The sequence below is a fragment of the Brienomyrus brachyistius genome, chromosome 6, assembly GCF_023856365.1.
Source record: "Brienomyrus brachyistius isolate T26 chromosome 6, BBRACH_0.4, whole genome shotgun sequence".
Classification (NCBI taxonomy): Eukaryota; Metazoa; Chordata; class Actinopteri; order Osteoglossiformes; family Mormyridae; genus Brienomyrus; species Brienomyrus brachyistius.
Window position 1 is genome coordinate 17,356,454 of NC_064538.1, and position 111,520 is coordinate 17,467,973.

The window sequence follows — 111,520 nt, forward strand, 5'->3', positions numbered from 1 at the left end:
ATTGTTCCCCCCACCCTCGCTGACCTTGCCTAACCTGGATAGTTGGCTACCATGGTGATCACACTGTTTTGTTTCAGTTTCCCTTTTCCCCATCTGGTTGGCGTAACAAGGGGCTTCCCGTCAGATTTCCATATGCCAGTGATCCCAACACTTCTCAGGAAGGTGACGGGCATTGAGTCATCCTCCCTTTGCCTGAAGGTCCCTGTGCAGTCATTATATCAAAGTGAGGCTTGTAGCCAGCATATTTGGTGGGGAGGTGTTCCGGCTTGGAGCCCCCCATACCCCAAAAGGCAGTCTTCATTTATTCTTCTTTCACTTTTTTTTTTATTATTAGCTCTCCAAATGTGCCCTTGAGAGGTAAAGTGGGCTATCCCACATTTTTGACCCCTGCCCCTTTTTTATTGAATATTTTCAATTGGATAAATTATCTAAGTCATACCTCTGTGCTACCTATGATATATATCAATTGTAGGGTATAGGCACACTGATTTTTTTTTGAAAAAAATTCAGCTTTGGAGCTCATTTTCTCAAAACTTAGTTTTTGTGGGATAGCCCACTTTACCTCAAGGGCACAAATGTAGCAGTTTGCAACTATTTGAACGGTGCTGCAATTTTCATTGACAAGTTACATCCCAGTGTTATGTCACATTAGCAATTAGCGTCTGATTACTGCTTCAGTGTTTCATATTCATCAGCTGTGTTGTGCATCATATTCAGGAGAGAAAGTACGTATGGTCAAGGAGGACAGTGTCATCTGACTGAGAGGCTAGTTGCTTTTAATCGTGGCGTGAAGCAACTGCATGGCGTTCTGCTCATATGTGTATGGGTGATTCATTTTGGTTTGGTAAATATTGTCTGCCTGAGACGGGTTAAAATGTGGTGGCACCTAAGCGGCCCTCCTGATTTTCAGATTTTACTGTATGTGGTTGCGACGTGCTGCTCTCGTTCTTCGTGTTCTGTCTCGGCCTGGCCCACTCATTCACTGAAACGCACTTGGCAGCCTGCTGATTCCTTTTGATTTCTCTTTTTGTTTTTTATCGCGGAGATGAAAGACCACGTGTGTTGTAAAGGGAGGCCCCCAGATGGCTGCGTACACAACCTTTACCGTCGGGCACTTTCCGTGCGTCATTTTAAACACTGACTCCACACTTTGGTTGGAATTACTGGCGTGTCGATGGTAACTGAACGTCAAGCCAGTCTGGGTGCTTTTGAAGGTTGCCTTCAAGTAATGAACGAATGGGTTGAACAAGCCTGTAAAAGACTCCTACATGTAGCAAACTCCATAAATGGAAGTGTTGGGAAACATTAAAAGTCTCTACAGTTCATGTTTTAAATCCTATCGCCATATTAGCTCATTCTCCTTCGCGCTCCAGCTCTCGTCAGCACATTTGAGCGATGCGGTAGACGAGGTTCCTTGTAATCCTGAACTAAGTTCAGCCTTTCCTAAATATGTACATGAAGTCTCTCTCATGTCACAAAGCTGGGCTTAAATCATCCCAATATGGTAGATTCCTGAGCCGGGCCCGACGACGGCGGTTCACCCAAATTTAAGGCTCAGCGGTGGGTGAAAGTTGGAGATCCATTTGCCGTCTGGAGCTTGGTTAACCGGATCCCCCAAGTAACACTCGAGAGCCGGGCCCATTTCACAGTGGTATGTGAGGAGAAAGTGATGGGGCATTGGATAGCCCCCACTGTTTCCTGTGCTGTGCCTCCCGACAGCTCGGGTCTGGTGGGACACGTGCCTTTTTCTTCAGTTTCACTGCTGTGTTGAAACCACTTTTGGGGAGTAAGGGGGTGGGGGGGGTGGGAGGTCTGTGAAGGGCTCTGGCAGCCCGCCGCCTTCCTGGGGGTTCATGTGTTCACCATGTCTCTATATATTTCCCGAGGGTGGAGGTTTTGCTCCCCACGGCGTCGTGCTGAATCAGGCCTGTGACCCTACAGCGCGTCATACAGCCTTTGCCGGCAAGTCTCAGCCTCTGACATCAGTTGGCTCATCAAAGAGCAAAAAAAAAAAAATCGTAAATCCTGCCCCCCCTCCCCCCACTATCCTAAGATCCCTAAAAATTAAGACCAGACGTTCGAAGGCCTCTCTCCTTCCTGAAAGAACATACAATCCTCTTCATTTTTTAATGTTAAGCCTCCCCAGGGATTCAGGTTGTATGCCCTTATATTTCTTTTCCTTCTTAAACTCCTGCTCACCGCTCCAATTCATTCTAATTCATTACCTTAATGACTAACATAAATGTTCTGACACTGGTTTTTTTGCTTCCTAGCCATCAGGTCAATCACAAAAGAGAATTTTCCTGGCTGTAAAACAGTATGGACTGATAAATTCACAGTGAAATGTGGGTGCCCGTGCAGTTTGCCACACATTCAGACGATCCTTTCCTTTTGTGAAGGAAAGCCTTGTACCCATTAGTCAAGTAAAACTTGTGTTGATTATTTTTTTGTGTGTGCGCTTCAGGAATTGCGTAAGACGCTTGCCTGCTCCTGAACGTCCTGTCACATGGTTTCATGTTCTCAGCGAGTTTCCTGCAGTTCTTCTTCACTGAGATGAAAAGCTGAGAAGGACCCGATAGCCCCTTCAGTCTAACCCCGCCCCCGTCCTGGCCGGAGATTTGCTGGTTATCGGCCTGCCGGTATCCCCGTGACCAAGTGACCCACCTGGCCTTCATGCGGTTTTATCCCAGCCATGCCAGCACTTGGCCAGCCAACCCTCAGCTCGCTATTTAAATCTCATTTTCTCATTCACATCTGCTTCTCTAATGTAGCACTGACACAAATTTCCAATTACTTTTTTTTTGGATTTCATTTACCCCCCCCCCCCCCCCCCCCAGTTTATTATTCCAGCTGGACGTCTCTGGTGTGTGTTTGTAAAGCTCTTAACATCTTTGTCTTGTGCAACTAAAAGAAAACAAGCATTTTATATGACTGGGGTACTTTAGAAACTTGGCCAGAATGTTATTTTAACACACAAGTTGTGTGTTACAGGTCTCTTGCTGATCATTTTAATGAAGCGATGTTTTTTTTCACTGGAATGTGAAATTTTGTAAAGTCCTATATAGCTGGGATTGCTATATACACCCAAGGCAAGATCTCTGTCTGGTGGCCTGTTGGTGGACTGTTGGTGGACTGGGTAGTTACAAGTACATCCAAGTACATTGGAATGTGTTTGTCCATATCCCCCCCTTGTTCTTCTTTTTGAGACATATATAGAGGTGAGAGTGGTCCATCTAACACTCCTGGGCTGGGCTGGGGGGGAGGGGTCAGGAACCTTGCTAAAGGGCCCTGACAGATGTGACTATTCTGCTTAGGATGGGATTTGAATTGACAACCTTTGGATCACAAGCACAGACATCTAACTCATTGACCTATATGCTGCCTTTCTAAATTACCCATAATACATTTGTGTGTGGTGGTGAACTTCAATGCATGCCTTGGTTATGCTCTCAGCCTCTCAGGGTAGACCGTGCATATCTGTGAACCTCAAAAGCCTGGACCGAAAGGAATTCAGGCCAGTGGACCCTTTGCTCATCCCTGTGGTATGTGGATAATGACCGATTTCTTATCTCCACTCTGAAGCTTCAGTATCTCACTGCTAGTTATCACCAGAAAGCCCTTGGTCAGAAACCAGTAGTAACACCATCCAACACCAAAAATAATCTGGGAGAATGATCAGCCATGGCCGAAAAGAACCTCCAACGTCACATTTTCCATCCGTTTCCAAAGCTCTTGACCTTTCTACCAATGAAAGGATCACTCATGGATTCAGGCAAATGCTGGGTTTTGGGGATAGATACGGCAGCAGTCAGTTTGCATTGTAAATAACGGAGGTGGAATAGCTGTATGATGTAGTTATAATTATTTGCATAGTTCATTCAGACAACGCATAACATTTCAAAGAGAGGAAATTGCCTTCATACATATTAGGATTTTTTTTGTGTACATATTGAAAGTATTGAATCTAGAGTTACCCATTAAATTGTTGTACAGTTTACTCGCTGGTGTTACGGTTCATCTGGAATTTACAGTTCCCAAAAGTTTCGTTGGTTAATTATCAAAATGATAAACTTCACATTAACGGTGTGAGGTTGTTATTGGGCTGGTTATGTTCACAGAAGTTAGACAAGGGCATACAAATGCAGACAAAGAAATGCTTCATGTATTTAAAAAAAATCACTGTAATGAATAGGGAATGTCAGGCATTCAGGTAGTTTCGTTCTGATAAGAGACGGCTGCCTGTCATTAATTGGGAGTAATTTGAACAACTATTATTAGGCTGGACCCCTCATCTGCCAAGTAAAAAACATCCTAGACCTGTGCTCATGCGTTAACTGTAATGAAAACTCTTGCTATTGTGAGTCATGCAGTGATTGAAAAGACCAACGATGTTCTTGGCCGCTATATCACATTTGGGGTTGTGATTCAACATGGCTGACAAACTGAGGCTTCGCACCAGTGGCAGTGAGGAGGAGGTAAGGAGCATGCACTAATTACAGCACTTTGCCACACCCACCACATGACAAACCACCTCAGGGATGAGAACCTGAGTGTATCCATGTGACAAGTGATACCTCAGCACCACACTATTCCCCAGTGGCTGGAGTACCAATCCTACCTCCAACCCCCAACTTTTTCCCCTATAAGTTGGAGGGCCTGCTTGCAGGGCCAGATGCACATTAATGTCATACCCAGGATGAAGCAATTGCAGGTTACGGGCCTTGCTCAAGGGCCCGACGGAGTAGAATCACTTCAGACATTCACAGGATTGAAACTAGCAACCTTCCGAATGCTGACACAAATCCCTAGCCTCAGAGCCACCACTCCAGCCTACAGCGCAGAATGAGAAGAAAATCCTCCACAATGCATCCCTCTGCCCCAGTGGCCATCGATGTGCCCTATCATGTCGCGCTTCTCCCACAACTGGAATACCAGCTGGAAATGGGTGGGGCAACAGATGCCTCTGATATGCCACCCGGTGTGGGTTTCAGCTCTTCTGGATATTCAAAAGCAAAACACAATGAGAAGCAGGGATAGTCCCGATTAACTCAAGTGGGTTTTATTGTCCTACTATCCATATATAGGTATATAGTGGCACGAAATAAAGTCCCCAAGGACCACGGTGCAACTTACAGGCAGCAAGATGATAATGATAATAACAATAAAGTGGATTTTATTGTGATACCATCTATATACAAGTACACAGCGGCACAAAATAACGTTCTCCCAGGACTATGGTCCAGCACACAGACAGCAAATAACAGGGGGAGGGTTAAAGCCAAAATGGCGCTATCGATTGGCCATGTGTGGCTGCATTCTCGCATGCGCCCCCTCGCATGCGCTGGACTGTTTTGATCAGCCCTTCAGTTCTGCCATTCGTGGATCCCGGTGGCCTGTCTCCCCATATCGATACCCGGTAGCCAACGAGCGACGGAGCCATTTGCAATGTTTAACCTGTGTGGTGTCATCTTCTGTTTTCTGCTGTAGTGGTACCGCAAAAAGCCCTGGAGAGGCCTAGCTTAGTGTAAATTCAGGACCAAAGCAGACAGTGCTTACACAGCACCTACATTTCTGCTGAGCAGTCCTATCCATTAATTTTTAATCTGTGACTTTCGTTCTTTCGAAAAATGACGCCCGGGTGACGCAGGTTTCAGTTGCGCGTTAATTCAGACACTCCTTCACTTGGCATTATACAACCACGATGCACTTTGAATGCAAACCCCATCGTGTGCTCTGTTCTAAAGTAGCAGACAGTCCAACACATGTCTGTGTTAGCAAATATGAAACCGTATATTCATGTGTGGGTTCAGGGAGGTTCATGAGAATTTACGTAAGACTTCTTTGTCACAGGAAAGTTATGGTTAATTCTCAGGGTAAACAATCTGTCCGATACAGAAATATCTGTAAATGCCTGTTCCCCAGATAAAACTATTTCCTCCTCTTCAGATGCCTTATATCACTCCAAAGTATTTAGGGGGGGGGGGGGGTGGGTTTCCGAATATAATGATGTTTTGTCTGGCTGGTAAGTGTTTGCTCGACATAATGCCTTCTGCTGTCTGTTTTCTTTAAATGTTCAGTCTGATGAACATAAGTGTTAAGCCTGATAATAGCGTTATTCTCCTAAATGGCTGTTGGATTTTTATACATTTAAAACTTTGCCAAAACTTCCTGGCTTTCTTTGCCAAATTCTTGCCATCATGCATCTATAGTAAGAAAACTCTACTCATTCTTATAGCAGCCTAATAACAGTCCTGTATTAATGGGCAGCTTGTAGGTTTCCTTGGTTCGCTGTACTAATATGTGTGTTTTGTTAAACATTAATAAAAAACCCTTTGTGACTCTTTACTCATAAATCCGCAGTGATTCTTATCAGCATAATTTTTCTTGGCGTTCAAAACGCAAGCGCCTGTTAATGGTTTTTGTTGTAACATACTGGACTTGCACTTCCAGTAAGCAGCCTCACCTCACGTTCTATCCTTATAGGCATTACATATATTCTTGACATTTTCTTCTGGAAAATCAACCATGACTAGTTTGTTCAATTATAATTTTTTGTTCCTTTGCTGTGGTAGAAGTAGGATAAAGCACTTTGACATATGCGATTATATGCCACTATGTCGATTACGTTTGTTTTCATCGTCTATTTTTTTCATACAGTAATACAGATTGTTGTGGTTTATCCCTTACTTAACAGAATGCGTCTATCAGACAAATACTGTCGTGAAAAGTAAACTTGGTGCATAACTTTCATGTTGTAAACTCTGAAGAGAGTTACCATATTAAGCTATGCTGTTTTCTGTAGCCATACAGCTTGTTTTGTTGCTTGCAATCTGGCAGAGTACAATAGGATCCAGGGAAACATCTGTGTGTGTTTAGTGCAGACTGTAATTAAGATAAGGTGTTGTTTAAGGCTTTGCCCGTTGATCGTTCTCCAATACAGCACACCACATGACTTCTGAACAAGCAGCTAAGTGGGGTGGTTATGAACACTAGCTGTACTGGATTTGCTGTCATTTTTCTGTTGTTCCTGTGTCTGAGTCTGTGTCTTATTTTATCATGGGAGTTTAATGTCTTCCGCATTCACCAGCCCATAATATCTCTGAGACCCAGTACAGCCACTTGGGAAACAATAAATAATAATATTTTTTAAAGAATGACAGGGAAGCAGTGGAACAATTCATCCACCAATGGGGGAGCTGATGTTGAAATAGGGGGGGTCACATCAGGCCCCATATGTACACTAATGAATGTTTGTTCTTTCCCGGGGCGGTCTGAGGCACAGATCATGGGCCCGGGCAAACTCCCAGGAGAAAAGGCGGATCCGGCACTGCGTGCATGATGGGAAGAGATAGGCACCCATGAGTGATGATCAGGCAAGCCGCAGAAGCCAGTCTGTTTCACGTCTGGGGAGCACAAGTGTGTGTGCGTGTGTGCGTGGCTCCGTGTTCCATTACCCCAGCCTCTGCATTCCACCCACGACTCATACTCCAGACTCAGACTTTAGGATTGTATATTCTGAGAGGGTGAATGGAGTACGCCCTTGTTTTAGTGCATCTGTCTGGTCTGACGAGTTGGGGGGGGAAAGGCACAGGAAATTCACTGGGTCGGTTCTGTTACTCCCAATGGGCGTAAGGTAAACACCACATGGTTCAGAAACGGTGTCAAGATATGGCATCTGAAACATTAACCCATTGCCACAAATGCAGTCACTTAACCATTTTTTGTATACAAACCAATCACTACCAAGACATTAAACAATGTGTGGCATGTAAAAACAGGTTGTAACAATGTTACTAAAACATTGTAGCAATTAACACATTGGCAAGAACCCAGTAAACATTCTTCCGTCATACAAATGTGCCCGATTATAAGTTAATCTTAAGGCCTTAAGCAGCCTGAGTACATTATGAGTCGGACATTTTCACAGCTTAGTCATAAACAGATGTAGAATTTCAGTAGAATCTATTTAAACAGCATATTCGGGTGCTATTAATTCTTTGTAATTTGAACTATAAAGCCAGCAGACATCTGTAAACAACGAGTCATTTTTATTGTGCTAAAATGTAGGACAGATTGTTTATTTTTTGCCTTGAGGGAGCTGGCTATTGTCCATTGTTCTCAGTGTACTTTTTTTAAATTTAATAAACACACTTGGTTTCAGAAAGTCAGACTTCAGGAACTATTTTTTTACTATTATTTGCTGTGTTTTTAAAAAAGTCTAGCGACTGGGAATCTGGACGCTCAAGATTCAAACAGCTCTTATCTATCAGTCTAAATTTATTTTCTCTTTAGTCTTGATAATTATTTTAAGTATGCACAGAGCTGAATAGCCAATGTGCTATATACAGGGTTTCTTAGGAGAGATTTCTGGGCAGTTCAGGTTCAGGATACTCCACTATCACCGTGAGTAGAATAAGCTGTGAGGTGGCACTGAGTCCCACTCTGGGTCCATGGGGTCAGGGGAGCAGACGACCCACCCTTCCAGCGCCTGCTCTTATCGCTGGCCACGTCGCAGATGTGCACACGAAGGGAACGAAAGTCAGAGGAAATTAAAGTTTTAGGTGGAGTGGCATGCAGTTATCAACAACATCTGCTTTTCGGTCTGGTGGGAGCTGTTTTTTTTAATTTATTTTATCTTCTGCCGAGTTTCCCTCCTTTAAATGGGCGAACGATCCAAAAACAGCCTCGATTTCCAGACAGAAGATTTTCTCTGCGTTTAGATCAATTTTTTGCTTGCTCAAGCTACTAAAAAAATATTATGTCGCATAAATGACTTTTCAGTCAGAAATGGATTGTTTTGTTTCTAATGTGTAGGGTGCTTTTTAATATAAATAATTCTTCATGTGGGAGAGTACACGGGAGTTTTGCCGGTGGTCCAAAACCCTCCCACTCCTTGGGCAATGCTCACAGGTGGGAAGAACGTCAGGTCAAGGTCTTTGGGGAATGGTTTTTTACGCAACCTGTCAGAACACGATGGAAATAGGTGGTTGGACTGTAAAGGAGGTCCGGTTGCACCACTCAGACCCTTAAAGTACAAGTCTGCTCTGTTTAGTATTTGGTGGCGTAGGAGTTGCTGTGGTATCTCTGTCCTTAGATATTGTAGGAATACGATTCCTGAAGGTGCACCGGGCAATTTCTATATCAGTGCGAATGAATTTCTGGCTTTAAGGAATTCTTGCTGCCGCCAGAATCAACAATCATGCCTGACGTTGATGAATCATTAATCATTTTTTGTAATATTGTACTGTACTTTGTCAGCATCTTCCAGCGAGAGTTAGGAAATTTGTGTGCTGTCCCCTGATATCTATATTGATGAATTCATGCAATTCTTTCTAGGTCCAGTGGAGTATTTAAAGTGGGCTTAGCATCGGACACCTGTCAAAATAGTGTGTCTTGAATAAAATGTGTTTCTCGGGCTGACGGCTAGGCACCAGAGCTCTGTATTGTATGTACGCCTAGTCTGAGCCTCTGGAGGTCGCGTCATGTCATGGAAGAAACATAAATCAACTGGCTGTGGGAAGCAGCCGCCTAATTGATTCCACTTGTGCTTGTAAACTCTGTAACACCATTTAACGGCAAGACGACTCAGTCAGGTTCTGAGATAAATGAGGATAATTCTCCTGCTTTAAATGTTAAGTATGTATCTCTCAGAAAACGACTATACCGTTGTTAAAAGTGGCTCAATCCATAAATAATTATAGTACACGTAGTTGTATTTTTTTTAAAAAAAGAAGTTAAAATATGTGCATTTCTGAAGTTTTTCTGTTCAAGTTCCAGGTAATTTTTGTTGTTGTTGTTGTTATTGTTGAATTGACGTAACGGTTAATTGTTATGCATTTTGAGAGTCCACCCACAGTTTCCAGTTAAACCAGCTATTCCAAAATAGACGTTTTCTACCATTGCCGAGTTTAAGCTAACGTAACATTACAAAATAAAAATAAGCTTCAATTTTAAGCTTGTCGTTATATTACAGCGGAAAAAACAGCGCCAAATGTTCCAGATTGAATCATATTAATTACGTACGTCTAAATGCTTAAGCAGATCTGACGCATAACAGAACTGCGACGAAAATACGTGTGCGTTTTTTAGAATTAGGAAACGAAATGGACGTATAAGTACGTTTAAAAACTTGTAAATCCAGCAGAAGGATGACTCGTTTTAGTGTTGCAAATACTGCAATTAACTATTACTAATAAGTAAACAGCCATAAACTACTGCAGATAACCATACAGGAACGTGTCTGGTTTGCCACTTCTGTCTCCCTTGCGATCGTCTCCATTAAACGCTAAAATGAAGATTGGCACAACGAGCAACTTGATGTTTGGTCTGGGAACATGTGCGGCGGGGTCGATGCCGGATAGTCTGTGAGGCGAGCGGGAGACTGTGGGCGGGCGGCGCGTCGATCCGCCGCCTGTTTACGCTGGCAGCCGTAAAGGCGATGGGGAAGTAAGGGGGCAGACAGACTAACCTTTGCAACACTGAGGGGACGTGAAACCTCGATGTCACATGCCTGGATCCATTCTCATGCTCCTGTTTAATTTATTAGTATCAGTATTTCGAGACAGTCAGATTAAATATATAATAAAGAAAAATCAGGGTTGGCTGAGATGTTGGATGATTAAGTAATACTTATAGTATGCGCAGAGCTGAATAGCCAATATGCAGTCATAATATATTGAATAAAAACGAATGTAGATTAGAGAGTAAAATAAACAAGTGAATATTATTTTTTACAGTATTATCACTCTTACTTGCACTCAGATAGGACAGATCTAACAAGGACCATTATTGCATTTTTTTTATTGCACAATGATTCACTGCTGAGTATTTTCATGCACTATTAAATATGTTGTTTGGCTTTACTTTACTCCTAAGAAAAACGACCATTACTGTGTTAGTGACTCTTATGTGTTCGTTCTGTTTGATTATCGTTTGGCCCATTTGTTTGGGAAAACTAAATGTCAGCAGACAGTTTCTGTTCAAAATTATGAGACTTGAAATACCATAAAAAGCCGGGGGGGGGAAGAAAAGAAAAGAAAAATGAACTCCAGCAGCTGGCGCCGGGGGTGTAACATCTTCTGGCCCATATTTCAATTAGCATTTTCTCCAGCAGCAGAGAGAGAAGGTTCCTCTTGGGAGTGATAAGCTAACTGGATATTAACCCTTAGCAGGCTTCTGGGGAAGCAGGCTGCATTCGCATAATGGGCTTTAGAGTCTAAACTAAGAGTAATACACTATTACAAATAATAGGAGGTTTGTCTAGTACAATAAATCTGCAGCCAAAGCAGAGATTCTTTTACAAAAGTCTGGCAGGTGCCTATGCTGAATTTACTACATATTACAAATGTTGCTTCCTGTGTCGGTAGTCACACAGTTGTCTTTATACATCAGGATATTTCTACAGTAATGTAGTGTTTTCTCCAGGGCCAGTCCGTGGTAAAGCCTCAAACCAACTGCCCTACGCCAAAAGCAGTGATGCTAACCACACCTTAAACACTCAATACTGTGTCTCTTATGATCAATACTCTTTTACAGCTGTGTCTCAGTAGGGTGCTAGGTGTGGATTTTAAAGGGTTTCTTTAACTTAATTTGGTTTATTCATTGGTAATTTCCCTGGTAGAAATAGTATCATGAAAGAGGGACACCCTAAAAGGGATGCCAGGCCATCACAGGGCACAAACGCATACACATTCACAGGCAATTTAAAGACACCGATTAGCGTCACTGTCTTTGGACTGCTATGTGTAATTGACAGAGGGGGAAATTTCAGGTTCCGAAAGTATGAATCCAGGCCAAGAGTTTGTTTCAACCGACCAGTTGAGTACTTTGTGACTCTTTATGCTTGGCTGGTTGGTTGAAATAAAATCTTGGTCTGGATTTGTACTTTCTGAACTTGAACTTTCCACCTCTGGAAATCTGAGTATTTGGAGAGGAAATCCAGGCAACACAGGGGGAGCATGCAAGCTCCACACACATACAGTAGAGTGTGTTTTATAAGGTCTGCCTCTTGTAATGCCTTCTGTTAGATTGTGTTATAATCCGCTATGGGGGGGCATTGTGGTTCTGGATTGTTGTCTCACACCACAGGGGCTGGGGGTTCCAATCCCACATCTGCTATGAGTGTGAGGAGCTTGCAAGTTCTTCCTCTTTCGTGCGGATTTCCTCTCATAATCCTAAAACATGCAGTGATGTAAATTGCCTGTAAGGTCTGCCGCATGTTGTAGTGCCATCGTATTGTGGATATTCCTCTGTCCTGTGCTGCCGGAGATAGGTTCCTGTGCTCTCTGCCCTGTGTTGCCTGGGATAGGTTCCTGTGCCTTGTGCTGCCTATGATAGGTCACTGTGCCCTCTGCCCTGTGCTGCCTGTGATAGGTTTCTGTGCCCTGTGCTGCCTGGGATAGGTTCCTGTGCCCTGTGCTGCCTTCGATAGGTCACTGCGCCCTGTGCTGCCTGTGATAGGTCACTGTGCCCTGTACTGCCTGTGATAGGTCACTGCGCCCTGTGCTGCCTGTGATAGGTCACTGTGCCCTGTGCTGCCTGCGATAGGTTCCAATCCACCCCACCCCCGACCCAGGATTGGATAAGCATTTGAGAGGTTGATGGGTTATAGTTTGCTGCTTCTTTCTAGAACATAAAATATCAAGGGAATGGGATTAAAGTGAGTGTTCCGTTTTTGTAATGGCGGTTTCCTTCTCACAAATCACTATAAACGTATTTGTATTGCATGCACTGATCAGCTAGTGGAAGATTTATTCTAGGCTATAGCTTATGTTTAGTAATTAGTATCTGTCACTGTTTACTGTTTGTACTAGATCAAGGAAAGGAAAATGGTTTATTAGAGCAGAGCATGTATATTGCATTTGGTTACCAAGGTTATCAATAGAAATGTCTCTGTTGGTCAATTTTTAAAGCACCATCTATAAAGCCAGGGATGCCCTAAAAGCTTATATGTCATGGTTCAATCTGATTACAGACAACATGTCAAGTGTGTTGACAAACATAGAGCCAGAATGTTAAATCAAATCAAGGTACTGAGATCTGCTTTTTCTCAACTGCAGCTGCTGGTGTTGGAAGGGTAGTTAATTAAAATAAAAAACTGTAATAAAAAACATGCTATGTTACGTGCCTACGCAAGACCTGGAGCTCTGACGGCAGACTTGTTTCTCCTTTGCTCTGATTCTTTTTGATGTGCACCTCGCAGGGAGTTGTCAGCTCATATCGTACGGAGTTTAGGGCTTTTAGACTAGAAGGATGTCGGTTCAAGGACTAGAGCTGACAGATTCTGCTGTACGCTTGCAGAGATTGCTCCGCCTTCTGTTGTGGTTTTATTAAAACTTTGTGTGGTCATACTTGGGCTCAGCCAGGAGAACCACAAATCATGGGTTTTCTTACTCATCTTACTTTTTGCAATAATTAGCAGCTACTTAACCACACAGCAATTTTTAAAACATCAATTTAGTCTTATCTCAAACCTCCATCTCTGGCTTCCTCTGAGATATGGTCCTCTGAGTCGAACTTGTGCCAGACAAGGAAAGGCCTCTGTCGCTCCAAATCAAAGCTGAATGGAGATGCTATCACACATACATTAGTGTCCAAAATTGTAGAAACTCTTCCAATTTTTAGATATTGCAGAACTTTATTCAACTGTTGTGTTTTGCTTGTTTAATTATTCAGTGTATATTTCAAATATCATACACTAAATGATTAAATAAGTAACTGGAGCAACAGTTGAGTGCAGTTCTGCAATCTCTAAAAATTGGAAGTGTTTCTACAATTTTGGCCACTAATGTATGGGACCAGATCTCTGTCATGATTTACATACCCCACATCTCCAAACTCTGGTTTCCATCAGTGAAACATTAACATTTATGTAGCCTTAATGTTTTGATTAAGCACATTACTAACACGAGATGGGCTTTGACAAAGTCGGGCGGGGGGCTTTTTCATCCATGACCTAGACATCTAGGCATTTCCTCCGAGTGTCCAGTTTTTCTATTGGTGCTTCTGCCAGCCGCCTTTTTGGACAGTAGGTTCCCGCGGCAACCGGGTTCATGGAGGGCCTGTGAATCACGTAGGCTTAGCCCGAGTCCTTCAGCATGTTAAACTAGCCTGTAAAAACCCCCGCTCCCTGGGGAGTGCATAGGCGATGGAGTGGGTCTGAGTAGTGACTGACTGCCCCCCCCACCACACACACACACACACACACTCCTCTGATGAAGGTTTTCTGAGAACAGCCCATTTCGTTTTCCATTTGTGGACGTAGAATAAAACCCTGAGAATGTTAACTTGGACAGCCTTAAAAGACGCCTACTGTACCTTTTGCGTTTATTCATAGCAGTATTTCTAAACTATGACATAATTTTAAAAACAACCTGACACTTTCCCAGTCTGCATTAATCATTAAAACTAGAAATATTACTCCTGTACAGTGCAGCATTCACTGGAACTGGGTTAATTAAGAGTGGGGCTTCTATTGCTTCATAAAATACACTATTGTAATTGTTGTAATAACTGGAAAAAGTAGAAACTGGATGGGGGAAAAAACTATTCTATAGCTTCCCAGAGTATTCTAAGTAACAGTTGACCTGTAATGCTATTAGAAAATCCTTAACATGTAAAAGAGAAAGTTGTTCCTGAATTAGCTACTGAAGGAACGATGATTATTTACTTCGAAACCTTCATAAAAATGTCATGGAGTTGGAATCTGTATTTTTGATTGTGAATGGTGTCAAGTTTCTTTTCATCTTTCATTTGAAATATCATGTTGCCTTGGAAATTTCTTTTAAGACAGACATGCTGGCAGTCATGAAGACCGCCATTGTACTTCTGATTCCTCATAGACAATAACACACTTTTAAGTGTGGTTGTCTGCATGTTTCTTGCAATTTTCACATCTTTCCATAAATAAACACAATCAGCACATACCAAGCTTTCAAATTTCAGTAATCACCTTGGGAAAATTCATTTCACTTCATGAAGCAAAAGGTGCCGGAGGGTGAAGACTGTTACTTGGTATCCGTGCCAAAAAAAATAGTCCTTTTACCGAAACATTGAACTCGTTCATCTCTCTGGTCTGATGTACGTCAGCCCTAACCTTAGCCGAAGATTTGATGTGTTCTGGGGTCTTTCCTGCAAATCTGCATCCTGTTTTCGGTTGTCAGAAGGGTTTTGTTGTATCTTTGCCAGCCCAGCATATCCCAAGCTTTTTGTTATAAAAATGGAGGAAGGTTTTTTTTTGTGTTAGACTCGGCTCTATCTTATAGCAGACACCCCATGTCCAGAGGAAAATGTAACGCCATCGAAGGCATTATCTTCAGAGACCACTTTATGGACTGTTTTCATAGGTCTTGTCAAAGACACATGTCAAACACAGTGGGACAAAATTGTCATCTTCTAGTCTGTGGCACGACATTTGTTGACTAGTTTAGAGTCTATCCTTGTTTGTTCTACCCATTCAAAAACCCCACAAGCCAAAACAGCAAACCAATGCTTGGGTACAGGGATAATTTACTTAAGAAAAGGTACAAAACATATAAATATATAAACAGAATATATTTTACTCTAAAACGTACATTTCCATGATAACACATCCTTCATATAGTTACAGATTAAAGCAGAACATACAAGCTAAGGCAGACAATGAAAGCAGGTTCTCACATGGTGCGGGTGTGTAATTATATTGATTATTATTGAATATTCTTTTTTAGTGACCCAGTCAGATAGTTGAGCATCAGATACTGTATACTGTGAACAGACAACATTAAGATATCGAAGTGCACTGGCTAATGTATATTTTTTCTCAAATAAATGCCTATTAATATCTACAAGAAAGGGAGACACTCTTTCTAAAGGAATCTCTGTTCATCCGAACTTAGTAACACGTCTAGATAATTTCCACTATCATTCTTTGAGTCAATTTTGTTTTTTGTTTTTTTTTTTGCTTCAATATTCCGAATATGGCAATACCGTGTCATATTTCCATTATCAATCCGGCAAATATAACTGTATAATGTTTGAAACATTATTTCTTGGAAATCGGATACTTTGACAGTTGAAAGAATTACAGCAAGGGTTGGGCTCTGAACAGGGCTTACAGCACATCGATATCCATGTCAATACATAGTGTTGATAATTAGTCGTACAAATCATCCCTAAAATGCAAAACACAGAGGAAGAGGAACAACGAATGAAACGAAAGAGGCATTCTGGGAGAAATGCATTATTCTGGAGTTTGAGTGATATGAAGCAGATCGCACCTATAAACCTGAGTGCCTACAGACCTTACTCTGGCTGTGGTTTACTCAGACAGCGACTTCGCATGCCAGGTAAATTCCCCACAATAGAACACAGAGTACACTTTGTGCTTACAATGCTCATTCATTCCCCTAAACAGTTTAAATGTGTGGAATTAAGCGCCATTAAGTGCCAATTTGGTTTCGGCAAAAGTGTACTGTCTATCCTTTCTTTTTTACGCTTACTAATCTCTGGAATCATTTAATTGATCAAAACTCTGCCTTGCCAGATGACTCACGGCACTTTCATGTAAGGAAAAGGGTAACCTCAAAACTGCGGGTATATGTAATACACGTCTGCATCAGGAAATCCGCATTCCTGGAATGCACACTTTGAATCGCACATGGTCATTTAACACAGACTTCGGCTAAATGAGTCCATAATGCTTGGACAACAACAGGAAAACTATCCACAGTGCAGTACAAGCTGTGAAAACATCCATCCATCTTCCAGCTGCTGGGGCAGAGGGGACGCTGGCGCCTATCCCAGGCAGCATAGGGTTCTACGCCCTGAACAGGATACCAGTGCTGTGAAAACGTCACATTTTTACACAGGTGTCCTGACAGCGACATCTTCCTGTTTTGGCCCGACCATAGCTCAGCCTGTGACACATTTTTCTGTAAATAGATGACAAAATAATACTCACTGTTGTTGTTCCATAGGAATTACACAACGATGAAAATACACTATATATTTGCATATATGGGCTATGTTTCAAGTCTTTTAATTTCTGTTGTGTTGTCATTTTATTGCTTGCTCTGTGATATCTATCTGAAAGTCTCACCATAGTATGACAGATGGTCTTTGTGACAAGTTGTCACAATATCATATACCTACAATTCATAAAACACAAGCATAGCTCAGTTACAATTATTAAAGTGCAAAATATTGACCTACTTTATCAAAAATAAGACTATAATAATGTAATCCAGCCACAAAATATATTTTTTGAAATTATAATTTTGATTGCAAAGCATAACTGTACATTTAAGTTATTTCCTGCAAATCAAGTAATAATACTTTTTTTTTTGCAGCTGACGATGCAATAGTTAAATTAAAATAAATTTTACCAATGGTCTACCCACACTGAGCACTTCACGTAGCAATACTCCATTTAGTCTAGCATATGGTACTTTTTTCTGTTTCTAGAATGGTTTATCATGCCTTATAACTTCCTCTTAGGCGGTATGCCCGAGTGTGGCATATTTTGGACAGAAGGACCAGGACTACCACCAAAATCAGAGACAAGGTGATGATGATGATGATGATGTACACGATTTTTTGGTCCACTGTCGCGCAGTGCTCCTGTGATAATCTTGCAATGTTTATCTCAATGTGTTTGGAGTCCTGGGTGTATTGACACATCACAGTAGCAATGTCAGGGATGTCCACAGTGGATTTCTGGACCATCTGCAGGAACCTCAGGCTGTTACAGCAGTTCAGAGGGTTGGATCCAAGATAGAGTTTTTTCAGCGTTTTTCCCAACATCTGCACTGTGTTGTACTCCAGTGTGATGAGACTATTATTCTGAAGGTTTAGGGACTCAATGGAAGACTCTTTATTCCATATTGGGAGAGCAGTCAGGTTATTAGTGGACACATCCAAATTTTGGAGGCAACTCAAGCAAGACAGGTCATAGTTTAGCATCTGGAGCTGGTTCCCCCTAAGGGACAGGTAAGTCAATGATGTTTCCAAGCCAATATAAGCATTCTTGTCAATCTTTATGCCTGCATTATAGGATAAATCCAGGACCTTCAATCCACTTCCGGAGAAAGCATACTGGGGTAAAGACTGCAGGCTGTTTCTTGTCAGATATAAGTAATGCAGAGTTGAGATGTTGGATAAAATAATGCAATCACTTTCCTCCAAATCCTGCCTTTTTGGGGGAAGATCACAGATTTTTAGGAGGTTCTCTTGAAGGTGAAGGTCTCTTATGCTGGGAAGTCTGTGGAAAATGTAGGAATCCTTGACACTGAGTGAGTTGGCCTGCAGATAAAGCTCCTCTAAGGACTGGAGTGTGTTTTCTCCAAAGGAGAGATCCTGAAGGACATTAAAACTCAAATCGAGGATCTTCAGGGAATTTAAAGGACTATCTTGGTCAATGTAGAATGCCTCCATGCAGCTGTTACTTAGATTTAACATCTCCAGGGATGCCATGTTGTTAAAAAAAGACGTTGGGATACGTTTAATTTGATTATAACTCAAGTCAAGGTATCGGAGTTTTGTTAAATTATTATACATATTTTCAGTGTCATCTGTGAATCTACTTTCATCATTGATCATGAACTCTGTTTGCTCTGCAGTGAACATAGTGTTAACGCCAGTCAGAAGGTTTCTGGATAAATCAAGATATATTAGCTTGTTTCTTCTTGGGAGAAAAGGAAAGTAATGTATTTTGTTTTCCCTAAGGTCAAGATACAAAAGTTCATACTCACGGTCCCAGTCCCTAGTCTGAAATGACTCCATGCTGTTTTGACTCAGGTTTAATGTCTTTAGTTGCAAAAGGTTAAAGTCAGTGATACAAGTGATAGAGTTCATGGACAAATCAAGCTCAGAGAGATGTGGCATCGAGTTAAATGCTCCTCCCTCAATCTCAAGGATGACATTATTGTGAAGATCAATGTTCCTCAGAGATTTTGATCTGAAAAAGGTGTTGTTTGTGATTTTGGTGATGCTGTTACCCTCAAGTGAAAGATTCAGAAGTGCTGGGGCATCCTCCAAGAAATAATCAGTCATGCCTGTGTACAAGCCATTGCCTGAAAGATCTAGTTTTTTCACGGAGGAGAGAGGCCCAACTGGAGTCCTTGACAACGCAATGATATACAAATCATTTCGGGAAAGATCCAGAACCTGAAGATTTGTCATGTTTTCAAAAAGGCCTGGCTGAATGCACTGAATCTTGTTTGAGTGCAGATTGAGACGGTGAACCGAGGTGTAGGAGGACATGAGTTCTTGCGTAAGGTTCTGGAGAAGGTTGTATGAAAGGTCCAACTCATGTATGCCAGGAGGTAGCTCTCTAGGGATGGTTTTCAGATTCCTGCTTGTGCAGTTTGCAACCCTGTCAACCTGCGCAAAAAAAGTGGCAAAAAAGTAAGAAACATATAGCTTATGCTAAGACCTCTCACATGCAGCCAGATAAAGTTTCACTTATGTTTTCCTTACAGAAAAATCAAGCAAAACAAAAAACAATCACATTAATGAATCTAGCAACAGAGATTCCTAAATACACAAGAATGTTGCCATTATGTTCATTCTGGCTTTTCCTAGCACACTAAAATATCAGAATAAAGGGATTTGCTTTAAGAGTCTTGTGCAAACTAGGCAATACCAAAGAACTGATGTTCAGTCAACAAACAAATAAGAAATACAAACACGATTACTGTTACTGTTTTTCCTGCAAACACGCTAAGAAACAGGAAGTTCAATGTGATTCCCCGATTTTATTGGTCACAGATGCTGTATGCCTCCAGCTATATGTGAAATAAATGAGGTTATATCAAGCCAAACGTTGTACTTCCATCATTTTCTAGACTCTTAGAAAAACAATTTCAGCACAGGCAGCAGATTATGGACTTCTTTTACAGACAAAGCACCCTGTGTAAAGTCAGGTCCAGATTAATACCTGAAGGAAAGAACATTCCTTTCTGCATAGCAGTCCCAGGACTTGGGTTTTAACTCAATCCATTTGGTCCAGAATGTGGAGGCACTTTATCCAAACATGCACCATGGGTAGCAGCCAAAACACATTCATCACCATGAAGGTGTGCAGCCCAGACTACCACACATTGCCGTTTTACTCATGTCAGAGCCCATCAAAAGCCATCCCACTCCCTACACTGCATGGACCATAGGGCGAATTACGTGCACCTTAATGCAGCCTTAAGCACTACAACTCAAATTTCAAAAGTCAGCATATGGCATTGTCGTGTGCTCACATATCCTCTTTCCAAGAAAATTCCCCTCACAAACACCCTTGCTGAAGTAAAAGTGTGTAAAACACGTTAGTGATGGTAGCCATGGCTACAGGCGGAAATTACATTCCATGAACTGACTGCAAATATTGCATTTTTTATTCTATATAAAAAAGACAAGAATAAACACATAAGGAAATTATACTGTGATGTATTTAAAAATAAAAATGTTTACATGTTTTTAATTACATTCATAAGAGCACAAAAATACGAAAAGGTCATTTTTATTAAGAAAACCGTTAAATCCTTTTCTGGTATTTTTTTTTCCTGTACAACCCGTGTTATTATTAAATTACATTTAATGATGCTGTTTATAATGATCAAAGTTCAGTACTGCTGCCTCCAGTCTGACATAGAAGATTCTCACAACTTCCCACAACAGAGGAGGTGGGTAGAGTGAAACGGTTCCTCCGTGAAGGTGTGTGAACGTGCGCCCGATTTCAGCCATCCAGGTGCAGCTCACCTCTCGGTGCGGTCACTTACCACTCGGCAGTGGGTGACCGGCCAGGGACGGTAGGTGGCGGTGACTCCGTTTATAGCAGCCAACAACATCCAGAGGTGGACTCCCATTGTGCTGCGGAGGAAGTAGAAGGGGACTGAGCACTGTCGACTGTGCTCAGCAAGAGTAGAAATGTGGGTTATGATTCAACACGTGCATGACTTCCCTCCAAGAACCGGAGCAGCCTAAATCATTATCACACGCACATAACTAACGCTGTCAGAGCTTGGTGAACAATAATTATTGCTGTTTCTTTGATATGTTTTAATGATATGTTTGATATGTTTTAATACTGATCCAGTAGCAGCCCACAATTTATTTAAATAGATTGTTTACATTTTAGGGATTAATATTCTCTTAAAGTACCCCAGTACCAAAAGTGAAAACTTCAACTAACTTGAACATAAGAACGCTTGTTTCCCACACATTAAAAGGGGGGGGGTGGCTTTAACTATTAGTATCTAAAATACCTGCAATAGTTCTAAACGAAAACGCACTAATACTCGCACTACATTGTTACCTTTTACAATAATATGCTGTTTAATCACACCTGTAAGTATCACAGAGAATTAAATCTGTCACTCACCAGGTCTCATTTTGCACCGATCTATTAGTCCGTTCTAGTCGCAAAACTATAATTTATTACCTTCAAAGTTAATTTAATAATTAATAAATGAATAAGGGCACTATTAATTGATAAAACGAATAGGCAATACGTTCAATATAGAACATGCATTTCCCCGTAATGTCTTCTCGATCGTATAGATAAACACAAGCAAACTTCGTAATTTTGCTTGTATTTTAATCAATAATAATATAAACATGCAAACCGCATGGTCTAAATCACTATCAAACCTTTAAAATGGACTCACGGTTTACCGTTTTTTGCAGGTATTACTTTGGCCAGCCGAGTGAAGCGGTCATGTCGCTCTTGATGCGCCCTGACATCCCGAGATCCTGAGAAATTGCCTCTTGTGCCGAGCACCTCTCAGCTGCATTCGCCAGCTAAACGCATCCTGTGGGAATTTCCTGCATCATTGTTTTTTCCATTTTTTTTCGTACTTCTTTCTACAATGCCTTATTTGGAACCGATGTGTCCCACTTCTCCCTCTCCCTTTGCAGTGAGCAACGTACGAAACACGGTCCCTATTTTGATCTGGCAGTACACCCGTGAGTCTACACTTTTGTAGTATGAGGTTTATCTGATTCATCGATAGCTCAGATTCTTATGTCAGTGCTATAAGGTTGTAATATATAATCTGTGAAACTTAACAGTGGATTGAAACTGACGAGTACTGAAATAGCTATTAGTGTTTAATAACTAACATGATGTATGCAGTGCAAAAGCCTAGTAAAAGATGTGAAGGCACATGCAACATACCTGGCAGAAGAGGCAGTGTTGATTTTCTATGCAATTTGCTGTCCACTTCAGTTTCCCTATATGTAGATAACTGGGCTGGGAATTACCCACAGATGAGAAAGCGGGATTCCCAGTTCAATCCTCATGGATTCGAACTCTAAGAAATTCCCCTTTTTTCTTCAGGATTATGCAGATGAAAAATAACATTTAAACGGATGATGTTATTTTTAAAAAGAACATATTCATAAACCGATCGACAGGACGCAACGATTTTGTTTCAAGCATAGTAGCCTACCTTAAAAGTGGTATAAGTACTATAACAAAATAATACAAGCAGTTCAATACAAGCATGAAATTAAATGAAAGTGAATATTCAGTATAGGCCTATATATACACACACGCTACTCTGCATCGAAGTAACATTTATTTTGAATTCTTGTAACATGAAGAGGAGACTTCTGAGCTCGTAAAATTCTTACTATAAAATACAGGAAAATGTCTCCCTCTTGTGAGTAAAATCGTTGAGCAATATATAGACACGGAATGATTTTTAAATTTTTGTATTTCAAATCACCGTTTATAAGGGTTGCCAACTCCCACGTATCTGCCGTGACATTCACGCTTTCAGACTCAGACACGCAAAAAATATATATTATTCCATTATGAACCTAAAATTACATCAAAGCCACTGGGGTAGTTTGCAAAAATGCATGCAAATGCGTGTTCAGCCTTGTCTCGAATTGAATATGTCACTCCAGCCAGCTGACCAAATTTGGCAACCCTGATATATATGATGTTCGAGCTGAAGACAGTCAACATTTTAATTTCCTGTTTAGAGCTCATTCGTCATTTACAATCCAATGTCTTTTTTCTCTTCCCATTTTATGATGTCTAAAATGAAAGGCAGATGTTACCTTTAAAACTCCTCAACATTCTGACCATTTTAAAATAATTGAAATCCATCTATATTTCCATCTTCCGATCGCATATCCAGTGCAGAAAAGATGTTTTAATATATGCAAGGCAAAACTAGGTGGATAATACACTACTGTGAAACAGACCATTTGCATACGAAGTGCATGTATATTCATCTGAATTCATCTGAAATCAAAGAACATTATTTTCCCGCGTCGATATGATAACATTGCACATGACGTCACGGGCGGTACCATCCACAAAGGCCATCATCCGCCATTTTGGTGCACCGTTTATCGTCTGGTATTACCCTTTGTGTGTACTGTCCTTGCTCGTTTGCTGCGTCATGGTCAAATCAGCAGCCCCAGAGTGGTTACACAGCATCTCGAACGCGAAACATACTGACACGAACCTTAACAGAGTTTGCAGGGATCTTTTTTGTAATTAGTAAGAATAATGCTAAAATTGCTAGTGTTTCTCTTTGTTAGGTTGTGTAGATATTAGTACTGATCTTCTTTAGTTGTTGAACATTTTTTTTTTTAGCATACTAACACTACTGTATCTCATGATACCCGTTATGTTTTTAGCTGTGGCGAATGATGTAATATAAAATAATCTTATGTATTTTTGTGCCACATGATTTACATTATATATATTTGACAATTTATGACATAAAATTGTTTTTTTTTTTAACGACGTGAAACATATTCTAAAGGCCATTCTTATCCTTTCACGTTTGGCAAACCAGCCAGTATGTATTACAGAGACAACATGGGACACATCAGTCTGTCAGCATCACAGACATAGAGAGAGAGGAAAGTAGAATGAAACAACTCCCATTTGCTCCTCTGGGGTAACTTGGCAACTCTTGCACTTGCAACACTTTCTTTCCCATCCATTTTGGCAGTTTAATGTACCGCTGTTGTATATACATTTTTGTGAAGCGGTGATTGCAATTTCAGAATTGCCACCCCATTCGCTGGATGAGCCTTTTGCAGAAGTATCTCCCTCACTATATCAATAGTAGCTATGCAACGTGTTGTTTTGGCTTTTTCCACAGAGAGCAGATCTCTCAAATTAGGGTAGATAATTGCATTAACCGAAATATTGTGTCTGATTTAATTATTCTTTTTGACAGTAAAATCATTATTTGATGCTTGTGCAACACTGGTAACAAATTGCAAAACATTTCTGTCACAGCCAGGAGCCTTGCTAGTGCTAAGATGTTCAAGGATTAGCGCTGGTTATGAAACTGAGAGCATGGTTGTTAAAGCATCTGAGCTGAACAAATCATCTTGGGCTCGTTTGAATACATTTGGGGCTTCAGCCCCCAAGGCCCCAGCCTAGCAACGGCTCTGATGGCAGCTAATGACATTTCTGCCTCACAACCCTCATCTCCCATAGTTGAATAATTAGTGGTGCGGTAAATGAGGTTGAAGGGGTGGTTCTGAATGATTCAGGCGCACAGACATGGATGGGGCCCCTGAATCATACCTGCAGTCTAGCGGTGGGTGTTCAGGTTAGCTTTTGTCAAGGGGTCCAGAATTTCTAGGTTCCCAGGAGTACTGCAGAGCTTTTATCACATCTACATGTGAAACCGAAGCATTCCCTGTATTTTCAAGCAGAGAAAAAATGCTGTGAGCAGCTGTTTCCCCATGGAGTTTGGCGAAAGTCTTTTTTTTTTCTTCAAAAATGAAACCTTTACCCATAAAAAAAACTAAACTTGTCAAACTGGTTCGCAGCGAAGGTGGCTTGTTGACATAATGAAATTTAGGCTTGAGATTTTCCATTGACACATTCAAAATTCAATATTAATGAGATGCGCACGTGAGCTTTAAGGCACAGGCTTTCCTGGACTGAGGTCCTGGGGCCTCCACTAAAAAAGGGCCCTTAACTAGCCTTGTTCAATAAAATTGTAAACCTGGAGTTGCCACCCATCCTGCATTTTACAGGATCATCATGTGGGGCTGCAGCCCACAAGTCCCCAGGCGATAGCTGATGACGCCTCTGCCTCACAAAACTCGGCTCCCACAGTTGTACAATTAGGGTAAGTTGTGCAACTCTCAGATGCTACCATTCAAAAGAACAGTAGGTGGCACTAAATATGCAGTTTTACTTATTGCTTGTAAAACATTTGTATAAAACACATTTGTATAAAGTGTACAAAACATACAGTGAAGTACAGTACATAATTCATGATCAACCATGTTACTGGTTTATGTTTTGTTTTAGAGTTTACTCTTTTTACATGTAAAAATTTACTGTAGCCCTGGTGTGTAGTACAAAACAAATAAACAGCCTACACCCTCTTAGAAAATAGTAGGAGGGCCTTGACATGGCATATTTATTTTTGTATATCTATGTTGTCTTACCTGTAAAAGCTGTTTTTAAAGTCTCAGACAAACACTATTTTGTTTCACTGTGTGTCTGTATATTTCAAAATGATAGTACAGTAAAATTGTACATTTTATTATATAGTTTTGTTTTAAACTAGAGATTCCAAAAAGTCTGCTACAATCATAAGCTTAAAATTCGTGAGCTGTGAAACTCTCAGGTGCAATTATTCGAAAAAAACAGTAGGTGGCACTATACATGCAGTTTTACTTAGTGCTTCTTAAGCAGCATTTTAACCGTGCATGGAATGTATTATGTTCTAACCATTGAGTATTTTCCTTATTCGTTTTAAATACATTCAATAACTTTAGCAATACAGTACATAAATCTATTTTCTGAAACCGCCTGTCAGGTTCAGGGTTGCAGGGGGTTTATGAATTTCTTCTGATGTGAATTCCTTTAATAAATTGATGTATTTGTACACTTGGAACTTCTACAGAGTGAGTCTTTGCAATTTATCCTTTAGTATTCCATTCAAATCCATGCCATTGTCACTGTCACTAAAATCTGTTGAAGAGCTCGTCTTCTTGCTCTTTCCATAGAACATAGCTGTGCTCATTTTTCTGAATGGAACAAATAAGAATCATATTTATGTTGCAAGTTGCAATTTCTGCAAATTATTCCAAATGAATAGCTCCCCATTGCATCACAGTGGGGAAATATGTTTGTCACACCTGCCTGTCAGTAATTAATCAGGAAACTGACCCTGCTCCGGTTTGGGTTCAATTGGAGCCCCACCTTATTTAGGCAGATCGGTGACCAGTGTTCACTGCTTGTTCATCAGCATTGCTCCTGGACTCAGTAGCAACCTTCCACAGAGGTGTTTTATTTTGGAGCTAATCGGTGTAGGTCAGTTTTCTCCATGTCTGTCAGTAGCCAGCAGGTACTGGTTTGGTGGGCTGGATTAGCTTGAGCTTCGTGGTCCTTGACTGGCATTTGGCCTTGGGATTCTTTGGTTAGCCATTTTTTGTGTTGGGACTTCATGATCCCAAGTGGCCGCCTTTCCACGGGTGGTGTGTTGTGTTGTCTCCACCCTGTTTCTGGGATTCTGTTTTGGGTTTTGTGTTCTTGTCCCTGTTGCTTTTAGATTGCTGGTTTGGGTTCTTCAGTCCTCTGCAGATGAGTCAACCATCTATTTCACCTCATCCTGGGGCTGTCCACCCAAACAGTGGCCCAAATCCCCATGGTTCCCTGTTTCCAGCTCTGTTGGGGCTATTGGTTGGGGGGGGGGGGGCAGGGAGCAGAAGACCTGGCATGTGGGGTGGGCACTCTGGGGTGAGATGTTCTGTCATAGGTCTCATGGCATGAAGGCTAATATGTGACATTACTGTAATTCCAGTGTAGAACTTGCCATATGGCATCATATTCTTTAATGTAAAATTTACTGTAAAAGTTTGTATTTAACTTATCAAATTTGCAGCAAAAATCAGTATGCACAGGAATCTGTTTCGAGGCACAATTTACGTAGTGTCTTCTGTCTGAGGGAGACCTGGAGAAGGAGTTGCTGAGGGAGTTTCAAATATAATATGACGTACAGACACCACAGTTGAGCACTTTAAGGACTGTCCTTTTAATTACACTCATGCGCTGCACAACTCATTTTGGTCCCGCAAGATTATAGTGGAACTGAAAATTTCCTGTCACCTAGTGACTTTGTAGCACAACGCATTCCTTACGTGTTTGTGGTGATACTGGTCTATACAAACCTACTACTGTTAGGTCGTATAAAGCATACAATTATGTACAGAACATAATACATGATAATCAACTATGTTACTGGTTTATGTATTTACTTTCTATCATTGTTTTAGAGTATACTGTTTCTACTTGGTGTGTAGCACACCATACCATCCAATTTTGTGTAAATAGTAGGCCTAATTATGATGATGGCATGAAGAAATTACCTAAAGATGTATTTCACAAGATGTATCCGGGTCGTTAAGACATGACTGTACAACAATTGAATATGTTGCATTTTATTTCTGAATAACAAGGAAGTGAAGCGAAATGATATGTTGCCATACTTTAACACCGTACCATTGACAATTAATTAATTCTATGAGAGGAAGGTACATTACCTGACTCATGCGGGACGACGATGCAACTATAAGGTCAAATAAATATTTCATAGAAATATTTCATATAAATACCACATTGGATCTATCTGGAAGAGGCAAAGTAGATGCACAAATAAAAACAAGTAGCGATATAAGGTAATTATCTATAGGTAAATAAAAAGCGGTTGCATTAACACATAGTCATTGTTTGGATAAGTGAACTGGAGCCGATGCATTTTGCATGAAATACAACGGAAAGCAGGGCCCCTGCATATTTTATTTATGTTTATTACTCACAGGCTTAGTCTTCCCACATGCCCTGATTAGCCACGCGCGCGGTGTCACCGCTGTCCCGCCCACACGACAACAATGACGAGTGGGAATCTAAACAAAAAGGCGTCACGTGCGCACCCTGACCATCCTGCTGTTTTTATACTGGCTTTATAACACGCCAGCGCGTCTCCTTCACATCAACATAAGGCACCGGGCTCGTACTGCACCGATATTACTTTTCAGTTATCCAGAATCGACCGGACCTAGTCGCGAAGGTAAGTTTGATATTTGTTATAACAAGAACACTTAATTTAAAATGACAATTGCATGTGGACTAATTGTTTCACCATGTAGCCTTCTATATATTTTTGAGCTACCGATTAGATTAAGACATTAAGAATGATTTAGCAAACGAAAAACATATCTGCTGCATTTGTTTTTTTTTCCTCAGGAAAAACAGGAACTATAGTGACAGAAAGAAAGAGAGAACGTAATAGATTGAGATGGTGAAGTTTACGGTCATTAATCCGCAGTTTAACAATGGGCGCCCGTTTCGGTATCAGTTGCAACTCAGCATCCAAACTGCTCCGGCTCAGCGGCATGATGCTATCGCTTGAGAACCATCTGCTGCGATTATCTCTTAGATCATAGATTTCAACGTATGCCCACGCGCACGTGCGCATTCGTATTGCTTTCATCTTAAAGTGTTTTTAGGGCTATGTAGATTGATGATTTTGATCAAGGCTACTATTTGAGTGGCTGTGTGTGTGTGTGTGTGTGTGTGTGTGTGTGTGTGTGTGTGTGTGTGTGTGTGTGTGTGTGTGTGTGTAGAAACTATTTATGCTGTTCAAGAAGCAGTATTCTTTGCTCTTTTATGACGGGACTGTCACACTTTCATTCTAGCATCTCTTCTACCGTTATTATCAATGTAAACGACAAAACTCGAGAAGTCGAGAAGGTAATAAAATATTACCCAGCTAAATCAGATGTTACAGTGGCGGCATACATCCAGGGAAAATAGCATTAGTACTTACAAATGAAATGCAATAATGTGTCATCCTTCACCATGCGTGAATGTGAAGGAAGTCAGAGTGTATGTAATTGTGATTTACCTTATAATAAAGAAATATGATAAATAATAAACAGATGAAATTTAATTCAAATGATGAGAGGTTGTTCAAAAATTTGGACAAAGAGTAATAGTATGATGTCATCTGTGTAAATATGAAAAGTGATGGCTTTAACATGCACTCTTATGCTGCCCTCATCTGAATATGTGTCTCGGTCCCTGAAAAAGACTTAAATGTTTTTAATTATATATGTTTTAATTGTATAATTGTCGAGAATTGCTGTCAATTGCTGTCACGAAGCCACTTATCGGCCGTACAGTTTACGCTACCACACCACGCATAAAAACACATGTCATCCTCTGTTGACAAGTCTGCACCACGTTTTATTTTGTAGATCCAATATCTTTGATGAGATTCAAGAAAACCGAGACCCAAATGGAGGGACAAACTGTGGCCAACTTTTCCCCAGAGTCTTGCTTTGCAACTGAAATACTGCAGGTGCTCAGCACATACCGGAAGAGTGGCATCTTCACTGATGTTGTGCTACAGGTGGAGGACCAGGAGTTCCCTTGCCACCGCGCTCTGCTCTGCGCCAGTAGCAACTATTTCCGCTCTATGTTCCAGGGCCAGCTCCGCGAGAGCTGCCAGTCTCTGATCAAACTGCAGGGCATCTCTGCAGCTGCCATGGAAAACCTGCTCAACTTCATGTATGAGGGCAAGGTTGATGTGGATGAGGAGAATGTTGAAATTGTCTTCAGGGCAGCTGACCTGCTCGGTGTGAATGTGCTTAGTAAGGCCTGCATCCAGTTCCTGGAGCAGCGAGTCGATCACTCCAACTGCCTGGGCATCATGGACTTTGCCAGCTCCTTCTTCATCCAGCCACTGGCGGAGCAGTGCCAGAAGATTCTCTACCAGGACTTCGTGGAGGTGTATAAGCATGAAGAGTTTCTCAGCCTGACCAAGGGGCGCCTGACGGAGTTCTTGTCCTGTGAGCAGTTGAAGGTTGACCGTGAGGAAGTCTTGGTAGAAGCCATACTCAAATGGGTTCGCCATGACCCAAATGAAAGGAAAGAAGCGCTGAAGGACCTGCTGGAGTGTGTCCACCTACCCTTGGTTGACCCTGTTTTCCTCATTAAAACACTGGAAAGTGATAAGATCCTCCAAGATTCCAAAGAGTGTCTCCCTCTGCTTCTCGAAGCTATGAGATATCATATCTTCGGAAAAGAAGTTAATTCTTCCAGGACACAGCCAAGAAGGTATGTTACCAAGATCTTAGATTTAGAAAACATGGCAAACGTAGCATGGACATTTTTTTGGTATAGACAAAAATATATCAGATAAGAAAATAAGTACCAAAAAAGTACCAAATAGGAAATAAGTGATAAGTATTTTATATTGTCTTTAAAAACACTGAATTGCTTCCCCTTCTTGGGAAATTAGTATTATGTTATGCAATCTTCTTACTTTCTTCTTGGTAATCGTAGCATCAGAAGCAGTCTAATTTTGTTTTGAAGTGAAGGATAATTAATTTCTACTTTGGTCCAGTATGACCGAAATAGCACCGAATTGGTCGATTTCATCTGGCACTGTGCTCAAGCACACATCCGTCTCACTTCTCCTTAATTCAGCTCTTGCTTTCACTCAGGTCAACAGTGAGAATGGAAGTGATCGTCGTGATTGGTGGTTGTGACAGAAACGGCCTCTCCAGACTGTCCTACACACAGAAGTTCAACATTCACTCAAAAGAGTGGCTTCCGGCAACTTCCATTCCCGGATACTCTAAGTCCGAGTTTGCAGCCTGCGAGCTTCAAAATGATGTCTACGTTTCAGGTATAATCCAGTAATACGAGAATCAAAGACACTGTCAGACGTTAGATTATCCTTTTCAGTAAATATAGACTTTATATTTTTCTTGCAATTATTTACATTTTACCCACTGATATGCAAGACATTCATAGAGTAAAGATGAAAACAGAGCCATAATTTGGAAAACATGTTTAATGTATTACAAAATAGTAAAATTATTACTTAGACATAAAGCACCCTCCACAATTATTGGCACCCCTTGTAAAGATTTGCAAAAAGCGTTAGAAAAAAATTCACCTTTCGGTGAAGCAGTTTCATGTCACACCGAAAAATTGAGAAAAATCCAACCTTTCATTAACATAAATTTATTCCAAGGAAAAAAAATCCTTCATAAAGAAATAATTATCTTTAACGAAAACACATGTGCCACGTTATTGGCACCCCTGGAAATTATAGTGAACACAATGTAACTGAAGCATGTTTCCCCTACATACTGTACATCTTTGAGTTGATTGAATAGGAACCTTCAAGCTGTAATCCATATCTTCCTGGTTAACATGGATATGAACATGAGGTGACACAGAGCCCAAATGGTATTATGGACTCCATGAAATACCAGGACATTTTAAATCAAAATTTGGCTACTTCTGCCAGGAAATATAAACTGGACCTCACTGGATCTTCCAGCCAGACATTTATCCTAGACACATGTCCAAATCAACACAAAAATGGATATCTGACGTCAGAATGGCCATCTCAGTCCCCTGACCTGAACCCTATTGAAAACCCCTGGGCTGAGCTGAAGAGGAGAGTGCGCAAGGGATTGCTTAGGACCCTGAATGATCTGGAGAGATTCTGTAAAGAGGAATGGACTCAGATGCCCTGCTTGGTATTCTCCAACCTTATAAAATGTTATAGGAGAAGACTCAGTGCTGTTATACTGGCAAAGGGAGGTTGTACAAATTATAAAAAGCAGGGGTGCCAATAACTGTGGCACATATGTTCTTGATGAAGGATTTTTTTTTTCTTGGAATAAATTTATGTTAATGAAAGGTTGGATTTTTCTCAATGAAGCTGCTTCACCTAAAGGTGGATTTTAACCCTAACCCTTTTTACAAATCTTTACAAGGGGTGCCAATAATTGTGGACTGCGTTGTATACAGAATTTAAAAGGAGAAAATATTATTTTCAAAGATAAGGGTGATTGAATGGTTGAATCTAGAGTTTACGAATATTCAACCCCAGTGGCAAATCACATGCACAATGGAGATAAATGTAAAACTGGTATCATGAAGGATCAGCTGGCATGATGAAAGACAATACTCTTCTCTGTCAAAATTCTTTTCCAGAGAAACTCGTCTGCAGCAGCTAGAATATCTCTCTGCGATTCCATTGAATGCTTAGGCTTGCAATGTGGAATTACTAGTTTTGATGCAAGGCAGTTTTCATTTCCAGTGTAAAGTTTACAATCACGTCTGCCCTCTATTTGTTTCAGTCAGTAATTGGTTCTCCAATATGACATATAATAAATAAAAAATGAGATGAGTTTTTCATCTCTTCTATCTTTCTCTTTTATCTTGAACATCAGCAGCACTGATTGTGTGGGACCTAGTCGTAGACAACAATGGATGTTAACATTGGCGTGTGATTTGGTTCACAGTTCAACACGCACGCACACACATTTGAATAATACTGATCTACTTTCATTAAATGCTACAAAACATTAAAAACATGCACTGCTTGATAAGTCCTGCTTAGCAACAGATTAGTTATTCAAATAGAATTCGAACAACGGGACGTGACATTTTAAAAGTTAATAGGACTTGGTCTAGAAAAATCTATAGCTGACATTAAGATACCATACCTTCATATTAATAATTCAGCTGGAGTGAAAATTAATATTTGTTAACTTGACTCACACAAGGGAGTGAAACGCTTTTGTTTGCTGTTATTGCTTGTCGCAGGAGGCCAGCTGAACAGCACTGATACATGGCGGTACCTGCCTCAGCTCGACCAATGGGTGCGCGTCGCCTGCTTGGCCAATGGCAGGTGGCGACACAAGATGACAGCTCTCCAAGGAAAGGTAAGTCATGGGTACAGCATGTGATAAAAAAAAGCTGTAAAAATACAATCCGTGAAACATGCACACGCATTTCGCTGGATAAGGGACTAGAAGTAACAGTAACAACAAAAATAATGTAAAAGTAAAGTAAAAGGGACCCTGCAATGCTTACCAGGATAAATGGTTATGAAGCAGAAAGATATGGGCATTTCATCATGACCTTCTACTTAATAAGGGATATGCAATGATACAATGGATGGATTGACGAATGGATGGATGGATATATGTATGTGCAGTACTGTGCAAAAGTCTTAGGTTTAAATGATCTTAATGATGGTGTAAATCGATGATAATATGTCTGCCAAAATGTGTCGGCTTAGCCATTTCTAAGCCTCTCCTAAAGTTACCACAGTATCTACAGCAACTCTCCAATACACCAATGGTTTTTTTGATTGGACCACTAGCACAACTCATGTGGCTAATGAATAAGTCTATAAGTTGTTGAACTAATTAAGTTCATTAATTTATTGAGCCGGTGCTGAAATTTAACAAACGCATGGAATAGCTGGGATGCTCCCGATGAGAGGTTTGGGAACCGAAGCAATGTTCATCCAGCCATCCAGGAAGACTTTAATAGCTTTTTTGAGATTAAATATGTACTCACTACCGAGAGAAAATATTTAAAGATTTTCTTTGACTGCCTTTGACTTTTGCACGGTACTGTGTGCATGTATGGATGGATAGATGGATGGATGGATGGATGGACGGACGGACAGTGATGGACGTGTGCTTGCTTGTGGTTGCAGCTGTATGCAGTGGGTGGTTTCAACGGGCACCAGAGGTTGTCCAGCGTGGAGTGTTACAGTGCCTACGATAACCAGTGGCAGGAGGTGGCGCCTCTTCTGCTGCCCGTGAGCTCTGCTGCCCTGGTAGCCTGTTCTGGGAAGCTCTATATCATCGGAGGAGCCCTCAGTGAAAACTGCAACACAGATAAGGCAAGATTCAGGCGGTGCTCTCAGCACACTCAAAAAAACACACACGTTCAACTCAATTTGGTCCTGAGAGAAAGTCTACATACATGACAAAGTCTTTATTTGTAAACAACGCATGATGCTTCAATGTTGTGACTGACAAATCTGCAAGACGAGGGAAGCTAACTCTCTGTAACTGGTACAGGTGCAGTGCTATGACCCTGTTAATGACCAGTGGAGTTATATGGCACCCAGCCCCTTTACTCAAAGGTGTATAAGTGCCACAACCTTCGATGACAACATCTATGTGGTTGGTGGCCTCCTGGATGACATATACAAGTACACCCCAAGTCTGGATACTTGGAGTAAGGTGGCCAGCTTGTCAATGAAACTGGTAAGCTACTGTACTAGGAGACTAACCATACCCTAACGCGCATTACTGAAATGACCGATAGATTGTGTTCAAAAGCAGCACAAGCAGCTGTGGCTATGAGAGCTGTGTTAGATAACGACTCTTCTTGGTTCTTGGGTTTTTAGGAAAGCTGTGGTTTGACGGTGGCCGGCGGGAAGATATACATTCTTGGAGGGAGAAACGAGAGCGGCTTTGGCATCGACAAGATGTGGACCTTCAATCCCGAGAGCAGACAGTTGACCGAAGAGCTGCCCATGTCGCGCTGCGTGAGCTACCATGGCTGCGTCACGGTCACACAGCACTTCCCCTTGAAGCCCCACGTCTGAGCGATCTTCTCGAGCACCACGTACACTTGTGGATGGATCTGTAGCCTTCAGTTTAAAGGTCACTTCCTGAAGCAATGGCACAGCTACCTGAGGATCCTCAGAGCTGAACTATCTAGACATCGAGATTGAAGCTATGTCCTCGAATCGTTCCTGATTCCATTCTCGATTGCTATTTTTGTTGCGTTTGGTCAAACTGGAAGAATGACCTGTTTTACTTTGCAACATGGAATGCTTTCACATTCACAACTCAGACAGGTTTCCTCAGTACTTACAAATGAACGAGCATTTTGAGTATTTACAGGATTTCTCATTTGTGAGGAGCTCGTTAGGGGCGATGAAGTGAATTTATGAAACTGTGAGTTCTACTACTACCATTACTATTATTTATGCAAATTATCTAAAAGATGGGAGAGTCTGGAAATCATCCCGTGTGAAGATTAAACATGGACTGCTCTTTGAGAATAGGTCCTAAATATGAAATGTATTACTATTTATTAAATTGTTATATATTAACAAGAGGCAATGGCCTTACCTGTATGGAAATTTTCTTGAGCACTCTTTCATTTTACTATTGTATTTTTTTGTAATTGCATCCTAAAACTAATGCTAATACATTTGTTCTTTGTGCACTTCTTGCACTTCATGCATTAAGACTCAATCAAATATTTTCCTCAGGAATGAAACAATTCTGGTTACCCTGTCGGATTAGGCACATAGTTCAACAATATGTTAATTTTCAGTTTAAACCACAACCACATTCCAAAACATCCCAAATTCCAGACCAATTCTTTGGAAAAGACCAGAGCCTAGATAACAGGAAGAGGTTCGGGGGGAATGCTATGTGTTTACCAAAACATAATCTGCTTCTGAAGAACTGCACTAATTAGTGACCTCATTTACTGTCAGCAGCCTGGAAGAACAGGTTTAAAATGTGATCTGTATGTCCTTCAAGGACATGCACATACACCAGCAAAATATATCTACCTCCTAAGTTTGGCCTTTTCATTGATCTTTACGTGAAATTAACCCTTTCTTGGAATTAATGACTGACACTCTATCACGTCTGGTACACCATAAAATCTGACATAACAGTCTGCTGCATTGCCAGCAAAATGCAGTTTTTGTGTCAGAAGTGGTCACCTGATTGCTGTTTTAACTAATATTTTATACTTTTTAATGTTTCCTTTTGATGTATCATTGTTGCATAATGTTTCAACGTCTCCTAATGATAGTTTGTATCTGCTTTGTGACATTTTATGTTTTTATCATGAGCTTCAGATGAACTGACATTTTATAAAATGTGTGCACATTGAATTTTTAATATATATCAAAAAAGCAGAAAATCCCTGTAATGTGAAAGACATGATATAAATCATTCAGTATTCAAGAAGCCAATTATTCATTTAATTTTGTAGTAATGACTGCGTCATACTTTGGTAAATATATTTTATAATGTATTTGTCTTATGTTGCAAATTATTAAAATTTTTCATTTGATTTTAAGGTAATCATTTGTTCTTATTTGTAATTTGCAAATAATTGCATATATTGAAATGCTTTCAAGTTCATAACATTGGAGTATCCATACATCTTATAACTACTTATGCTGGTCCGAGTCACGGGGATAAACAAGCCTATCCTAGGCAGCAGATTTATTATTATTATTATTATTATTATTATTATTATGTGGACATTGAAAAGTTTATATTACACTCTTTTGTCAGATGCACAATGAAACATATACCAGTCAGATCGACAACATATGGATAGTAGTGCAAATGCATTGTGTTCTACAGCCTGATTGTGCGGCCCAGCATTCATAGTGTGGAGAGTAAAGAAGCAGCAGGAGGTCGATGGCAGATGAGCTCATGATTGGTTCATTACACTAAGACTCTGTACAGCTGGGGTCCTGCAGGAGATGAGGCTGTAATTTCTAATGACTGCCACTAAAAGCCCTTTCACTCGCTGAAAACAGATTGGAAAGCATCCCTAAGGACACCCGCCACGTCCTATTTTAAATTATAGGCTTTAAATTTATACATTTCTGTTCAGCTTTTAGTGAAACCTCATCGAGAAATGTAGAAAATCTGCAGATCTGGATTGTAATTAGATTTAATCAGTTTCACTTTTAAAGCACATATGGAAGTTGATTCAGATATAACCATGAAGTGAGCTTTTAGCAGACATTTGGTGATTATTAGAAGGTTACTGCTAATCCTTCTTTTAGACTAACCAAACAATATCAAAGCAATGCTCACATTTCAGGGCAATCATGTGATGCAATTTGTATTTTGAGTAAATGAAAAAAAATATTACTTCTACCAGTATTATTCAATGAAGCCCATTTTTTAACTACTCCAATAAGCTGGAAGTTAAAATCCCAAAGATTAAAAAGACTTCTGTGGCCCTTTAACACGTACAAGTATGCCAATATGTTTAATGTTTTATTTAACAATTGTCCTAGCCGAGCATCTTATATTACTTCTAAGGAAACTTCATGTGTGGTTATTATCTTTCAGCAGCTTTTATTTTTTTGTTCAAGCGATGCAAAAAGTAGTTTAAAAATGATCACTTTTTAAACAGCAGGTCTGAATAGGGGCTGCTACATAAAGAATTACATGGAAGGGCCACGCCTTTAAAGTAAGAAATTAAAGGTTATGACATGCGACGTGTTTATCGCTGAATATGAGTTTCTGTTTCACTGGTAAACTGACATGCAATCTGAAGAGTTTATTTTAGACATGGTGTCTATAAATGCCATCATCTCTGTCTAGCAGGGCCGCGGTTCCCCCTAGCATGCATTTCCGTGTGTGTGTATTTGCCGTGGACAATTGTTGGCTTGCATGGAATCAGACTTAAGATAGCATCAGGTTCCAAGGAAGTCATCTCAAGCGAGTCATCTCACCAGCAAACACGCAAACCGGTAATTCATCTTATTACATTACGAGGCAAACAAAAGCCTGTGTGCTTCTGAAAGGTAAAATAAATTGATTAATGCTATACCCCCTACTCTCACCTCCACCACCAGCAGTACTGCCTAAGATGATTATTTGCTGTTGACCTACATTATACAATAATAATAATAGAACTGTTTTGGACTAATTACTTTGGAGTAGTTTACAGGTTGATAAGTGTTTCCATTCAGATGATGGTAATGCATCGCACAGAATTTCATTAAAGCAATGCAAATGTGTGCTGTATGAGTGGCTCAGTGGGCTAAGTCTCTGTGCCTGTGATCAGAAGGTTGCTGCTTTGAGCCTGGGTTCAACAGAACAGTCACATGTCTGTGGGCTAACAAGACCCTCAACCCTCAGCTCCAAGGGTGCTGCATGATGGTCAACCCTGTGCTGTGACCTCTGAGCTATGAAATGCAGGAGGGGGGAGGGAATGAGATGAATTCCTATGTACTATGCAATGGCCAATAAGACATTATACTTGTGTTTTTTATGTGTATGGGCATCGGAGTTTGACAAATCCAGAGTCTGGATGAATAAGGCTCTTATTCAGTTCATTTGACTTTGAAGATTATGTGGGTTGCGATGGGTGTGTTTTGTTTCTTTTTCAGATGTCGAGCTCATCACTGCTCTTGCACTTATGTAATTTGGGTTTTAGTTGTAGTACACCCCACTGTGTTTTGGATATTTGGGGAGGTTTCTTTTGGTTTTATGTTTTGACTGTTGGCTCATTTGCAATCATAAATCCACTGCCATGTGCTCACTCTGCCATAGGGACAGGGCTGTAGTCAGGATTTTTAAAATATTGAGGTCAAAAGTGTTAGCCCGCCCTGGGTGTGCCTCGAAACGGACTGTAGTTATTGGAGTTGCAGAAACAATACTGACGACTTGACATCGGTGTCCTCAATGGTAAGACATGTATTGGGCAACAGCAACCTTGGCCCATGTGCTAGAAGCTCACTTGACGTACCCTCTCCTCAGGTTAAACTGTGGTTACGTCCCGATACATCTAATGCAAGGCAAAAATACCACAAGACGAAAATGCATTTTAATACAGTACACCTAACCTAACAAACGGAAGTCGGAAATTCCACGTTCCTAGTCAGAAATTTCAACTGGAACGCCCCTTGAAGCTGGAACCTCTGCAATCTTGACTTCAAAATCCAAGATGGCTGCACCCTTTAGCAACAGAAGTGAAATCTGTAGTTATTTATTCCTTATTAGCACTTATGTATTATTTGTGTTTCATTAAAAAGACCGTACACACAGTACTGTCCAACTGCTATCTGAGGACATGTCACCGCAGTGTTTCATGAATGAATCTGGCTAGAACTGGATCCTGTTTCAGAAAAGCTGGATTTCCTGCTTACCAGGATAACTTCTTAGATTTAAGGCAGTTTGGGCTAAATGTATATTAATTAAGATAAAGGTCATTTAAATTAGAGTACCCTAAAACAGACAAGTTGTTTACTGCTAAGTAAAACATACCACTTTAGGAAACAGCTTCCTGGTATTGCTACATGGCTTTCTGACTTGTACCGGAATGCGGAAAACTCGGGTGTGACGTCATTCCCAGCTCTGACTTCCAACCATCGAGGTAATGGAACACAGTATCATTTATGCTGCCTTCCATTCCAGCATCTAAGTTGGACATTCTGAGTTCTTAGACATGAATTTCAGATGGGCCTGCCCCCTGAAGTCAGAATTCCAATTCGGCAAGTCAGAAGATCTTCTGCAACTCTGACCACTGAATTCACGATGGCTGTACCCTTTATCAACAGAAGTAAAAGCTGTAGTTATATACTTTTTATTAGCACTTATGTCTTATTTGTTTCATTAAATTGGTCATACACACAGTACTGTCATACAACTATCAGTAGACATGTTGCTAACTTCTCAGATTTAAGGTAGTCTGGGCTAAATATAAGTGAACAAAGTTAAAAGCCATTTTAACTGTGGTACCTTAAATCTGAGAAGTTATTCGGCTAGCAAGAAATCCTGCTTTGTGAAACAGCTTCCTGGTATTGCTAAATGGCTTTCTGACTTCTGGAACCAGAATGTTAGTTCACTCAAGTGTGACATCACCAGCTCCGACTTCTTACCTTAGAGGTAAATGGAATGCAGCTGCATTTACATTGCATTCTATCTGAACTCATAAGTTGGAAACGGAAGTCAGAAATTCCGCGTTCCTAGTCAGAAATTTCAACTGGAACGTCCCCTGAAGCTGTAATTCTGACTCAGAAAGTCAAGGAACCTCTGCAATATTGACTTCAAAATCCAAGATGGCTGCACCCTTTAGCAATAGAAGTGAAATCTGCAGTTATTTATTCTTTATTAGCATTTATGTCTTATTTGTTTCATTAAATTGGTGGTACACACATACTGTCCAGCTGCTATCTCTGGACATGGTGCTATGGTGTTTGTATGTGCAAAATACAGCATAATGCGTTGTCATTGACTAGTTAAGAAAGTTCAGTAAGCCTAGTTATTCTGAGCCACCAACAACATTCAGGAGGAGAGAGACCAGGTGCAGAGGTGTAGCAACAATTAAAGTTGGGGCTAGGGTTAAAAATAGTGCCAAGGGTGAGATTAGCGTTTTTTTTTTTAAAAGCTTTTGGTTAAAGCCATTTGGAAAAAGGGAGTCCGCCCCTGTGAGGCTTTCAATTCCAAGACTAGACTAAGTAAGTGAAAAAGGCTGCATCTGAGTACTACTCTCAGGTTGCGGGTTGGACAGGTGAGCAGGAAGCGGGCAAAGACGAGGCAAGCAGGCAGGCAGGCAGGGAATTTGGGATTTAATAAGGGAATGGGAGGACAGGGCAGGTGGCAACCAACGAACATTACTAACATTAATGACAAGTCTGGGGAGGACAGACTCAGACGCAGACTAAATACAAAAGACAAGCCGAAAATAAAAGGAAACAGCTGGGGACAATCGGAGAAGCGCACGTGGATAATCAGGGGGCATGGCACACATGAGGGTCGGACGAGCCGGGCATGACAACTACAACACTGAAAATAATTACTATTAGTGGTATGCAGAAAATGCTGAGTCAATATGGCAGAGCGACCTATCGGTTTTATAACGGTACTCATCTTAACAATACCACTATAGTATTGTTTAAGCTCTCAGTACAATGCCTGCTTTAAAAGGTCCCCAGAGCATGCGACATTCTGCTTTGTGATAAAATACTTGTACAATGGCGCCATGGACTTAAAAGGAAGGCCTTCAAAGCCTTCTTTGGAATCATAAACATGCCATTATCTACCAGGTATAAAAGGCAGCATACCAAACACTGTACAGCCTACAGTCGCAAGATGGTTTACTAAGATGGTTTTGTATGAATGAATGAATCCAATCACATGATGCTTTATCTGATTTGGGATAATTGTATATCAGGGGTTGCTCAGAAGGAATACACAGGGTTATTGCAGTATAAATAGTAGGCCTACTATCAGCAACTATTACTAATGTTACCGTGAAATTAAGGGTGTTTTCACTTTTAAACAAACCAAACTAACTTCTCTTAATGTGGACCATCAGAAAAGGGACTCAATTCTTTTTGCATTCATATTGTGAGCTCATTTGATACAAAGAACTAGGATGCTGGGAGGTCGCACGCTAAGCTGCTGCGCGGCGTGTGTAGTGGCCAGAAGCCGTACTAGGTGGGATTGACGCGCAGAAAAAAAATTGATGTTGCGGACAGGAAACGGGAGCCCAATTAACACAATTTAGACTTACACTCCTCTTCGTTCATATGTCTTAAAGTTCGTAAGTTGAAAGTTCCTAAGTAGAGGAGCATCTGTACTTCTAAAGTAGCGATTCATTTTCTACATCAGCCGGTTTAAATCGTTATATATTTACATAGATTTTTAACTGATTCACGATTTATCGTTACATGTCTAATAGCATGTGCTCTGTCTATGGCAAATACAATGGGAAATGGCGAAGTGAACCTGCATCACGGTTAGCCCTTTTACATCAGGGCCAGAGTCTGTATCTAACCTAAATATCTGGCCCGGAGCTAATTTTTCGGGCCCGAAAAGATTGCTGGGTCAGGGTTGGGAGGGTGTGACGTCAGGAGGCAGAATTAGAGTCCTCAGAGCAGAAAGCAAAAGTTTACTAAGCGATGTGGGGTGATTTGGAGAAGGCTTTGAAGAATATTTACTAAATGAAAATTAATACAATAAGTCAAAAAAGAGCTTAAAAAATAGCAGCGCTGGCTGCCCTGAAAGCAAATATCATGAACTCTGTGTATGGAAACAGACCTGCTAACCAGGGGCCTCATGTATAACGACGTGCGTAGAATTCACACTAAAACATGGCATACGGACAAAACTGGAAAGTGCCTAAGCAAGAAAAAATGCATAAAATACATCCAGATGCATAAAACTGTGTAAGCACAGATCGACGCACATTCCCTTTATAAATCCATCCATCCATTTTCCAAACCGCTTATCCTATTGGGTCGCGGGGGGTCCGGAGCCTATCCCGGAAGCAATGGGCACGAGGCAGGGAACAACCCAGGATGGGGGGCCAGCCCATCGCAGGTCACACTCACACACCATTCACTCACACATGCACACCTATGGGCAATTTAGCAACTCCAATTAGCCTCAGCATGTTTTTGGACTGTGGGGGGAAACCGGAGTACCCGGAGGAAACCCCACGATGACATGGGGAGAACATGCAAACTCCGCACACGTGACCCAGGCGGAGACTCGAACCCGGGTCCCAGAGGTGTGAGGCGACAGTGCTAACCACTGCACCACCATGCCGCCCCCGGTGCGTAGCATACTTGTTTGAATTACTTGCATGTTTATGAATAACAAGTAGGGTGCAGATGCGGTGTTACTTTTGTTTATTGTTTGTTTTTTCTTACAGACAATAGTACAAAAGGTGCCCCCACTGCCGAGGACGACATAGGCGGTGATGGTGCTGCTGTGCTGAGCACATCTTTGGGCGCTGGCTGCACACATTCCCGTGCCTCGGAAACCGGAGGGCGACCATCCGGCCGTGTGCTGTGCTGCAGTCACAAAATGCAATAGTCCATGCTGTAAGATATGTTGCCAATGAATTAAAACATCTAAATGATACGCTGTGTGATATTTACAACACATTAAAAGAATTCGTTAAAAAATAAATGCAGTGCTTGGTTACCTGCTTTACATTCTTGCTATTACATTAATGAGACGCAAGTTCGAATTGCACATAATTTGCACATTAATAGGGTGAAAGTGCTTTCTATTTATATAAATAAGCAAGTTCGTTCTCTGAAGGTTCTTTTATAGCAATGTGAGTGCAGTTCATGGATCCGATTACATTGGGAAAACCGGACATCGCTGCAAATTACGCTTTAATGTTTACCTGTTCAAACACAGTGTAAGAAAATTTTATATATCTGGGTGACAAGCGGATTATGCCGTCCCATACAGCTGGCATGGCGGGACTTGGTGTTGACTAAATCACTATGATCCCTGAATATGCGCTCTCTTCCAATTCTTCCACAAGCTACGTCTTCCAATAACGCAAGAGCTGCCATGGCAGCTGTAATAGTTCGGCCATTTTCTACACCGTTTTATTGTTACAAATTGAATAAAAATCAAGTGCCATACATTTGTAAACAACATACAATTAATGTCGGTGTATTGGATAAAGTCAGCGTCATGATTGTGAGTTTAAAAATGGAAACCACAGTAGCAATGACTTACCACTGGGAGCCGTCCGTATACAAATCCGAGCAGAAACGTGCGTACGCCATGTGTGGAGCTGCTGTGAGAATGTGCGTAGCGGTACGCCAAGTTTCGTTTTTATACATCTCGACGTGAGCGTGGAAACGGACGTACGCAACGTTTTCGTGCGTACGCACCGTTTATACATGAGGCCCCAGGTGACTGGACCAGTGAACTTCAAGACCGCTTTAGAGGAATCGGGTATGTTGTTATTGTTCACTTTATTTGTAATGTGACTAGGGACTTTAATTACGTTTGGTGTATGTCAGATGCCTTACAAGGATCCATCATGCAAAATAGCATATTGTTGAATGCTCGGATGTGTTTTGTGTGTTGGACGCGTTGTGACTAGGGCTGGGCTATTTATCGTTGTAATGGCAACTTAGCAACTAATAAGTTACCGCTAGAATATGACTTCAGTGTACCAGCCAGTGATACATAACGCACAGCTATCTGCTTTGTTACAGCAATAAAGGTAACAGTCACACACAATCTTGCTTGAAATGTCAGTAACAAGTGAAATGTACCTATCGTGTCTTTCGTGTGCTTGTTTTAACACAGGTGAAGAGAATGCAGATGCACAGGAGTATCACTTTTATATTTATTTATTCCATGTGAAAGATTCACATATTTCTTGATTATTCGTATATTTGTAAAATAATAGTTTATCAAAATGTTTCATTCATTTCTTGTTTTAACTCCCCTTATCGAAGTTGTCCATTAAATTAATGGATATTGCGCAGCAGTTCCTTGAGCGTCCCATACTTATTTTATGTGCATTTACACGGATTTTACAATAAATTACTATGCATTTTAACCTTTTCATGGTAATTCGTGCTTCATTTGTGGCATGAAGGTTAATATGCATTGTAATTTTTTGTCATAGCAGCACAAATGCACATAAATTAAGTAAACATTTGCGCTGTTACAGCAATGCACTGCTGCACGTATCGCCTTTAAAGGTGAATGCGTACATGCGAGAGAGTTAGGTGCATTCATGTGTATTACCATGCATGACTCGCAGTTCATCCATGAATGCATCTATGATTCTTCGACTGCTGAACAGCATGAACAAGTCGCTGGCAGATGTACTCAAATGACTTGCAAGACACTCCAAAATTTTGAATGAACTGTGTTGGGTTAAACCCAGGAACAATAACATATAAAGCGTAAAATAATGTAAGCATTTGCAATTCAAACAAGTCTTGCATTCATCCCATTTCGTATGGTCCTCCATTTTTGCCTTCACTTCCAAAACCATATCCCTCCCACAGCAACACACATACTCAGCATTCTACCCTTTTGGCACAAAGTGCAGTGTCAATGCAAGATGGATTTTGGTGGGTTTGATGTGAGCTCCAGCCCAGCCCTGTCAACGGCGAGGGCTTGGTGCGAAAGGGGTATTTGTGTCGACCATGAGCAGGTTTGTAAAAAAGTGAAGGGGTCACTTTTTGAATTTTGGTTACTTGTGGTGTTTTGGTATGAATGTGTCCGGTACTCTGTTTGGGAGTAATGGTGGCATAGGAATGGTAGCACATTACATTTGCATAGACTAAATTTCCCATCATCCCCTGCTCACAGAACAGTAAAGCTCCACACATCAGTTTACTGCTCAGCTCATTTACTTATGGCAACATCTTTGAATGGTGAGGTACACACTGTTCAAGCTTCATCCACCTTCCATAGCAAATTTAGAACCGTACGCAAACAGAACTCTCACCAGCTTCCACACCGGTTGCTGCTTTCTCTGGTGCCTCGGCATACTGGTTCCTGTGGAAGCATGTGCCGCAGTGGGAAGGTTCCCTTATTGCCAATTGTGGAACGAGGAAAGGGGATGGTTTGGCGCGTGGGGGGGCGGTTTGAGTGATGTTATGTATATTATTGTTTTGTTGTGCAATGTTTGTATTGTTTGAAAGGTCAGGGAATGTAGGTGGCTAACGGCCAGCTATTCTGTTTGGTTCCAAGTTCAATTTATACTTCACTCTTCCGTGTGCAGTTTCAGTCACTGGGGGTTTGTGCCAGATGGCTGTGGAAGGTGCTTGTGTAGGCTGATTCATATTTAACTTTTCCGTATGCACTTTCAGTCGTGCAGAAGATGGTGACGTAAATATCATCATCAGGAATTTATGCTCAACGGCTACAGACGTGGTGTGTGTAGCTCTGGGGTGTTTCTCAATATCCGTACTTGACTGCACTTGTGTTTTCGTGTACTTGTTTTACATAATCCTCCATTACTGAAAACCAGTTCCAGTACTCAAGAACAGAAGTACAGATGATGGTAGAAAACCCCGGATGTTGTTTTCACCCCACCCCAAACATCAAGGATACATCGGTTGCATGCTTGCCAAATGAAACTGATTCCATGATTCATTGTACCCCAAGTTCATTCTAGGGAGGTAAGTTAGCAAGACAAGTCTTGCCAAGACTACAAGTGTGATCTTCGTGTTCTTGGTATTGAGAAACACCTCAGATTTTTTTGTCTGGTGGAAATCAAGGGCATGCTCGTGCTTCGACTGCACATGTGCAAGGAAAATGATTAGATGTTTGCTGTAGGTGGCAGCAGTGGTTTTCACAAAGCAGAAGTAATTTTGTCGGAAAGATTTAGGACTTGAAAATACAGCGCTATGCTCTTGCTGTATTTCTTCAATACCACCCAAGCCTAGACTAACAGCTTTAAAACTGTTCATAAAAAAAGCTCACCCGCTTGTATTTGTGTTTGCTGCAATACATCTGCCCTCTCATGGCCTGGTGGAATATCACAGCTGTACACATTCACCATGCAAACAACAAATGTAGTATAAGTACAAGCTTCCGGGCATATGACCATCCACAGCTCGAAAGCACACAAAGAAAAGTTAAGCATGAACTAGCCTTTAAACGAACTGCAACATGGACTTGAAGTGAACCAAACTGAGATCACCTTCTGAGGTAGTCTCAGTTTGCTTGTTTCAGAGGGGTCTGAGTTCTTTTGGAGTGTTCACATATCCAACAAAAAACTGCCAATTGCTTCTTGTTTGTTTTTAAAGCTAAAAGGAAAGTGGGAAAACAGCCTAAAGCTCGAAAGAATCTGGTCTACAACCAGAAGAACTGAAAAGTGATTAAAAGGCCACAACTAGTAGTGACATCAACATTATAATTCAAAGGAGGAGACTAATGAAGAACATAAAGGAGGGATGTGCACAATCATCCAAACAACCTTTGGAGTAATTAGCAGAATCACCTACTTTTCACTTACCTGCAGAGAAAAGGTATCTCACGTTGAGACAGCTCTCTCCTACATGCAAAAACCCACCATCAAGTTGCGGTATATTTTTGTCAGGAGCCTCTCATTAGAAACGTTCTCTCTCTGGAGGACAGAGTGAGTCTCCCCCTCTTGCGACTCCCTGACTTAAAATGACGTATCCTCTATCCCATTTCCTGCTCTATATCATTATGAATTCTACACAGTAACGGACCGATATGGGCGCCTTCCCATGAACCCAAACATGTGCTTCCGGAAAATCACTGCACATGTAGGCTGTATACTACAACAGTATATGGTGTATTTCAGTCACGACTGAGGTATAGCTCTGTCTTTCAGTAGCCTATCTGAGTCTTTCGTTCTCTACCTCAGGTCTCTCGCTCAGAACTATACTAGAGACTCTCGGCCGTTCGCTTATTGTAGGCGTATAGGTTCAGTCTGAGGTTTAAGTTTCAGTCAGTTATATACTCGCTTACAGCACGCTCTTACGTGCCTCACTGGCTCTCACCTACCATAGTCGATGATGGAAGCAGCATTAACGTCATATTTCTGAGGACAAACGGAATAACGAAAAGAGGGAATCTTTTCAGGGATGTCAATGTGAGTGGGACTTATTCACCGCAAAAAAATCATTCACAGACGTCACACCATTGCAGGAGCGCCATAGCTGCAAGTACGGGCTAATGCCAAATTATACCCTCGACACTCCACCTTCCTTATGAGTCCCACTCATGGTTAGTCAAACAAGTCACAACTGACCCAATGTATTTAAATTGAATGAAATTTTCACAAGAAAGAATTGAAACACTCACCCTCGCCCCTTGTCCTTTACAGCAAAGAGGAAATGCGTTATGTCGTGGTGTGATGAAATGGCTCCCTCGTGAAACTGTATTGTAGTTTCTTTAATAACATACGAGTTGAAGAAAATTAGTTTATCCACTGCAAGATGACGGTTATGTGGTCTAATCACACTGAGTGAAGAATTTGAAGTCTGTATAAGTTTTCAGTTCATTTTAAATATAACACGCACACAGTAGTCCCCCCATACCCACGACTGATACATTCCACAACCTACCGTGGATGGCCGAAACTTCAGATAATCATGAACCATGTATAAAGAGATTTTCATGTACATATATATGGTAAAGTTTCATTGCTATATTACGCACAGTGAGACACTACCGACATTAAATTCGGTCTCTTCTCGCTAGGTGCATGGTTTTAAGACTTTTGAACCGTTTATTTCCGTAATTTTACAAATTTTGCTTCGGACCGCGGGTATGTGGGCCCCACTGCATGTTGCAAGTAAATTAACTCAGTGGATATTTTAACCAGCGATCATGACCATTCATCAGCCACTCTTATGCATGCCACGACCCATCCGGGTCAGAATAGACAATTATTAATAAATTTGTTCAAAACACATTATATTAAAGTTAAATGGTGTACAAGCTTAAAGCACACTTTACAGGACATGCCTGTATTATTTAGGTTTATTCTTGCCGTCACGTTGCAGCATAGAAGTGGGCAAGTGTTGTGGGATCGCAAAACTTTCGCTAAGGAATGCAAAAGTATTGCGTGGGAACAGAAAACTATTTCAAATTCAGAGTTTCTAGTTAGAAATTTCAACGGGAAGGCCCCCTCAAGTCGGAAATCCGACTCGTGAACTCGGAGGAATCAGCACAACCCTGAGCTCAGAATTCAAGATGGCCGCGTCCTTTATCATCAGAAGTTAAAGCTGTAGTTTTATACTGTTTATTAGCAGCTGTGGCTCAGTAAATCGGTCCTACACACAGTAGCCTACTGTCCAACCACTACGTGTGAAAATACCACGTAATTATACTGATATTGCTAATTAACCAGGCTAGAACTGGGGCGTTTCATTAAGCCGGATTTAAGGTAGTCTGGGCAATGTAAATGAACGACGATAAAGGGCATTTAATCTGATGTGAATTATATCTTGCTGTTTCGAAATAGGTCCCCGATACTGCTAAATGGCTTTGCGACGTGCTGTTAACTCATGTGTGACCTCATTCCCAGTTTCGAGTTCCGACCTCTAAGGCAAATGGAATGCAGCATAAAACTCAAGGAAATTTTTGCCAGAAAGATTTGACACTCACTCTTGCTCCACCTTGTTTAGTCTTCTGTCCAGGAAATGAATTGCATTATGTAGTGACACAATGAAATGGCTCATTAGAAAAATGAGTTGTATGAGTTAAGAAAATCAAAAAAGTTTATCCACTGCAAAGTTTGTACACATTTTATTTACAGTTCATTATTTGGGCTTCATCACTGCTGAAGGCAAAATGGACCACTCCCTCTTACTGCTTTGAGACACACTTCAATATGGCGAGGGGTCTCAGGAACGTGCAAATGAAGGCGGAGTGTGTAGGGACCGGTTTGGGTTGGGCCTACAAGTGCTGTTGCCAAATCTCTACAGCTTGACAAAGTGGACATACAAGGCAAAATAGACAGACACTGTAAAGCATGTGTGTAAAATACGTTTGAAACCCATGGAGACCAAGGGAGCCAACACACTGAACATGGCGAAGCATCTTGCCGACAAACATCCCGACTTACCTGAAAATTTTTGTGACCAGATAGTGAATGTCACACATGATTATCAAGCCTCTCCCTGTCAAACGAGTGTGATTTATTTTGAGACAAACTTTTTTACCATTTCAGTTTGAGGCGCAAAATTAGGGGCAATGATAGCTAAAAAGATTACCTAAAACAGGCTAAGATAATCATGGCATGTTGTACATTTGTGTAAATATTCTCTATTACTATTACTCAGTAGAGAGCAGTCCTCTGCCAAGGAGGTGTGCTGCTGGTTAAGTGATATCTTGCAAATTTTAAGAATTGCAAAAGAAATCAGATAAACTCAAGTATAGGGGACAATATTGGATACTATGTAAGCTGTAAAAACACCATGACCTTGATCTAAGTATTTACAATAATCCAATTATCCATGTTATAAATGTATTAAAACATGTTAAATGTACAGCACAGCTGCTGCAATTGAATAATTTTTGTTCTGGTAAAACATTTTAAATATAACTCTGCACTCGTGATAAAATATGCTATATTTTATTTGACTGATATTGACAAAGGGGGATTTAATAATAATAATAAAAATAAAAGCACAGTATTCTGTAATTTATCCATTAATTTTCTTTACGTTTTGTTTTTTTTGCTGTGGTATTGTTCTTATCACTATCAGTATCAGTATCAAAATATTTTAGGCAGGAATCCCATCAATATTATGATTTTGGTATCATAATTTACACATTACACTAGTGTTATTTTTTTCATATTCAGAGCCTATATAAAACGCTGGGCCCCCTGAATATGGCGGGATATCCAACACCTCTGCACATAGCTTTTCTATGCTGTCTCTGTAAAGCAACCAATTTATCCATTTTGTATACTTCAGTAGCATCTGTAATACACTTTAAAGGATCTCGCAAGAGTCCTACAGAAGGCCCTTGTGATGAAATTTTTTGTTGTATATTATATATAAAATTTCTGCCTTACTACTGAGCTATTATACAACACTATCAGAAGCCAACCTTCAGGTCTATTAAACCACTGTCACAGCATATGCATGAAGGTAACTACATTTTAATATGAACTCAACACGACTTCCACTGTAACTGGATAGTATTTTCATTCCGTCATGAACAATTGGCGTTTATTGAAAGGTCAGATTCCACGATCACAGCAGCAAAACTCACGGTTCTACATTTATACATAGACTTGGCATTAATTTGCAACTTCCTGATGGATAACTAATAAAATGTATGCTTGGGCATTAAAGCCTACTGATGTCATCCACATATGCTACTATTAAAATTAAGAGCAGATATCCCATCAAGAATTTCTTTTATAGAAAAATTAGATTGATACAGGAAGCATGTTTTCTTGAACATGTATAAAAAGCACGCAGAATGAGGAAATGATCTGGACAGAAATGTGGCAGTTAGTACAAGAACTTCAAAAGGCACTACATTTTTGCCACCATCCAGTTTTAAGACAAAACACATTTGGGACAAACATTTTCTAAATAAACAAATAGATTTCAACCGTCTGGATATGTACTACAGCACATAGTGCAGATTGTTTTAAAATACAATAATAAAATGAGCACAACATTTCGAAAGGAAAAAACCAATAACACGTTTACATGAGTTACTTTAAAAAAATCCACTTTGTTTGGCAGAGCGTCAAGCTGGATATCTGAAAGACCAATAATAAAAAAATAAAAAAAAAACTGATCTTTTGGCTGGCCTGGGAACTCCTTGGTATCCCCCTGGTGGAGCTGGAGGAGGTGGCTGGTGAGAGGGAGGTCTGGGCATCCCTGCCCAGACTGCTGCCCCTGTGACCCGACCCCGGATAAGCAGCAGATAATGGATGGTTGAAAAGGAAGAAAGAAAAAAAACTACACAACAAACACCTATAAAACACTACAGCACAGCCAAGATAAAGCACCAGCATTTTTTTCCGGAATGTGAACCAATGTACTATATAAATTTGCATCATTACACATTGATTTAACCATATACCACGTGTCTTACAGCACTGAAAAAAAAAAATAGTAATCCTGCACATGCAGGTTGGAAATGATTCAAGATTTAAGACAAAATTTGTGTCAAAGGCTCAGTATTAGTAGAGATGCTTTGTACCTTTGTATTACAAAATAAAAAGTAGTTGGGAATAATTACCATTATAAAATGCAATTTTACTTCATTATTTTATGTCACATGCTACAGCTTTTATATTTAAGGCTTCAAATTTACTTTAACCATTAAGAAACATGCCATTAAATACTGCTTGCACTCCTGTAAATGTTGTCAACGTTTTAAGACGATGACAGGCTAATGATCGCTACAGATTTACAGCTAGCTTTTAAAGACTTGATCTAAGACACAACGTGAGGATGCAATCTTTCCTTGCCAGCATATTTTAAATGAAGTGTTACTCTGGTTAGTCATTTTGAATTACTAAATTACATAAACTTCTGTACATTTGTTTAACTTGGCTCGGATTACGTTCAGACCAAACTCTTCTCTTAAAGGGTTAGTTGCTTACATACAGTCCTTCTTATGCATATAGTGTTTAGGTTATAACAACAGCATCAGCCTAACAAGGGCTGGACTGGTCATCTGTTGTACCAGACATCTTCCCAGTGGGCCGATTGGTACATAGGCAGGCAAAACCTTTTGTCGGGGTCTCCCTCCTTGGAAAAAAGTACCCTAAATCCAGGGCCAATATTGAATCCCAGTCCAGCCCAGAGCCTAACAACCAGAAAACTTTACCACCCATTTGTCCAAGGCAGTAAAACACATATTTAGAGCATTGACGCATAAAATTCATAACAAACGAAAAAGAAAATTGATGCATCTTTCAAAGCAGCAAAGTTCTTTTCTACTCTAATGTGGCTACAACAGACATCCTTTAGCAAAAAAGCACCAGTATAATATTAAGACTAGCACTTATTACCTTCCGCATGTGTGAAAATTAGTGTGAAGCCTATGATCCATGTAGTGAATTTCTTAGTACACATTTAACAAACATGCAATGATTTCCATATTAAAGGGGTGGGGCTTTGTTCACAAATTCCAAACAGAACTTGCTAGACGGATTACTGCACTTCAGTCCCTTTCAGTCCTTGATAATACGGCTTACGGTTTCCGGATGTCAGCATAAACCACTGGCTCCATCTTGTGGAATGAGTTGGGGTTCTTGGTCCCTGAATGATCGAGCTGGGCATATATCACCGGTCCCTGAAGTATAAAGATTGACAAACACAGAAACAAGGTGAAATATGCGCAGGTAATGTCAATTTTTTTGTATGGCGACATTCAAAAGATTATTCCCACTGCAGTATTTTCTTTTGTTTTATCTTTTACGTTTTCTAAAGTATTACTACACATCCCAGTTTTGTGTTATTTAATGATTATTGTTGCTTAGTTTATGTAACTGTTCTTTGACATATCTTTGTTATTTTTTACTGATCCAGCTATTAGGAGTGAGCCAGTTTCATTTATAAATAATTGCAAAGAGGTCCAATTTCAATTCTAAAAGACCAAAAATATAGTATCTGAAAGACATTTACCTGTGAACCAACCAAAAAGGTAAGAGTTCTCATTTGTGGAACAATTGATTCCTCAGCGGAATGTTTTGCTTATAGGACCACAAAATGTTTTAGACCAACATGCTGGTCTTCATGTTCTGGCATGCCGCACTGATATGCGACAGAGAGGGAGTCCCCCCCCTCAGCCATGGGAAGGATGAAAGGCAGGAGAAGTCACCATTTAAACACTGCATGCAAGACACCCAAGTCCCAACAGATCCCAGAACAATAAAAGAAAAAGAATAATACAAGCCTCAAAAGGATCCAATCAAGAGACTACAGAAACGTACAAAAGCACTTGGCAGTCAAATATGTAACCCTGCAAAAGTAAACAAAAGAAAGGAAAGGTGTGTACATTTAAAGCTGCCCCACCACCAGTGCACATGGGTCCACAGTAACACTCCAGGGGTTCCTACCTGAACAGGGGCAGATGGACTGCTACACCTTGAACCCTCCGTACTGGACTCAGCCTTCTTCCCCGTCCGAGTTGCTTGCGAACTGACACTCTCAATGGAAGTGCAACTTTTTGTGTGATTTTTTTTTTTTTTTGAAGTTTTGGGGGTACGGAATTTGAGATTTCGATGAAGCAGAGACAAGTACGTGACAGGATTTGCAGCAGGGACGAGGAGCGGCCAATAGATGCACACAGACATGCATGTCCATGGAGAGACACACAAATGAAAAAGACAGCATGAGAGATGGACAAACATATTGTGGTGAAGCACACAAGAAACTACAAAACTGCAAATGAGCTATCAGACAAGGATATGTGCAGCAAAGTTCATAAAATGGTACACGTTACCGTAAACATTACGATATCAAAAAACATTCATCAGTAGGGCTAAATCTAGCTAATCTACTGGCTAATCATTCCAAATAAATCTGAGCTAACCAAATCAACAAGCTGTGGAGTGGTTCAAACTGGAACAAAAATTCAGCATTAAAAAAAAACATATCAATGATTCACTGCAGCAACATTACAAAAACGTATACAAATACCTCAAGCTATAGGAATCCATCTCAAACCAACGTAAACACGAGATTGCCACATCATAAAAGCAGGAATTTTGAAAATGCTTTTTGCTACTCATACCTTAACACTTTTAATTAGATCCTCTATTAAGATGATCACAGTATATTCAATGTTTTCTGTTTTCCACAGCAAATAATGGAAATTTTACAAGCTATTGAGCATTCATTCGATTACCAAATATTAGACTAAAATGAGCTTCAATCACATAAAAATTTCTAAATCATACCACAATGTCCAGTCAAGAGAAAGAGGTTTTCCCCAAATATAAGAAAATGAGTGCAAGATTCGAGATGATTGCAATGAAACAGCTTTTTAGTAGACAGATGCAGACATACAATGTGATTAATGAGCAAACAAATGCAAACGAAGATGACAAATGGCCGACTAGGGGACTGTTCCGGGAATATTCATACCTGTTCGTGATCACTTTGCAACCCCCCAGAGCAGAATTTATTTTTATATTTCCAGATTTGTGTATTAATGTTCATTTTTTTAATGCAAAATAATGGGGGTGGAATATTTGTCCCTTTCACAGCTCCCTGGTAAAGCTCTGTTAGACACACAAGGCTCCTCTCAGGAGGTTTTGGACCAGGCTGGCAAAACTATGAAAATTATTAGAACTCTGCTACCTAGAGTACAAAAATGATCTGGGTCAAGACAAATTTTAGAGTTAGAATATTAACCCACTGTTAGTTCCACGTGTTTTAGTAACTTCTAAACTGAGTCCAGTCGAGACGGGTATTATTCCAAGAGAAGAGTTTTTTTATTTTTAAAAATTCCCAAAGAATACAAGCATCAAAGCTGTCATGCTTCAGAAGAAGAGAACAAAGACAGAGTCCTTATCTACTAGCAGATCTGTGTTATACAACAACCACTTAGGGAAGATAGAGTTTTGTATTCAGGCCAACTGAGAACATTCCACACTCAAAAGGTAGTTAACCACAGCAAAAGGTACATGCTGAAATGACGCCTCGAAAAGGGTAAGGAGGAGGGATTCCACAAGCTGAACATTTGTAGCATTTTCAGCACGTCAAAGCAAACTGGGTCTGCATTAAACTACAACTAACAAGAAAATGGACAACTCCACATGACTGGGTGTGTGCGTCTTAATACAAATGAAAACATTTAAAATTTACACAAACATTATTTTAATGCATTATTTCAGCTTTCTTTCCTAAACAGGACTAGAAACATAGCCCCACACACACACAATATTAATTTAAATGGGAAATTAACGATTTCCAGGCTACCCCAATTCAAATGGAATTGTCCTTTGTGCAGTGCATTTAACTTCACTCAAACTTCACATCCCATTAACAGAACTTACCATCACACATTTAAAATTTTGCATTGTTTCATGTGATGAGTGGCCTGTTAAATTTAGTCAGGTTAAAATGCCTATATTGGCTCCATCAAGACATGTCAGCATCTGTCATAACTCTCAAAGTTTCACCTCAGAAACCTGTGGCATCAGGGAGGGGCAGGGGTTAAAAAGGGTGAGGGAATGTCTTACCCCTCATAAGCATGAGTGGAGTCCTTCCTCTTGATTACAAGGATGATGATTGAGACAATCAGGACAAGAAGAACAATGGCACCGATGACTGCTCCTACAATAACTCCAGTGTTGTTCTGGGGAAGAGCTTCTGAAACATAACACATGATGATTTAATGTGGCACGTGAAACCAAAGGGGAAGTTGAGGCAAGACTTCCATATGAAAAGGATTTTACAGCACATCGCAGAACACTGACAATATGTGATTGAACCTCAATAGGTATGTTGGGTTTTCATACACAATTCTGGAAAGATACAAGTAAAAAAAATAAACTACAATAAGACTACTCAACTCTATTTTCATTGCACAACAGTACTTGATTGGGACAGCAACTCCCAGAGCAGTGTAAACAGAATTTTTTCCCCCACTCTTACCATCTGGCAAACGGTATCGTAGCTTCCATTCTGCCTCCATGAGACTGTGTAACAGCTTCGTTCCACAAGCCATCAGGGCTCTGAGCGCACTTTAAGTTTAGATCATGCCTCTTCTGAAATACCTCATAACTGCATTTTCATGTTTACTGTGTACAATATAGTAACTAGTGCAATAGTACCGTGCAGTATAATAACAACAACCATATGCAATTTCAGTCACTAAGGCTCCCCACTCAAATAACACTGGAGTGTTGTGTACTGTTCTGTCCATTTATTGTTTTGTCTATTCGTTGTAAATTGTTGTGCATTGTAACGTGATCGCACCCTTTGCACTTTATTGTGTTGCCTGTTTGCACCTTTTTGCCCTGTTGTATGTGATGTTCAGTGTTACTAGATGTTGCACCGGGGCTATGGGGAAACCTTGTCTCATCACACTCTGTACATGTATAAAGCCACTGATGACAATAAAGTAACTAAGACAAGACGAGGCATGTAATATTTAACAATATGTACAAAACACAAAATATTAGTAATGGAGAGTCATACAAAACTGCAATTTATTCTCTTTGACATCTGAACTTGGTATAGTTAAAGGAACATTCCACATCGGTTTACCGTTTTCATGTTGTGGTAGAAAAATTACAAATCACCTCTCTAATAACCCAATTAGAATAAAACTCTGGACCTCTCAGTTAGTGAGCAAAGTTCTCTCTTTTATTCGAGCAATCCAGCAAAGCGCTCCCATCACGCTCTGGCACCAGGTACCAAGTACCTCACCACCGAGAGCAACCAGTTGATAAACTATAACTCAGAAATCCTTATCCGGAATTGAAAGTCCTGGTTGGTTACAAAACACCAACAAACTAGGGTCAAACGTACAACAAATACATTTATCCTGCTCTATTGGTTCACATTGGTAGCAAGGTAAAATACACCCATTTTGCTCAATTTACCAAAACATGTCTCGACTGCTAGACTCCTACTTGGGATATGAATAAAGATATTGATTATATTGACGTTGAATCACTGTAAATACTTGGTTAACATATGATTAATATGATTAACGCAAGAACTACTTATACATTTGTACTACCGTATAACATATTGCGTATGGCCTACTGCGACTACTTTATAACTAGAACTTTTTGTGCGCCAGTAGGTGCAGCTTTGAATCCCTTCCTGCAGGTAATTTCCCCCCCCACTTCCCTGCCCATCTTTCCAAGGTCTCTCTTCAAGGTCTGCATAACCAACAGGCAGCTATCATGAGGCGAGGACACACCGTATTCAAAACAGACCCAATATGCTTCTCCTCTTGGGCCTACCAATGTCAAATTTTCTTTCAATGTCTGTATATATTCAATGTCTGTATATATTCCAATTTACACATTCTGTAACGTGCATCCAGTACATAATGCCAGTTGCACAGTCATCTGAAGAGTCTTTATATAAACAAACAGGCTCCACAACAGGCTGCTCAATAGCTAATCAGGCTATTAAAGTATGGACAAGTAGCACATTATAATAACACAATTTTTTGTACTATTTTTAAGGCTCAGAAATATATTGCATTAACCTATGCCATATTTAGTTACCCAGATGGGAGAATAGTATGACCATAGATTTTAATAAAGATCTACAATTTTCCTTCCAGGTTGTAAATAATGTGAGTTTTCACAGCGAATTCAGAGCTAAATTGAAAACTTTGAGAAGCTGATGTTGGCCGATTTCATTTTTTAAAATGACCACATGGAGGCATGCACAAAATACAAATACCTTAATCTTCAATATTTGCTGTTTTATTGAAGGCCTATACCTTAAAATCTCTCATGTTGTAAAGTATACTTTGAGGATATCAGACTTTTTAGAGCCATTTGCAGTCAAGTAGATGTAAGATTTTAGATCAAACACGCGGTCAAGATTAGTGTTTTAATCCACCTGTTGAGTGCATGCAATTATATGTACGTGTGGTATATGCCATAGTTTTGACAAGGTTAATTTGAGTCTGTTTTCAAACCAATTTTATAAATGAGAGAAAATGAAAGTGTCATGGTAATGAGTTTGTGACACTGACCCTCTGGTGTTAATTCTACATTAATTTGGGGATTCTGCATATAAATAAGTTTTAATATTAATCACAATTAAATCAAATAAAACTGTGCGATCAAATAGTCAGATTTTCCCATTCATTTCCCAACCCTACTATTATACTTACTTTCTTTACATATTTCTATTGCTTTACTATACGGAGTTCACAGCAAAACTCATATTTTATCAAGTGCAGAACAATATCTAGTCAAATCAAAGTTTATCTTCTATTTGTTTTTTAGCCTACTACATCTCCAACTTAACTTGGTTTATCCTTTATAAATTCTGCTTTGCACTAATGTCATTTCACAGCAAACAACTGACAGTGGGCAGTGGTGGCTTAATGGTTAAGAAAGCGCAATTGTAATTAGGGGTGTAACGATATGCTCAGCCCACGAGACGAGAGACAACACTGGGTTCACGAGAACGAGACGATATTTTAACCGCATTTTAAGGAAAACATATTACTGGAAAGCAGCTTTTTATTTGATTAATATGAAATACAAAAAAGTCTAAATAATGCACATGTATGGAGAAATGTGTTAAATGTAGTGATGCTCCGATTGATCGGCCACCGATCATGATCGGCCAATATTGGCTAAAAATACTTTGATCGGCGAACCCCAAAAGCTCCGATCAAAAAAGCCGATCACTTGACGTAAATTACTTGCGCGACTTTTTCACACGTGCGTGCACGGCTCACAGGTAAACAACAGCAGAGCGGAGCTTACCAGTGGCAACATGAGCTCTCCCGTCTGGAAGTTTTTCAAAGTGTCCGATAAAGCCGTTTGTAATGTATGTCGTAATGAAATCCCTCGAGGTGGAAGCAAGCAACGGTATTTTAACACCACTAACATGATTAGGCATCTTAGAACACGCCATACAACTGAATATGCCGAGTATGAGAAACTAAACCAGCCGAAGCCAACAACATCCCCATCCCTCATCCAGCCGACTGTGAGTGATGCATTTAAATAACGTGAACCATACAGCAGGGATAGTACGAGGTGGAAAGACATCACGTTCAGAATTATGGAATTCATTTGCCTTGACGAACAACCTCTATCCATTGTGGAGGATAAAGGGTTCCGTTGCCTGCTAAGCTGCCTTGATCCACGAATAATTTTAAGTTACTCTTCCTTATTTGGGAAAGATGGCCTACAGTAGCCTTAAGTTCTCATTTTCTAAAATAAACACTTGGTGGTTCTTCAAGATCTTGACTGTAGCCTATTTCTACAGTTTTTTTTCAATATAGTCAATTTAGAGTTAGTTTCTTTTCTACAAATGGTGCAAACTCTGCTAGATTATAGATAAAAGATTCCCATTCCCCTGCCATTCTGTGATCGGCAGTGATCAGCAATCGGCAGATCATGATCTTGGTGATCAGTAATTGGTGACCGGCCCCAAAAATGCTGATCGGAGCATCTCTAGTTAAATGATCACCATCATCATATGTAATAAAGAACAGAACAAATATCTAGAACCATAAAATATTTCACCAGAAATTCAAATGACAGGCTTCTCTCCTATTTGACTTCTCAATTGAACATAAAATAGAATATAAATAAAACAATATAAAAAATAACAAACATAAAACTTTTTTTTTAAATGTTTTCTTCAACGGTGCAGTGGATTTAAGAGCTATGATGGTGCTGCAAATGGCTTTACATAGTAATAGCATTAGCCGCTGTGTACGGCATTATCTTCCTACAGTGCTTACAGATGGTTCATGTTTTGTCTGTCACCCTTTCGCCATTTATATTTTCCGCCGGATACCCAAAATGCTGCCACACAAAAGATTTAAAAGTGTCTGGGGCGTCTACTATGGTAATTTCCCAGACGCCGACATGCTTACAGAAGCTGATTTGCAGCACCACTTTTCATTCCGAAGAGAAATCTCGTCATGTTGCAACACCCCTACTTGTAATTGAACGATTACTAGTTCGAATCCCCAACCACCAAAGCGCCATTGAGGTACCCTGAGCAAGATACCGCCCCCAAGCACTGCTCCCCGGGCACTGAAATAGCTGCCCCCTGCTATGTCACGATGTCACATATAAGTAAAATGCAGAGGACACATTTCGTTTTTGTTTACTGTGTGTTGCGGTGTGTCAAAAATGATCTCTAATTCTTATTAAATGCACATTTAATGTGCATCTTCAGTCTTGAGAGATGTAGCCAAGACAATGCCGAGCTTACCTTTCATAACAACCCTTAACTGCATGCTTGATGGGATCACTCCAACGTCAGGAGGATTCTTCACATCACAGGTGTAGGTGCCATTGTCATTGAACTGTGCTTTCACCAATTTTATTGAGGCGTCTTTCTTATTCAGATCTCCGGCCCAAAGTACCCTCTCCTTGAACTGGGCAAAGTCTCCTGGATAAGGCCTTCCACCCGAAAAGTAAAATATCTATTTGAAAGGGGATAAGAACATAAACAAGCATATCATTATTTATCTGAAGTGAGGAAATTAAAGCTTTGTTTCAGCAAAAGGAATACTGGGCAAGAAAAACGGAAACACACGTGGTTTGGACAGACAAGAGGAAAAAGATTTAAAAAAAGGAGTTCCCTAAAAACTCAGCTGTCAGAAACTCAATATATCCATTACCTTTAAACGACATAACAACATAAGCTAATAGGAACGTTACTTCTGGTGCAGACTTGATTATAGTAAACTGTCCATAATTTACCTGCAGATATTACTACTGAAAGTAACAATAATACAATAATTTATTAAGAATGAACAGAGAAACTGCAGACTTCCAGCTAACTTCAAAAATATACAAGCCAGCTCAACTATGTTGTCGGTCACAGTATCTCTCACAAGTCAGACGGCTGTGTTCAAAATTGCTCGTTAGGTGAAGCCCTTCGTTGAAGTAATGGAGAAAACAGTTCACACCCACAAACAGATGCAAAAGAGGGAAATGACAGCATGGGTTTATATTTACAGCATTACAAATTAGTACCTCTGTTTCATTTTGCTATCACTCACTGCACAGAGAACACAATCACAGGTTAAGTACTGCACAACATTACATGAAATTGTCAAAGAACCGAATCCCTTACAGTTGTTGCGGGGGTGTTTGATCCATCAGGTTGAAATGACCAAGACACAGAAGCCGCGCTGCTGATGACTTGGTTCGACTTGAAAGAGCAGTGGAGAATTTCCGTTGTACCATTCTCCACAAACACCTCCTGTGGCGTGTACACATCAATTGCAGTGCATGGAAGTGCTCCTGTGAAATTTTAAAATAAAGGCAGGCAGGTGAGTATAGGACTTCCCTGCAAACTCAGTCACTATCTGGGTTAACCCATTTCCTAATGGTTACTTAACTGGAACTTACTAGCTTAAAATGATTGGCAGGACACAGGACTCCAACCCTAAATCTATCCCTCTCATCGCTATTGTCACAGCTTTTGTTACCTAGATGTTGCTGGTTCAAATCCCCCTGGGATCCCAGCTGTAGTTACTCATAAGTAAGGTACTTAGCCTAATTTGTCTCAGTAAATTATCCAGCTGTATGAATGCAAGCTGTTTAGGGAATTTGCGCGTTTCATTTCACACCTGTTTACAGAACAATATGATAAATATATTATTCAATTTAACTACATTTCTCAAGCAAATCTTAAACCACATATTTAAGCAATCAGGTAAACTGTGCAGTGCTCTATTGGCACCAATTAACTGCTAGATTATGCAATGAAGAGAATAAGACTAAGAAAGAATACAGGACAAGCATATCCATTTTAACATGCAAGACACAGACTATCTTCTGCTAGGCAAGATTGTGCTGCCAAAGCTCTTCACTAAAGCCCATCCCAGGCAGCATAGACTGGGGTACATGCTGGACAGGATGCCAGTCTAGGCAGAGCACACACCACACACTTGGTCAATTTAGGTACCTTTAGCCAAAGGTTAACCCCAAAAAAAGCCCCTAGTTGTCTTAACCCAACACATTACTATAACCCAGTGGTTTCCAAACTCAGTCCTCGGGTCCAACTGCCCTGCTTGTTTTCCAGCTATCCCTGCCCTACACACTGCTGATTACCTGGATCAGGTGTCAATCAGAAACTGAAAGACAGCTGAGACTTGTGTGTGGGGCAGGGATAGCAGGAAAACAAGCAGGGCAGTGGGGCTCGAGAACTGACTTTCAGAACCACTGCTATAACCACGAGTTTAAGCAAAAAGCTCATCAAACCTTTAGAATAAATCTAATCATCGGTAAACTAAATTAAATTAAACCCGCGCCACTCTGGAAATAACCTGTTCGGTACATCTCTCAATCTGAAGGCACATCCATTTATGCTTTTCAAGACTTAATTTCATGACAACCCAGCCATTAGCGCAAACAGGTCTGACATCATAGGGGAAGGAAACTAAGTTGTATCAATTCAACCAGACTATTGGCTTTTTCACCCATTTGCAAAAAAAAAAACGGATTTTAGTATATTTTTGTGATTAGGCGGCGATGTATTTGCATATACCAGGTCTTTTACCGCAACATGGATAAGCATAGCATCGTTTCCTTAAAATGTTATTGGGAAATAGTCGAAACTCGGGGGGGGGGGGGGATTCACGCCCTTCGGCGGCTAGCGAACAATGATGCGCCGGGGCTGGGAATCACTCAGATTACAACCGCGACCGGATCCAGGTCTCTAGCCGACTGCTCTATGAATACAACCCAAAAAATACCCGTTACTAAAGCCAGATGTGGCCCCAGGGTGGCAGCTAACCCACAGCGTTAAATCAAACACGGACGGGTCCAACTGGATATATTCGCCTAACGAAGGTCTTCAATAAAATGTTCACAAGAACAACAAAGCAGCCAATCAAATACACGCAGCAGTCAGAAACAAGACTAAATTTACTTTATCTTTTATTATACAAGTATAAACCCTTCTGGTCGAGCTAACTAGCATCACAGAAGTAAACTTCTGACATAATTATTGAAATGTTTGAATCGGTATTCATGGGATGCTAATAGCTAGGTAGGTATCGAACTATAAAAAACTACACAAAAAGTGCTCACTTACCGATTAGGAAGTATAATGGTAATACATAAAATACAATGTCGTATATTAATAGGCGCCGTTTCAAACTCATTATTCTTCGACCTGGGGGGAAATCTGTTGTTTCTGTTATCGCTCCGGTTAGCACGCTAGCTACCTAGCTAGCATCCCTGGTCTCTTCCTGCATCTTACTTCGAAAAGAAGGCCCGCCTCGGCGAACAAACGTTTCTATTGGTTGGTGAAGCGGATGCCGTTCAAAGCCATACGTGGCTACGCCTGTCCATCAACCGAAGTTCGCTGTCGCATGCGTTTCGTGTTCCCTTCTTGCCATTGTCAGTTACAAAAGGAATACTCCAGGTGGTAGTCAATGTAGTGTCTTCCCCACTCGTAAATGAAGTAATACAAATTACGACTTATATATTGGCATACTAGTCAATAGCAAAACTACAGTGTCAGAAAGAGATTTATAGAAAGAGCAGATAGAGTATGTGGCTCGTTGGTCTAGGGGTATGATTCTCGCTTAGGGTGCGAGAGGTCCCGGGTTCAAATCCCGGACGAGCCCTAGTATTTTGTTACTTACGAAAAAAAAATCCATCGTAAACCTTGCAGCGCTGAAGAGCAGCAAATTGCTGAGATTAATCCTGTTCGCGTGGCGACTAAATGAAGCAACCAACGAATAAAAGAATGGGCTCGTCCGGGATTTGAACCCGGGACCTCTCGCACCCGAAGCGAGAATCATACCCCTAGACCAACGAGCCACTGTAAATCACAACTCTCTTCTAAAAGATGATGTATATCGATACAGTATTAAAAAACTAAGACATTTTATAATATTTGAAATATGTCACTGAACTCTCACCATTATCAAATTCGGGAGCTTCGTTTCTTCTGTTTTCGTCCTAAATATGTGACACAACGTTGCGGTTATTTCGTTAGGCGCAAAAAAACTTACCGCGAAACTGATCGCTGTAACTTATTACGTGCATTTCAAAGAATGCTGTGTTTCTGCTGAGGACATCAAATCCATAAACAACATGAACAAAACAGTGGTGCTCGTGTATGTTTGAAGGTATTATTCCATATTTAATATATTATTATTCTAATTTAGTGTTTTCTTATGCACATTTCACCATATTTTTCGATTGGTCTGCTTTATAAGGCGCACACCGTTAAATATTTGCTACATATAATTAGTCTGGCAAGTTATGGAGTTTTTAAAGAAGAGGAAAAACAATCTTTCATTTTTTAAATAAGGGTGTTTAATGTGCCCATCTTCTCAGCAGCGCCCCCTGCTGTGCGATTTGTGCCACTAAAAGCACGGCCTGTAAGCGTAAGCGCTCCCTGGGCTGCAGTCACACAGCACACTGATAAAGCGTTTGAATGCAGATGGCGACTTTTTTCGGCGAAGTCTTATCCGTTTATTCACGGGCCGTAGAGGAAGATGAGGAAGATGACCATGAAAACGAAGAGGATCAGCAAATCCGGAGTGAAATAGATGAGAAAAGGTTTGTCTGGTCGGTCTGCTGGCTTTACCGCGGTGTTGTAAGTCATCAGCAGTTCTCTTCTTTGTTATTTGGTAACCAGAAAATAAAACATACGCGTGTTTAGCTAGCGAAATGTGTGTTCCGGTGCAGTTTATACCAAGCGGTACTGCCGATTATTAAGAACATACCCATACATAGGGTTGCTAACTAGCTACCTAGCTTGACAAGTCTGGTTACACGGAAAGAAATGATCGCTTTACAAGAAAGTGTTTTAATCCAGTTTCCTGCAGGTGCTTGACAATAATGCAAGACACATTGTAGTTTCCCGGTGAATCGCAGTGCAGCTTTACCACCTCTAAACGTTTTAAATGTGTTTTGCTGCATCATGTCATTAATAACGTGCATGGTCCCTTACTTTCACTTTCGGGTCCTCCGAATAAGGCGTCTATTCCTAAGCATACTTTTAAAGGAGCCCTTTTTCCTATGATCTGGAATATTTCAGTGATCATCATAATGGAACGATTTCGTAATATGTTCATTCTGATTCAGTTCTTTTGTAGATGGAGGCGTCTTTTGCCGAATGAGATTTCCATTCATTTGTGTTTTGTCATCCTAAAATAGGAAGGTCCACGTTGAGTGGTGTTCGGAGGTGAAAAACGAGCTGGCGACTTCCGCAGAAAATGCATTACATTGTTCCGATTTAGTTGTGGCTGTGGGCCCAAATGCTGCAGGTAACCAGGCAATTCATTATTCCAGTAACATAGTACCAGCATTATATACTTGTCCGTTTAATCAAGCGGATAAATAAAAGTCCACCTTCATTTACCTTCCAGGCTTCCTCTCCGCTTATATCCTGAGCTCGGTAAGTTGGTCCCCCGTGGGCTCGATGTCCATCTGGAATGAGAGGAACCCGGGTTCGGGTGCGATGCTGCAGAGCGAGTCCAGCTGTGTCTTCTACAGGCAGAAAGATTCACCTTCAGTAAGTCATCCAAAAGGAAAAACTCTCCTACGTACAGTTTGTCCGTGTGAGTCCGTTAACAAATTACCTGTAGTTAATTGCAATTTCTTCACCTCTGAGGAACGCTGTTCTACTGTTGCAAAATGTGTCTTGGAGCATCATTATGTTTACTAACAGTATGCCTTTTCATATAAAAGTTATTAATGCATATGTCAAAACAGACAGCTGTGTCTCTGCCGCAGTAGTTTCAACACCTGCATATATTGCTGTTGCCACTTTATTGTACAAAGCGTAAGCAACAGAAAGACTTTTTACAGATTCAAAATTTCAAAATTTGTTTTTCTTGATGGACAGAATTTTTGTGTTTGTTTTTTGTTGGGTCCAATGTTTGCCTGGTAATGAGCAAGCAGGCGTGGCTACGAAGGAGACACTCAGTTCAGACACACAGAAGTTTTTACTGCCACCATCTAACCTCAAGCGTGTTGAATGGACATGCAATGAGAATATGGCAAAGTGAATGGGACAGTTGCCACAGTTGCAAACTGTGAAATTACCCCGGTTTCAAATAGTGCAACAGTCAATTTCAAAAACCGGTGGGACCAGGTCATTTATACCAGGTGTTGAATTGGACATACCAGGCTGGCTCACATATCTTTACTCACATGTTGTCACTCCCAAAAGACAATGTTGAATTGTGATATTTTTATCGTCATTTATATCATTATCACAATAAATACCATAAAATATTGTGATAAAATTTTAAGTTCGTATCGCCCACCCCTAATGCATGTGTATTCTTGTGTTTTCTTTATGTACCTGGTAATATAACTATTATTTAATTTTGTTTAACGGTAGGTATAAAAGCTGCTTGTTCATATTTACTTCAATTTTATATTTGTAGGTTCTGATATGCCAGTGCACCTGCTACATAGCCGAAGATCAGTTACTCCAGTGGGCAGAAAGTGTAAGTCTGATATATTTTGCATGCTGATTTGCATATTTCCCCCCTTGTGCAATTTAGTCCCTGTGCAATTTAGTGTTGAAATGACATGGATGAGCGTCATTTCCTGCCTTGGTCTATGGGTGGCGCTGCGTTTATTCTGCTGCCAGAAATGAGTATGACCTGGAACCAGTTTTTTATTTATTTGCCAGCCTTTTATACACCTGTCAGAGGATGTTTAATTAGTGGTGCCCTAAAAGTCGGCGTATAAGACAGTAAACAGTAAGATTACATGGAGGAAACAAATTTTGTCAGTTTAAGAAAGCACAACAAAGAGGTTACAATGTTTGTTTGCTAATTAAAGTCACAATGAACCTAAAATCGGCTTTTATTTTGCTGTCATTTTCAGCACATAAGTTTGTTTTGGTGTGTTTGCTACTTGGGACGGCATGGTGGTGCAGTGGTTTGCACTGTTGCCTCACGCCTCTGGGAGTTCTAGGGTTCGAGTCTCTGCCTCAGTTACATGTGTATGGAGTTTGCATGTTCTCCCCATGTTGTCGTGGGGTTTCTTTAGGGCACTCTGGTTTCCCCCCACAGTCCAAAGACCCCATAGGTGTGCATGTGTGAGTGAATGGTGTGTGAGTGTGCCCTGCGATGGGCTGGCCCCCCATCCTGGGTTGTTACCTGCCTCGTGCCCATAGCTTCTGGGATAGACTCCGGACCCCCTGCGACCCAGAAGCATAAGTGATTTGGAAAATGGATGGATGGATGGATGGATGGATGGATGGTGTTTGCCACTCAAACAGCAGTAGAGATTTCACAGTGGATCCACAATGCAGACAGGTTTGGACGTGCTGCTATACAGCACATTCAAAAGCATGATATGCACAACTAGAAAGAGGGACAATATCTATGCACACTGTATGTAATATAACCTAGATGCATGACCATTCAGTGTATGACACGAGGGGAGGTAAGAGTGTCTTTGTGATGGAGAACTTGGCTGAGGGAGTTGCAGTTGTATGATATTAATGTGTATCTGCATAAATCTTTGATGGTTTTTCAGTGGAAGTGAGGTCAGCTGTGTGCTGGGGGCTTATTCTAGCTGTAAGATCATGGAAATGAGCTGTTAAGATATTAGTTGGTTCTGCTTCCGAAAACCTATCCCTGAAGAGAGTTTATTGAGCAGATGGTAGCCTAGGGGGGGTCGGGGATCAGTGACAATCTTTCCTGCTTGTTTCCTTGCCCTGGAGTTCTGAAGGCTTACAGGGGAGAGAAAAGTGCAGCCAAAGATTGTCCCTAAATCTGGACGGCATAAAAACAATTTCTCAGTCTTCCGGATTTTTCCAAATCTGTCGTGAAACATATGTAAAGTCTCATTTGCCTGCCATATTTCGGTAACTTCAAATCTGTTCATGATGCCGTAACTAAAATCTTGAACAACATTTTATTTTGGAAGCTGTTAGATGAACTTGGTTTCCTCGATCATAGGTGTTTGCGTGTATCGAGAAGCGTGGGCTCAACGTGACTGTCCTGTCAGACTGCTCCCTGGCCGAATTTAAAACCACAGAATCCATGTCCAGCACCACGCCGTTTCTCCGTGCTCTAAAAACCAGCCTGTACCGAAGCCAGATTTCCTGCCCCCTGCTGGAGCAGCCAAATATTGTCACAGGTCTCGCAGCTGCAGGTATGTCCTCACTTCCTCTTACCTTTGGGGTCTGGGTGTTTTATTTGCATTTTTTCCATCTGTTTTGGACTGAAGATTGGTTTTTACAGGATTTAGTACTGAGTCATATCAGTCCTTGTCTGAATAATCCAGCACCACACAAGCAGGCAGATTGTTGGTTTTTATGTGCAGGACCAACTAATAGACATGGCCTCTTGGTGACAATCGTGTGCTTGAAAATTCATATCAAATATTTATGGAAAGAACAAATTTATGTATCATAAAGTATATCAGTCTAATTCACCTATATTCCAGTATTCAAGTTCTTGCCTAAATGAGCAATATTAATTTCAGGCATGCAAGTGCAGAATTTATTTTTTTTTATTTCGTAAATGACACTATTACATGTCCATTGGTCTTATTGTGAATGGTACCGATGTACTGAAATGACTGCATAAAAGATATTTTGGAGAGTTTATTTAAGCAGAGTGTATAAATAAATGATGGAAATTGCTTCCCGGTATTGGAGTTTGTGCCATCCGCACAGGGTCTAGGCACCAGCTATGTTCTGGTAAGAGGGAGTCGGTGTGTAGTATTGCCATGTCGTATGAACTGCAGTGATCGTGGCCTGTGGACGCTGACACTGTCCTGTTCCCTTAGTGCTCAGCTACTGCCAAGTTCACCAGATCCCTGCAGTCCTCTACCAGTGCTACAGTGACCTCATCACCCCTGACTCGGTCACCATGGAGACATACAAACCTGCCTTCTTAAATCTGAGCAGGCTGATAAAGGCAAGTGATTAAACTAAACAAGCTAATATATGATTTTATTTATACATATTTGTTTGTATTAACAAAACAAGTTAATACAAATATACATAAATAAATCTAATCACATATTAACAAAATAAGTTAATATCTAATTTGATATATATATGTATGTGTTTATATTAACAAAACAAGTTAATATCTGATGTGATTTATTTGTGTGTGTGTGTGTGTGTGTGTGTGTGTGTGCGCATACATGAGACACGCACACAAACTCCAAATCTATGGGGGAGATATTCACAGATTTTTATTTGTTTTTTTTTACAGCTTGATGCTAACCCCAATGTTGATGTCCTCCAGAAGTTGATACGAATCAGTGATGCTCAAAGCAACATGTATACCTGAAACCTACTAATGATTTTGAATTTTTTTAGTATCATCAAAATGCTTTTTCTCCTGAACTGTAATTTTTTTAATACAAAGGTGCAAAATGAAACCCCTTGTTTGTCTGTGTGTTTCTTGCCCAACATTCAAACCATCTGCAGCAGGTAGCATAGGAAGATACTCTATGTACAGGAATTTATCTGTATGGGAACGGCGAAGTTGGACAGATGGCATTTAGATTTAGGCAAAATCGCGTCAGGTGAATGCCATTCAATTTAATTTTCTTATGGTTGGAAGGATTGATGTTTTATAATCTGTTCTGGGGTGGGGGGCGGTTCTGTGGGTCACGGGCCACTGCGATTCCTTGACCCAGTAGCAGCTGGTCTGGCGTTGATCGTAACTTGGTATCATCATCCAGTATGTGCAACTATAAAGCTCTTGGAGTAAGAAGTATCAAAGCATCCCTTTAGTTTTTACTTTTGTGATCGTACATTAGTGTTAAGAAGTAACCCATCTCCGGTCTGTTTTCTTAAACCAGGGACGCTCAGGTGAAAAGTTGAACAGCTCTGTCCTAAACTACCAAAACTGTGGGGTGTGTGCAAGTGCATTTACCTGAAATTCACACTAGAGGGCAGAAGATGACCAAACAGCTGTGAGGACACATCAGTCACAGTATGCAAAAAAGGAAGGAACTGCTTATAAGGCGCTTTAGCGAGCCACCCGCACTGCGTCCTTTAGCAGGAAACTGAAGCTTAATGGAGGCAATATTTTAGTTCTTTTTCTCTTTGCATGGCCCTGAGTATCATTAGCATGCGTTTCCCATATGAATTCCCAGCTGTGTAGTTCTTTAACTATAAAATGGCATCATCACTCAGGTAACCCCGTCTACCCCTTTGCTCAAAAATAAATAGTTTGCTGAGTTTCCTGTGAGCTTTCTGGAGCTCTGCCAATCGCCGTTCAGAAAAGTCTTACTTCCAGCAGGGTTTCTGAAACGGCAACACAAAGTTGCCCCCGGAAGGATCACACACAATCATCATACTGATGAACAGGACCTATAGGTGCCCCGGGTGGGTGGAGATGCTGGCTTAGGACCGGTACTTTTGCCCGGATCTCTGAAGCTTGGCATAAGTCCTACATTAAAATCACAAATCCCTTATTAGTCATTCTCTGCAAATGTACCTGTTAGCCTGATTCTCAGTTACTGGATTTGACTAAAATGAACTTTTCATTAATGAAAAATGATAATTTGTTATTGTTCTCTGGTTTATTGAACCTATGAAAATCAAATGTGTGTCTTTCAGGTTTGAAAATAATTCATAAATCTTGTTTGCCAGGAACTTAGCCACAGTAACCAGTTAGTACAGGCCGTCCCAACCCGGTCCACAGTCGGTCCATGGTTTTGCTTCCTCCGAGTTCCCTGCCAGATGTGGACTGTCTCTGGGTCCCCAAGGAGCAGGATGGAAAATGGAAATTCCTGGTTCTGCCCATTTTCAGGTCTGAAAAAATGAGAAACGTAGTTAAACTGAAAAAAGGGCTACCAACAAACGTGCTGAATTTGTGCCGTGATATGCCCGCATTAGTGCGAGAGATGGAGCAGGTGTTTCATCACTTACTCGGTATGTCCACATGCTCCATTCTAATCTTGACAGTCCCACTGATAACATTTTCACAATATTATTGAAGTTGGAATTATTGTCTATAACACACTCTGGTTATGAATGTCCAACAAGGTATAAATGGAAAACTCAGCGCTCAGTGAATGTCGTGGCTTACGCATGCATTGTATGCGTTTTTGCGGGCTCTTTACGTGGTATGGATTTGCTTGCTAAACCCAGCATAAAACCCAAAGTAGTTGGCTCGGTGGATTGTGGGTAAAGCTGTAGTGTTTAGGATTGCCCTCATCCTCTATAAGCCTGCAAATAAATAGTTGAACATGACAGTTGAGTCATCATTACACTTGCAAATAAATGCACTGGGGTTCCTAGATTGGCACATGGACTTGTGAAGTAGCAGGGATGGACCCAATAGTTCCCACAAAGCTCAACGTCTACCAATGTTTCCCAGGGACGATCTGCCCAAGCACTGCTTGAATGTACTTAGAGCCATGCAGTGTGACTGCACCAGTGCTCCCCATCACTCGCCAATACTCCCCATCACTCGCCAATACTCCCCATCACTCGCCAATACTTAGATGGTGATAATTACTTATCACACTGTCTGGGTGTCAGCCTAACACAGCCAGGTATAGCGTTTTCTTTCTTTTCCTTATTTTTGTTATAATGGGGGGGCGGCATGGTGGTGCAGTGGTTAGCACTGTTGCCTCACACCTCTGGGACCCTGGTTCGAGTCTCCGCCTGGGTCACATGTGTGCGGAGTTTGCATGTTCTCCCCATGTCGTCGTGGGGTTTCCTCCGGGTACTCCGGTTTCCCCCCACAGTCCAAAAACATGTTGAGGCTAATTGGAGTTACTAAATTGCCCGTAGGAATGCATGTGAGAGTGAATGGTGTGTGAGTGTGCCCTGCGATGGGCTGGCCCCCCATCCTGGGTTGTTCCCTGCCTCGTGCCCATTGCTTCCGGGATAGGCTCCGGACCCCCCCGCGACCCAGTAGGATAAGCGGTTTGGAAAATGGATGGATGGATGGATGGATGTTGTAATGCAGGACATGTACGTGATCTTTCCATGATGTCGTTATGAGTATTTGTCATCCTTATGAAATGTTTCATTATAAACGAACGGTCATTTTTATGGAGGCTGGTGGGGCCACGGAAAAGAGCCACAAGTGATCAAAACATTCCAAAGGCTGCTTTTACTCGGTCTCATTACATCACATTTATATTTACGTTGACTGGGTCTTACTGCTGATCTGTCATGCGGCAGGATGAGTTGCGTATATCACCGTAAGCACTTCCCAGTAAAATACTTTTTATGCTCTATTTTATGGATTGTTTCTCAAAATCATCTCTTTCATGATTAGTTAATTCTTTGTCAGCGCACATTTGTTTTTCAGATCCCCAGTATTTGAATATTATTATATTATATTATTATTATTATATAATATGTTCACATTGACAGTAGCTGAGCAAGCAAACCACATAAACAGACAACTTCCCCCAAGAACTCGTTAAGACACCATGTCCTCTCTCCAATTGCTCTCTTCCTTCTTTGAGAATGAAGAACAGGGAAGTTCATTCAAACAAGTTGTCTCAATGCATTTGACGTAATTAAGTAGGTTCCAGTAACAAGACAAGCCAAACCAGCAAAATTCATTTTTAGTAACTGCAAACATGAGTCCATGACACACACTGCTAGCGATGGTGAGAATGCACAGCTGTGTAAAGGTGAATAAGCTATATTTATTCATATTTTATCCTGTATCATTGGTCTTCTCTTCCTTGTGGGTTGGCTTCCTGCCCTCAGCTCTGTGTATGAATGAGTATCCTCCTGGAGTTCTGCTTTTACCATGAATAATGTCACTGTGCCCCTGCACAGGGTATGTGCTTGCCAGCCTCCTGTCAAAATTTCATATGATATATGTTTTTTTTCCTCCACAGGACAAGCAGGTACAAAAAATGAATGAATTGAAACACACAGTAGCTACCTGCAGGCCGTGAGGCTACTCAATAGCTGATCAGGCTATAAGTTTGGCACTGATCAGGCTGTTAGTACGGAGCTGATCAGACTATAGACATTTCAGTTTATGTTCTTACTTTGTCCCATTTTATTATATCAAAAAATATATTTAATCTCACTCTTACTGTACTGCAGGGAGCTTCCAGTGTAACCCATTCCATTGCCTGCATCTACCGTTATGCGCTGTACTGTTGTGCATTTGATAAATTCGTCTGATCTGATTTGATTTAATGGCTGTGTGACTGATAGTGATTTCTCTGACTTTCTGTGTCCAGTTTGAGCAAATGAATACCCCACCCTGGTCATAAGTTTATCCTGTACGGAATGGAATGGAAGACAATGTAATGGAATTTCCACCCCTGTTACCGCGGTGACCCTGATGTCACTGGTCACCACCCGCGCCTCGCCCTGTGCCAGGTGTGAAAGCATCCCAGCCTGTAAAGCACTAACTTTACAGCTCTGGCTGCCAGGGAAAGTGAGCCACAAGTGGACCGCAAATGCTCAGAGCCTCCGCTCATCAGCCAGAGCGCAGGGCGGAGCCTCATTCCAGTGCCATTCATTGCGCTCATCACCAACAACAACGCAGCTCGGTCACAGCCGAAGCCCTTTAAGGGAATTGCGAGCAGCTGCACAGCTGCTACATGTTAAATTGTTAAAAACTGGCAAGATTAGCAGAGAGGAAAAAAACAATACAGGGCCCACTTGGACTGAAAGGCGGTCTCCGGTTCTCCGAATTGAATTCAGCATGTCAAGTGGTTTGACCTGCAGAGCTTCAACATGAATTACTTGGAGGCACTTGAAGAGCCATTATCAGTGCCGGTCCCATGAATTTGAAACGTTGTTTTTCGTGCTCTGTATTATCCTTCTCCTTTAATTGCGATGGTAATTATGCAATGCATGAGCAAGCGCCCCATACTTTATAAATGGTGCTGCCGTGGTAAACTGTTAGATTGGAGGCAGATATATACCACAGAGAGTGACAGTATCCAGTCAGTACAGTCCGTGTTGAGGATGGGGAAGCGTGTGGCTTTAATTGTTTCTCATCTAGCTCAACCTGCGTCACTAGACCTTGTAATAAACTTTGTTAAAATCCGGAACAATTAACTTAATCTCAATTAAGCCTCTGCTACAGTAAGACCATGTGGGCGAATGAAAGAAGCCTCAAATGCATTAAAGGAAGACAACTGAAAGGGTATTCTGAAATCTGCTGTGTACCAATATACATTAAGTAACACAGTTTAAAGTAGCTCAAACTGACTATTGCCTCCTACGTTTCTATCAGGAACCTTTAAAAAAAAGCTTAAAGTCTGTTAAAATACTCATTAAAGAGCTCATGTTAGACGTGTTAAGGCAGGCGTGAGATTTTTCAAGAACATCAACGCCATGGCATCATCTCTCTCCTGCGATTCTTTATTTTTAACTGAAAACAGCTACAATTTTATAAACATCCTGGTCCAAGATGGCTGCTGGTGGGTGAGGTTGGCTGATAAGACATGTAGCCACATAGACAAGCTAATACCTGTGTTAAGGGTGAGCTGCCCCCACAGTGGCAGGCTATACTCCCTGTATGGCTCGGCCTTCATTCGAGGATTAAAAAGCGAGTTGCCTCGAGTGCCTCCAGCTCCTTGTCTGTACAAGCCCGCTGCCTGATGTCAGAGAAGTACGTGTGCCTAATCTCTCAGCCACATGAGGGGAAATCCCGACTGCAATGCAATTCAGGCAAACTCTGCCATGCACCCTTGGGCCGAGATTCTTGCCTTAATTGGTAAAGAGCAACCCTGTGCTAGACCTCTTCTAGAGCTTCTGGTGTTAAATAACCAGTAGAGACTGTCGATTCTTATTCAGTATGATAAAAGTTATCATGCATTATTTATAGGGAGTATGTACATCATCAGTGAGCACCAATTCAAAATAATAGTTTGCATGATTCAGGCCTTTATCTGATACCAAGAGGCAGGGGCGTGCAGAGCTGGGGTGCCCGTTTTGCCTGAATGATTGAAAGTGTCTCCCTTTTGAGGTCCTGAGTGCCCTTTTTTGACTAGAAACCACAACCCAATCAAACTTTTTTTTTTTTTTTTTGGTTTGCTAAGGGGAAACCCCCCCCCCCCAGGTCGAGCACCTACCCCTCGAAAAGTCTATGCAAGGCCTTGCAATAAAGTGTTTTTTTTTCATGGAATGTGCTTCCTTTGGGTGTCACAGTGTCTCAGTGGGAAGCACTATGGACCCGCACTTTCAGGCACTGGGGGTTCCATTCCAGTCCTATGTGGAGCATGTTTGTTCTCCCTGTGTTGTGAAGGTTTCCCTCCAGTTCTCTACTGTCTTCACCCAGTTTACTGAGAGGTGAAGTAACATCTCACACACACCCATAAGTGTTTTATTATGTTTGTTCCCAGGCTGCCTGGGACAGGCTCCAGGCACTTATGATGAATCAATGGAACAAGCTCCCTTTCAGTTAACTTTTAAGTGCTGAATAATTAACAATGGGCAGTTCTGTTAAAAATATGGCAGGTGTTAGGAATCACCTTAAAGGCTAGTTTCAAGGGCGGTCTGTGGCTTGGCGGGTTTCAATCTCTGTGATCAGAAGGGTGCTGGTTCACATCCCAGGGTCCATTGCCCCTGACCAAGGCCCTTAACCCCAATTTCTCCAGAGACTGACTGGCCCTGCGTTCTCCTGAAATATACCTCAATTTGGCTAAAAGTATCATCAAAATACATGAATTATAAAGGTATTCTCTGATCAATAAGTGTACCTCTGTTTACTGGTTGTCCTGCACTAGTACTAAGGATTTCTCTTACTGGCATATTGCCTGCTGTTGTAAGTTTACACAATGTCATAATGTGCTTGGTGTCAAGTTCCTTTATCTGTAAACATATAAAACTTGGTGTTCTCAAATGTGTGTTGACACATAAATGTTGACCGATTTCCTGTAAGTCAATGTCCTCTGTAACACATTAACGGCCACTGGTTCTTTTTCGTCCTTTTCTGACGACAGGTCTGACTGACGTACATCCATTCGCTCATATCTGGATGATTTATGCATTGAAGTGTGTTTCCTATCTCTGTGACACTCTTGGTTTGAATCACCAGTGTGGTTTATCGAATGAACAGATCAGCGTCGTCAGAGACATCAAAATAACCTACTCTGTGAAACCCTCAAATGTGCTGCAAGTACACAACAGACCAGAGAGCCTGGAAGGAGATCTCATAGAGACAAATAGAGACTCAAACCCTGGACCCAGCGGTCTGAAGCAGCAGTGTAGATCGATGTACCACTATGCCACCCTCATCCTTAATACCAAGAAGTGAATTAATGGGGAGCTAGTGTTCTTCCTTAGGAGGGGTCATTTTGGTTTAATAAAATCATTACTTCCGCTTAAATCTCTATATGGATACAACGGCTCCGTCTCGGGTGTAATTTGGTAAATTAACATGAGAATGCAGGCAGCAATAAAAACACCCAGATCAGACTGCTCAAAGCCCCAAGCACACATTGCGCAGAATAATTAAGGTGTTTTGCACCAAGTCTAACTTGCTATTGCAATTGACTGGGTGAGTCAGTGAAAAATAAAATTGTCTTGGTGGTTCTCATCTGTCACATCTCACAGGAAGTTGCATGGGAACTGAGCCAGCACATGGTGACCTGTGTCATCAAGCCACAAACAAGAAAAGTGCAATCAAGTGAATTTGCATCACTAGGATTCTGCAAGATGATCAGAACAGAAGCAAGGCATAACATTTGCATTATGTATATACAGTATAGTCAATGTGTTATATCAGTGAATGTTTTATTCAGTGTAATTTGAGACCATGCTGTGACCCTCTACTGAATAAACAGTATGATGGATGGGTGGATGGATGGATGAGACCAAACAGCTGAGTCTGAGGGACAGCATGCAACGTGGTAGTGGTAGTTAACATGCTTCTAACATGATGGTTACTGGTCCAGGTTTCATTATGAGGTCTGCAGAGACAAAATTGCTCCAGCGTCATTATTTATTATTCTAGCAATAAATCTAGCCGTATCTGAAGATAAAACTGTTGCCCAAGCAACAAAATAGCTGTTATTGTCCTCTACAAACAACTTTATACAGACGCACCTAACTTAACCTACATGTTTAAAGACCGCACAAACTTACGACCAGTCAGTATTGTACGTCGTATGAGAAGTTTGGTGGTGGAAATGGCAGCGTCAAGCATCTCACCACGCATCATTTTAAAATTAAAAATGTTATGCAGCCAAACCTCCCTTATCCAGGCAGAATATTACCGAGGGGTACCCCTGAGTAAGAATTGCCCGTAACTTAGAAATACATGAACAGTACAGTACAACGTATGTATACACATACAAACTACATGATATTTATGAGGTGCAAGTCTTATAATAGGATGTTATTTTTGACCGAGCTAGCGAATCATTCTGTTTTATTCTTGCAGTGGTTATCCAGTTTTTAACCAGCATCAAGTGAGCTGGATGATTTCTTCTTTACTCTTCCAAATATCGCCTACCGTAGACTTAGCCACTCCAAAATGGTCTGCAAAAACTCTGTGTGATTTTCCTTTTCGTATCTCTGTAATGATATTGAGTTTCTTTGGAGGGACACTACGCTTCCTTTTTGATTTCGCAGTTTTACGCGCTGCTGTAAGTTCAGCTTATACAGCCTAGTCCTCTAACTCGCTCTCCATTCGACGTTCGTTCCGCCTCTACGTGGAGACTCCGCCCACAACTCTCTGTATGCGGAATTCGTCACTTCCGTCTCCCGAAGTGAAAAGCAGACCGCAAGACGTCTCGGGAGTTCTGCTCATTTATTGATGGTTGTTGTTCTTTTGCCTTTCTTTGATTGATATTACTGTGTATGATTTGTTTGGTTTATTGGATTTCTGATTTCGGACATTTACGATTTGATCGCTGTATATGCTCTGTATGTGTTTCAGGTGCATAGGGAGTGACTGCCATTTTGTTTTGTAAGGTTAGGTTGTATGCTGTTGTTTGGATAGGGAGTAAGGTGTAGAATTTGTCGTTGTGTTTTTTCTGCACTTAGGTGAGTTAGTTTTGGGTTGCGTTCGAGTTGAGTTTTGTTTTTTCGCTATAGTCACTCCTGAGTCCTTTTATTTATTCTGTGTCCGTGGCGGGTCAGTAAAAACAGAAAAATATAGAAAAAATACCCCTTTGTCCACATGTGTTCCCTTGTCCATCGCACCCTGTCCTTCCCTTAGTCCACGTTCCCTTACCCTTTCACTCTGTTACGCCCCAACCCTAGACCAGGACTGAGGCTCGTACCGACAGCTGCTGGTTGCTGGCCTTGAGCTGCCTGGTAGAGGGAGGTGCTCGTATATTGGAGGTCCGGATAAGGGACGTTTGACTATAAATGGTGCAAAGGTAACATTAAAACAAAATCTAAAGATGGATGACATAAACCCACTACCAGTAAAGTATGCTCCTTGCTTATTGACCAGTTCGCTTAACGAATTAAGTGAGCAGTGTCTACAGTTTATTGTACTGATTAGTTTTCCATCTATTTATTTTTATCAAAATAAGCCCAAATCAGACCCAGAAGCAAAGACTAGCATTTACAGTAACAGACAATAAGCATTACAAGTGGCCTGTTACTAATTTACTAAATATAATTTGAAATATGTTTGAAATGCTTTCGTCATTGAGATGGATAGCACTGAATAAGCCTAAATCCACAAACTTTCTTTGGCTCTGAAATTTGTGGACAAGGGGTAGGTGGCCAAGGGTGGGGGGAGAGGTTGGGTTTGGCTGCAACATTTACAGTAAAGAGGGTTGGGTCGTGCCTTTCCAGAAAATTCAGCCCCTGGGCCATACACCTGAGGCTTGGCGGCATCTGGAGGCCGGCCACCTACAGTAAACCCAGTGAGCCGCTGTCACCCGATCACTGCAGATAAGTTTCCCACAAGTCTGTGCATGCGGGGGCGTACACGGGGGCGGCCGCCTTATTCAAGTCAGTGCTTCTCAAATTCCAGAGAAAGGTACGGCTGCCGAGCTCCTCTCTCCCGTGTCGCTGTTTTTCTTTATTTGAATTTTTGTTCACTACAACACTGCTCTTGCACTTTCCAGTGACCTTTCAATATCCATTTTGCTTATACTAGCATAAAGTTTTATGTCGTTTCAAGTTTCAGCGTCGCAGTTAACTGCAGTAAAACCACACGATATTTTACAAATAACGCCAGAAAATAATGCCATACTGATGACTGGCGTAATTGTTTTAAGCTGGGATCTGAGTATTTCTGAGGAAATACGGTTTTGTTGAGCAAATTGTTTCCAATTGTTTATGGAAAATCATTTTTGAATGTTCAGTATTCAGGCTTTCTGTTTACATGTATTGCTTCAGATTTAATATTTGCACTGGATGAATAAAATAACCATTAAAAGGACATTTTGGGCATTTTTCTTGAGTTTATAGAAATGAACGCAGCATACCCATTAGCAAGCTATTTTGAGGGCACACATTTCTTCTGAGTGAATCTGGGAACTATTTTCTCAGGCAGCCAAGGTTACTGCGACAGTTGCAACATAAGATACTGAGGTTTCCTCGAGACAGCCTTGACTCCTGAACTCTGTTGTTATGCCATAAATGGTCTCTGCAAGAAGACACATTGCCGCAGTCAGATACCTTTGAAGCAAACTTCAACAGCAAGACGTTTCCTTCAGTCTGAGCCTTGTCATGCGCTCAGCACCATAAAACCTTTCTGCGTCCGTCTGCTCAAGTATTTTAATGAACCCAAGAGCTGGTTGCCATAGAAGCCGCTCGCAAGTACGATGATAAGGATTACAATTACATTATAATCATGAGCACTTGTCGTCATTCTGTTGGGTGTGAATTGTTTACCTGGATTTCACATTGACGTGACTATGATGAATGCAAAACATATACCTGTACAATGAGGAGAGAATCTAATTAAGCTATATGTACCGTATATGTAGACTTAATATTCTGTGGATTACAAAATCTGTCATTTATTACACAGTAAATATCCAGGGTTGGGGATTTACATCCCAGCCCTGCCTTGCATATGTGTAGTTTGCATATTTTCCACATACAGTGTGAGTTTCTGGAATCCTTAAATCAGTGTTTCCCAATCCGGTCCTTGGGGACCCACAGGCGGTCCATGTTTTTGCTCACAGTGCAGTCCATGCCAGACAGTTCACATTTTTGCTCCCTCCCAGCTCCCCGAAGACTGGATTGGGAAACTCTTGCCCTAATTGACCTGTCATGTGTGGGGTGTACCCCAGCCCTGACCCTGTGATGCCTGGAGTAGGCGTCAGACCTCCAGGTAACTAGGATAAGCAGTTGCAGGATGGATATAAGGATAGATCTCATCACATGAAATGAAGCATGAAATCTCACCAATAACTGCAAAGGGGTTTAGGAGTTGCTTACAGCCATTTTCACTGAGAGACTATTAAAGTCAAAACATTTTTTAGCATTAGTCATGAGAATTCTGCATGCAACCAAGACTGTAGCAGCATTGTGGACTACAGCTCAGAGTTATTTCTGGATATTTCTGGATCAGAGGGTCAAGTATTTCTCTGTGGTTTCATCTGACAAAGAGACCATTGTTTTCAAGTTCACAGTAACCCACACTTGAATGTACTATCTGGGACTTGTGGAAATATCTGATGCGTAAATAAGAGAGATATCAGTGCCTTTCATCTTAGCTCTTTCAAACAATCAAGTCTTTGGTGTGGAGTGGTAAAAAAGTCCCAGGTGGAATGCATAGAGTCAAACAATTAGACATTCATAGTCTTCAAGGTGTCTTTAAAAAGGCAAAAGACTAAAAAAGAATCTCCTGTGTATCTGCCAATAAAATCACAGATAAGGGAGATACGGTTTTTCTTTCTATCCCTGGCAAAGAAAAACAATCAATAGCCTGCATTCATATTGGGTGCCTCCATCAATGTTGTGAAATATTGCTATTGCTGCCAAGAACTCCATTAATGTGAAGGATTATGTAACGGTTTTGAGTGTCTTGAGACACAGGGCTCCTTGTGCTGAGTGATTAATTTAGCAGTTCATAATTATGCTGCGGAATAGTTGGGTGCTGATTAAGCCAAGTATTGACGTCTCAGTCACGGGGCAGCATGTTCAGGAACACCTTGGTGTTTGGGATTCCCATGTTTCATCGCAGACAGATCATAAGCACATCCAAAGGGCCTTTGCGTGAATTTATTTGTACTCAGTTATTCCTCATCTTTATTAAACATAATATTTTCGCTGATGTTTTGAATTATTATTTTTTTTTAATTCCACCCTGGAATGCGGCACGGATAATTTTGCGGAACCTGGTGGTGATGGATTGTACGTGAAACGAATGCTGTGTATGCTGTTAGTTGCAGGGTTGAATCCCAAAGCTACCGATAACTTTGTTGCATTAAATTTACCTCCCGCTGACACACATGGTTTTGAATATTCATGTACTTTGCCAGCGCACTTCTTAATGTTTGTACTCAAGCTGCTCTTTGTTTCACAGTCCCAGAAAACAGGCCGAAATGCAGACACACCAGATTCCACGATGAAGCATCAACGATATACAACAGAAAGCATATTTGGAGAGTGGCATTTTCCCCAGTTCGTCAAGAGAGGCACATAAACACGTACAATGAATTCATTTACAAACGATTTCATTCCCTTGTAGCGCTTGGCTCTGTTGAAATCGTAAATCAGGTTTCATTAACATTAATTTTAAAGACATTCGTTTGTGTGTTTTCACCATTCTTGTGAAGGTAACCATTCGATCAGATGAGAAGGACATTTTAAAATAGCGCTCTCAAACATCTTGTATTTTTGTGCTTTGTAACAGCTTGGATGGATTTTCTGACATTTTGAAAGTTCCTTCTGCAGAACACATCGCTTTGAAATAAGGATGATTCTAAAAGTTTTATTGTGAAATTATTGTGAAATAGTTCGGATGTGCCTGTGGTTTTCCCAGAAGCTGTGCCATACCGTCTTTCTACTGCAAAAGTACAATTATGTAATTTTTAAAGTCACGACAGGCTGCATGTGAGAGAATCAGCTTATTCCACGATTGATCCACATTTTCACGCAACTTGATCTGACCGTGTTTATTAAGCTGGGTTTCCCCCCTTCCTTAAATATGTATATACAGCTTTTTCTTACGTGTACTTTAACACGCCTGCCATGTGTAAGCGTGTTTGTGTCTACTTTGGCACTACAGAAGTTGTAACTGGAAGGCGTCCAGTGCTTCATTGCCTCCCACTTACTAAGGGAGGGGGGGAGCGTTAGCTTCCTGACGTCTGTGCCGAAGCCCGGGGCTGCTTTGCAGGTAACAACTTGCAGATGGACGCTGGCTGGGCTTTTTTATGATTTTTTTTTTTTTTGTACATTTGTCTTCACGTCTGTTCCTGGAACTGAGCAGGAGCTCAACAAACGAGAACCATAATCAAAAAGAGAGAGACACTACATTTTTCTCAAATGAGAAAATTTACAAGGGGTCTTTAAATAGCTCCTTTCTTCTAGTATTTTTTGGTAACTGCACTTTGTGTTGCTTTTTAAAGTCACACTAAATAAAAGTGTTGGCCAAATGTATACGCATGAACACGTGATTATATGAACACTCTGGGGTCGTTTAACTCCAACTTTTAGTAGCAGGGGCGCCGTACGGGGGGAGTTAGGAGGATTTCTAAAAATGTAGAGAATTACTGGATTGGTCAATATGATATGCTTTCGTGGGGCCCAACATTTTTAACAATGCCCCTGTTTAATACCATTATATAATTCAAATGTGCATACGCAGTGTGACAGCCGCTAAAGTGGCCAGAAAAATATTATGCCATGTTTCTCTTGGTCTTGTTAAAGTACAAACGTCCGCGTGAACCCTTTACGAGGGGTTTTCTTTCTGTTGACTTGTAAGGCAAATTGCTTCTGTAGAAATAAGCAAAATAACAAGCTCTTTTTATGCATATTTCTCAACATATAATTTATATATTTCACGGAGGATTGAAATAAAACATTTAGTATAAATAGATACGCTGATGCAAAAAGAAACAGTTATAATATATAGGCCTGTTCTAATAACATATTAATGCCGGCACTTAAGAGGGGTCATAATTAGTAGGATTAATAACATAGTGCGATAAAAAAGATATTGAAATAGCCAGTCCCTGGTCATCAGGGGTACTCATGGAATATTATAGTGCATAACAAAACAGGTGAAAGATTTAAAAATGTATTTAACAAAATACAAATGAAATTCGGTGTGTTTCTGGTCGTTTCATTCTCATTTGAGAAATAACGTACGGTAGCCTTGAATATAAAGTGACGTCAGCTAAAATGGGACAAATAAGGTTCAGCGCCTGTTGCTCTTTATATAACGAAATCCAAGATGGACAAAACAGAATTGAAATGTTCCTACAACGGTATTATATTTGCATATCAGCATCTGATTGGTCAGCATTGAATTTTGTGGGTATGGTCTATCTGAATTGGAAGATCTCAAGAAGCACGTGGCTGTATTTTTGTTACTGTCCGATTTTACCTGAATATGGTAGATAAATTGGGACAGTAGCATTCAACAAAATAGGGACACCCTTATAAAAAAAAAAACGAATTTGTAAAGGTATAGCATGTATGAGACGCTGTGTAATGAAGTACAATTTGTAATTTTTTTCCAGAAAATGGTGCAGGTTTGTAGGCAGAAGAAAGGAAGAGGACAGAAAGAGGACATACTGTACATAGGTGAAGTGTAGACAAAGGAACAACCAATGGAGTGAGTAAAGAACGAGAGATGCAATAAATGAATATAAGGAAAGAGTGGAGACAGACCAGGAACCAAAGCTTTGTCTTTTCCAATGTCCACCCTTCAAAAGCGAGTGCAGGACGGGCTTTTGTCATGTCTCTGCTAAGAAGCACTTTCATCCGAATCATTTTAGAGAGATGGTGAAGCATCTATCACTTAAAGGTTTGCCCTGACTGACTAAGTCAACAACACACACAGTTAAGTTCATAGCTGCCTGCGTTGGTTTTAAGGTGCATGGCCTACATGTACACACACCCACAGACACACACTTTTAAATTTCTGTAATACTTAGCCTGCTATTTATATTTAAGATTTGTCGAGAGCTATGGTTTATGCTTTGAGGAAATACTAATAAACATTACTAAATAAACATATTTATTATTTGCGTATAAACCAGGCCACATCGTTAAAATGGCATGCCCCACTTTACAAACCACACTGCCTCTATTTACCTAAAAGAGCTTCTTGAGACAGAAACCTGTACTCATCTTGTTTGACTGTGTGAATCTTATTAAAACGTATATTCACTCTAAAAACTGGTTAAGGACAGCAGAGACCTGTACAATTTCATTAAACAGCATTACTGTACGTGAATATGTGTTTTTAGGTACATTTTAAACATTTTACCAAAAAGTGTCCCATTTTTGCTGAGTTCACCCTATGTATGAACTTGATTCCTAATTATTGATTTTGTGATTTTTTTATCTGTGATTGTTAAGGTGATTGTGTGAATTCCTGAGTATAGTTTTGAAATAGAAGATGCTTAAGATAGAACTTTATGGCTGCAGAAAAAGCGCTCTCAGCACCAGGTCCCAGCTAACGAAAACTAATTCTGTTTGCTCACAGTTGATCGACGTGGCCACGTAAGTCCGTTTAATTATCTCCCTCTTTCTAGTTAAACTGACATAGCGTCTCTGGAAATTAGTCTGTGGTGCACATTTGATGACATCTCACAGGATTGACTCAGCCCCGTAGGAGGTGTTTGCATGATCCAGATGGCCAGCGAGGGCAGATGGAGACGTTAACCTTTATGCTTTACCCAGCAAGCAATTATCAAAAAAAAAAAAAAAAAACACGCGCCACCATCACGGAAAAATTCTGCGGGTTCAGAAAGTGCTGGGTGCTGGATGGATAAGCCGTATCGTTCGCTAGCTGTGGGAGATGCTCCGTATCTTTGGCCCGACGGAAAATGAAAGGGACCTTTGCCTTTGCTTTGGCCCACGGGACTGAGTGGCTTCAGCGAACGCCGCGCCCCCCTTCCCCTCTTGGTCCCTCACGATTAAATTGGCCGAGCGGTGGGTGCAAAATATGTACGAAAAATACGGGACAAATCGCTAAATGGTTTTAAAATAATATTTTTTTCGGGCGACTGAGAAAAAAATGCGACGGTGGGTGTGGGGGCGGGGGATTGGGGTGTTAAAGCTCCCCTAAATATGGCTTCTACAAATTCACGTAAATTAGCAATAAAATGCTCTCTGCATGTTCGAAAACCCCAGGCCACTGTGAATATCACAGGGTTAATACCAGTCCAATTAGTAGACGCTCTTTAGTGTTAAAGTTACAGTTTACGTTTTAATCACACGAGCCCATTACTGTTACCCCATACAAAGCTGCATCACTGCACCAATACGCACATCTAATCTAATGCAGACAGAGTTGCTAAACATGGTGTAGGTGTTTTATAAGTGTTTTTTTTCTACGATATTGACCGAAATGTGTGTGACTGCTGGACAGAGGTCAGTGACCACAGGTATAATTCACAATAACATAGTAACCAGCTTTTCAGCTTCGAAGGGCCTGAAACCTCGTTGTCCGCTTCTTCTGTACAGATGAGCAGCATGCAGACACTCTTGGCTCAAAATTCTGCAAGGTTACAGAAAACTTCGGAAAGTGCTGCGCCGGGCACAAGGTTCCTCCCGGTCAGGGGTATGTGCTTTTCTCATGATTAGTTGGGTTAAACTGTAAAGTGCTCATCAGTGCATTGAGAGATTAATGGAAGAAAAGATCTGCCAGATCATAGCCAATATTTCACATTTGATATCTTCTAGATGTCGTGGGATGTTGTGGTTTTTCTCTGTATATCCTAGACATCAGACCAGAGCCTGTGGTTAAGTATAGCTGCAGAATCCAGGCACTATTTTCATGGGCGTGTTGTGTTATTTCTCAAAACATTCAGTATGATGGCTCTCTATAGATAGTAACTGATATTTCTTTTCCCAGACCTGGGACTGGGACTTGGGCATAACTGATAATAAAATTCTCACATTTTATGGAGCCCAAAATATTATCTCCTGATGTGTTTCTTCATGGCCAACAAATAAACAGACACCAATGGTTAAACTATAACATTTTCTCACACTTAAATCAGACATCAAGTCTGTTATAAATAACCTTATAACTTAACCTTAAAGCAACTAAATAACTCTTGCACTGTTAAACTCTCAAATGAGAGCAAAGATTATCTATTCTACCTAACAAAAACACCTTACAAATCAACTGCATTCACATGGGGGAAAAGAAATTGCTTTCGGTCCTAAAATTTTAGTGTTCTGTATTATAGCACCTCCAATGTCAACGACTCTTTGGCTAAACATACTAATAATCCCAAGGTAGAAGTGATAAATTATTATAAAGAAACATTGTTGGTGCTTTGTTGGTTGTTAATTCTCCAATGCTGATACATTCATAGAATCTTAATATGGGCTGATTTTATTAGCCAACCAATGTATCAATGAAACTCTACCATGTATCCAGTCACAAGGCAATAACAAAGGACATATCCCCTGATACAACACCCAACATTAACCATTCATTTTCAGTGATTCCGGCCTGGATAAACAGTTAAAAGATGGATGGATCGATTTTCATTAATAATTGTTTTTCTTAGGTTGGATTTTAAGTGTTTTCCAGTTAACACGTAGTGTAACACCCCAGACAGGTCACCACGGGCCTTACCAAGCGTGACACACACTTAGCAGTAAGTCACCTGATGCAGTGATCTAAACATATTCAGACTTGAGTCTGAATGCAAGCTCATAACCAAGGAGGTGTGACTCAACATCGCTGTCGGCTGGGCCACAGTGCCTCTCACACATTATTAACAGATGTACCTGTTTCTAATTATGCTATTTAAGACGTCTTAGACCTTAATTTGACTTCATGAACTTCTATCAACCCATCGTTATTGCACATAATTTCTAGCTGTTCATATGCTATAATTTTATTGCCTATTTGTAGTTATTATTATGTTGTTTTTGTTGTAATTTTCTTCATATTTTACTGTTATTTTGTTCTTATTTATTTTTATCTTTTTAGAGTATGTAGTTTTTTTCTTTGCATTGCCTCAAGCACGATACAGGAACTAGGGGGATAACCATTTCACTGTGCAGTAGTATAGGGTATGATTTTGCATATGACAAATAAAATTTGAAACTTGTAACTACCCTAGGATACACCAAAGATGTTTGTTTTTACTGTGTTTAGCTGTATTTGAGAGCCAAAACTTTGTATTTGAACATCGAATTCTTTTAATACTACAAATACAATTTTCCTTATGTATGAGTCCAACTGGTGTGTAACCGGTTTGTTTATGACGTATTATGTACTTCTTTGATTACATGACTGTCAAACATCCATGAAACAGGGAGGAATAAATAGAAAACTTGAATGGACTTATTCACATTCTCCAGTAATTGTCTCCTGGCTCTCGTTTGACCTGGACATACTTGCATACCTTTTGGCACGTTCACAATATTTTGAAAGCATATTTTTCACGTGATTAAAACACGTGACAATTTTTCATTCATCCTGCATTCAAGCAACGATAAAATGGTAAAAACATAAATTTCGGATGGGTTCTGAAACAGATTCAGTGAGTCCTCCCAACTCTTATGAACCAAATTATCCTTCTGGTTACTGTATGTTAGTAGATGGTTAGCAGTCGTTTCCACCACTGCTGCTGAAGTTGCTTTATCATGATCTTCTTCTAGTATCTCAAGCATGAATAGGACAGGTGTGACCCGTGACGACATTCAGATCGTTCTTCCTGCTAGAGGCTTAAGACTTACCAAATATCTGGGTAAATAGTTTGCTGTCAGGATCTAGAATAGAGGTAATTCAGTGGTCCCCATGAGGAAACTTGTCAGTTATCACATACCTGCATGTGCTCAAAACGAGAGACACAAACCAGGTCTGTATACCATGCCCTAGCTGAAAGCTGATTGGTCCCCAGAGCTTTGAGAATTGCCTTCTCATTCATCCATTCAAAGTGTATGATAATTTTTATCTTATGTCATGAGCTGCCTAATGCTAAAATTGGCCCCTCTCTATGAAGTATTACCCATCACATGCACCCACATTAAATTAAAAAAAAAAATTCTAGAATTGCCCAGACTCAAACACATATATATACCTGAGAGCAAAGCTTAGGATCAGACAGTGGGTCATCCTGTAGACTCATATTTCCTCCTTAATTGTGTGTCAGTAGTTACATTGTTCGTCCATACGCCCATGTGCATAGAGTTAGGCATCCATTTAGGTTTCGCACTCATCATTATATTGTTCCAGCTTCTTTTATAGATTAGAAATTCCAAGAACCTAAGTGCCCTAATGCATTTCCTACTTTTTTCACCTTCATGAACTCTAGAACTCTAGAATCTAAGACGGTAAGTCAAAGAGCACTTGTGTTCGTTTTTTTTTTTGTTTTTCCACCATAACCCGCGGACTAAAGCACACTGCAGGTTTGATGGCCGGAGGGACGTGCGTGGGCGCAGGTATCCGCAGATGGCTTTGACCGTGTTTTCACTCCCGCGATGAAGGCCACCCACACTTTGGCTCGCTGCCAGGTTGGCACTCGCGAGCTGCTTGAGCCACGTCCTTGAACAACGTCTATCAACGGCAGCAGCAGGCCCAGTGGGGGCCTCTCACCAAATGAACCCACGTGGCCCAGGTGCGGAGGTGTTTTTATGACCTGCCTACTTGGTAAACTGATTAAGTTCATGTATGAATGGTGTGTTATTATCTTGCCCAGACTATGACTTGACACTATAGCGATCAATGTTGGACTTTGATGCATATGTAATTAGTCAGGGCTAAGTCAGTGTGTGTTTAACTTCATTATGAATTCCAGGTAATCTGTCTGGAATGTTTTTTATCACCATGTTATAACACCCCTCACCCTTATGATGTCTGGGTTCTGAACCTTTTGACCTCATCAATGGCAGGTTATTACAATATTGCCCAATAACTCTGCTCAGAAGTTTGTTGGTCTTGAACGTGTTTGCCATCCCTCAAACATACCCAGACACCCTCTCTCTCTCTCTCTCTCTCTCTCACACACACACACACAAACATTTTAATTCACTCTCACTTTTATGAAATGTATATTCCATAATTCCACCTCAGCATAAGCCAATTCTATAAGACACGCAAAAAAATACAAGCCATAAAGTTTGGGTGTTTATTTTTTTCTTCTGAAGGCGTCTTAACCAAACAGGTATTTTCCAGTCTGGTCTATTTTTTATGGTTTACTATCTTTTGCAGGCACATCCTTCCCAAAATGGCACACAGACCTACACACAAGCCTACGCACATTCACACACAATGCTTCATATTTTGATGATACTGTTCTTTGGGCATGGTGGTTGTCCCTAGCATAGACTGTTAGCTTAGCCACTGATAGCTGCTGAAACATCACTGAAACACCTACATGATCATCATGTCCCTGCAAATAGTCAGGTGACACTAATTTTAAGTCCTTCCCCCACAACAGAAGACAGTGGATCAGCCCCATGAAACAGCCACAGGTGACAAGTATGAAAAGGGCCGTACATCTTCCAGGCACCAAGACGTCATTCTTGTTTTTCTAGTATTATTCGAAGGCGCGTGACCTTAAAGTACCTTTTGCTGCTATGCAGCAGAACAGGACTGGCCGTGAATTTCGATGGGCAGCAATGACGTCCAACAGCGTTTCTCTTAGATCCCCATGGGCAGAAACCAATCCGAAGGCGTTTTGTACGGGACCCTCCTACCACGTGACTCAGGGCAGGTCACACCTCAGCAGCTGATCCCACCCTTTCCATTCATAATTATGACAAAATACACAAGGCGGTACAAAAAAATAAACGTTTATTTCAAAGCAGTAGCTTGATGCAGTTACTGGGAGCAATCAGTCCTATTGACATTACAGGAAGTTTGTGTATAATATTACTTAGGAGTATTTTCACCCAAATACATTTTATTTTGTTAAGAGGATCCTATTAAAGACTATTGCCATCAAATGTTTAAAAATATACTGTGTATTTCTACAGATCCCTTCACCCATTAGAATCACAATACTCCTAGCGCAAACAGATTACTTTATGAAAATTAACCAGTTTATTTTTAATTTGCTGTCATATTGTGTATTGTGACATGGAAATGGCTTCTTATGTACCTGAGCCCTTTCATAAAAATTCCCTTCCAGGAATTCGCAATGTGACTCTTTTTGGTTTACATTTGATTAATAGTTTACTCACATCACAAAGGGCCTTTTGGAAAATTCGATCCATAAGTGATAAAGAGATTAACAGTTTACAGCTGCCCAGTACAATGTAGTCTTACCACAACAGAATTAAATAATGCACATTTGGAAAAAAAATGCTTTTGAAAATGCCGAACCTCCTGAGGCAAAAATGGCTTTGAACATTTTTAAAGTTCTCATTAAATATTCAGTGAGCATTATTGAGATTATATACTTACAGCCTGTTTACATTCCTGACAAGCACAAGGACCTTAGTAACATGATACAAAATGTGCAGTAAAACACACAATCACATATAAAACACACATCCATGTTTTGCTTTGGCCACAGAAAGACGAGGCAATATTCTCTGTACATAATGCGTCCTGAAAAAAAAAAAAACACATGCAGTGCAAATAAATAACAATCGCTGTATATTACATAGACACCCAATGAATAAAAATAGTTTTCTGAATTCCCAAGAAATAATACTTATTAGTTAAATATGATAAAATACATACTTTAAACAAAATAAATTTCCCTTAAACACAGTGTCGCCTACATGGACCATAGCGCGTCGTACATCAACGCTGACATGCGATAGTTTTACGAGATTCAAACCAGATTAGCGATGCAGCATTAAGCACATTACACGAAAGGGCGATGTAGATTTCTACAAAGTTAAAAAAAAAAAATTCTTCCTCATTTAAGCAAAATTGTTTGAAAGTATACATATCTTGGTGCGCTTGACATTCCACTTGCAAACAGCAAGAAACCAAGACAACAGAGAAAATGTAGTTTGTCTACACAACTTGCTGCGTAAGTCTTGAGTTTCGAGTGGCTTAACATCCTTTGGAGAAATGGCACTTACTAAATACTAAAGAATTAAATGCAGAGCGTATGCCTTTCTAACATTACCCACTTTTATCACCCCGGAGTAACTGGGCTCCTTCTTCTTGGAAAGGTACAGGATCCGGTTCGGATTAATCTGCACGAGCACGTTTCAGAACTGGCATCTCGAAGGAGGTGCACGGCAGGAAGCAGGTCCGACGCCGGGCACCAGGCCCGTGCGGCAAAGAGAGCTGCGGTTACATTAGTCATAATTAAAGGGGAAAACAATCGCCCTGCCCAGCATCGACTCTCTACAGTCAAAAACGAAGAAAGACACTGTAGCATCCATCTCCACGGAGGCATCGGCCTCCACGGCGTAGTGTGGCACCTGCACATTCAAAGAGATGCCTCGATCGAGGCCTCGAAACTGTAGCAATCTATCCCGAGGGAGTCCAGTAGCATGCCGGCTGTCCCCAGCGGGAAGATGGTGCGAAACTCAGTCCTCGGTGTCAGGCTGGACACCCAGCATGACGTGCAGCTCCTCCGACGAGTAGCCGAGTAGGTTTTGGAGGTCGCAGACAAAGCGGTAAACGTAGCGCTTGCCCGACGTCTTGTGGATGATGTTCTTGTCGTAGTAGTAGCGCAGGCCCCGGCTCAGTTTCTCATAGTTCATCTTGGGCTTGTTCTTCCTACGGCCCCAGCGCCGGGCCACCTGAGGGGAGAGGCCCAGATATGGAGTCAGACAACAAAACAGCCCCACGTTCTCTACCCGCTCTTGCATTCCAATATCTCATGAATGGCTCTCCACCATGGCGACCAAACGCATGCAAGGGTATTCTTCCATTTACCTCATCCGGGTCCATAAGCTTGAATTCCCAGTCATCTCCAGTCCATCGGATTATAGACTGGCATGTTTTGTCAGTCAGAAGCTCCAGGAGGAATTGCCACAGCTGGATCGGACCACTTCCTGTAGGGGTCGATAAGACACTGGTGAGATGGGCACCCCTGTTAGGTGATGGGGGAGAAGGGATCCTGGAGGAAAGTGCATGCATGTGGTCTACCTGTGAAGCCCGCCAGCATGGCAGCCGGAATGACAGGGTTGCCCATCTTGAGCGGCTCATTCCTCTCCTGCACATAGTCCTTGAATGACAGACCCTGGCGTCCCAGGCTTAGCACTCCTGCATTCAGCTCCTCGTCGAAGCTGTCATGGGAGGGGACCTGCTGAGTGTCAGCCAGAGATGACTGGCTGCTCCAGGAACGTAGCACAAACTTGGTGTCATCCAGGCTCTCCGTGCTCTCCATGGAGGTCTGCTCGTGGGAGGAGCCTGTGACCCAACAGGAACTTATGATTAATAAATCAGTGCTAACAGTTTAACTTTCTAGGTCTTATCCCAAAGCCTGTTTGAAGTCTATTCATTATTAGGGGTCGTAGCAGTGTAGCTGCTGAATATTTTTTTATTGTTCATAATTTGAAATAACTCAGGAGCAGCATGGACTCTTGACCGGCTAATCAACTGGTACGATCAAACTACAGCAGTAAGTAAACGCCGAGGACAGTGTGCTTTTGACTCCACAGCGACATGCGAAGCCATGGGGTGGGGGGGGGGAGAAAACTGCAGGATTTACCGAGACTGGTGGATGAGCTGTTACGGGAGAAGTCCTGCCTGGCCGTGCCATAGCTGACATTCACAGTGTGCAGCTGGGGCTTAGAGAAGACGGGGAAGCGAGGCTCTGCAGTTGGGAGCGACGGCTTGTCAGTGCTCTCAAAGAGCTCCTGGAGAAGGCTGCGGCCGCTGGGGACTTGCGGAGCCAGCTGAGCATCCTCCAAGCTGAAGCCTGCAGATACGTTCAACAGCACACTTAGGCCCCGGCAGCCAGGCCCCGACGACTCGCCACACAACATGCTTCACCTGATCCATCCTCCCAAGGCTTCTGGAAACCGCAACACTTACTGGTGGTGGGGCTGTTCATCCAGCTGGCACCTGATGGCACGGTACCACTGAGGTTCTGGGCATCTTCCTTTTCCTGACAATCTGCGGGACAAAGGGATCTCATCATCCCTTCTGTGGCATTTAAGGAGCCCTGGCGACCCCAGCAGACGGTGGGCTCACGGCAGCGAGTACCTTTCATCATCTGCTCCAGGTGCTCCCACAGGATGTCACCGACAAAATCTGGCGCCAGCTCAAGGAAGCGCTCTTTCCCCAGGTCACAGAGCATCTGCCCGTCCAGGTCGAACTTGGAAAAGTTCACATTCACCAGACTGAACTCACTCACTGCCCACTGAAGCCACTGAATCACGTGGGCCTTCGTCCAGGACCTAGGATCTGTCAACAGAACGAGGGAGGAAGGACCATCAGTGACAGACAAGAAAGACACACCTACAACAAATTAGGACATCTGGAAAACAAACTATCCTTCCTGATTATACAAATAACATTATGCTTTTTCTTTAGACATACATATAACTGCAAGCATATAGAACAAGATGAAAATTATATATTTAAAGATCGGGAGACGTGAAGTGCAACACACCTTTTGAAAATGTGCTATTTATAACCCTCAGTGAAAATGATATGGTTCTGTACTTAGCTTACAAATTAGAGGGGAAACGGTCCCCCTTTGAGAGGGCGGACTTAAGAAGGAGTGTGTTATGAGGACCTGCCAGTAAAGAGTAACGTGCGGAGACTCACTGCTCGAAATGCCACAACCGCGCTGCACTTTGGCGAATCCGCTGAAGCTCTCGTTCAGCGCCTGGCTCATCACAGCCTTGCTGCAGGGCGTCAGGAGGGGCAAGGTACAGGAACCGAGGTCTGCAGGAAAGGGGGAGACGAGAGCACAAGACACTGGTCAGGGACGGACTTGCGGACGCCCACACCACAGACCTGCTGACCTCACTGGCGGCTGTAAATGTCTGGGGAGGAAGTGCGATGGCAGACCAAGACTGGCTTGGCAACAGCACTAACAACCAACTGTCCTTCTTCCACAAAGAGGGCTAACCCAAGTTTTACCCCAAATTGTTTTGGCCATTTCCACATGTGGCCGATTATACGGTCAGCCATACATGACCACAATGACCATTGTAGCCAGCGAAGCTGCGATTCGACCTCCTAGATTTTCACTGCTGATAATTAGGCAAACAGAGACCTCACAGAAAAGACCGTCCAGTTGGGTTTACAGCTGGGACTGCCATCCTGAGCCGAGCTTAAATGGCAGAGCAGTAGACAGTGTATAAGTCTCCTGCAGAACATGTCTCTGTGGCTCCGGCATGCTTTGATATTTCATTTGATAGGATATTATTGAAACAGCTACATTTCAGAAAAAATAAGCCCGGACTAAACAAGTTCTGGATTTGCTTCTCCTTTTCGTCAAGTACAGATTTTGAATTTATTGTACACTCTTGCATATTGTGTAATTCTTCTACTGACATCATCAGTGACTAAGGAAATCCGCAACCATTTGGCAAAACCACAATAGTGACAAGTCTCTGGATAGTTAGATGACAGCCGCGGCATTTCACAAATTGATCAACTGTCACTTGCACCAACAGGGGATTTTAGTCACAAGTGTGCAACTTTCATTTTTGCTCCAAGGCTATGAATAGCGATTCACAATGGACTATTGAAATTTTGCATTTGTTTTGGTCGCTAGAAGGGGGAGGAGTGTTACCATGTGGGACGAAGTCCAAGCCCGAGGGCACCTCTTGGACAGACTGGTCATCATCTGATGGAAAATAATATCCACAGAATAAAGACATGGGGTCTTCAAATGAATCGAAGGCGATCTGACGCTAGAGAGAGAGAGGGAGAGACAGAAACAAAATACGAAATGATTAAAGGTCTGAGTCAACATGTTCACAGTGAGGTGGAAATTACTGAAATACGGCTATTTTATTGTTTTTTATTGAATATTGGACTGAATCTGTAAACTTAAATTTAATAATCGATATGCATGGTTTCTGAAAAGATAAGAGGGAAAAGCAGATAACGAGGGTAATAAAAGTCTGTCGTCATTGCTCAAACAGCGCCTTTATCGGCCATTAAAAGTTCAGCTCTCATGGTTGCCACGGTCTGCTGGCTGTCTGACACGCGGCCATATATGGGCTTCCTCTTCCGCAGCCCTCGTGACTCCTCTCCGGGCAGCTGGTTGCGATTCAGCGCCTGGGGTTTACGAGTCTGTGTGGGAGGGTGCCACGTTGGGCTGAAACCAGGCTCTCTTCAAATTTGATTAGGTAAAACAAAGCTCTTCGCAAATAAGCACTGCCATGTCTTATACTGAAGGGCAAAAAAATTGCCCACCATTTTGTCAGCACACAATTCCCCCTGCCAGCAGCTGGGAAACTGCAGTACATGAAACAGAACGGTGTCTGGAACCAAATAACTTTAAAATGAATCGTTTCAATTGGGTGCTTTATTTGTATCGACCAACGCAAGAAGTCCGTGCAAAGATCGAGTTATATATCCTACCAAAGACGTGCACAATGAATGACCACAATTAAATTTATTTTAAAACTATTCAGTCTTCCTGAGCATCTCTTCCAAATGATCCAGAACATCGTCCATTACACTCTGAGCTCCTCAAGGTTTTCGGGTATTTTTCTCTGCTTGTCGAGGGACTTTTTATGGTACAAAAACGAGGTTTCAAGGCAATCAGAATACATTTATACATCTTTTGCAACTGTGCTCTTTGAAACGCTAAGTATAATCAACCATTTTCTTAAGTTAGGCGTCTCAGGAGCCCATGGCCCAACTTCAAGAACAGGTTCCCTCCTTTTAGTACAAGTACACGTATTAAAAACAGTTTGTTGCACAAGAGAGTGCATCGGAGTGTTAATTCCTTACTTTCAGACTGCTACGATATCCAGACAGGGGGGCCACCTGATCCATGCTGAGGTCGCACATTGGAGTATAGCTCTGTCAGGAGGAACAGAAAACAACGACGTGACCGATAGAACATATTACATAATTTGTTGGTTACGACATATCTAGACACATAAAACTAAGAAATACACGTCCGTTTTTTTTTGGTGTGGTTAATTCTACGAAATGTTGAGGAGACAGAGAGGATCAGCCACGACAAAAACATCAGCGACCACAACAATACGGGACAGTAGTGAAAAAATTAATTAGTCTTAATATCAAACAAATGTCTATTCTTAAATATTAAAACTCGAAATTTAAATTTAAGAAGACAAATAAATTTGGTTTATTCTACATCCAAGATCGCTACATAGCATAATGCTGTTTCATAATACCCGACATCGGCGGCCAGCAAAAAAAGCGCATAATTTCCCCATTGGTCATAAGTTTAATGTTTAATAGTAACACGCATGATAGATGGTCCTCGTTCATATTACAACTGTGGGATAATGTCTAAAAAATGCTAAGAAATAGCAAAAAATGTCCGCGCACCCATTAACAAGTTAAACCTTTATCATTTGAATCTATCGCGAAAGCGTCGCGCTCCCTGAAGACCTACTGTTTGCAACGCAGCAACGATAAGCACCATTATGTGGGCATCTTGTTATGTAATTAGATCAATACGTTGACAGAGGCCGGTCTAATGGCTCAATACCTCTTAAGTGATTGCTTACCTGTTGTATTTGGGGACAAATATATTTTTTAAAATACGAGAATATCCAGAAAAACGATTTTGTATTCCTCCTGAATATACCCAGGTGGAGTCTTCTGAGATAGCGAATCGAATGATTCAAGTAGCCGAATTACTAATGGCACTAGTATGCAAGAAGGAAAAAAAATAAAGCAATCCACTCTAATCCGGTTGCGCTAAAGTGCGTGCGTACCGACTGAATGGGGAAGTACGGCGCGCTTGGCTCTTTTCACAGAGACGAGGCGTGGGAGGGGCCAGTAACATACAAGCGATTATCTGCCCTTCCTCGTATGCATCACCATTGTTAGGAAGTATTAATGTAAAAATGTGTCGGTGTTAATGGCATAATAATGACACCCGATGTTTTGCAAACAGAGATGTAGAGTTGCTAACAAAGCTGATGTAAAGTGAAACCCCCGTTACTATAAAAATGGATAACATTTGGGCATCTGCGAACAAGCATATCGGAGGTTCAAAAAGTAACGTAGCTGCTAGCCTCAGAAATGTGATTGAGGTTTAAACCCAGGTACAGGATACTCCGAAGTCAAACTGTTATGGCCTGTGAAGTAGTCTAGTTATTAATATTTTGCATCTAGCCATAGTGATGAATAACACGCCCTAATGGCTACGTTTGAAAATTAATGGTGTGCTTAAATGTCAGTACGTTGTACCGGCTATAGGTGTTAAGTTTTGTTTTTTTGTATAAGAAACCACCATTATTACCCATAGTTCTAAAGTTCTAAATGCGTGTTTTGTAATGCTTTATTGGGCTGTTTAACGTATAAATACCTTTAAATTTCATACGTAACTACTACACTGAATGCCCGCCTTTTATCCACTGTTTATTCAGTGCAAATGGTCATTGTTAGAGACCATTTACATCTAAAGTGTGCTTTGGTCCAGCACCGTGGGAGGTGTTGGGGGTAACCGAGGAACAGTCCAAGCTGAAACAGAGAGACAGTCCGTCTACACTGGAAGGTTTCAATGACAAGTAAGGAGGTTAACAAAAAGGGGGTTTGATGTGCTAAAAAGCACTTTCCATCACTGGGGTGGGCCGTATTAATGCAGTTTTTTGGGATAACCTTCAGGTCAGCTGTTCAAACCCAGGTGTGAAGACTCTTCAGCCAATCAGTCCTCTAATTATAGTAATCTAATTAGGAAGTTGCAGCGAAAACCTGCATACCCAGTGTCCCTGTTCTGTCAGATCATAGGCCTGTATACATATTGGGCACAGGTTTGATAACCTAGGATAGGTAATTCAGTGCCTCAGGGATTTCAATGCGGTATCATTGCTGATTAATCAATCTTTATTAAACATATATAGTTTCACATTGTTCTAACAAGATGTTGGTCAGGTGATGCTACCTGGGCAGATGTAACCAATACGTGCTGCTTTGGGAATTTGGCATTTACACTTAAATGCTCATTGCTTTTTGCTGACCCGTCAGTAGATGCACTCTGAACTATATTGTTCTTCATGAAAAGGAAAAGTGCTGTTATCTCCCTGAGCACAGGAAACCAGCAATGGCGAACTGTGCGGCTTTAACGTGGCGTCATCGAAAATGGTGGCCCGGTTCCATTTTTTTATTTCACATAAATCGAGTAACGAGGTTTGAAATTATTTTTGACTGTTTTGAGCATGTTTTGCGGCCGTTTTGCTGTGCAGGAGAAAAGAAAGTTTTCAGAATACATTAATTATCGTACAATGTTTGCTTGATAAATAAAATGCAACAGAGCAATTTAAATAGCGGACTTACTAGGTCTTCAGGCTGGTCTTACATGTAAGTGATCAACAATAAGAAAGACAACAAGATCCATGGTGCCTTAAAGCTATTTTGTATTACAATGATTGGTTTGGTTAATAGTTTATAAAATCATTTAAGACGCCCAACAAGACATTTGATAGACATTATATATGTTATTACGGTATCTGTAAAATGCTGTAAAGCCGGTATTTTATATAATGTGCAGTTTTGATGGCTATGTTGCTATTGTTCCATAAGGGTTGATATAATAGATGCCTTTTTGGAAGCTGTTCTGTAGAGGGAAAAATAAATGTTGATTTAAGAGTCATGAATATATTTTATACCCATTTGCTGAGTTTTGATATTGCAGAGAAAGCAATCTGTTGCATCAATCAGTGTGCTGGAACTTCATGACCTACTTTTCCGTTGTTCCAGTTTCAAAAATCATGTTAGTTATTGCTGAATCTCATGTAATACTTTTGCTTAATTTGACGTTGTAAAATCCTAGCCATCAGGGAAAACCGTGCTCCCCTGACCAATGAACAGGCTCGCGTTCCCGGCACCCGTGACCCTGACCAGGACAAGCGGTAAGGAGACGGCAGGATGGATGGACTTCCCTGGCAAATGCTGTCAACATTGCCTGAGTCTGCAAATGAGTTTTGTTTTTCAGAGCATTGAGGGTTGCCTAGCAACCTCCCCTCTCAGTTATGACTGTTTTCAACAGAGCTCCGAAAATATCAGGCCTTACAGTGTACTGATTGGCTGCAAGCCTATACTCTGAGTGATGAAAGCTCACACTAAAGCTGAAGGTGGAATTTATACCTTGGAAAAGGCGAAAATCTGATTACTTATCAAGTTTTGGCACCCATTCTCTGTTACACAGGGAAGGCCTTTTATTTGGTTTATAGACCATACATTTAATTAAATATGTGACTCTGTGGAAATGTTTAAAAGCAAAATATTACAGTGAACATCTGTCAATCCCACATATTATAGTCTTAGCCTAGTTTTGTTGATTTTTCTTATAACCATGTATAATTTAACTTTGTTAGCTAGCTAAACGGATCGGGGTGGGCAATGCTGTTATCTCACACCTCCAGGTTTTGGTGATTGGCTCCCTCTCCTATAGTCTGGTGGTGTCCTGCACCGTAAATGTGTGCCGGGGTTTGTTCTGCATGACCCCAGAGGATGGCTGTCCCTTAGTCCTGCCCTAACCCCCCACCCCCCCATTTTGTACACTAGACACGAGGTTTGTTGTAGCTGAAGAAAAGTCCTACTATTGGTTTTGCATTTTTACATGCCTTTCCTTCCACGTAAAGTATTTTATATGGTTCATTACGAGTAACTGCCCTCAGCTAACATCCCACCTATATACTGCATCAAAGTCATGTGACTCAGGCAGCAGTTCGCCATGTTACTTTCTCTTCTTTCTCTGGGTGAACCATTGAACCATTTTCATTGTTTATATGCCAGGACATCAGAGTTAACATCTAAGATTTTCATGTCTCTTTGATTGCTTCAGTTAAACGACATCCAAAATATGACACCCTTCACCACACTGGGATGACCTGCCTTATTTGGTGTGGAAAAAGGCGTGTCCCCCTACCAGTCAAAAACCACCTTGAGCAGGAATGCTCCCTGCATGACTCCTACCCAACCATACGTATCATTGCTGAATTCTAGGTATTTGGCAAGCTAACAAAACAGGGCCCCATGAAAGCAATTTATTGCTTGTCAGATGTGAACATTTCCATAACTAGAAATCTGATTATCTTTTTTTACGGCTCTTTTAGGTAAGCGCATACATAGCTGTGTGATATTATTAGGCTAGCGATTAGGTGTGCGTCATTCACAGTTCGCAGTGCTTGGCTAATTAATACTAGCTGTTATTGAGTATCAGCTATGTCAATTTAACTGGGCATTTTTTCGATTGCAAGAATAACCATAAATTGGGTAATCATCTTAAGCTATTAATATTTGTAGCATAATTTCTCATGTCACAATGTACATTCGTATTTTGTAATTTCTTTTATTCTAATGTTGACCAGTTCCAGGCTTTGTAAAAATTGAATGTGCCTTTGTGGCGATAGATTGCTGCTAGATAGTGAAACATAGATGTTATCATCCTTGCTGAAAACAGACTTTAGCCCCCCCGGTGACCCTGACCAGGATAAGTGGCTGGAAGATGGATAAATGGATAACGCCCACTTCCCCAAATACAGCAGTAACCGTCGTTGCACTGCAGAAACCTGCACGAGGCAGCTATCCAATTCGTGACATAGCCGACCAGATGGAACTGACCGTGAGAAAAGTCGCCATAAAACCGCCTCTCGAGATATCCCGCGGCTCGTGACCCCAAAACGCGAAGCCAGGCAGCTTTTTGCAGAGCAACGTATTTTCAGCGGGCAGAAATAGGACTTTGCATACTTATTTTTAAAATTCCCCAGCGTCATTCACAGTTAACAGTGCTTGATTGCTTCTCCATGAAGAAAAGCAGATGTTTTATGAACATGTTCAGTGCTTAAAGTTACTGCCCATTAAAGTTTCTTGTATTCTAACGATACCTTCATAATATCATAAAATTCTGGAAAAATTATTATATAGATATACGTATCACCACTAAAACAATAATAATGATAACAATAACAGTCATAGTAATAATTGTTATAATTATTATTATGTTGTGAATATGTTATTATATAAGGTAACATTTTTCTACGTTTCTTTTTCGCAGTATTTGTGGAGAATATCATGAGGTCCTACGGAAATGGAAATAGCGGCATGATGTGTTGCATTGTGTTGGATTGTAAGTCTGCCCTGGGACTTTTGCCCATATAGGCCCACCATATATACATACCTATGATAAAATTTGCTAACCAGGGGGCTTCCTACAATGAGATTTTCCCAAACAGGCATGACTAAACATTACTGTCCCACTACGAAAGTACTGTACTCGGTAGCTAATCCCCGATGCAGCCCTGCTGACGCCAAATTGATGTGCCCCACGCTTAACTGCATATATCTGTTGAGCAGATAACATGAATCCATGACTTCCACCATCTCAATAGTCAAATAGTCACTGGGGACGTGCCTGGGAGTCGAACTTGATTTGTGTTAAGCTGCTTTTCAAAGGCACCTAATCAGCAGTGGCAGAACTGCTGTGCAGTGGAAATAAGCCTTACTTATTACTTTATTTGTTTACTTGTGTGTTTAATTACTCAATCTCATCTGTATCATCTTAAGGAATAAAACACGGCTGTTGTCGGAGTTAAATTGCATGACCATATCTCCCCCTGCTGGAAGAGTACAATATTTACTTTTCAAAGAAAAAAATCCGCGCTGTTAAAACGCCCTGTTCAGTTTGGTAATGCTAGGAGTTGTCTGTTTTTACCATTAACCACGTGCCTCCAAGAATTCTGAATTGCCACGGAATCGTTCTTTAAAAATAATGCAACACAATGTGATTTCCCCATAACGAATCAGGTGTTTTTAAACAACGAAATAAAACATTTCTGTCCTTTTTAATCATTATTTATTACACCAAAACAATTATCTTCAATTTCCATTAAAGTAACATGAAGCAATAAAATGTGACTGTAAGCAATTTAAAACAGGGCTGAGGGTATATATAATACGCTATTGAGAAAATTCATAACCCCCCACCCTTTGGGGTTTTGCCGTAGAAAGAGAAAAAAATGGAGGGTAAACGAAGCGACTATTTTTCACTTATAATTAGGCAGTGAAATGCGATCCCTTACTGCGGAGAGGCTGCCCTCAACTCCAAGCTGGAGTCAATGGCTTCCAGATTTCAACCCGATCTCCTCTGTCTAGACTATACGTTGCTCGCCTCGACACCCAGCTCTCCGCCCTCCCAATTGAGAGCAGAATGCCAAGAGGCTTTGGTCCCTTTTCCTGCTTATAGCCACGGAGCAGGTCTTTTCGGGCCAGATGGTCCGAGCCTGGACCCAACTGGCATAAAACATGCTGGGCCTGCAAGGCAGGCACAGGTAGCTCTTTCCCAGGACTTCGTTCTCGTCCTTGAGTATGTAAGATTTACTCTCAAGTGGTTTATTCACTGGCGCTTATTCTATTCTACAAATGCCGTAATGGGAAAATACGAAGTTAATGGTTATAAATATTTCCTTGCAATTTCTTTTATATTAGCTTAGTTTTCTTTCAAATAATCCCCAACTAAATGCAACCGCTCTTTATGTAAATAAGCGGATTGCATTGGTAATCTGATAATTGACTTAATGTGACACAAAACAGTTGTCATTAATGTCCCATGTCGTTTGTGTCACCCGTATTGTAGCGTAGTTTTCACATATTAACTTTGCCACACACGACTCGAGTGAGGAGTTGTATACTCTGATCACCAAGTCGGCGATGTCTGATTTTCCTTTCTCCATTAGGCATGAAAGTTTATTTGACTTCACGTCGAAGCTAAACGAGAGAGATTCTGGTCAGGGTATGCTATGTGTCGTAAGTAAATAGGCATGTTTAAGAGCAGATGCTTTGACAAGACCTCAGACTGTTCTTTAACAGGGAATGGCCATTTAATATTATAGGCTATTTACATGTTTGAATTTAAAGGGTTAAACAATTACATTTGCATGATTTTTTTCCGTCCTTAACATTTCATTATTATTATTATTATTATTATTATTATTATTATTACTGAATTACTTCTTATTCTTTTTCTCTTGATGAAAAAAATAACTGCAGTAGGCCTGTTGAAATTCTTTTCTGGTAAGGGATTTATTTTTCTCTCCCAAGTGGCGTTTTGGTGTCACCAATATTGAAAAGAAGGCGTGTTTTCTGTGGATTAGTTTGTGGCTCCGGGCGCACTCTGACAGCGCCATTTTGCCCGTTGAGATATTTCACTGTTGTTTGTTTAGCGGGAGGAATTGATTTTCGCGTCTGCATACTTTCTGAGCAGATGGTTTGATATTTGCTTCCTCAGATCCCCGCGTTTGACTGGAAGGGGGCTGCGCTCAGTTTCACCCCCGCAAGAGGCAACCCAAGCGGGTCTTCGCCTTCCGTGTAGCGACCCCGTCCGCTGGCGTTTGGTCCGGAACGCAGCACATTAGAGCCACTTTAAGTGACAGACAAACGCTACATGAAACATAGACGTTATTTCTGTTCCAGAAATACCTAAAGAAATGCGTGCAAACTCAGACATCTATTCAAGAAAGCGTTTACTAAACCATATTGGAACTTTCTTAGTGGCTGCCAGTTCCTCACAGTTTCCCCGGTGTTTTTTAAAATGAAGGTTAGCGAGAAATTAATAAATGTAAGCCTTCTGTATAGAACGCCAGAAGACGTTGATTGTGCTATTTTGGGCCAAGTCAGCGATTTGTATTTTCCTGTATTTATCCTGAAGCAGCGAACAGAACTGCCGAGACCTAAAACATGAGGGTGATCCATATAACCACCCAGAACCAAGATTTTGGGGCTCTTTTTGGGTGTTTTTTTTATTTCATTATTTCGTTTTTTTATTCTTTTCTTTGCTTTTTGGCAGACTTTAGGAATGTCTGGGAGCCGAGGGGATTGGGCCTATGCTCTCCGTGTAGAGAAACGGAGAGAGAGGGAAAGTTAGAGACAGAACCACAGAAATGTAAACACGTCTGGAGCTAAAATAACTGCTCTTTCATGGAAAACACCCTCTGTCACAAGTAGACTTCTGTGAGCTACACCCTATCCAAAAATTGCCACCAAAAGCCAATTCGTTCCCTACATGCGTATTATTTTGCATATGCACGTAATCTTCAGATTATTCATGCGTGGTAAACAGTGATTTTGCTGTCAGAGTAGAACAGTAAAGCGTGTTTTAATTCAGCATAACAGCCAAGAACATCTCAACATCTTGCTTTTAAAAATACTTTTCCCTCATAAAAATGAAGTAATAAAATTAAAGTGAAAGCGCTTGAAAAGACAGCTGACACCATCTTATCTCCTCAGGACAAAAACTAACCGTGTACCCATTTCAAACCAAGCTTAAATAGTGCAACTAGTACTTAACCATTTGTACGGTTTATAACCATGTGCTATCTAATGGTGTATTATTGTTACTGAAAGATACCTGCGTAATATACAACCAAAAAAGCAGGGATGCTGTGTAAAATTTGAACAGAATGCAATGATTGACAAATCATGTAAACCCGTATTCAATTGAAAATATAACAAAGACAGCATATCAAATCTTGAAACTGAGAAATGTTATTGTTTCATGAGAAATATGTGCTCAATTTGAATTTGATGCCAACAACACATTTAAAAAAAGGTGGGACAGGAGCAACAAAAGACTTGAAAACGTGTATAATGCTAAAACAAAACACCTGGATGAAAATCTCACAATTAATTAGGTTAATCGGCAACAGGTAAGTAAGATAATTGGGTATAAACATAGTCTCTGTGCACTGAAGATGGGGAGAGGTTCACCACTCTGTGAAAGACTGTGTGGGCAAACAGTGCAACAATTTAAGAATAATGGTCCTCAGCGTAATATTGCAAAGAATTTAGGAATTTCATCATCTACAGTACATAAAATCATTAGAAATTTCAGAAAACCTGGAGAAATCTCTGTACACAAGGGGCAAGACTGAAAACCAATATTGGATAGCCTTGATCTTCGGGCCCTCAGGCAGCACTGCATCAAAAACAAACATAATTTTATAGTGGAAATCACTGCATGGCCTCAGGAGCACTTCCATATACCAATGTCTGTGAACAAAGTTTGTCGTTGCATCCACCAATCCAGGATGAGATTCTACCATGCAAAGAAGAAACCATATATAAACATGATCCAGAAACACCTCTGACCTCTCTGGGTCCAAGCTCATTTAAGGTGGACTGAGGCAAAATGGAAAACTGTCCTGTGGTCTGACGAATCAAAATTTCAGATTTTTTTGGGAAATAATGGATGCGGCATCCTCCGGGCTGAAGAGGAGAGGGACCATCCAGTCTATTACCAGAAGACAGTTTGAAAGTCAGCATTTATGAGGATATGGGGGTGCATTATGGCTCATGGCTTGGGTAGCTTGCACACCTGGGAAGGCCCCATTAATGCTGAAAGATATATACAGGTTTAGGAGCAACACATGCTGCCATTCAGACAACAGCTTCTTCAGAGAAGGCCTTGAATATTTCAGCAAGACAATGCTTAACCGCATTCTGCGTGTATTACAACGGCATGGCTCCATAGTAGAAGAGTCCAGGTGCTAGACGGGCCTGCCTGCAGTCCAGACCTGTCGCCCATTGAAAACATTTGGTGCATCATGAAACAAAAAAATACGACAAAGCAGATCCTCAATTGTTGAGCAGTTGAAATCCTATATCGGCCAAGAATGGGGCAACATTTCACATTCAAAATTCCAGAAACTGGTTTCCTCAGTTCCCAAATGTTTAAAGAAGTCCTGTTAAAAGAAGTGATGCAACACAGTGGTAAACATGCCCCTGCCCCAAAGTTTTTTGAAAGGTATGGCTGGCATCAAATTTTAATTGCGCATATATTTGTCATGAAACAACGAATTCTCTGTTTCAACACGTGACTTGTTGTCTTTGTTTTATTTTCAATAAATCATGGGTTTATATGATATGTAAATGATAGCGTTCTATTTTTATTTACATTTTACTCCGCGTCCCAACTTTTTTGGCAACGGGTTAATTGTATGGTGTTCTGTAAAAGTGTAGGATCGCTATTAGGTTTAATAGAATTAATTAGCTAATTAAAAGACATGAATGCACTGAAACTTAGAGGTGTTTAACATCAAAGAGCTAAATTTTACATCCTTGGTGTAGAGTCAAAATATAGCCATATTTAGCTGTTCAAAAGAAAACGGAGGCCACTGAATGTGATATCTTGATGAATGACTACTTATTACTGGAAGAGTTTAGCAGTACATTTTAATCCTTATGGTCCAAGTCTTGCAATTTCAGTTTCCCTGCTGGACTCATTCATTAAACAGCGCCTAATTTGTTTATAAAAGAAAAGTTCACGAGTAAAAACAAAGAACGTCTAGTGAAATAGAGAACTGAAAATAATCCATTCACTCCACGAACATCTAGGCAATAAGAAAACAACGGTTTTCTTGTAATTCGCTGTAACTTGCATGAGACTTTTTAAATGTGCGTGTGCGACTTTTTCTCTCTCTCCGGCTCTCTTTCTCTCCCTCCTTCTCTCGCCCACAGTGACTTGACTGATGTTTACTGAAGTAATATAGCTGGTAGATGTAGCCCGGAGACTTCGCCGAACCATAGTCAAAAAAACGAAAAGCTCTTTCGGCTTTTCTTTTCATTGGATTCAGCATATTTATAGATCGTAACGCGTTTAAGGAGCAAATACACTGCCCGGGAGCAAGGACTACTAAAGGTAAGTAAAACATTAAAATAATAATATATTACAAAGTGCAAAATGTTTTCCTAAGTTCCGCTGTTGTCCTCTGCAATAGTCGTTCATTTTTTCCAGATATATATGTTAGACTTATAAAGTAGCTTTGAAAGGATTGTTGATGCTGAAGCGGTGGCAGATCGTTTTGACTGTAGTGACACTTAAGAAGATCCTTGTCTGTTTAATTGACAGTTTTGATGCATCCGCTGCCCATTCTGCATATTTGCAAGGATGTAGTTTTGTCAGTGTGTGATTTCTTAAATGCGATGTTTTCATTGCTATCGTTTTATTTCTGTAGTTATATGAATACAGTTTTCCATAGTTAATATTCGTATAGTTGCTTCATTCGAATTCGCGTTATTCAGTATATGGTGCGCAAAATTAGTTTTTTTACATTTACAAATAGCTTAATATGCGGCTTATTCGTTACAGAAGTGTTATTAGTTGTTTCTATTTGTCTTCCATAATGTAGCATATAGGTTATATATGTATATATAATGTATGCATCCGCATATGAAGTAGGTGTGCATGTTACATACACATTGCGATCGTCTACAAGTGTTGAAAATCATTTTTTTAAATTTAGCCCCACCTAGTGTTTCACGTCCCCACGTTGTCTACGCTTACAGTATATGTGACAGTTTCTCGTCATTTATCGCCATTTAAACTAATAGGTCAACAGAATCCGATTCACCAGCGCAGAAACTTGAGATATACTTGTTTATGAAGTCTTCTGTATAGATTATCGCTGTATTTCACTGAACCGCGTTTTCTATGAAGCTGGCTGCGAACCTGACTGTCATTTTAGCTGTGGTTAAATGAATAAGTCGGGGTCTGACCACAACACTGAAAACTTAAAAATGTAACAGGCCCTTCTGGTTCAGCACTACATACCGGCAAAGACTTAAGCTGAAAGACATTAACGCTGGTGAAACTGGGTAAAATCGTGATGAAACGAGGAACCAGAAGGATTTATGTTTTGCTTATTGGTCTGGGACTTGCGGTCATAAACCTTACTTGTAATACCGTCAAAGATAAACAGTACTTAGAGCGTCAACAACCTCAAGCTTAATTAAACAATTAAGTTCGGTGGCCTATTTATTTATGAACAGGAATATAGTGAATAAATGTTAAATAAAAATGAACGGCTTCTAAAAATTATTATTGCTCTTGTTTTGTTGTAAATGCGTGAAATCTTTCATGAATATGCTTTTGCGCCCCTCTACCACTTACGAAATACATTTATATTGCTTTCACAGTTTTATAAAGGGCCATTGAATGTGACATTAGGGTATACAAAAAGGCACACTTACCTAGTGACGAAACTTTTACAAAGGCCTATTTCACTCTTAGTTTTCAATTAGTTTTTTGTTGTTGTTTTTATTTGCTTATTTTATGTATTTTTTGACAAAATGCTTTGCAGTAAATTGGATTAACAGTGAATGATCACACATTATTTAAAATTATTATGAATTAAATATTCATTTGTATTTATAATATTTATATTACTTATTGCACTGGACATTGCAGTCATATTCGTATTTTGGAAATAAATATAGGAGTAAAATCTGGCAAAAAAAAGCTACACAATTGTAAGTGATAACTGACAAAGTTCTAGATGCTGAGAGAGGCTGCAGTACATAGTTAGGTTTGCTTAGGCATTATTACGCAAACAAAATTCAGGGAAAAGAGTCTTTGAATGTGAACCTGCAATTTGTGTGTATCGGCCTCTGTAATTAATAAGAACACCACTGACTTTTAAAGTGGAAATGCACATTTTTCGTGTTTTCGCTTCATGTTATTAGAAAGGGCCTGTTATTCTCTTGCGTGGGTTGATTTGCCCCAGAAGAAGCTGAGACCTCAGATCGCTTGTGACGTCTTCAACCTCAGGATGCTGTTCATTCAAGGGTGTAGAGAACAGTTTAATATTGGGGGTACAAAACTTGATCATTCAAATGCAAAAGTCCATTTATTGCCCTGGGGGGGGGAGCACTGCACCCAAATATTAGGGGGGGGGTACACACTGTCCTATAATGCCCTATTCCTGTGCCATTTTGTTCATTTAGTGGATGCATTTATTTAAAATATTAAAATATAATTTCTTTTAAATTGAAGTAAATACTGTTTAAATCCCTTTTCCTTCAGTGTGTGACACGCAATATCAGAATCTAAAACGCAGACAGCAAAACTACTATTGTGAGTACGACAATAAAATTTGGTGCCAAATTCTTAAAATAGTTTTATTGTTATATTTTGCATTTCATTTACTCTCTATACAGTTTCCTAGTAACCAGACTGCCTCCCGCTACAGAAATGTAACAATGGAATTGGGTCTGAGACGCGACAAACAAAAAACCGTCACCAAGTCAGGGAATGAGACTGGCAGTAAATCTGCAGGTGCTATTTTCCAACCTCTGTAGTCGAATACCAGATATCAAACGTATGGCTCTGCATAATACATCCTCATGATAGTTTTCAAAAGAGCAAAAATAAGTGATATTAGGATGTATTAAAGAAAAAAAATCTCACATAGCTTTATGTAGCTGATAATAAATTAGGCTGAATTAGCTGATTAGCTGTCTTTCCAATCGATGCTTATCTCCAGCGGAATAGCCTGCATCTACTCCGGTGCTTGTTAAAGTGACGGCTTCTCCTCACTTGTGTGCCTGAAACGCATCGTTCCTGAGACCCCTTGTTCTCCGATTTGGCGTCATCCTAAAGGACGGAAAATGCGAGAAAAAAAAATCATACTTGCAGACAAATTATGTGGCAGAAATGACACATCTAACATCTGCTTTCTTCGGTTTCATCAGATCCATCTCTCCATTCCAGCACAGCGTGCCTGCCAGACGTTGCCACGTCTTTCTTATTTGCTTCTAGCCTCTGTCTTCAAGTCATATGTGCACAATGATTAAAGCCTCTTAATTTTTGACTCCCGCTTTACTCTGACTGTGGACCCATCAAGGGTCACATCTGCATCTGAAAACAGTCATTCATGGAAGGTGAGAGTCGTGAAAATCACTCACCTGGCAGGACATTTCCAGCTACTAAAGCCACTCCGCGTATTTAGTAGTTTTGCATAAGGCTCATGGATAATTTGTCATCTTGATTTGTCTCTGATAGTTGGATGTACAATGGAGCAAAATCTGGTATGGATAGACTCCTGAATTTAATTGCAATGTTATTCATGTCATACACAGTGTGAAACTGTTTATCCAGACACAATTTTTGCTGTGGCGGTTGCCTGGGGATCCAGAAGTCAAATGATAGGCCTTTATTTCAGGCTGACTTCTAACAGGCATTTGACAGCTTATTTTAGCTTGTTTTTATACACTGTTGTGCATTCTGTATATGATGCTTGAGCGCTTGGAGCCACAATATCTTGAGTATCCGCATCTTGGCTTGAGCCCGAGGTGAATTCGCAAAGGGGTATGAGCAGTTACGCTCCTCAGATGTTTATGCACTTAGTGTGTTGGGTCAGCCATCATTCTGCAGGTGCGTCCCGAGTGCTGAAGGGTGTCGACATCGTCTTAATCTGCAAAGCCGCCTCCATGGGTAGATTTACATGAATGATGTTTCAGATGCAATTGCAATTAAATGCTGTAAGTCAATTGTCACCAACCCAACTCGGGCTGGTTACCCACAATCCTCAGTGCTGTTAGAATAATTTAATGTAGGAAAAATCGAAGGGCTGGGTTGGGAGGATGTGTTGCCCATAGTTTGGGATAGTCACAAAACCAGGGGGTTAGAAATTGCTCAACGTTAATATCAATAGATGGGGTAATGTAGAAGATTTCCGGAGTTTTCTTCAGGGTGAAAGTCTGTGAAGGAAAACAAAGGAATGTGAGGTTCTCTGCACTCAGGGGTGACATGTGACTCTCTTGTGGCCAGCGGTCAGAGTGCTGGACCTGCCACACTGATGACACAGGATGGCCACCCTCATTTAACCCTCGCCTGCTTGGCATGGCCTGAAGGCTTCTGCTATGCGTCAGACACGCACGGGATTATTGTGGCTGCGGATTGCCAGTCAGATTAGGCCATCGGCTCAATAAAGCCAAGGCACTTGTGGAAAATCACATCGTAAAGAAATTCAACAGTATTATTAAGGAAAAAGAATAATTCAGTAGATACAATGATGGATCACGCACATGGCGTCCAGGTTCAGGGAAGCCTGTACTCCACATCGGTGGGGAGACCGGTGGCTTTTCAGCAGCCCCCGGCCCTCAGCAGCGAATCCCCAGGAACAGGGTCTGACATATTATAATGCTGACAGCTACTGTATAAAACTCGAAGAATGGCAGCAGACGACCGTAAAGATGGGGACTGGCTGTATGAACGGGATGGAATGAGGTGGTAAACCCCTGGGCTCGGCCTGCTGGGAACTGGGGCCTGGCTGACTAATTCAAACCGCGTGTGTCTCTATTTACGTTTCAGTGTGTGTGTGTGTGTGTGTGTGTGTGTATGTATGTGTGTGTGTGTGGATGCCTGGTCCACAATGGCTCGTTCCCGCCGATGCAGGCTGGGTGAACCTGGGACAGAGGCTTGTTTTTGTTCTGTGAGCTGCAGATTCTCAGCCGCGAGACTGCAAATTAAACTATCCCGTAAATCTTCCGTTATAGGTAGTAAAAGCTAATTTTAGACTTCCTGTCCGCTGGATCGTCCCTGCTGATTGCTACCACACTTACAGAGGGGGCCCTGGGGCCATTAAAATGGGCCCTGACTTCAGCATTGTGCCGTGCTGTAGAGAGTCATATCGAAGGGCAGCTTGAGCACCCATTGCCCTGTCTGTTGCAATTATTTTACCGCTGGTCACGTCAGCATTGGGGCCCCTGGGTTGGCTTGCCCCCCTCACCCTGGGCTGGAGGTGTAGCCGCCTCAGGGTTGACCTTGCATCTAAGTTGGGGTGCCCACTTGTAAGTCAACGGACAGGATGTGTTGGTTGCTCTCTTGATGTGTTCCCAGTTCTCATATCAGTACTTAGCATGGCAGTGCTCAGCGTGTTGGTGCTTAACATGTCAGTGCTGAGCGTGCTGGAGCTCAACGTGTCAGTACTTAACATGCTAGTGTTCAGCATATCGGTGCTCAGCATGTCAAGTCAGTCAAGTCAAGTCACGTTTATTTATAAAGCACTTTAAAAACAACAATAACAGCTGACCAAAGTGCTGGACAAGCAAGGAAATACGACCTGATAGACAAACAGAGCACACAAAAATAAATAAATGAATAAATAAATAAAAAATAACACATTCACGCTGAATTGAATGCCAGGGCATAAAAATGAGTTTTAAGACAAGATTTAAAAACAGCCAA

General features: G+C 40.9%; 5 protein-coding genes, 1 long non-coding RNA gene and 2 other non-coding genes across 12 annotated transcripts; 4 read left to right on the plus strand and 4 right to left on the minus strand.

Annotated features, from left to right (window-relative positions):
• Nucleotides 1-15,490: 15,490 nt before the first annotated feature.
• Nucleotides 15,491-22,530, minus strand: lrrc32 (leucine rich repeat containing 32). 3 transcript variants are annotated; one of them, XM_049017445.1, is made up of 4 exons: nt 22,145-22,530; nt 21,643-21,779; nt 20,748-20,838; nt 15,491-19,359 (listed from the first exon to the last, which is right to left on the minus strand). In XM_049017445.1, the coding sequence occupies exons 3-4, from the start codon at nt 20,832-20,834 to the stop codon at nt 17,452-17,454; spliced, it is 1,995 nt and encodes a 664-aa protein (XP_048873402.1). In that variant the 5' UTR covers nt 20,835-20,838; nt 21,643-21,779; nt 22,145-22,530; the 3' UTR covers nt 15,491-17,451. The 3 variants fall into 3 exon arrangements, with proteins under 3 accessions (XP_048873402.1, XP_048873400.1, XP_048873401.1); XM_049017443.1 differs by having other exon boundaries at nt 20,748-20,874; XM_049017444.1 differs by lacking the exon at nt 22,145-22,530 and having other exon boundaries at nt 20,748-20,874; nt 21,643-22,080.
• A 5,393-nt stretch (nt 22,531-27,923) lies between these two features.
• klhl35 (kelch-like family member 35) lies at nt 27,924-35,905 on the plus strand. The gene is made up of 7 exons (XM_049018415.1): nt 27,924-28,037; nt 29,227-30,088; nt 30,478-30,662; nt 32,603-32,721; nt 33,507-33,695; nt 33,877-34,065; nt 34,209-35,905. The coding sequence occupies exons 2-7, from the start codon at nt 29,241-29,243 to the stop codon at nt 34,407-34,409; spliced, it is 1,731 nt and encodes a 576-aa protein (XP_048874372.1). The 5' UTR covers nt 27,924-28,037; nt 29,227-29,240; the 3' UTR covers nt 34,410-35,905.
• Nucleotides 35,906-49,937: 14,032 nt separating this feature from the next.
• mpzl1l (myelin protein zero-like 1 like) lies at nt 49,938-62,737 on the minus strand. 3 transcript variants are annotated; one of them, XR_007398458.1, is made up of 6 exons: nt 62,553-62,737; nt 60,585-60,754; nt 59,715-59,928; nt 55,016-55,145; nt 52,452-52,991; nt 49,938-52,119 (listed from the first exon to the last, which is right to left on the minus strand). XR_007398458.1 is itself a non-coding variant. In XM_049016614.1 (6 exons), the coding sequence occupies exons 1-6, from the start codon at nt 62,620-62,622 to the stop codon at nt 52,018-52,020; spliced, it is 792 nt and encodes a 263-aa protein (XP_048872571.1). In that variant the 5' UTR covers nt 62,623-62,736; the 3' UTR covers nt 49,938-52,017. The 3 variants fall into 3 exon arrangements, 2 of the variants coding, with proteins under 2 accessions (XP_048872571.1, XP_048872572.1); XM_049016614.1 differs by having other exon boundaries at nt 52,886-52,991; nt 62,553-62,736; XM_049016615.1 differs by lacking the exon at nt 52,452-52,991.
• A 281-nt stretch (nt 62,738-63,018) lies between these two features.
• Nucleotides 63,019-63,090, plus strand: trnap-agg (transfer RNA proline (anticodon AGG)). Its single transcript has one exon. It is a non-coding gene; the product is annotated as a tRNA-Pro (tRNA).
• A 124-nt stretch (nt 63,091-63,214) lies between these two features.
• trnap-cgg (transfer RNA proline (anticodon CGG)) lies at nt 63,215-63,286 on the minus strand. The gene has a single exon. It is a non-coding gene; the product is annotated as a tRNA-Pro (tRNA).
• Nucleotides 63,287-63,810: 524 nt separating this feature from the next.
• Nucleotides 63,811-68,839, plus strand: psmg1 (proteasome (prosome, macropain) assembly chaperone 1). Its single transcript, XM_049016616.1, has 7 exons — nt 63,811-64,033; nt 64,634-64,743; nt 64,846-64,991; nt 65,872-65,934; nt 67,402-67,597; nt 68,237-68,367; nt 68,671-68,839. The coding sequence occupies exons 1-7, from the start codon at nt 63,909-63,911 to the stop codon at nt 68,746-68,748; spliced, it is 849 nt and encodes a 282-aa protein (XP_048872573.1). The 5' UTR covers nt 63,811-63,908; the 3' UTR covers nt 68,749-68,839.
• Nucleotides 68,840-78,129: 9,290 nt separating this feature from the next.
• On the plus strand, nt 78,130-86,810 carry LOC125745525 (uncharacterized). Its single transcript, XR_007398691.1, has 2 exons — nt 78,130-78,351; nt 84,969-86,810. It is a non-coding gene; the product is annotated as an uncharacterized LOC125745525 (long non-coding RNA).
• Nucleotides 86,811-89,248: 2,438 nt separating this feature from the next.
• ets2 (v-ets avian erythroblastosis virus E26 oncogene homolog 2) lies at nt 89,249-96,272 on the minus strand. Its single transcript, XM_049016990.1, has 10 exons — nt 96,060-96,272; nt 95,308-95,379; nt 94,136-94,256; nt 93,160-93,279; nt 92,593-92,793; nt 92,422-92,502; nt 92,096-92,305; nt 91,531-91,794; nt 91,318-91,436; nt 89,249-91,181 (listed from the first exon to the last, which is right to left on the minus strand). The coding sequence occupies exons 2-10, from the start codon at nt 95,365-95,367 to the stop codon at nt 90,966-90,968; spliced, it is 1,392 nt and encodes a 463-aa protein (XP_048872947.1). The 5' UTR covers nt 95,368-95,379; nt 96,060-96,272; the 3' UTR covers nt 89,249-90,965.
• Nucleotides 96,273-111,520: the final 15,248 nt, after the last annotated feature.

What these genes read in the sequence shown, in the direction of transcription:
- psmg1 (XM_049016616.1), top strand. Translation starts at nt 63,909, where the DNA reads ATGCAGATGGCGACTTTTTTCGGCGAAGTCTTATCCGTTTATTCACGG. An exon ending in TGTGGGCCCAAATGCTGCAG is followed by an intron (nt 64,744 to 64,845) that starts GTAACCAGGCAA and finishes TTTACCTTCCAG; the next exon opens with GCTTCCTCTCCGCTTATATC. An exon ending in GGCAGAAAGATTCACCTTCA is followed by an intron (nt 64,992 to 65,871) that starts GTAAGTCATCCA and finishes TTATATTTGTAG; the next exon opens with GTTCTGATATGCCAGTGCAC.
- klhl35 (XM_049018415.1), top strand. Translation starts at nt 29,241, where the DNA reads ATGAGATTCAAGAAAACCGAGACCCAAATGGAGGGACAAACTGTGGCC. An exon ending in TCCAGGACACAGCCAAGAAG is followed by an intron (nt 30,089 to 30,477) that starts GTATGTTACCAA and finishes GCTTTCACTCAG; the next exon opens with GTCAACAGTGAGAATGGAAG. An exon ending in AAAACTGCAACACAGATAAG is followed by an intron (nt 33,696 to 33,876) that starts GCAAGATTCAGG and finishes TAACTGGTACAG; the next exon opens with GTGCAGTGCTATGACCCTGT.
- lrrc32 (XM_049017445.1), bottom strand. Translation starts at nt 20,834, where the DNA reads ATGGGAGTCCACCTCTGGATGTTGTTGGCTGCTATAAACGGAGTCACC. An exon ending in CGGTCACCCACTGCCGAGTG is followed by an intron (nt 19,360 to 20,747) that starts GTAAGTGACCGC and finishes TTTTTTGCGCAG; the next exon opens with GTTGACAGGGTTGCAAACTG.
- ets2 (XM_049016990.1), bottom strand. Translation starts at nt 95,367, where the DNA reads ATGTGCGACCTCAGCATGGATCAGGTGGCCCCCCTGTCTGGATATCGT. An exon ending in CGGTTGTGGCATTTCGAGCA is followed by an intron (nt 92,794 to 93,159) that starts GTGAGTCTCCGC and finishes TTCTGTTGACAG; the next exon opens with ATCCTAGGTCCTGGACGAAG. An exon ending in CCTGGAGCAGATGATGAAAG is followed by an intron (nt 92,503 to 92,592) that starts GTACTCGCTGCC and finishes TTTGTCCCGCAG; the next exon opens with ATTGTCAGGAAAAGGAAGAT.
- mpzl1l (XM_049016614.1), bottom strand. Translation starts at nt 62,622, where the DNA reads ATGAGTTTGAAACGGCGCCTATTAATATACGACATTGTATTTTATGTA. An exon ending in ACCATTATACTTCCTAATCG is followed by an intron (nt 60,755 to 62,552) that starts GTAAGTGAGCAC and finishes AAAATTTCACAG; the next exon opens with GAGCACTTCCATGCACTGCA. An exon ending in GTTAAGGGTTGTTATGAAAG is followed by an intron (nt 55,146 to 59,714) that starts GTAAGCTCGGCA and finishes GTTATGTTTCAG; the next exon opens with AAGCTCTTCCCCAGAACAAC.